Source organism: Borostomias antarcticus (genome assembly GCF_949987555.1).
Source record: "Borostomias antarcticus genome assembly, chromosome: 21".
In the NCBI taxonomy this organism is placed as follows: domain Eukaryota; kingdom Metazoa; phylum Chordata; class Actinopteri; order Stomiiformes; family Stomiidae; genus Borostomias; species Borostomias antarcticus.
The window spans coordinates 17,951,914-18,095,074 of NC_140254.1; the positions used below are offsets into that span (position 1 = coordinate 17,951,914).

The window sequence follows — 143,161 nt, forward strand, 5'->3', positions numbered from 1 at the left end:
GAACAATTTCAGAATATTTGCTGTTCATACCCACCTCTTCAGCCACCATACACCACTAATGATAACTGATAAAAAGGTTTTGATGTAAATTATAACATTAGGCTACTATTATTCATCTGTGGCATATATCAAATCGTAGGCCTAATGCTGATTGAATTTCCTGTTGAAGTGTGTGCATGAAAAAAACACTTTTTGCACTTTTGCTGTACCTCAAAACTCACTTCCTTTGGATCTAGCTCAAATACAGATGTAGATTTTCTGTGGTCATGCCGAGATGAGGGCCTTCAGGGACGACTGGATGTCTTGCTTCAAGATTCATACAGGTTTTCACCACTCATGTCCTGGTTGCACAAGATAAACATGACAAACACAGTTTGAACATTCAGACATATGAATATAAGATAGCCTGACATTAAGCGATATTTGTTAATTGAAGCTGTAATTACCATTATTGTAACATTAGGCTATGGTGGATACAACATTGCTACACTGTACATTCATTACAGCCTTATGCCCTGAGGAAGTCCACGACTAGCTCTCAACTCTCTATATAATAAAATACAATCTCTAATCCTAACCCTAGTGTGACCAATTCTAGTCTGACTGAAAGCCAACTTTCTTTGGCTCATGGAAATCAATAGTAGATATTATGGTCGGAATCTCTATAAACCATTCACTGTTACGTTCAGACAACGTCCCTCAAGCGGGAGGGGACGACCGCCACTCTGACCAATAGGAGCCTGGCTATGTAAATGAGCTGAGGCTGTCATGTAGTAAGCACATTCTCCTACTGCAGCAGTGGTGGATTCAGGTTCCGACCGAAACCAAGCTGGATTTAGAAGTTCTTTTTTCACTCACCAAGTACCAATGGCTGGTTGAGTGCATACAAACGGTTCGTAGCCAAACTCAGATGTATTCTCTTTGATGCGATAAGCGGATATTTCACACTTTCCCGGAGTCAAATTAGACGAAGAGGTCAAGGCGCTCAAAATGAAGTACAAAGTAAGAAGCCTGTTCGTTTTCACTGCATCCAGACAGCAACCGTTACATGCGTGCGTAAAACCTGAAACACACACAAATCTGTTATTTTCCATAGGCTAGTAGCCTATTGTATCCGTATTTAATGTTTTAAAATTCGACTTGCTGAATTAATTCGCTTGACAAGAACATTTTGACACAATGTTGACACAAAATTGTCCTTGGATGGCAGCTAGGCAGCAGTGCAGCAGCTCTACTAAAATCCGAATTTAAGAAGAATATTATAGACCGTTCTCAACTATAGCCTACTAAATAACGGTGAGATTTATAGGCTTCATCACTCTTATCTCAGTGCTGCTTTTACTGTCTGCTCTACTAATGATTTATTACAGGCAATGATCTGAAAAGGCTTTAAGTTACATTGACAGTGAACACTATTGTACCTTCATCACGGGTAGTAGTATTGCCCCCTGAGGTTATTTGGTAAAGGACACATTGGCACATTCATTCTTGCTGCTCTCTCTCACCGTATCCCCTTACTGCTCATTTGACCTAGGCTCTAGTTTTGTTTATAGGCAATATATTTTGTTTACGGCTGAAGTCTGACGAACAAATTAGACATTCAGCGGAGTAGCCTGTAGGCTATATAAAGTCATTAAATCATGAGGTTTACTGACACCATTGGCTTTTCTTCTTGTTTCTGTGGAAACTTTAAGCCCTATCCATAAATTGTCTCTAGATATCCTTCAGGGTGGAAGAAAAGCTGACGTTATTTCCTTATTTCACTGTTTGATAGCCGTGTGATCTTATCAAGGGCATGGGTTCACACTATGGAGCAGAGATAAAAGGCACTGTCCATGATGACATCATCACCAGGGGCCTATTAGGAAGCCTTGGCCTCCGTGGGTCGCTCTTTAATTCACATCCCACCTCCTCTGAAAGGCTCTGTAGCTTCCAAGCCGGTGGGAAGGTTCACTTCCTACTATGGTAGAGGACGTTCGGCTCTTCTTCCTGAATGGAATGCTTTTGTCTACTTACCGCTATCTTGGGAATGCGGGGCGGTTGGCAGGAGAGAGCGTTCGGTCGGAACCACGCCGCTGAGATTCCTCCGCGTCTGGCCTCGCTCGGCGCCCCATGTGCGTTTCTCTCCCAGACTTCTACTCCCCCCATTCCTCTCTTTATCAGATACATGTGTTGCTTGTGGGACCGAGGGCTGCGTGCGTGCGTGTGTGTGTCATCACGCCATATTAGGAGAGCGGGACTGTGTGTGTGAAGTGTTCTGGTGAGTCAGGAGGGTCCAAGGCCCCGATGTCAGTGTATCGTTGCCACATGCCGTAATGCTTGGCCTATAGCCGTCTGCTCTCGCTGAGAGAAGCCCCTCTAATCCACACCGGCTGGGTTTAAAGGCTAAGATCGCTAATTTGGCTACTTTCCCCATGATCCCACTTCACTGAGCAGCCCCAATCCCTCCTGATTTGCAGGCCTTTGCTGTGTGTGTGTGTGTGTGTGTGTGTGTGTGTGCGTGTGTGTGTGCATGTGTAGTAGTAGTAGTGTAATAGTATGTGTGTGTTTGCTTCACAGATATTGTTCTAACCTGGCTCCTTGCTCTGTTTAGAGGAAACCCAAATTGTGGTTGAGAAAGCAGATGTGGTGGTGGAGATGTTGGGGGCAGTGGTGGTGGAGGTGATAACGATGAAGGTGGTGGAGGTGATAACGATGGAGGTGGTGGGGGTGATAACGATGGTGGTGATAACGATGGTGGTGGTGGAGGTGATAACGATGGAGGTGGTGGGGGTGATAACGATGGTGGTGGTGGAGGTGATAACGATGAAGGTGGTGGAGGTGATAACGATGGAGGTGGTGGGGGTGATAACGATGGAGGTGGTGGGGGTGATAACGATGGTGGTGGTGGGGGTGATAACGATGAAGGTGGTGGAGGTGATAACGATGGAGGTGGTGGGGGTGATAACGATGGTGGTGGTGGGGGTGATAACGATGGTGGTGGTGGGGGTGATAACGATGGAGGTGGTGGAGGTGATAACAATGGAGGTGGTGGGGGTGATAACGATGAAGGTGGTGGAGGTGAAAACGATGGAGGTGGTGGAGGTGATAACGATGGAGGTGGTGGAGGTGATAACGATGGAGGTGGTGGAGGTGATAATGATGGAGGTGGTGGAGGTGATAATGATGGAGGTGGTGGAGGTGATAATGATGGAGGTGGTGGAGGTGATAATGATGGAGGTGGTGGAGGTGATAACGATGGAGGTGGTGGAGGTGATAATGATGGTGGTGGTGGAGGTGGTAGTCATGGAAGTGGAGGTGGTTAGGAGGAAAAGCCACGGAGGGAGGTCAGGGTTAACAGGCGGTGTGTTCTCTGGTCTGGGATCAGTATGCTGCCATTCTCACTGATGCTCTGTAGCCTGCTGCTGCTCCGCTACCCACTCTTTACCCACTCCCAGAGAGAGAGAGAGAGATATCTATAATTATGTAACTACTAGCAATACAACTTTCACAGTTGTGGCGGCGATAGCCTCTCGCCGTTGCGCAACAGAGGAAGGGAGGTGCCAGGGAGCCTGGGACTGGGAGGGGGGGAGGTCGGGCGGGCACAGCGGATCTGACCTCTGACCTCTGATGACACTTCAGCCAGTTGGCTCCTCTCCCCCACTCACCGGTGCCGCCGGAGTCAGACGCCCGCATTAACAGTCTTCTGTCTCGGATTTAATTCTGTTAAATATTTACCGTGGTTTTTATGTCCCCCATCGGATTCCACACACTTTCCCTCTCAGCGGGGGTGAATTATTCATAGCGTAGCGTTAAGTATTACATTCCTCCGGGAGTGGTTATGTTTCCACATACGCTGGAGAGGCTGGCTGGCAAGTCACATGCTCCGAGCTTGAACGATGCCACCAATCACAAAGCAGAGGTCAGCCCCCCCGTCCTCCCCCCTGTGGTCGGTGACATCAGAGATGCTTTCCAGCAGGTGTGCTTATTTGTTTGACCCCCGCAGTTAAGGTAGCTAGCCAACGTTAGCTAAGTTAGCACTAGCTAATGTGAGAGGTCACCCGCAACCGAGGTCACAGTTGAAATTATTTGAACTTTGAGCGCTGCAATTTTTGTGCGCAGCGCCCAAGAGGGGTAGCGATTCCACACAGTTGGGTAGCAAGCAACCTTCTCCCCATAGGAAAGCAATGACACAGCCAGCAGCCAGCGCAGAGCGATTTTACCACGTATCATGTGTAGAGGGAGAGACAGAGAGAGAGAGAGAGAGAAAGGGGTTTTGAAGGAGAAAGAGAGAGAGAGTGAGAGAGAGGGATCAAGTGTGATGTGGCCTGTGGCACTTGAGAGTGTTACAACACAATTTTTCTGTAGCAGCGACGCTGGTACTCCGTACTGTACACTCAGGGCCTCACACCCGCGGACCCGACTCCCACCTCCCCCTGGCCTGCACTCGCTCTTTCAGGGCCTTACGTAACCGCGGCAGAAATAGCTTCACAACCGCAGCGAGGAGTGATTAGGTGAACCAAAGTTCTGGGGCGTGTTTCTGTGTTTTTTTTCCTGGGCTCAGGTTCCGGGCGGCGGTCCAGTGAAAGCGAGGTGGAGGCGAGCCGAGAGCCAGACATTGTTCTCTCTCGGAGCGAGAGACCGAGGAGGGGGGAGGCCCCGATTCTGAAAGGGAAAGAAAATGAAAGAAAAAGGAAGTTGGGCCGGGAAGGGGAGGGGGTTGGGTTGGGGGGTTGGGTAGAGGGTTAAGGGAGAGCGAACAGCGCCAGGGTGTATGAGCAGGGGGATGGGGCTGTGTTATAGGGGGCTGAGGTCGAGGAGCTCCCCATGAGAAAAACATTCCTTGGGAGGATGCATGGAGAGGTTACCCAGAAGATGCTCTTGATGGTTTCAAGGCGCCCCATTCTTCATTGTGGACAAGGGTTTCTGTGGTTAAGGGGGCACACCGGGATTCCAAGCCTTTTCTCTGTGTGTGTGTGTGTGTGTGTGTGTGTGTGTGTGTGTGTGTGTGTGTGTGCGTGCGTGCGAGTAAGAGAGAGAGAAAGAGGGAGGCAGGGTTGGCGTCATGTAGAAGAGCAGATTTGTATTCTGCAGGAGGAGAACGAGGTTCATTCACGGAGCGCATTTCTGCCACCGTCGTCCCACCCCGCCGTCACTGCCAGACCTTTTATTCCACAGACAAACCGCCTTCCCTCTGCGGGGGACTGAAGCGAGCACATTACAGACACATCACGCAGACTATCTCGGTTTCAAGACCGTAAAGTCTTGTCCGACTTTCAGACGTATCGCAGACCGCCAATCTCTAGAAGATTTGACGCTTGTTCCCACACATGCAAATTTGTGTGTAGCTCAAACCACCCCCCCCCCACCCCCCCACACACACACACACATGTTTTTCCAACTGTGACTGTGAAGAGTTCTTTCCCCGATCATGAATGGGGAGCCCCCCCCTCCCCCTCCCGCTGTGTCTGGCGCCGCGGGTCGGCCATTACCATGTGAAAACGGTCCGCCCTGAGAGGCAGACAGACGCATGTCCAGGGCCCGGCAAGAACACCGTTCCCATGTCGGACCATCCCTGAACTATTTGGCCGAGGATACATACGTCTCCTGTCAGCCCCGGGTCGCCCCCCTAGGGGAGGGAGGGGGGGGTCAGTCTTCATGTCAGACAGCAGGAACCTTGACAGCTGGGAACACGCAGCCCGTGTTACACCAGGTCGCAATGCTGACGCCCGGCACCAGGCTGATGCCTTACTAGCCTTCAGTCGACGTGGATGAACAGCCTCTTGTGTGCTGTTTAGAGTGCGTCTTTGTCCGTCGCCGTCAATAGCGGCGTCTGTGTTTCGGTTGCGCTGTCGGCCGGGTGCCCGGCTAAGCGAGGCAGATATCTGTTGTTGATGAAGGCGAGCTTTTGCTGAGTAAACGCGCCCGGTCTCCGAAGACGTCTGGCCGGAGACGGCGCGGTGGAAGCTTCCACGCCGCTGTGGGATCTCTATGTTGAGTGTGAAATCGTGAGGACAGTGTGAAGTGAATGTGAAGACCGTTGGCTTGTTTCTATGCAAAGCCATGAAATCTGTTCCTGCAGAGATACCATACATGTACTTGGCCCCTAAGCCTTGGAGAGATTACCCTCCCCCCCACCACACACACACACACACACACAACACACACACCTCCCCCCCTCCTCCCTCACCAGAAATATCTCTTGGCTTTGACCCCAGGAAATACTGTAGCATCGGTATCACTGGCACAGCCTGCAATCGTGTCAAAGTCTGAATTACGCAATCTTCCGTTGGACTAAAAGCCCTTTCATAAAAGGGCGTCTGAGACGCATATCTTGTGCGCTGCGCAACTCTCTTTATGTTGCTCTATGTGTGGAGGGTGTAGCCGGCCTGTAGTCGCCATGCCGACAGGCAGGGTGGCAGATGACTGATGGGACGTACACACGTCCTGACCCCGGTGGGAGGGAACGAGCAGGAAGTGCTGCAGGCTGAGGAGGGGTGGGGTGGACGTCAGGTTACCCTTTAACGAGGCGGTAAAAAAAAAAAAAAAGAGCAGGGGGAGGAGCCTGATGAGCAGGGGGAGGAGCCTGGTGGAGGTTTTTTAACAGCTACTCAAGCTGTACTCTTCAGTTGCTAGTCAGTGATTTTGTCTGTGATTTAGTGAGTGGTTTGTCTTTTTGATGTTTCTCTACCTGACATTCTGCCCTCCTCCTCCTCCCGAGACCTTTCATCTTGACTTTTACTGCCGTCATTGTCGAAAGTTTCTGTTGAGGTTGGTGATGTAGGCCTGGTACAGGGCGGCGGCACAAAACAGGAAGCTCTAGCCTACAGCTGTCGAGATTACAATTTCAATATAGGTAGCAAATCTGATGTAAGACTGAAATAGAATACATTTGCCCTGGAAACTGAACACTGCGAAGCGCACAGAGTAAAGGTTGGAGAGCGTCCCGAACGTCAAGGGGGACGTCGGCTTGGCGCTGTAACACGTCCACACAAATGTCAAGGTTTTTTTTATCTAGGCTATGTCGTTTGTCCCAGCATGCACTGTGGTTAGGGCACAACATGGCACACCACATATCCCGTTGACCTTATACTGTTGCCATGCAGTGGTTTTCTGAGGTGGTCTGGCTAACTGTGCCTGTAATTTAACCCCAGTGACACATCACGGGCCTGTGACGTCTGGTGAGTGGATTATGCAAATGACATACTGCAGAAGTTAGTGATAGTCATTAAACAAGTAGCAAGCATCGACACGGTCCACGTGTGTGTGTGTGTGTGTATAAATATAGACAGCCATTTTCCACAAGCTGGGGCAATTACTGAGGTAATCGGCTTCCCTGTTGTTGTTTTTTTTACCTTGTGACTTCACAGAGGACCATGTTGTTACAGGAAGCCGCTACCTGTCAATAGCTGTGTCGAGCGATCTTGGACAGCTAGCGGTAGCGTCGTTGCGTAATTCATTGATAACGTTTCGAGGTTGCCGCCAGAGCTGCGTGCAGCCCGGCATTGATCCGCCCGCTGTTTACAAGCGACGTGACATCATCATCACGCGGTGGCGGGCGGCGGGTCCCGCTGACGGATGAGGTCGTCGTGTTGGAGATGGAAAACAGAGAGGATCGGTGAGGCGGCGAGGCCGTGCTGCGGAGAGTAGCTCACTGCAGAGGGGAGGGGGGGGGCGGGGCTGGCGAGGCTGCTGTGTGATTATGTTGTTACGAGCCCCCGCTGGCAGGGTTTCAGGGGGTCAGCGTGTGCTAGGATCCGCGTCTAATGATGAAATTGCCGTGTGCTCCGAGGCTCTGAAACCCCTTCCCACGAGGCCATGCGCTACCCAGAACCCCCCCCCCCTCTCTCTCTCTCTCTCTCTCACGGCCCATTTCCCTGAACCGGCTCTCGCCCGTGACACCCCGGGACTCGGAGGAACGCGGGCAGGAAAAAGTCATCAGGTCCTCATTATCGTCACTGCTATAATTATTTTCTATTTTTACTTACTTTGTGAAACGAGGCCAGATGAGCGTGCTGGTTCACCCGTCTTGGTGGTGTGTGCCACCCCCGGGGAGCATGTGTTATTACAGTGTTATTACAGTGTTATTACGGCGGGCCTAGTTTTCAAACCAGCCTCCACACTGCTGGGGGAACCGTTTGACGTGGGGGGGGGGGGTAACATGATGTCGTCCCGGTTGGAGCCTACCACTTTTTGTAGAGGGTTTGGGGACGCTTGTTTGGGGGCTGATTAAATCCTCATCTCTTTAAACGCATACTGCTACCGTCCCGCTGTTGCCCCCGGAGACCCGGATTTGTGCCGCTGAGGTCATGGTGGTGCTGGTTGAGATGGTGGTGGTGCTGGTTGAGGTGGAGGTGGTGCTGGTTGAGGTGGAGGTGGTGCTGGTTGAGGTGGAGGTGGTGCTGGCTGAGGTGGTGCTGGTTGAGGTGGTGCTGGTTGAGGTGGAGGTGGTGCTGGTTGAGGTGGAGGTGGTGCTGGCTGAGGTGGTGCTGGTTGAGGTGGTGCTGGCTGAGGTGGAGGCGGTGCTGGTTGAGGTGGAGGTGGTGCTGGTTGAGGTGGAGGTGGTGCTGGTTGAGGTGGAGGTGGTGCTGGTTGAGGTGGAGGTGGTGCTGGTTGAGGTGGAGGCGGTGCTGGTTGAGGTGGAGGTGGTGCTGGTTGAGGTGGAGGTGGTGCTGGTTGAGGTGGAGGTGGTGCTGGTTGAGGTGGAGGTGGTGCTGGTTGAGGTGGAGGTGGTGCTGGTTGAGGTGGAGGTGGTGCTGGTTGAGGTGGAGGTGGTGCTGGTTGAGGTGGAGGTGGTGCTGGTTGAGGTGGAGGTGGTGCTGGTTGAGGTGGTGCTGGTTGAGGTGGAGGTGGTGCTGGTTGAGGTGGAGGTGGTGCTGGTTGAGGTGGAGGTGGTGCTGGTTGAGGTGGAGGTGGTGCTGGTTGAGGTGGAGGTGGTGCTGGTTGAGGTGGAGGTGGTGCTGGTTGAGGTGGAGGTGCTGCTGGTTGAGGTGGTGCTGGCTGAGGTGGAGGTGCTGCTGGCTGAGGTGGAGGTGGTGCTGGTTGAGGTGGAGGTGGTGCAGAGGGGGAAATCAGACTGTTTGAGTTTGTGAGCTCATTCACCCCAAAGCCTCGTTCATTAGGGTGATGTATGTGAGACGGGGAGACAAAACCACCCAGAGAGAGAGGAGGGGGAGAGAGAGAGACAGGAGAGGGGGAGAGGGAGAGAGAGAGAGAGAGGAGAGAGAGAGAGGGCCCTGGCTGGGAGGAGTGAAGGTGGGGTTCTCTTTCAGGAGTATAGTGTTGCGTAAGGCTTTTTTTTTTATTTATTTGGGGTTTGGTCAGCAGTCAAGAGAGCCGGCCGTGTTTCCCCTCGCAAATGAGCGAGCTGTTATTTGTGCAGAGCCAGACGGCGGAGAAAAACGCTCTGTTGATACAGAAAGTCTGTGAGTCATAACGACTCCGGGCTGGAGCGGGGGGGTGGAGGGGGGGCGTGAAGGAGAGAGGAATTGGGGGCAAGACAGCTGGATCTGTGTGTGTGTGTGTGTGTGTGTGTGTGTGTGTGTGTGTGTGTGTGTGCTGATCCAGGTGTGGGATAGCTCAGCACTGCACATATCCACACTAATGATAAAACCATACGGGACCCTGAGAGTTCCGTCCAGACAGTTTAACACCGGCCAGATGGAGGCAAGTACGACACAAGCTGTTTACACCTTGTTTGTGTGTGTGTGTGTGTTTGTGTGTGTGTGTTTGACTTTCTTTCCTATGAGAGGTCAGTTATCAGTTTGTGATGATTATGCCACCTGCCGGGTGATGGTCAGTCACACATGGCGGCCATGTTTGTTTGTTTGTTTGTTGTGGATACCTGGGGGGGATTCTGGAGTCACCCACCCCTGCCCTGGGCTGGGCTGGGCTAGGCCACCCTGTGAGTTAACGGGGGTCGGTGGCGCGGCCGGGATGTCGAGGCGGGACCCGAAATCCCGTGGGTCTGTTAGAGGCGGTGGAATGCCCCTCGTCATGCTGCTTAACAGCTCGTTAAAAAAGATCACTTCCAGGATTCTCGTGTGTGTGAGCGAGCGAGACGAAAGCACGGGCCTCCCAGCCCCGCTAGGCGACCCCCGCCGGCCCCGCCCCCGCCAGCCAGCCCGCCGACAAATGGCGAACACATGTGTTTACGGGAGGATCAACATCGGTGCCTGACTCACCTCATGACTAAACCCACGTTTACAGCAGACCTACGTAACCTCGCCATAACGGGGACGACGCGCACGGTCACACCTGCTCCAATCATAGACCCTCGGAGAAGCTGGGAGGCAAGACGAAGCGCGCGGCAGCTGTTACGTTTCTTTGCATGTCTGTCTTCAAAGGGATCTGCGTTTTGCGTCGGCGTTACTGTGAGACTGTGTGTGGCGGAGTGTCGTAGGGTGGCCCTGATTTCTGGAGGTCCCCCCTGCTCTAAACAGTTGGTCTAAAAGCATCTTACTGGACGTCAGATTCAGCTAAACACCCCCGTTAGTATAATAGTGCACTGGCACGTTTTTACTGATGTACACATTTGTAGCGGTGCCATTCAGTAAGCTATGAGTCTGAGGCCTCGCACACCCAAGCCTTGCAGGAAGGAAGCAGGAAGTCTCATACTGTAGAGGCACGAAGAGTCTTCTATAGCGAGGGTTGACCACACGCGTGAAAGACTTTATCACAGCTGCATTCCTCCACACAGTCCCTCCCCGTCACCAGCTCTCGACAGAAGTCCATCTACCTCACTCGAGCCGTTTACTCACCGCAAACCCCTTATCCATCACACGTTCTGGTCACGGGTTGCTTTCACAGAGGTCGTGGCGCGACGGCGCCGTGCTCGTCGGTATTCTCGGAACGAGGCCGACGACAGGGCGGCCGCCCTCCCAGATGAAGCCGTAGCCGAGAAGATCGGGGTATTTTTCAGCTTCGGGACGCGTCCAGCGTGTGTTCCGCCTGAGCCGTCGCTGACCGCCGGGGACGCTGGGAAGGATGAGCAGAGAAGCAGTGTGTGTCTCACTGATCTTATCTTGGCCGCCATGTTCACTGAGTTTCACAGGTTCTGTGTTTGCACGTGTTCAAGTTGGAAGCTCATGGAAATAATCAAGTAGATTATTATTATCAAACAAACCAGTGTGCATAATTCGGTGGACAAAAGCTGTCGCTTTCTCTTCTTTTTGTTGGAGGGACCTTGAACTTGAACGCTTGTCTGCCCCAGAAACCCAGATCCGCACACTAAGGTCAGATGTAGGCTAGATCCCTCCCAACACAGCGAACCATTGTCCCGCCCAGCCCCCGATATTACTGCCCTGCAGCTCTGGAGACATCCTAGACTGTTGAAGGTTTCGGATATACGAGCTGACCCGGCCCCCGTGCACAGCGGTCCAGATGGACGTGGGCCTATATTCGTTCAGCGGGATCCGTGCTAAAAATAATACCAGTTCTTCCTGGAGAGTCGTTTTTTTTCCCCTAGTTTATGATCAGATTATTCAATGAAAACTCAGCAGCTCCTCTCCTATTGGCTAGGGGGGTCAGGATGATGCGGGTCGCACAGCTGCAGGCGAGCGACAGTGTGTGTGTGTGTGTGCATGTGTGTGTGTGTAAGTGTAACTGCTTGTTGGGTGTAGTTGGCTAATGGCTGTGACAGCTCTCGGAGACAATGTCCAGGTGGCCAGGGAGAGATAACCCTGTTAGTGACACAGCCACGTTCACGTGGGAACCGGATGAATCAGGCCTGGAACAGGAGAGACAGGGCTTCAGAGAACATCCAGTCTACTAGAACTCAGAGAACATCCAGTCTACTAGCACTCAGAGAACATCCAGTCTACTAGCACTCAGAGAACATCTAGTCTACTAGTACTCAGAGAACATCCAGTCTACTAGCACTCAGAGAACATCTAGTCTACTAGAACTCAGAGAACATCCAGTCTACTAGCACTCAGAGAACATCCAGTCTAGTAGCACTCAGAGAACATCCAGTCTACTAGCACTCAGAGAACATCCAGTCTACTAGTACTCAGAGAACATCCAGTCTACTAGCACTCAGAGAACATCCAGTCTACTAGCACTCAGAGAACATCCAGTCTACTAGCACTCAGAGAACATCTAGTCTACTAGCACTCAGAGAACATCTAGTCTACTAGCACTCAGAGAACATCCAGTCTACTAGCACTCAGAGAACATCTAGTCTACTAGCACTCAGAGAACATCCAGTCTACTAGCACTCAGAGAACATCCAGTCTACTAGCACTCAGAGAACATCCAGTCTACTAGCACTCAGAGAACATCCAGTCCAGTAGCACTCAGAGAACATCTAGTCTACTAGCACTCAGAGAACATCTAGTCTACTAGCACTCAGAGAACATCCAGTCCAGTAGCACTCAGAGAACATCCAGTCCAGTAGCACTCAGAGAACATCCAGTCCAGTAGCACTCCGAGAACATCCAGTCCAGTAGCACACCCAAACAGACTTTCTGTCTCCCTCACACACCAGTGACAGCAGGGCGAGACCTCAATAACAAGTGTCTTTTAGAGAGAGTGGAAGAAAAAGGATAAAGGAGGAACAAAACCGTCATTTGAAAATCAAAATCCCTTTTTCGTTCTCTTACTCTGACTGACACAAACGCCACAGTTTGAGTCAAATCATCTGCCAACCCTGTTCCTCTGTGGGGCTGTTCAGTCACTGCTCTGTGAGGGGAGGGGCCAGATGTCCAGGCTGGGGCCGTCCAATCAGAGAGCATCGACTGAAAGGCTCAGTGTTCAGTTCGACCACAGCCCCTCTGTAGCACGAGCTGAGAGTTCATGGAAAAAAAAACAAAGCCCAACTAGAAAGAACCTCAGTGCTTTACGAGTCTAAATAAAGGTTTGAAATGAAGAAAGAACCATGTGTGCGATGGATGGACTCATGCTATATCCATGTTCACCTCACTCCTGACTCTCCCTCTACGTTCACACCATCTCTCCTTTTCTCTCAGTTAAGACACACCTCTTCCTGCTCTTCAGTGCAGAGGGTGTTGACCGGGTGATATTTTTTCCGTCCTATCTCTGTCCGTCAGATGGCTCTTCTTCTTCTCCTTCTTCTTCTTCTTCTTCTTCTTTTCTCCTTCTTCTTCTTCTTCTTCTTCTTCTTCTTCTTCTTCTTCTTCTTCTTCTTCTTCTTCTTCTTCTTCTTCTTCTTCTTCTTCTTCTTGAAGAAGAAGATGGCCGTGTCCCTCCAGGTCGTTACGGCGAAGTGCACCTATCTCAGACACAAAGGAGGCTTCCCCTGGGGGTGTCTGCCAGGCTGGGTTTTGGAGCCATTATCCCCTCAACCGCACAGATCATCCTGGACTGGCGGGGCAGGCCTACCAGGGTGGAGCAGGCTGGGAAATCCTATCAAGTTCAAATCAGCTGAAAGACATCTGGCAGGGGACTGGGGGTGGAGGCGGGGGTGGGGGCGGAGGGGGGTAATGCAATTTGGCACGCTGCAGTAGCTGCCAATGGAGAGAGGACTTCAGCGTATGATTCACAGTAGACAAGAGACTGAAGGAAGGACAACATACTGTGGTGTTGGGTAACCGCACACAAACACACAAACACACACGCGTGTGCGTCTGTGTTCCGGCTCTTATGAAAAAGACTATATTACCGATAGTGCGGTTGCACAACCTAGCAAGGGGGAACGCCGAAGACCGTGTTGTGAAATACGGTGTTTGCTAATTGCTAACCGCGCGTGTGTGTTCTCTGCTCTCTCCGTGTGTAGAACCTGATGGCCAAGGCGCTGTACGACAACATGCCGGAGTCCCCCGAGGAGCTGGCGTTCCGCCGGGGGGACATCCTGACGGTCATCGAGCAGAACACCGGCGGCCTGGAGGGGTGGTGGCTCTGCTCTCTGCACGGCCGCCAGGGCATCGCCCCGGGCAACCGCCTCAAGCTGCTCATCGGCCCCATGTTCGACGGGCCGTCGCCAGCCGCCGCCGCCCAGTCTCCGCCCCCGAGCGCTGCCGCCGCCTTCCAGCAGGGGCTGTACCAGGTGCCTCCCTCCTCCTCCTCCTCCTCCTCCCTCCAGAGCCCCGGCCAGCAGGAGGTCTACCAGGTGCCCCAGAGGAACGCCCTGGCAGTTGACAACACGCCCAGCAAGGTGAACATGAATGTAATCATGCAGAGATAATCAGTCTATCTCCATCCATCCATCCATCCATCTATCCATCTATCTATCTATCTATCTATCTATATATCTATCTATCTATCTATCTATCTATCTATCTATCTATCTATCTTGAGAGTGGAAGAAAGAGAGAGAGCAACAGAGAGAGAGGGAGAGGAAGAGAGGGAGGGAGAGATAGAGAGAGACTGACTGCTCATCTCTCATGATAGATAGATAGATAGATATATAGATAGATATCTATAGTGAGAGAGAGTGAGAGTGGAAGAAAGAGAGAGAGCAACAGAGAGAGAGGGAGAGGAAGAGAGGGAGGGAGAGATAGAGAGAGAGAGAGACTGACTGCTCATCTCTAGCCTATGCTCTGGCCTCAAGACCCAGAGTGCAGGAGGATGGATCCAAGGGGGAACTGGATGAGTCCTGAACTCTGGGGGGGGGGGGGCTGCCGGGGGGGGGGGCGCTGCTGAACCCCAGCCGTGAGCCGTAGGCGTCCCGCGCGGCCGTCTGCTTCCTCCCTCGCCGGATGGCCGCTGATTGGCCGGCCGAGGCGAGGTCGGTCGGCGGTGAGAACCCGCGGACGTGTGTGTGTGTGCCCCCCTAGCAACGCCGCCGCCCCAACTCGGGTCAAAGACCGGCCCCCTTTTGCTAAAACGTCTCCGCCAGCCAGCGGCCCGTGTATTTGCAGTGTCCGTACAGGCGGTATTTCGGGTCCTGTGTCATTTGCGGCTGTTATGATGCCCGGATGGTCGGATAAAAACATGGTGCGCTGGTCGTGTCGTACCGTCTCAGAGAGTGATGTATCTCTCTGTGGTCTGGGCGAGCCAGACAGCCCGGCCATTTTCCCCACGGCTTCCCATGGCTTCTCATACTGTAAACGGGTAGAGAAATAATTAGCTGGTACATATGGAAATCTTTTGCAAAGGGTGTGTTCACATGTGGGCACACGAAATCCTCTTTTGTGTATTCAACTGCTTAACTGGATCTGGCACTCCAGACTCTCTCCCCTCGGGGAGACGGAAAATAATTATAACCCGGACCCGGTTCTCTCATCCTGGGGTGTTTTGAACAGGAAAGCTCAGTTGGCCTCGGAGGTGACCCCAGGTGTGTGGTAAACAGCGTGGGCGCAGGCCCCGGGGGCTTAGGGGCTCGTGTGTGATTCGCTGCCCAGGAACGAGGGGCGATAAGCCGGGCAGGACCCAGGAGGCACCAGGGGGGCGGAGAGAGACTGGCTTCAAACAGCAGACCTGTCAGTCACCACCACCACCTGCGCACACACACACACACACACACACACACAAGTGCTGCCAACACACACGTAGGGCACGCCCCCACAAGCACACATCAGACAGATAGGGATCTTACTACGGAAGCCTTAAACACTTTGTAGTTTTTTTTTCTCTAAGACCCCGTTTATACTTGGTTTTAGATGCGTTTGGACAAGAACAGATTCAAAGTGGACGGCGCTAAATACAAGTGTAAATGGCCACCAAAATGTTTTGTGAAACATTTCCTCAAACCACTTGCCAAGGTGGTCTGGGACGCATTTGACCACAATCTCACAAACCGACTGATTATTGATTTGTTTACATGGAACAGCTGTGCGACACGCAAACAGGCAGGAGTGAGTTACTATGGTTACTATATACAAACACAAGTGGTCAGCTGGACACATTTGGAGACACATGATATAGTAAGATGATGTGTCTCGCTGTCCACTTGTGATCTGATCGTCCAAAACAGATTTTATAACCAAGTCTAAACAGGGTCAATGTGTCTCTTGTGTGTCTACAGTTTATGGAATCATGTCGCGGTCTAACCTTCCAATCTGTGCTAGTGGTGTGGATTTCTAGAGTTTGCGGCCATTAAGAGAGCGATGCTGGCTCTATGTGTAGTACGGGAGTCCAGACAACTGATTGGCCATCTGGTTGGATGGCTTGTAGTAGGGCTGGTTGGATGGCTGGTTGGATGGCTGGTTGGTTGGATGGTTGGTTGGATGGCTGGTTGGATGGCTGGTTGGATGGCTGGTTGGATGGCTGGTTGGTTGGATGGTTGGTTGGATGGCTGGTTGGATGGCTGGTTGGTTGGCTGGTTTGATGGCTGGTTGGTTGGATGGCTGGTTGGTTGGCTGGTTTGATGGCTGGTTGGATGGCTAGTTGGATGGCTGGTTGGTTGGATGGCTGGTTGATTGGATGGCTGGTTGGTTGGATGGCTGGTTGGTTGGCTGGTTGGATGGCTGGTTGGTTGGTTGGATGGCTGATTGGATGGCTGGCTGGTTGGATGGCTGGATGGCTGGTTGGTTGGTTGGATGGCTGGTTGGATGGTTGGTTGGATGGCTGGTTGGATGGTTGGTTGGATGGTTGGTTGGATGGCTGGTTGGATGGCTGGTTGGTTGGTTGGTTGGTTGGATGGCTGGTTGGTTGGATGGCTGGTTGGTTGGATGGTTGGTTGGATGGCTGGTTGGATGGTTGGTTGGTTGGCTGGTTGGATGGCTGGTTGGATGGTTGGTTGGTTGGATGGCTGGTTGGTTGGATGGCTGGCTGGTTGGATGGCTGGTTGGTTGGTTGGATGGCTGGTTGGTTGGCTGGATGGCTGGCTGGTTGGTTGGCTGGTTGGATGGCTGGTTGGTTGGATGGCTGGTTGGATGGCTGGTTGGTTGGTTGGATGGCTGGTTGGTTGGCTGGTTTGATGGTTGGTTGGATGGCTGGTTGGATGGCTGGTTTGATGGTTGGTTGGATGGCTGGTTGGTTGGCTGGTTTGATGGTTGGTTGGATGGCTGGTTGGATGGCTGGTTGGTTGGCTGGTTTGATGGTTGGTTGGATGGCACTGCACACTGTTCAGGTGACTGATGCAGCTAAAAGGAAAGGGATTTTCCGGCTGCTGAGTACACACACACACACACACACATACATACACACACATACACATACACAGTGGGCCGGGGGTGACATGTTGACACACGGTGGTGGAATATGAGACGGGATTATCAGTGTTGGAGGCCGGCCTCAGCACCATAATCATTTAATTCCTTGGAAGTGTGGCTGCCTGTGTGTGTGTGTGTGTACACGGCAACCGGGACTACACACACAGAGCGCTGGCTTTACAGTATGTGTGTACTCGCGTTGGTGTGCCAGCCCCGACTGTGCAAATCCAGACTGGCAACCAGTGAAGGTCTCTTCATGTGGGCGCAGCGTTCGGGTATATAAAGGCCCACTGAGGTCTGGCCTTCCTCCTCCGCCTCTCTGCCATCTCAGGCTGTCGGGTTTGATGCTGCGGTCTTGTCCTCGTGTGACCCTCTCTGGGAAGGGTGAGTTAAAGAGCCCCACAGCTGCCCCCCCCCCCTTCACAACCCCCTCACAACTCCCCATTCACAGCCCCCAGAGCCGGTCCGGAGCGAGCTAGCCGTGCTCGGGGCTCCGCGCCACACAAAGGGCCCCTCACACGGAGGCCGGGAGGAGGCTCCCAGCCTCCCTCTCTCTTGTCAGGCTGGTGGAAGACGGACGTTCTTCAGTTCAGTTCTTCAACCAGTCAGCTCACCCTTGGGTCTGGGTCCCCCCCCCCCCCCCCCCCCCTGTCGTGCTCTGAAAGGTGTGCCTGTCCCCCCACCCCCCCACCCCCCCCCCAACCACCCCTCCTCTTTTCTCCTCCTCTTCCTGGTTTCCGGGTAATTCCTCCGTTTGTGAGTCACGCCGCCGAGGTCACGGAGCTCAAAGGCAGAGGCCGGGTCGAAGTTCAAAGGCCCCTCCTCTTATCTCCTCCCACCCGGCGGGCTCCTCTCTCTCTCTCTGTCTCTCTCCCTCCCTCTCTCTCTCTCCCTCTCTCACTTCCTGCCTCGCAGGAAACGGCACACTCCTTTTATGGTCACGTCCGTCTCCGAGGCGTCGTCGTATACCCACCACGGAGACCCCCTCAGACAGGCCGGTGCTGGACGGCCGTACCATAATCGCGTCACAGTGAGTGCTAACAAACTAACCCCGCAACTGCAGGAAATTACCCTGGGAATGGCGCGGTCCGTCGGGGGCGCGTCCCGCCATGATAACAGTCTACTTTTTGGAGTAACGAGGTTAGTCGGGCTATTAACGTCTTGTTTGTGTGGCCTGCAAGACATGTTTTCTCCATCTAATCTCGGGGCAGTAGGGCCCGGGCGGGTAGTTAAGTGAATTATTCCTTCCTGGAACGACCTTCAGACACTTGTTGGCTCTCCATTGTCGCGGCGGCAATGAATCACTGCCCAGCGAGGTTTTGACCCATGGGAGAGGGAGGCCATGAATACCATTGTATCAGCAGCGTTCTGCCGGGCTGTCCCAGAGCTGCCTGTCAGGAGGAAGAAAAAGGGAGGGAGAAGGAGGAAGGCAGTAGGGAGAACAGGAAATGCTCGGCTGAGGGGTAAATTACATTTTTCCCAGTTGATTCCGCGTTGGCAGGACATCATTTCACCTCACCGTCACACTCAACGCTCTCTCTCTCACCAGTCAGAGGACTGCTGTGCTGACTGTTATACTCCTGGGAACTCAACCCCAAAATGGCCGCGGCATCGTTCGGTGTACCTCTGTTAGGATAATCACATTGGCTAAAACGTTAAATCTGTGTCTCTGGATTTTGGCTCTTTGATCAGAGGGAATGAGAAGTGATTCCCATTAGATCCGGAGACACTGTGTTCTCCTCAAATACCCTCATTAGGTCTCTCTCTCCTCTCTCCTTCCCTCTCTCTCTTTCTCCCTCTCTCTCTCTCCTTCCCTCCCTCTCTCCTTTCCCTCTCTCTCCCTCTCTCTCTGTTTGGGTTTGGCCACGCGGTCCGGTCGCGTCACGGAGACGCCGGCGGCCTCGCAGGATTTCGTAATTACCCGCAGTATAATTAGCTGGGCTCGTTAATAGGCCAGCGCCGCTCCAAGCTGTGCGAGGGAACATTGGTGAGCAGCCCGGGAAGGGGGGGGGGGTCCAAAATATCTCATAATAACACCGTCAGCTCTCCTACTGTGATTCAGCGCGCCAGGTGGCCCTGAAACGCAGAGAGGACAGGTTATTATAGAACGCTGCCCCCTGCCAGAGCAACGCCACTCTCACCGGCCGGCTTCGGTCTTTAGTCGGCTCATTAAGAATGCGTTTTGGATGGCGGTGGTGGCGGCGGCGGCGGGGGGGGGGGGGGGTGGTGTCGGGTTTCACGGTGACTGTATCCTTGAGTGTCTCCTTGTGGGTTCCAACCACCCCTGTGAGACTGAGGGCTGAAACAACAGGATTGTGTTGACAGAGGCTATTACAGGGAGACGCGGGGGGGGGGGGGGGGGTGTTGGAGGTAACCAGAGAAGGGTGGCTCTACTGTGTCAGCAGCCCCCCCCTCCACACACACGCACACACACACACACACACACACACAGGAGTGTCAGCTTTGCTGGTGGTGAATGGATGGAGGGATGGCGGGACAGATAAGAGTTGAATCTGGCGTGAAGGAGGAGGGCCGGGACCATCGTGTCATCGGGTCGCTAGCGAGAGAGAGAGCAGAACAGCGGTCCCGTTGTGTGAGCTATGAAAAGGTGTGGATGGATAACATCCTATAGAAGTCTTTTTCACGCCCCCGCACGCAAACACGCACCAGCTTGCTCACACACGCGCACTCCGGCACCAAAGCAAACACACTTAAATAGGCTGGAACACTACCATGACGCGTAGACCTCAATTCAGTCATGACGTTCTGTTGAGATCTTAAATCTACTTCAAATACAATTTAGGCCCTAGACTATGTATTTAACCATGAGGCCACTGTTGACATTGGAACAATGACACATCTATTACCTCGGAAATAGTATGCCTGAAAACCCCTACTGGCCCCAACTGGAATCTGTCAAGACTCTATGAGTCATTCATAATGATCTTACAGAAGCATTACTCTTAACAACAATACTCAACCGCCAGGAGAGATCCAGGCCAGCATTTTGAACCTGATCCCCTCTCCATGACGGCTTCCTGAGAAGCTGTCACCTGAGTGGGAGGAGCCTGTCTCCACCCGGCCCCCCTGGCCTTCTATGATGTCATCCCCGGCGCCCCCCACTCCTCCGGTGTCACCCCAGACCGGGTCAATATTTACCCAGCAGCCACCGGGAGCGCCAAGTGCGCCCGCCGCAGAGGCTTCTGGGTAAACTGAGGGTGCAGATGGGAAATAGATGAGCAGTGTCTGTGCCCTGGCAGTGCCTGAGAGGATCCCAGTGATGGGAAGAGCCGTGCAGGGAGGAATCACACACTCCTGCCGAGTGGCACGGAGCCCCTGACGGATACGGCAGCCATCTTGGACCGTACCAAGGCCAGAGCCCTAACAGACGTCTCTCCACAGTAGCTGGATTCTCTCCCTCAACACAGGCGGGGGCAGCAAGGAGCTTTTTACCCAGCCTGCAAGTGTCCTTTGTTGTCCTGCGAAAGGTAGCTAGCTAGCTGGTGGGTCTGGTTACATTCCCGGGGAGTTTTAGCCCAACCAAAGGTGTGTGTGTGTGTGTGTGTGTGTGTGTGTGTGTGTGTGTGTGTGTGTGTGTGTGTGTGTGTGTGTGTGTGTGTGTGTGTGTGTGTGTGTGTGTGTGTGTGTGTGTGTGTGTGTGTGTGTGTGTGTGTGTGTGTGTGTGTGTGTGTGTGTGTGTGTGTGTGTGTGTGTGTGTGTGTGTGTGTGTGCGCGCAAGAAGACTAGAATGGAGCTCAGTTCAGGCTGAGGTGGGTAAGCCCGTGGTGAAGGCCTGGTACCCTACAGGTTCTGTGGTGAAGGCCTGGTACCCTACAGGTTCTGTGGTGAAGGCCTGGTACCCTACAGGTTCTGTGGTGAAGGCCTGGTACCCTACAGGTTCTGTGGTGAAGGCCTGGTACCCTACAGGTTCTGTGGTGAAGGCCTGGTACCCTACAGGTTCTGTGGTGAAAGCTTGGTACCCTACAGGTTCTGTGGTGAAAGCTTGGTACCCTACAGGTTCTGTGGGCTGACATATGTACAGAGAGGAACACCAGCAGAAACACCTTCACTCACGCAGGAAATTGACAGATCAGACCAATGAGAACCATAACTCCACCCACACACACAACTCCTATGAATGGCATTACAGTCCAGGTCCATGCTAACTTCCTCACATCCCACTCCCTCTACCCATCTCTGTATCAACTCAATCCAATTCAAAAGCTTTATTGTCATGAATGTTTCAATAACAATCTTGCCAAAGCATCACAGCACGAATTGACCAAGTAATATACAATACACAATAACTGCAATAAGTAATCAATGGATTAAATTGATCCATTAATGATATGAAACGATATATACAAGGTTATATAAGATAAGATAACAGTGTACAGCAGCATAACATCATAATGATCATATTCAGTGATGTTGTTTTAGTAATTATGTGACATGTGGTCACGCGTTGTGCAGCTCTGCAGGTCCCTCTGTTTATCTCCCAGTATAATCCATGGCTTTCCCATGTCACCCAGCTCCGCGAAGCCTGGCACCAACCAATCAAACGGCTCTCAGTATTCCACTCTGGTGCCATGATATCTTATCTTATATTATATAATCTTATATTATATTACAGGATATTATATTAGATTGTCTTATATTATTGAATCTTATATTATCTTATATTATATTACAGTATATTACATTATCTTTCTGCTGTTCCTCTCTCTCCTCTACTCTTACCCTCCATTCCCCTTTTCCTCCATATTCTTCTACCTCTCTACCTCCTCCTTTGAGCGTCTCTCTCTATCTCTCCTTCTCTTTCTCTCTTCCCTCTCTCCCACAGGAAGCCATAGGCTACATATGGTTCTGGTTTCAAATCTGTCAGCGAACCCTGTGTGTTCCAGTGTGGTGATGGCGGTGTGTGTGTGGTGTCTGCGCGTGTGTGTGTGGGGGGGTGGGGGGGGGTTGGTAGGAGAGGGTCACGTTCTCAGGAAAAAAGCATTCCGTACATTCCTCTGTCTGCCTGACGCAGCAAGGAGGTCTGTAGCTTGTCATGAAGGGGGGGGGGGGGAGGAAGAGAGAGACTGATAAATGCGAATGAAAAAGACCACCATCCCCTTGTTCTCGCCCCCCCCCCCTCCCCCCCGGAACCCAGCACCCAGAGTCCCCGGCGCGGTCGCTAACGCTAACCCGGCCCGACGGGCTGCTGTTGATCACGCGGTTTGGAGGCAGCGCCGCAAATAATGGGAGACATGCTCGGGGAGGACGCAGGGCCGACATGTTGTCAGGGCTGATTTGGCTGAGCCGTAATTACGACCTCCGGGGTCACATGAGGACGAGGAGAGAGAGAGAGAGAGAGAGAGAGAGAGAGAGACAAGAACAACACCAGGATACGAGCCGAGATGGAGGTGGCCGCTTACATCAGCGGCTTTTCGACAGACGTTGTTGGGACATTTGTTGTACCTGAAGTTCTGAGTGTTTGTCTTCTTTCTCTCTCTCTCTCTCTCTCTCTGGTGGGTCATCAGGTGGTCACTCCTACACGAGTGGGACAGTCCTACACCTATGGCCCCGGACAGCACAACCAGCAGGACCTCTACGACGTCCCGCCCATCAGGGCACAGGGGGTAGGTGTCCCGTGAATCACTCTTCACACATCCCCTTCAGTAAGTAGCCTTGAGAACCAATGGGTCTGGAGCCTTGTGGCCCTTAGGGCAGGATCCTAACTCCTGATTGCTTAGCGTGAGGCAGCTTAATGTACAAGTCCACCCCCTGGACATGACGCTAGTATGTCGCAGGGGACTTACCCCCATTCCAACCCTTGATGTCGACTGACAAGCAGGGAGACATTGGGTAGCATTTTTTATAGTCTTTGTTGTGACTCGACCGGGGATCGAACCCCCAACCTCCCAATCCCAATCCCACAAGGCCACTGAGCTGGTTCACCTCATTCAGGGATTCCTATAATCGATAACACTGAACACTACCCAGGAAGTTGTTTTAAGCGATGTTGTCCTGTTGTCCCCCAGGTGTACGACGTTCCTCCTGGGAAGCTGATGGGCTCGCCCTACTCGGGGCAGCACGGCTCCGGCGCTCACCCCCAGGGGGTCTACGACATCCCCCCCTCCGGACAGATGGACCCACGGTCGCAGGGGGTCTACGACATACCCCCCTCTTCACAAGGGGTACGAGAACACAACCACACCGAGAGCCACAGCCTCATTCACTCCTTTAATCTTAGTTAAATAACCTCAGCTTTAGTTACTAAAGTAGTAGCCTTTTGTCCGGAAAATGTTCCTTTTGAGTTTATTGATACAGTCCTGGTATTCCTGTTAATTGCCCCCTATAAATGAGCGACTTGTCAGATGATCGTATTCATTACATTTTCGTGCCTTCCCCAAATTGAGGCCTTGCCTGCCAATATTGTTCGAGCAAAACTGGCTGGAGTGCGGTTCCGTGAACCCTCCTGTGGGGAACGTCAAGAACCGGGCCGATTTCTCACTCTATCATTTCCCCCCGGCGAGTCGCGGACTCGGCCAGACCCGGGGTTCTGGACCACCGGTTAGTTTGTAATAAGGTGAAACAGACGGGAGTTATTTTGCGTTGGTTCTGAAATCCCAGCCCTGGCCAGGCCGCACTCTCTCACAGTGAGGAGGGGATTTCGAGGCTGAGAGAAATCACTTACGGACCGCCATTTTGTCTGTCCCCCTCTGCTCGCATGCTTCCTCGCACCCTGTACGTCAGAATACATATTCCACTCTGTCAGGTCCTAGCTAGCAGTTTTAAAAGGGTAGATGCTTACTTAGAAATACTCTCACCGATACTGTGTACAGGAAGGACTGTAATATACAGTATGAATGGAAACTCAGGGGTTTGCAGATATATATATATTTTGGCAGCGACAGTTCTTTCACTTCCTCTTCCTGTCGGTGTGAGCGCACGGCCCAGAGTTAATCTGGTGCAGGGAGCGGGTCGTGAACCGACGCCCTGACTATATAATAATAATAATAATAATAACGGTACCGTGCGCCCCGCTTGTGCCCGCAGGTCTACTCCGTACCTCCCTGCAGAAGCAACGCGGCAGCCTTCCAGGAGGGCAACTACGACTTCCCCCAGCCCCTCCGACACAAGCAGGAGGGCATCTACGACGTGCCCCCGCCTGCCCTGACCAAGCCGGGCCAGGCCCAGAGCCCCCCGTCCAGCTACGACTTCCCCCCCGCCGCCCCCGCCGACGAGGGCATCTACGACGTGCCCCCCCCCGCCCAGCACTCCGGGGGGGCGGGGCCTCAGAGGGACCTGTACGACATCCCCAGGGGGATGCAGACCCCGCAGCAGCTCCGGTCCGCCCCCGCCCCTGCCGACCGAGACAGGGGTGGGAAGGGGGTGTACGACGTCCTCCCTCCCCCCCAGGTGGATGCCAGGGCGCTGGGGGACGTGACGGACGGGGTTAACCGCCTGTCGTTCTCCAGCACGGGCAGCACGCGCTCCAGCATGTCCACGTCCTCCTCCTCCACGGGCGGCGGCGGCGCCTCGGAGGGCCGCCTGGCGCTGGACCTGGACGGCGCCGTGCAGACGCTGTGCCGCCTGCAGCAGGCCGTGGAGGCCTCGGCGGGCGCCCTGCAGACGCTGGCCGCCTCCCCCCACTGGCGGACGCCTCCCTTCATGGAGCGCCACGCCAAGGAGGTGCGCGGCGCGCTGGAGCGCGTGCGGGTGGCCCTCGGGGACCTGGTGGCGTTCGGGCGCGGGGCGGCCGCCAACGCCACGGCCCTGTCGGACCCCGGGCTGCACGGCAAGCTGCGCAGGCAGCTGGGGCGGCTGGAGGACTCCCAGGGGATCCTGCTCCAGACCTACCAGGCGCTGGAGAGCGCCGGCTGGGCCCCCCGTGCCCTGGCCACGCCCCCGCCCGGCGGCGTCCCGCGCCACCACCACCACGTCAAGAGCGACGACCTGGACCGCTTCGTCATGGTCTCGCGGACGGTGCCCGACGACACCAAGCAGCTGGCCTCCACCATCGGGGGCAGCGCTGAGCTCTTGTTCAGACGGACGCCGGCGGTCGGCGCGGCAGTGGACGGGTCCTGCTCCAGGGGCGAGGACAGCATCTCCCCGTCTTCGGACAGCGATTGCTATGGCGGCAGCCAGACCAAGCCCTTCCCCGTGTCCCTCGGACAGGACAAAGCCAACATGAACAACAGCGAGAAGTGTGTGAAGAGCTGGATGGAGGATTACGACTACGTCCATCTGCAGGTACAGCAGGACAGTCTGACTATGTGCCTTGACCAACCTGAAATCATCAGCTCATCTCTGGCCTGTTCGAGAGAGCTTGAATGTGAATCCCTACATTCTTACACAGCTGCTTAGGCTGTGTTGACACACAATATTAATCCTAACCCCAAGAGGACAAAGCTAATCTTAGGATGTTAGCTGTTGAAGCTAGCTGTAATGAGAGTGAGGTAGAAGGAGGCTCTTAAAGGCTTTCATCCTAATCTGTGGAGCAGAGGTTGAGTTAAGGGTGTGTGTGTGTGTGTGTGTGTGTGTGTGTTTTCCACTGTCGTTGTCAGGTCTTCCTCACACACTGTTCTCTCCGCAGGGTAAAGAGGACTTTGAGCGTCAGCAGAAGGAGCTGCTGGAGAAAGAGAACATCATCAAGCAGAGCAAGGTCCAGCTCGGACAGGAGCAGGTAAACACCACACTCTCCCTCACTGCTGCTTTAAGCATCATTTAGCATGAGCAAATTTAGCATTAGCCAATTTTGCATTATTTGTCCATATAATGTTCTTATTGTGCGCCGCATAGACATAGGTTTATTAAACATCCCATCACGCGATGAAACACAAGCTTGTCCGTGACCTTTCAGAGCGTGAGTCCAGAGGCCTTCGTTGGAGGGGGGGGGGGGGGGGTGGGGGGGGGTACGCCTGGACCGGTCTGTCAACCCCAGCCAGAGAATAAAGGAACTAGGAGATGAACCTTTACCCCCATAATCCCCCCGCTAATTATGCGTTTCTCTCCCTGGGTGGAAATTAAGATTCTACTTTACATAATTCCCCTACTTAAATAATTCTTCTACTTTACATAATTACTCTAAATAATGCAGAATGGAAAATGTCAGATGGCATTTTATTTTATCGTTTGTATGGGAGGTGTTATGCACTCTCAGACAGCCTAACCAGTTCTGTAGCAACAGTATCTGTAAATTGAAGATATAGACGCCACTGATCATCTCTGTAACCTCCCCCAGATCAACCAGTTCAAGCAGTTGGAGCAGGAGGTGATCAAGCCAGTTGAGAACGACATGACGCAGTGGATGTCCCACCATCACTCCGCCGCCACCTCCTCCACGCCCTCAGACTCCTCTTCCTCGCCGCCCCCCTCGCTAGGGGGCGGGGCCGGGCTGTGCGGGCGGGACCGGCAGCTGCTGGGCTTCTACTCGGAGCAGTGCCAGCAGCACTTCGTCACGCTGCTCAACGCCGTTGACGCCTTCTTCGCCTGCGTGGGCGCGGGGCAGCCGCCGCGCATCTTCGTGGCGCACGGCAAGTTCGTCATCCTCAGCGCCCACAAGCTGGTGTTCATCGGGGACACGCTGTCGCGGCAGGCGGCCTCGCCGGAGGTAGCCAACCGGGTGATGAACGCCAGCAACGTGCTGTGCGACCTGCTGAAGACGGTGGTGGGCGCCACCAAGACGGCCGCGCTGCACTACCCCAACACGGCCGCTGTCCAGGAGATGGTGGACAGGGTCACCGACCTCTCCCACCACGCGCAGCAGTTCAACGAGCAACTGCTGCAAATGGCCGCCTTGTGATGCCGCATCCTAGCTCCTGCCTGTTTCACCATAGACACGTGTATATATATCTGAATCTATCTATATTGCTACTTGTTAATCATAAAAGAGTTCTTTTTTGGCTGTTGTAAATAGTATTGTTCTCTCTGTTCTGTAAATATTTGCTCTATTTTTGTGTAGATTTGTTTTATATACTGTATGATATGAATATAAAGATAACAGTATCAGTGGCTTTTTAGGATAACATGGACATATTTTTCGTAACATTCCTGTTTCATATTAAGCACCTTATGAGCTGTCCTTTTTTTCATTTTCACCTGTAGATTGTTGATGCCTACAGCCTAGGCCTCTGCCAGACGTGGCAGTAGTCCGTTATGTAAAGTCATTTGATGTCGCACTCTTGCTCAGGGGGTGGGACTCATTAGACACAGTAAAGGACTGTTCTTACCCAGACAACTGTCTCTGTCCGTCAAGTTTGTTCTAAGTAGCCTACTACTAGAGCGCTGTGGCGGCTCTGTTTGCACTGCACACGATCAAAACACGATAAAATGTCCGCACACACATTAACAGCTGCAGGTGGCGCACTGATAAAACAAACCAGTCATATTAACATGGAGTCACACTTAGCGGAGGCCAAATGGCCTGGCATAACGAACTGGCACGCACACTGAGACAGACTGCCAGAGCCCGGTGCTCAGCACTCACATTCACAACAGGTTGTGACTGGAATTAATGTCATAACGGATGGATGCTACACTGTTCGTGTTTCCACGTGCTAGCTCACAGAAGTGCAAAGTCATGATTGGCCATGAATGAGAGAGCAACATCTGATGGATATCAAATGTGTAGTAAATCTGGACTCACAAGGGGCTATAGTAGCCTACTAGTCAAAGTTGATCATCCTCCATGAACATGCAGATAAGTCTTCACTCAGATAATCACAGGAAACTTTCCATTCCATGTCAGATATAATGAGGACTTTGCGTACCCTATAATCCCGTCGAGAGGTGCAAGGGATAAAGGGCTAAAGGGATTCCATGGTAAATGGGGCAGGGGTAGTGGAAAGGTGCCCATGCCGAAATGACCAGTTGCCCGTGGAGTGTCCCCTCTAATGACACGCTGAGCATGAGTAATGCTTGTTCTCTCCGTCCTTATCTGGGAACGATCTTTTTCAGCATCTGTCCTTTCGGCGAGATCCTAGGGGTTGTCGCAACATTTCTTCATAGTAAAGAATGTAACAATGAACCACAATAGGCTACATCAGGGCACACAGGGGGCCCGAACAAAACAAGACATCCATTGTTGCTTCTCCTTTCTGCCTTTCCTCTCCTCTCTCTCTCCTCTCTCTTTCATTATAATTTGGCGTCTCCCAGTGGATAGGTCGGTCTATAGATAGCAGAGAGAGAGGACGTACTTGCCCATGAGCCAACCCCCCCACACCGGCAGCTCCCAATCGGGGGTGGGGGGGGTGAAGAAAGGAATGGCTTTCAGAGGGTTCTCATTTAACCCAGGCCTTGAGATTGAGCCGGTATGTCAGGAAATGTCACCTCCCCAAGTCCCCAGTCAAAGCTGACAAGAATCACACACTGATTTATCCAGAACTAATAATGGCTTCCAGGAACGTCTTGTGGTTCCAACCGAGAGCCAGAGCAGCGGGCCTGGGCCCAGGGTCACCGCTGGGGGACCTGGACACAGCTCAATGGATCAATGAGCTATTCCAGAGACCGATAGGAGTAGGACATAACTCTCCAGTGAGAGGGAGGTGCAGCAGCTCCAGTCTGGGTTTGGGTCTGCGCGTGTGTGAGTGTGCGTGCATGCGTGTCCGCACATGTGTTGGATGGTGGCGATGCTGAGGGAGCAGCCTGGCAAACCAGCTCACAAATGCCTGCCTGCTTCTGATTCACCACAAACCCACCCAACAACATGGTCACGGTCTGACACAGATCTGTGTCAGCAGGCGGAGTTGAGCTGCGCATCCCTTGGTACAGTTGTCTGATGCCCCTCAATGCTGCCAGGGAAACGAACAGGCGTGTAACTGAGGCTTCACAGTTGCTGGCTGGTCAGCAGCCATCGGAGTTGGCTGTTCACCTGTCAAGACTACACGGATACAACACTAAAAGCCAAAGGTTGTTAACCAGACTTAAAGGATAAGGACACTGAATTTCATGTTTAGCCCTATTCCTGGCTTCCCTGGCATGTATCTGACTAGTACAGGTTAAAATATATATGTTTTGTGCAGCACAGAGTTCTGTGTCAATAACGTCGGCGCGCGCACCCTGCGTTGCTTGCTATGGACACACTCGAAAAACTCTAAAAAGTATGATATACTTGGATTTCAAGTTCAGGAATTACATGGTTTATGCTTACCAAGCTCTGAAGTCGTCCTGTAAACACCATAGGTCCTTTCGCCTCTGCATTTGAAACAACAGCGACTTGTAAACAGTACTAATTTCAACGAATATACAACTACAACAGCCATACAGTCACGCTGTAAACCTCCGCGAAATTCAATTACGCGGAGGTTTACAGCGTGAAGAGATGGTTGTTGTATATTCGGTGAAAGTAGTACTGTTTACAAGTTAGCTGTTGTTTCGAAATGCAGAGGCTAGAGGACCTATGGTGTTTACAGGACGACTTCAGAGCTTGGTAAGCATAAACCATTCATCAACTTTAAATCCACGTATATCATACTTTTTAGAGTTTTTCGAGTGTACCCATAGCAAGCAACGAGCCAGGGTGCGCGCGCCGACGTTATTGACAGAACTCTGCACTGCATAAAACAGAAATATTTTAACCTGTACTAGTCAGATACATGCCAGGGAAACCAGGAATAGGGCTAAACATGAAATTCAGTGTACATATCCTTTAAGGCTACTCTAAGACTAAAACACACCTTCCATAAAGTAATTTCTAGTGCATACTATTCGTTTTAATATGTGTCTGGAACAGCAGCTATGAACGCCGATTGAGAATCAGGCCTATACATAGAGCACTGAAGAGAGATGCAGAGTCGATGTCATTTCCTTGGCTTACCACAATCATTTCCTGTAAAAGTATTTGCAGGCTCTGAAATTACAGCTTCTTTGCTCAGCATGGCCTCTTCTGCGTAAAACGGCCCAGCTGCAGACAGGAGCCCTGCCAGATCACAGGGGGAGAGGGCATTAGCATGTCTGAAACGATGACTCCCCGTCAAAGTCAGTTCACTTCACAGCAGTTACCTTATTATCCGCATTCTATATCTCTGCATACCATCTGGATGCTAAAGAATTGAATATTTCACTGCAGCAGAGTTTTTGCCCAGGGGGTAAATGATTGTTCACGATGCATACAGACTATTGGTGTAAAATTGCCTGAGTAAATGCTGGTAAATGTGTGTTTGGGGTGGGGGGGGGGGCTCATAGTCTACTGAAACGTGTGAAGATTTAGAATGAAGACAACATTTATAATCGCCTAAGCTTCTTCCTACAGTATCTAGGACAATACTGCCATCTTGTGTTCAGAGTAAAACGCAAGGGAGTCAGGAGAAGCTACAGTATGATGAAGAAATTCTCACGTGGTGGTTTCAGGGAGGGATTGGATACGTGTGCGCGCGTGCGTGTGTGTGCGCGCGTAGGAACATCCCCGGTTTGATCCCATCTACTGGCAGTGTGTCGAAGTGTCCTTGAGCAAAACACTGAACCCCAAAAATTGCTTGTGGTCGGCAGGGTGGCTCGGTGCGTTACACCGTCATTTCACAGCAAGAAGATCCTGGGTTCGATTCCCGCATGGGCTTCCTATCTCTCGGGCCTTTCTGTGTGGAGTTTGCATGTTCTCCCCGTGCTCACTCAGGTTCCCTCCACAGAGAATCCCAATATGAACCAGGACTGAGCACTTGGACTTGGTCCCCGGGCGCCACTGACGAGGCTGCCCGCTGCTCCTGGAGGAAGCACAGCACGGTAGGGTCTAAGGCAGAGGACAAATTTAATCGGCGACCGCTTCAGTGTGTGTGTTCGGTGTCGCCGCCAATTGTACGTGTGTTGTGTGTCATAAGCTGTATGACGAAAACTAAATACGACTTTAAAAGTCTCTTTTAGTCTCTTCTAGTTTTCATAATATGTCCACAGATGCCCAGTTTTTTTTTTAAGAAATAGATTTATTATAGGTTAATTACAGCAATTGCCAAAACAAACTTTCATTTGAACCAGCACATGTAAAACCATTACGTTGACTTGTTTCACAATGTTGGCCCTAAAACAAGTTTCAGAGGCCTCAAATGAACTCTACGGAGATGCCGTCTGAACAGGCACCGGTGCAGAGGCACAGCGGAGGGCTCAGACACACAGTGCTGGGACAAACAGCCCAGTTAGCAACTCAGAGAAGCTGGCTAACAAAGAGTTTTGGCCTGTTCAAAATGCGTCGCCTTCCCCAGAGGGCTCCATGTGGCGTGAACAGTGTTATCCTCCCCGTCTTCACAATGGTCGACTGTTCTGTTACATTATGTACCAAGGAAAGGAAAATGACATACAAAAAAAAAACTTCCATTGCACTTTCGTCATCACAAATCAAAAGTCAAGAGTTCAGAAATGTAAGTTGTCAGTTTGTTGCTACATCAGTTTCTTCATTCCGTTTTTATTTTTTCCTCTAAATTTGTTCATTAACCTCCTTATAAATCAGGATTAAGAATTCTACATGAGCCTATCTCTACACAACAGTTGTTTGTCTATATCTGTCAGAGTAGGCTTCACTACAAAACAAACACACATTCATATAGGCCCATAAATGCACACACACACACACATAAACAGTCATAAGTCAGTTCTCAGCGTTCTTGTTGGTGTCAGCTAGGCTAACGCTCCATGCCAAGTGGCAGCAGCACAACAGCTAATGAGAGCTAATATTGCTGCAGTGTCACCGAGGGCCAGGCAGAGAGCCAGTGAGAATTACCATTACTGCAGCGTCACCGAGGGCCAATCACAGACGGTCCCGTCGTGCTGCTCGGGGTACACACAGCTAGAACGCACGCTTGCACTTGAACGAGTGACATACACAATGCCCCACGATAACACAGCTTGTCCCTTTAACATCAGCAGCTATGCCTAGTCTAGTCAGTTTAAAAGTGTCACTGAGTGGAGGGCGGAGTCTAGAAGGTCCTTAGGTAGTGCAGTATGGCGGGGTGGACCGTTGGCGTAGTTTGCAGCAACCCCGCGTTATAACATTGAAAGTGGGTCAGATGCCCTGGTGTTTCCTGGTGTGCCGGCCAGCCGTGAGGTGACCAGCAGGGAGTGGTGTTGGGGGACGGAGGGCGCCCGCTGGGTGCTCTATGCGGTGCTGTCGTGTGGAGGAACAGTCCTCTGGCGAGCGGTCTTGGCCCGCTGGCGCGGGGCGGAGGGAGCGGCACGCTCGCTTTTTGGTTCGGACGGCTGGGTCTCGGCCTGTGGGGAGCTGGCGTCCCCGACCAACTCGCGCAGGAACTTGAACTTGGACAGGAAAAGCTGCCAGACAACATACCAACCTGAGGGGTGGGTAGAGAGGTAGAGAGAGAGGGAAAGAGTCAAAATACTGTAAGAAAATCTGGTGTGGCAAATGTTATCTGGAAGCTAGAAGGTTAACCAGCGTAGGTTACAAGGGTCAGATAGATGTGCTGAATCAGCAGGATGGGAACTGTGTCAGTACTATCATGTAGCAACCTACTGACTACCCCAGACCCCTCCCTTTGCACAGGACAAAAATAGAGACAGAATGAAACATAACCTAGCAAAGTGAACTTACTACAGTATGTTGTTCCTAACAAAATAGAATACATGAATTACGTCTCCATCTACTTCTATATCTGCCTCTAATGTGACTGCCTGCTAAGTCAGGTCACGTTACGTAGAGACGTTTCGTAACCAGAGCCACAGCTTTACGTGGACATACAAAGAGCTGACTACTGCTAGCAAACATCCATCTGTACATGGTTAACGTTTAGCTATTATTAACATTATTATTACAGCCTCACTAACGCCATACAAGCTGGCGTAGCTGTCAATATTATTCTTTAAAACTTACCAAACAACATGAACAGCATTGCGCACACAAGAGTGGCCACAATGACCAGCACTGTGAGACCAACACTTTGCCACATGTTTGTGTCGCTGACCAGTCGACTGGTTCAAGTAAACCGAACAAGCTAGCCAACTAGCCTAGCTAGCTACTAGCCTAGCTGGATGATGAAGTCCAATTTTCTTGCTTGCGAAGACCTCAGCAGTGGTTTTTGCAGCGTCCAAATCATGGACGGATTACAATAAGCGTTACAAGATAGTAAAGTGTCACACATATCTACATCATTGGAATATAAACGGTTGGGTTCAGCTTGCCCGCTTCACATATAACATTTGCACAGCTAGCCTAGCTAACGATACAGTACAGGGACAACAAAATCGGCATCAGATGCCTTGGTATCGAACTGAGGTTGCGCAGAAAGTAATAGCTCAGCATTGGTTCTTGGGTAGTGTAGTCCATCTGAGGGGGAAAAACAACAACAATTGGTTTATGAGCAACCAGAAGAGGGCAGCATATTTCACTAGATGGGGTTGCAGGCCAGTGGGCTACTGTACCTCTGCACTACAAAGACATTACCTTGTACAATAAATAAGAGTTAACTTAAGACGTATATTTACTATGTCAAGACAACAACCTGACCCCTCAAGACAACAATCCGACCCTGAACACTAGCAAGACAAAGGATGATGCGGACTTCAGGAGGAACCCCCCCCCCCCCACACACACACACATCATCATCAACGCGGAGGAAGTGGAGAGGGTGAGCCACTTCAAATTCCTAAGGATGCAAATCTCTGATGACCTGACCAGGACACACAACACAGAGGCCATCCTTAAGAAGGCACAACAACGCCTCTACTTTCTGAGGTGCCTGTGGAGATGGGGCATGAGCACACAAACACATGTGAACTTCTACCACAGCATCATCGAGAGTGTCCTGACCATGGATGTATTGGTCCTGACTGGAGGCATCACAGCCTGGTACGGCAACACCACCGCCCACGACGGACATGCCATCCAGAGGGTTGTGAAGATAGCGCAGAAGATCATCGGTGTGGAGCTCCCAGCCAAGGAGCTCTACAGCCAACGCCGCCACAGGAAGGTCATCTGATCTCCATCACAAAAGACACCCCAGCTACCACCCGTTCACACCATCTCGCCAGAGAGACGGATCAACAGCCAACAGCTGCAGTCACTCCCTGGTAAGACCCCCCCCCCACCCCCCCCCCCCCCCACACACACACACAACCCATTATTACCCTCCCACCCCACCCCTCTGCCTAGACAGTTAACCCCCCCCCATCTTCCCCCCATGACTGGTCTTTTCTGATGGACCATTCTCTCAATACCATTGCTGCCCCCCCCAAGCCGGTTTGGGAACGATTACAATAATTCCAATGTACCTGTACTTGTTACACATGGCAAATAAACTTCCTATTCTATTCTATTTAAGGCACATATAGGAGCCGGTAGCCTATGTCAACCCTGGACCCATAGGATATCTGATCTAATAGTTTGACGCTTGGTCTAAGGCTTTGCAGGAGACTAGGGTTAGAGACCCACACCAGACTCAAGAGGCTAGAGACTCACACCAGACTCAAGAGGCTAGAGACCCACACCAGACTCAAGAGGCTAGAGACCCACACCAGACTCAAGAGGTTAGAGACTCACACCAGACTCAAGAGGCTAGAGACCCACACCAGACTCAAGAGGCTAGAGACCCACACCAGACCCAAGAGGTTAGAGACCCACACCAGACTCAAGAGGCTAGAGACCCACACCAGACTCAAGAGGCTAGAGACTCACACCAGACTCAAGAGGCTAGAGACCCACACCAGACTCAAGAGGCTAGAGACCCACACCAGACTGAAGAGGCTAGAGACCCACACCAGACTCAAGAGGCTAGAGACCCACACCAGACTCAAGAGGCTAGAGACCCACACCAGACTCAAGAGGCTAGAGACCCACATCAGACTCAAGAGGCTAGAGACCCACACCAGACTCAAGAGGCTAGAGACCCACACCAGACTCAAGAGGTGCACAGCTGTTCCGGTCTCTCTGAGGAGTACAGTGTAGGTCAGAGGACTAGGAATGCATGAGGTGTTTTGGAACAATACCCTAATTTACCAGTGAACAGTTTCTTCCAGACTTCAACTGGCCTCATCAACACGAGACCCCCACTGACACTATATTTTGTACATTTATGTTGATTGTATTGTATCTTATAGTAGGCCTATTGTATTTGACACTTATTATATTTTGCATCGTCATAAACAAACAGACCAAGGTAAATTCCTTGTAGCTGTCGGCCTATTTGGTGAAATAAATACAATTCTGATTAGTTGTTTTTTTAGTGTAGCTAATGATAGCTTACGTGGAGCCTGGTGAAGAATATAGGTTTCAATCCCCCCTGGATGGTTAGAAACAGTGTGTGTCAGATGAAATGTTGACAAACGTGCATGTCAAGACTAAAATTCAGAAATACACTCCAAGGCATGAAATGATCCTTGGCCATACATTAAGGAGCAGTCAAATGCATAAGGCTCTTCACCCTGTTCCTGCATGCATGGGAATATCCTTACATGACCCCACAACCATCTGTCACATTTTGGATCAATCTTGCTTATTTTTCCATTTAGTTTCAGGTGCCCTAGTGGTCCATTCTTTTTGTATTAAATTATTCATATTTTTATACTATCATTTTTCAGAATGTAAAAATAAACATTATTGTGAATAGATTTTGCTCTCAGAACAGCCTTGATTACTGGGGGGTTGTTTTTTTGTTAGAAAAAAAAAGTTTTTTGCGAAACGCTTTCGCTAATCTGATTCCAAGAAGCAGAGATAATTATCTAGAACAACACTGTTGATTTGACTGGCTGAGCCTCAAGCTGCAAATTCTCCACCGCTGCAATTTATATCAGATTATAACAGTGTGGTTAAGTTTCAACACATTTTCTCAGTAGACTGCTAATTAATGATCCCCCAAAAGCAAAGTTGATAAAGAAAGAAAGACATTTTAACCATATCACATACATTTCCACTGTATGACTCAGCTGATTCTTGTCAATGGAGGATTGTTAGTTAAAAGCTTTTGCACAGAATGAAACTTTTGATTAGGCGACTGCAACTTAAACATGAAAGTAATACACTTATTTGTCATGATTTGGCATCTAGAATAATGGCATGTGTCATGTTGGCACCACAGATTGTGATGTCATAAAGTGATGGTTTTACAGCCCATTGGGAACAGAGAACAGAAGCAGCTACCTGTCAGACGGCTGGGGGAGTTTTAGACAGAGGGAAAGCCCATGACCCATGACTGTTCTGTTCCTCTTCCTGAAAGAAAGCAACTGTGTGTGTGTGTGTGTGTGTGTGCGTGTGCGTGCGTGCGGGTGTGTGTGTGTGTGTGAAAGTGAACTTTGATAAGTGACTGCTCGATTCTGGTTTAGCGAGGAAGAACAGAAACGACACCAATGGGTTCAGGTCCTGTTAAAAAAAATAATACTTAGAGCTAAATGAAAAGGAGCATTTCATTCTGTACATTCCCTTCAGAAAGCCGACATGTGCACGACTTTCCACCATGTCAGACTATGGATAACCTGACACCAGATATGAAGACATTTATCTATCTGGGACATCTACGGAAAACTGCCGATTCTCATATTCACAACTGCTGAGGTCTATGTGTGAAAGTGTGAACATAAGGCTGCAGCTTTTCTGGGCTTTATGCATATATTACCAATAGGACTTGATGCTTGATCTGCTGCAGTGACATTAAACTCAAAAGTGTGATTATTAAAATCAACACTCTTGGGGTGAGGGGCTAGGGGTTTACACTGTAGATGTCTGACACAGGGACTGCCTGAGAAATGACCCTGAGTAGCTCCCTGCTTCTCAGCAAGAGGCATATCCTATCCTGTTCCGTCAACACGTACAGATGCCGCATAGTTGACGTTGACAACATAACATGCAAATTTCCAACATTTCAGAACATGCTTTGGATGGCCTAGAAGTCATGCCTGCTTTAGGTGTTCTAGCCTTAAATACATACAGGGCTTAGTTACGCAAGGGAGGCAAGCTCATCCTTTCCTACCATCACAGAGGAGGGAACACATTTTGACAGGAGGTGTGGGAGAATGAATTGTAGTAGTAGTAGTAGTAGCATTCCTGGGAATGTTTTCATTGGCCACTGTGACCATGCACTGTTTTCCAAACAATATCAAATTAAGCTTCTGGCATGCAAACGAGCTGTCATCAAAACTCAACTCAAACTCATGAAAACATTACTTAAAGGGGTCGTTCACTATTTTGGGCCTTAGACCCTATTTGTGGTGTGTACCATGAACCGGAAACATAGAGACCATAAGTTCAATGATCGCTCCAGTATTGAGCTAGCTGCAGTTTTTCTGCTTTTCCGAGACGGGAAGCACAGGGTGTAATTCACTAAGTCAAGTTGTTAAATGGTCTTGTAGGCTGATTGGTGAGTCACAGCTTGACCTGGCATCTCTGTACACCAGGCAGTTACAGAGAATAACTGGCTCCATTTTAAATGACGAATCTCACCGTCTGCCCAGCCAACTCCAGCGTCTTCCTTCTGGGCGAAGATTTATAGTCCCAAACTGCAGAACAACACATCATAAAACTGGCTTTGTCCCAGCAGCCATCACTCAGTTGAACAAGCAGTAAACCCCTGGAACTTGTGTGACACTCAAGGTGTTCGTGGGGTCAAATTGACCTCTAGGGTAATAGGACAAACACATTATTTGTGAAGTTTAAATTCCTTGTCCACAATCAATGGTAGAACAGGAATCGGGGCACACAGGAAGAAAAAAAAGTATGTCAATATGTCATCACACTGATCCCCAGTGGTAAATCTGTGGGCGCATAGCTATGAGGAGAATGTCAGGTCTGTGCTGGCCGGTTGGGACTTCTGATACACTAGCTTTGAAAATCAGTGATTTATCACCACACCTGTGCAGAGACACGGCCCTGTTCTCTTAAGGAACAAGACATCATAACAGCGCTGTGTACCGCACATGACACGTCATGTCCCCGGCTATCACCAGACGATGGTGCTGTCGATTAAGGAACAGGAACTTAAAAGTGTTTTTGTACCTTTTATTGGATGGCACTGACAACATTGAATGTCAATAATTTTTCAACTGTACTAAAGCTATCCATTCAGCAATGACTGCCCATAGCATACACAGTTAAAAATAATTGCATAGTAGTCAAGGTGCACAATGAAGGTGAATCAGTATTTTCATACGCAGGTCTACATCTACAGTAGTAAATCTAATTCATATGTCGTTTTTATTAATATAAGTGTAGATTACATCTACTCTGTGTGATCTGCATTAAACACAGTGATTCAGACCCATAGGGTGTTTACTAAGTAGGCCATTACCAAGCTATATATAAACTGGCACACAGTGCCATAAAAACACATATACTGTAGAATATCCCGCTTAGGGGTACATACTTTTGATCCTAAAATATAAAATCGTCATAACATTGATGGTGAGTTAAAGCTACCCAACACCACCACATCTGGTGGGGCATCGTTACCTTGCGACAATTCCTCACAGCTCAAAGCACAGCAGAAACCAGCAGCCTCTGGGGTAAAACACTTTACACAAAAGACACAATATGCATCAACAATCCACCTCCTAAGATTCTACATCTTCAAAAAGATAAAAAAAATCAAAATTCAAAAATTCAAAAATTCAAAAATTCAAAAATTCAAAATTCAAAATTCAAAATTCAAAATTCAAAAATTTAAAAATTCTGAACATAGTTCCAGTAACCAAAAGCATTTTTGTAAAAGAACACATCCTGGCAAAGCACATACAGTAGGGTGGGGCATGGTTACAGACCCTGAGACTGCAGCGTGACGATCTCAGCGGCCAGTCTCTGGGCGTCCATCACCTGAGGGAACATGTCCATGACCCCGTCCACCAGGCGGGGGTTAAAGATGGCCAGCAGCTTCTTCCTGACGGCCCCCCTCTCCTCCTCCCTCGGGGGGGTCATCGTCCGGCCTCCACCCTGGGGAGGAGGAGGAGGGGGGGGGGACCAGGGCGCCCGCTCCCCCCCGGCGGTTCCGCTGCAGAGCGCCTGGGGGTAGGCCCCGAACGGGTCGGACAGATAGGCCTGTTGCGAGGGCCGGACCACGCCGGGCTGGAAGTCGTTTGGGTGGCCGTACGCGTGCACGCTGGCCGGATACATCGAGGCCCCGTAGTGGGCGTAGCGGGGGGGGCAGAAGGCGCCGGCGGGGCCCCTGCTCTGGTGCTGCTGGGGGCCGCGGTGCTGGAAGCCCACGCTGGTCCCCAGGGAGCAGCAGCCGCACGGCGGGTTGTTAGGGGGGCAGTAATGTTGCCTGGAGCCCCCGGGGGAGGACATGCCACTCCTGCAGCCGTTCCCGAAGCGCTCGCTGGGGTCCCAGGAGGCCTGGCTCTCGATGGAGCCCAGCCCCGAGTCCAGCCTCTCATAAGAGCCGGCGCGGGGGGAGGAGGGGTCCGGCTGCCCGGCCTTGTCCCTCTTAGACGGAGGCCTCCTGGCGGGCCGGTGGCCTCCCTTCACCGCCACCGCGTTCTTCAGAGTGCCGCTCCACGGTTCCAGGGTGAGTTTTTGGGCCATCTCCTCCTCCAGAGAGAGGCCTGGACCAGGACCAGGACTGGCTGGCGCTTGCCTAGGGGTCGGTGAGGACAGCCTAGCCCTCTCTCGGAGCTCATCGGCCAGAGAGCGACTGGACTGGCTGGCACGCTCCGGGTGGTAAAATTTACACTTTATACCATAAGTGCATTTTTTTCCTGGAGCCATGAAAATACATAAAGTCAGATTTTAAATGGTTTACATCCACGCCTGCTACATCTACTACAGGAAAGCAGGCCAAAGAGTGCTTGAGGAGATCCTGTATTCAAATACATCAGGCAAGCGTGAACAAGGCCGAATGTTGCTACATTGCTACGTTTTGCATGATGCAAAGCCTTGTTTCACATGACCCATCGCTGGCACACCAGGATGCTTAAACTGTTTGTATTGGACGGTTTACAGATTATAAATATACCCAGGGTCATATGAGCATGACTTCAGTCAGTTTCCACGGAGGACATGTGACCTCACCGTAAGGACATTGCTGTTTCCTTGGCAACACCGGAACCTTCCTGAGGAAGTTGTCCAGGGTCGGACCATGGCGTCCCAGGGGGTCATCGGGGGGCATGAACCTGACGGGGGAAGTGCATGATGGGTATTTAGATTCTATAGGCCAGCTCTGGGTAATATGCTCCATATACTAAATACATAGCACTTAATATAAATATTATAACACAATGCGAGAATATCAACAGAACTGGGCCTTGGTGGCACTTACTTGTCGTTGACGAACGAGTACATGAGCAGCCGGTCCTCGATAAAGCGCTTCCACTCCGCCCTCTCGCCCTGCAGGTCGCGGTACGTGTCGTTGGACACGATGACGCCGTCCGACTCGTGGGCCAGCTTGACGATGAAGCGGTCGTCGTAGCAGACCACACGCTTGCCCGCCACCCGCCGCGAAGGCGTGAACACCAGGATCTTCCTCTTCTCCAGCTCCCGCAGAATGTGCTGATCTACACGGCAGACACACAACGTTAGATATCTCTCTATCTAGATATCTCTCTATCTACACGGCAGACACACAACGTTAGATATCTCTCTATCTAGATATCTCTCTATCTACACGGCAGAAACACACAACGTTAGATATCTCTCTATCTACACGCCAGACACACAACGTTAGATATCTCTCTATCTAGATATCTCTCTATCTACACGCCAGGCACACAACGTTAGATATCTCTCTATCTAGATATCTCTCTATCTACACGGCAGACACACGAGGTATGTTAGATATCTCTATCTACACACCGGACACACGAGGTATGTTAGATATCTCTCTATCTACACGGCAGACAGACAACGTTAGATATCTATCTACACGCCAGACACACGAGGTATGTTAGATATCTCTCTATCTACATGCCAGACACACGAGGTATGTTAGATATCTCTCTATCTACATGCCAGACACACAAGGTATGTTAGATATCTCTCTATCTACATGCCAGACACACAACGTTAGATATCTCTCTATCTACACGCCAGAAACATGAGGTACGTTAGATCTCTCCATCTACACGCCAGACACACAAGGTACGTTAGATATCAAACATCAAACGTCTTTTATTTGTCACACACACACACACACACACACACGAGTGGCTGGAGCATCCATATCTCTATCAGACACATGAGGTACATTAAATATCTCTATCTACACACCAAACACAAGGGGTACGATAGATATCTCTATTTGACACACAAGGTACATTAGATATCTCTCTGACAGAGGTATGTTAGATATCTACATCCCCTAAGGCCCCGACCACACTAGTCAGTCAGAAAACATGAGTAGTGCGTTCACTCTCCTTTTGAAATGGAATAGGATCTGTAGAATGCGGGTGTTAGATTTCTGAAAGGTAACTAACTCTGTTGCTGTCCCCTCTCTCTCTCGCTCTCTCTCTGACTAAAATTATGATTACGTCTACGTCCATCCAGAAAAAAGTTCTACTCCTCTAAACTTTTGAATCCGCCAAATCAGATAGAAACAGAATCCGTAGACACGTAATCCACAGTACGCTGTCCGTCAACAGATGGTTTCCATAGAGATTTAACTGAAATTGACGGATACGGACCAAACACAACAGACTAGTGTGGCCGGGGCTAAAGGGCTAGACTTGTGATCAGCTCTGATAGTCAATAGGTTCATTCAGGTACATTTCCATTATTCATTTATATAACATTTATTCATACTTCCAAAACAGACACTCTTGCTCATCATCACTGGTAACAAATGTAACCATAAACACAACAGCCAACTGCCAATGCACCTACTGTAGAGCAAACATGCTCATTAAGGGTTTGGCAGAGGTGCAAGTCAACGTCAAGAAAGTATTTCAAACTCATCGAAATTACAACTAGAAACAGCTCATGGTGAAAGGACACTTTTTTTTTCTTTTTTTTAATAAATCACAGGAAGTTATAAAGACCATTAAAAAAATCCTGAATCTTATCAGTAGACTGAATGGCGTTTAAGAGATAAAAATGGCTCAGACGTTTGGAAATAGAAAGAAGGGGTTTCCCTTTCTGGCTCTGCTAAGTTTCCAGAGAAGGGGCTGTTTTCACCACAGCCTTCCACAGGCGGCTCTTTTCATGCTGAAGCTTTCATTTGACAAGCCTCTCTCTGCATCCCCAGATTTGAGCTACGTGCCAAAACCATTACTTGTGCCACAAGGCAGCCCTCAAAATCAAAACAGACAAATGAGGCAAACCCTCTCCTCAGAAATGAGGTGTCATATTACATTTAAAAGCACATGCATGCTTTTAACGTCAATGTGGCACAGTATATTTATTATGTACCAATTATAGAGCAACAAATATGTCTACATGTTGCCCGGCAGTCAGATTGTGGCGGGAGCGGGAATCCTGGTAGGATAAGGGCTACAATTACTTTTGAGAAGCAGCATAACACTCATGTGTTCAGACAGGTCTTGCCTCCTGTGGCTGTAACTCTGTTTTTATGTCCTTGTTTGTACCTGTTATTGTTCTTATGATTTTTGAACTGTCGTACCTGTGAGGCACTTTGTGACCCTGCTATATAAATGAGCGCTAGTGAGCGAGTGACGGTGAGCGCTGAGTGTGAGCGAGTGACGGTGAGCGCTGAGTGTGAGCGAGCAGCACGGCGGTGCATTCCAGACCACTCACCTGTGATGGGAACATCAGGCCGCGGCTGCTCTTTCCTCCATGAGGGCACGAACACCGTGATATTAGGGTGACCTCTCTCCAGGAAGAAGTTCACCGCCAGCTGGATTCCCAGACAAGAGAACACTTCCTTGTTCCCATGGCTGAGAGTAACACGCACGCACACACATGCATGCGCGCACACACACATGCACACACACATGCGCACGCACACACACACACGCACGCACACACACGCACGCACACACAGGGAACAGAGAAAACAAAAGGCATAGTCAGACAGTTACTCATCATGAAGTTGAGCAAAGCAATAACAATGACTTCAGCGTATCTGTGGTGCGGGCGAAGGGGAGGGACGTTCCTCTGTGACCCACAGCTGCTGCTTATTTCACCTTCATTTAAACAGGGGTCCTATTGAGATAGATCTCCTTTGCAAAGAAGCCCTGCATACAAAAACATTAACTTTAAAGTCGTACTGAAACGGACGTTTGAGATCATCGAACTTCCGTAGTTTGACGTATTTCCGACATATGTTTAGAGGAATTTGATTGGAACATTGACAAGTGGACGGGTTTTAAGAACTTTAGACACATTCCATAGAAGGATAGCGTTGATTGACGGGTGGATGTCGTATAATCTTATATACTTTGATATAAGATTACAACAAAAGTAGAATTTTGTAATTTTTTGGGCATACATCGTTGAATAGGTGAACACTATGACCAATTATGTGAACTAAAATGGGACAGAATGCTTTTTTCATTTCAGTGCGACTTTAAACTCCGGTTTTAACTCCATAAATTATTTATGTAAGTCAGTGAATGCATATTGCAGCTTAGAAAGAACCTGGTGAAGCGCAGTATACTGAGACCAGGTTATCAGCATGTACACACACAGGTACAGGTGTAGGTGCAGAATGCAGCAGCAAGATATCAGGGCTCCAATCTTGCACTCAAGACATCGAGTGCAATATTTTTTGGCCAGGTAGCTCTTGGAAAGGAGGTTTTTAATCTCAACGAGTTTTTTTTTACCTGGTTAAATAAAGGATATTGATTGATATTGATTGAATGATCAAAAAAAATGTAAACACCAAGCTTCTTACGTTGAGGTGTAACAGCCCAAGCCCATTCCATAACTTGAAATTCCCTATAGTGGTCTGAAGTCTAGACAGTGACACACTGTGTTAACAGTGACACACTGTGTTAATAAACTCTCCACAATACCTGAACACAGGAAACAAAAGCTACTTAAGCTACACGGATCTGAACATATGCAGTGCAAATTCCTTAACGGTGACAAATAATCAGACAGTCAAATGCCATACTTGATCATCGCTCTGGCCTCTGGGAATAGTGTCTCCCTGCTGTATCTTAGCAGCCCAATCAGTACAATTAGGTTCTACATCAACCAGAAGCTACAACAGACGTGTGTTAGCGAGCTACTCATAACCAATGATGGAGAAACCAAGATAGCAACTCAAGGGCTACAGCCTGAACCATAACACCATAACAGATAAACACATGAGATAAGAACACAACTTCCCAATAGAGCCAGCCCCGGGTTTTTACCCAGAGGTGATAAGACATTCTTTAGGATCAAAGGAAAATACATTGGCATTTGGTTTGCTTCCTGCAAAACTCCAACCTCGTGAGACTATCCTGTATGTCCATAAGCTCACATTCTTTCACTCCAAACCAAGTGTCGCGTGTCGGGTTAGTAAACACCGTAAAGCATATATTTAAAATATGCGGCATATAGCTCAGGAGGTGGAGCGGCTGGCTCTGACTGCACCCTAACAAGTCTATGATTCAGTGTAACATTTACAGGAACACAGCTTTTAATGCTAATTTCAGAGTCTTCACCAATCAATCAATCAATCAATCAATCAATCAATCAAGTTGGATTTAGATAGCGCCCTTCATGATACCCAGAGCGCTTTACAGAGTCCAGTATTCATTCAGACACAGTCATACCGGTGGTGGTCAGCTAAATCTGCAGCCACAGCTGCCCTGGGGAAGACTGACAGAAGCGTGGCTGCCAATAAGCCCCTCCGACCACCACCAACATTCATTCACATTCACACGTTGCATGTCTTTATGATGGTGGGGGAAGCCGGAGTACCCGGAGGGAACCCACGCAGGCACGGGGAGAACATGCAAACTCCACACAGAAAGGACCTGGAACGACCGGGATTCGAACCCAGGACATTCTTGCTGTGAGGCGACAGTGCTAACCACTGAGCCACCGTGCTGCTTCATGAGTTCATCTTCCTCTGCAACAACAGTCGCTGCCCTCCCCCCTTCCTGGCTATGCCTGGATAGTGTGAATCTGGAGAGCTGTAAATCCTCCAGGGATCAAAAGGCCCTTTGTCTTAGCACAGTCCCTGAAGTGTAAAGATGTGAAGGAACTTCGCCAGGGCCTCTACTCTAGCTTACCCATATTAGCTGGAGATGATATCGGGTAAGATTGTGAGTCATATGTTACACAACCTGTGTGTTAAACATACATTGAGTGGAACCAAGTGAAACAACAATACATCCTCTTTCAAGCAGACCGTCACATGTCAGAGCCTCTGCTAGTAATGCTGTGCCAGTAATGCTGGAGAAAGGTCTGGCTGGACTCTATACCATTCGGGATAGGGGTGGAAAAAACAAATTCCTTTAAACCGATCACACTCGTCTTGGGCAGAGCGGTTGCAAGGTTGTTATTGTTAGAAAGAAAATCTTCCGTTGCCACTGACTGCCCAGTAATAAACTAATGACAGGGTTTATCCCCAAAACCTACATCCGGTGAGACAGACTAATAATAAGTTAAGGTAATTGTGCGTGAGGCTGTCCTCCTCCTCATCAACGTGCTTCAGCTCTGAGGCAGGTTTGCTGGAAGGAGAGGTGCAGCCATGAAGGCCAGACGGATTATAAAATGCAGTCAGGCCTGTTCCAGTTGAACCCGAGCCATTTCTCTATAAACAGCACAGGCCCCTGAGGAGAGAAAGGGGGAAACGCTGATTTGCATGAGGTTGAGATTTGCATACCTGAGCAGAGGAGAGGCCAAGACATGCCTGCTCAGGTGTGTCTGGTTGTGCGGATCACATGGGAAGAAGGCAAACTGTGAAGGTGCGCGTGTGTGTGCGTGTGTGTGTGTGTGTGTGTGGAGGTGGGGGATTAAAGTTCAGACTACCCTCAGGCAGAGTCCCCTGACTGGTGTTGCTGACAGTGATAGCTGAGTGATTGATTTTTTTTTCCAGGGCTGAGCAAATGCAAGAGTTACTTTTCAAGTTTTTAGCTCATGTATGAGGGGAAATCTGAACGGTTATTATGGAGATTTTGGGGCCTCTTCTTCACTTCACCCTAAGAAGTCGCCAGACTCACCTCTTTTAATACTTTAATTTTTTTGGGATTAAACTCATGGAGAAAATGCATTTCTGCTTCTTCCGGTTTGCTTTCAATGTGTAATTTAGTGTGCTGTGTGCATTAAACATACATAATACATAAATACCTGTAAAAGAACACCACTGTAAACTACAGAGAACACCACTGTGAGCTACATGTACATCAGCAGAGAACATTACTGTAAATCTACACATACATCAGCAGAGAACCCCCTTGTACACTACATCGACAGCAGAACCAATGTCCAGGTAGGCCACGCCCTGGCTACATCAACAGCCAACAAAAATACTTTTTCAGTTGTTTTAATTTTGCATGTCTCTGGAATTTACTGTGTCATCCGTCATTCAAGAGTGACCTAGAGATCGCTCTTCCTCAAAAAACAAGATGATATCCTCCTCAATTCACTTAATCCAGATCAAAGCCCTTGGCATGAATCCCCTCCCTCCCCCAAAACACTCCCATATCACGAGCTAGAAATTAAAAGCGAAAGATTTCATTTGTTCAGCTATTCAACACTAAAAGTAATTGCACTCTACTGCAGTTTTTCCTGACTGGAGAGCTCAGCTGTATCTCTACCCACCTCATGGCTACGTTGCTCCCGTCGATCACGATGGGTCTCAGGGCGTCTCCGTCGTCGCCGGGCTCCTCCCTGCCCGGAGCGGCGCTGACCGGCAGGCTGACGGAGGTCCTGGCCGGGTTGTCCCTCCGAGGCACCAGGACCATCACGCCCAGGGGTCCCCCTCCCTCCCCCGGGCTGGCGCCGCTCCTCACCAGCTCGCCCAGAACCCTGTTGGTGTCCGGGTTCAGGCCCAGATTCTGGAGCGCGGAGCGGACCTGCGCTGGGGAGTAGCCCAGCTTGCGGAAGAAGTCCAGTTGAGCCTCTACCGAGTCTGCGGGGGCCTCCGTCTCTTCTGGGGGGGCTGAGGGACGATTCTGGCGGGGGTTCATTCTCTCCATGATGGGCTGGGTATCCTGGACTGCTGGGAAAGTGGACAACCATACAGGTGTGTTGGGCTCCGTGGAGCTCAAACAGCCTGCGTGGGGAAGTTCATTCCATGTAAAGACTTGAAACGCTTGTGTGTGCAGCTTTGGAATAAGGCCGACGTCAACATTCATCTCTCCCTCTCTTTTGGGCTGTACTCCAATGTGATGTAACATACCTGTTTAGAAAACACATTATACAATAAGAGCCAGGTAGCTTACATGACTGAAACAATGAAAGATTAGATCAATGCAATCAACTTCATAAAAAACTACAAGACAGCATTCCAATTTGATTATCCAGTTCAATGACAGCACGTGAATAAACCTCATCTCCGTAATTTAATTTGGTATTAAATCCCACAATAAAAAATACTTTAGAATAGTCAGAAATAAAGACAGGTGATGTTGTGTCAAATTAAGTCAAAATCAGAAATCATGAAATTTAAATTAGGCTATGTAGACCTAGTATCCCCTCCCAAGGAGATACAATTGCAGTTCAGGTTTAGCTTATTCGTCGTCAAATTTCCCGGAAAAGGATGCATATTTCCAATAACGTTTATCTGAACATATTAAACTATCCTAGGCCTATAGCCTACACTTCACTCGATCTGAATTGAAGCAGTAGTCTAGCATACTCGTGCTAGATCGCCTATGAAACACCTGGTCTGCTTTCTACGCGCTCGACGTTGAATGAATAAAAGTTTCAGTTTTACTTACAGTGGACCTTTACGCGAAACGTCGTTTGATCAAAAACCCAGTAGCCTAAACTGTTGTCTTCTCCTCCGAGTTTTTAAAGATAAGTGAGTGTCCTTCTTGTGTCTAGTCTCGTGTCTTGCCGGTCTGCCGACGGAATAATATACGAGCTCGACGAACAGCTTCTCTTCAGGTGACATCACTGATGGAGAAGCACGAGTTGGTGCGTCGCTACGAGGAAGTCCGGGATTTTCCCCCTTTCTGCAATGTTTGGAAGTTTTTTTGTTGTTCTTTTTTTACCAATTCAATGTTCAGAAATAGAAATAGAGAAACAACTTACATCCCCACACATTATACGTAAGGATAGCCTACATTACAGTAATTTAGTTGACGCTTTTATCCACTTACAGTAGCCTAATTGCATTTAGGAAAAGTCAGTGTAGGCTATTACTTGCTAAAACTCACAAGTGCATCTCCTTTCTAAAACAAGTGGAGCATAATCTAGTACTTAAGGCAAAGTGAATAATAAAAATACAAAATCGGTGCTTATGGAGGATCCTGGTGGTAATACTTGACGAGGTGAGTTTTGAGCCGCGGCAGCGAAAGATGGGCAGCGATTCTGCTTTCCTGACGTCAGAGGGCAGCTCATTCACCGCTGTGGAATAGGCTTTCCCCTCCTCGTGCTCTTTCCGTGACTTTGTTGGGGCCATTCTTCTGTAGCCTGTTGGATAGCCCATATACATGTGAGAACATTGTTGTTAGCTAAGCCTATCATGCGAAATGCTTGAATGCATTTATGAGATATGAGTCACTCTTTCCGTGAATTTAGTCCTATGGCCGGCTGTGAGGGAGGTGTGTCAGGAGAAACACTGCAACTACAATATTATGACAGTGGTGTTCTGTAAACTACATGTACAGTAAATCAATTATTTTGTTTTCATGAGTGTTTATTTGTTTGCATCAATATGATTGTATTGGTTGTTTATTGCACTGCTCACTGACTGTTGTAACCAGGGCACCATTGTGAATGAGACCCAGGTCTCAATGGGTTCCCCCTGGCTAAATAAAGGTTTGAAGTGAATTGAATTGAACATAGAACACCACTGTAAACTATATACGTATGTACCCTACAGTAAATCAGTAGAAACAATGACACCAACACATGCCTTGCCCTACTGTGGCTACAACAGCCAACAAAAAACTTAATTTAAAATAAAACCTTTCTGTTTTTGAATCGTGCATGTCCTCTAGGGGACTTGCCATGCAATCCTTCAATCAAGAGGAACCTCTAAGTATTGTTTGCCTATAGCTCTATCAGTGAGCGATCGTCTCCAGAGCTGTTTCCATGTAATTATGGGATTGTCAATTACATTTTGGAGATAGCAGATTATACCGTAATGTCCCATTACAGGTCACTATTAACTGCCATTGTTTATATCTCTGGTTGATATTGACAGTGATCATGCACTCCCTTGTAGTGTCAACCAGAAGAGGTCTATATTTTGTTTAGGCTATATTGAGTGTTGACATATTTAAATCAAATGTGGCTGTATTGGAATGGTGTACAAATACACTCACACATTACGCTGCACACACACACACACACTCACTCACACATTACGCTGCACACACACATACACACACTCACTCACACATTACGCTGCACACACACATACACACATTCACTCACACATTACACTCTGCATACTCACTGTATATATACTGACTGCACTACTTTGTGTACATTGTTCTTTTTCTTTAGCTTGTCCTAGCATTTTGTACTTGCCCTTTGCACTGTCCTGTCTTTGTACTGTCCTGTCTCGTCGCTGCACCCTGTCCAATGTTGTCTATATGTTATGCACCTCGTCCGAAAGAAAATTCCTAATACGTTGTAAAACTGCATGGCAATGAACTTTATTTTTGTTAAACTAAAGACAAGTTTAATTCCCTGCCTGTTTAATTTGTATAGAGCTGAATTCTGTCTATTGATTCAGGGTTTTTTTGAGTGACAATTCTTCTTTGGTTTTGACGAGGGTGCTTATGCTGCTGGAAGATCAGGTTCTGCTTGGCTCTAAGGTTCGGATTCAACTAGGGGCTCAGGCTCAGGTTCTGCTGGGGGTTCAGGGTCGAGTTCTGCTGGGGGTTCAGGTTCCGATTCTGCTGGAGGCTCAGGTTCTGAGTCAGCTGGGGGTTCAGGCTAAGGTCCTGCCCGGGATTCTGGGTCAGGTTCTACTGTGGACTCAGGTTCTGCTAGGGGTTCTGGTTCAGGTTCTTCTGGGGGCTCAGGCTCTGCTGGGGGTTCAGGTTCGTGTTCTGTTGGGGGCTCAGGTTCTGCTGAGTTTTCATAATTAAGTTTGGTAAGGTGTCCATGTCCAACTCCATGGTCACCATGGCAAAGGCATGGCTTGGTCTCAATGATGCTCTTAATGAGGTCAGGACTGGGGAAGTCCATACTGATCACTCCTAAGCAGTCTGGTTTTCCAGAGCCTTTCTTCTGCTCCTTTATGAGATTATTCAGCTTGTCGTTAACCTTTCTAGCCACAGCCTTGGGGCCTTTGAGTCTGATAAGAGCTGTGGCAGTGGAGTCTGTCAGTACTAAAGCATTTGAACAGGTATCTGCTGCTTCCTCCAAGTGTTTTCTAATTTTCTTCATCTTGTTCTCTAAGCTTTTGAACTTATCATCCTCTGGAGAAAACGTATCGTGGTTTAGGATTCCAACATTGAAATTGTTGCTCTGCACTAATACAATCTCCCCCCTTGCCTCGTGCATGTGGGGGACTAATGTCTTTGTCCACAATTTATCCTTGTTGTCCTTAATCAATTTCTTAACCAATTTTGCAGCTTTTTTCTGGAACAATCCTTCAAGTGTGACTCTAAGAAGCACAGTCTCGCTGCCATGATCTCGTAAGAAGACCTTTATGGTGTTCAGGACATTGTGGAACTTGCCACGTATTATATTACCATCCATGACATCAACAGTTTTTTGAAAACGAGTCCAAAGCCCCACGCGAGCATCAAAGGATCGCAGGCCTGCTTTCAGCTGGTCCTCCAATGTCCAAGCCTGACACTGTACAAGTGGTCCACCATACAGAGTTAGACTATCATGAGTTCCTGGGATGGAAACTGCTGAGAGGGATGTGTCATCAGGAACAGACATCATCCAGCTCAGCTGGTAGGTGTTTTCATCAAGGGTTGACTTGTCACTAAACCCTGACACTGGGGGCTTAGGTTCTGCTGGGGGTTGAGGTTTGGGTTCTGCTGGGGGCTCAGGTTCCAAGTTGACTGGGGGTTCTGGTTCAGCTGGGGGCTGAGGTTCTGGTTCTGCTTGGGGCTCAGGTTCTGCTGGGAGCTCTGGTTCAGGTTCTGCTGGGGGCTCAGGCACAGGTTCTGCTTGGGGCTCAGGTTCTGCTGGGAGTTCTGGTTCAGGTTCTACTGGGGGCTCAGGCACAGGTTCTGCTTCAGGTTCTGCTTCAGGTTCTGCTTCAGGTTCTGCTGAGGGTTCAGGTTCTGCTGTGGGTTCTGGTTCAGTCTCTGCTGGAGGCTCAGGTTCTGCTGGGGGCTCAGGCTCAGGTTGTGATGGGGTCTCTAGTTCTGGTTCTGCTAGGGGCTCAGGTTCTGCTTGGGGTTCAGGTTCGGGTTCTGTCGGGAGCTCTAATTCTGGTTCTACTGGGAGTTCTGTGTCAGCTGGAGGCTCAGGTTCTGCCAGGGGTTCTGATTCAGGTTCTGCTTGGGGCACAGGTTCTGCTTGGGGCTCAGGTTCTGCTGGGAGTTCTGGTTCAGGTTCTACTGGGGGCTCAGGCACAGGTTCTGCTTTAGGTTCTGCTGAGGGTTCAGGTTCTGCTGTGGGTTCTGGTTCAGTCTCTGCTGGAGGCTCAGGTTCTGCTGGGGGCTCAGGCTCAGGTTGTGATGGGGTCTCTAGTTCTGGTTCTGCTAGGGGCTCAGGTTCTGCTTGGGGTTCAGGTTCGGGTTCTGTCGGGAGCTCTAATTCTGGTTCTACTGGGAGTTCTGTGTCAGCTGGAGGCTCAGGTTCTGCCAGGGGTTCTGATTCAGGTTCTGCTTGGGGCTCAGGTTCTGCTGGGGGTTCTGGTGCAGGTATTGATGGGGATTCTGGCTCAGATTCTGCTGGGGGCATAGGCTCTGCTGAGTGTTCAGATTTGGATTCTGCTTGGGAATCAGGTTTTGCTGTGGGTTCCTGTTCAGGTTCTGCTGGGGGCTCAGGCTCTGCTGGGGGTTCTGGTTTATGTTCTGCTAGGGGCTCAGGTTCTGCTGGGGGTTCAGGTTCTGCTGTTGGCTCTAGTTCTGGTAGGGGTTCAGGCTCAGGTTCTGCTGAGGGTTCTGGTTTATGTTCTGCTGGGGGTTCAGGTTCTGCTGGAGGTTCTGATTCTGCTGAAGGTTCAGATTCCGATTCTGCTGGGGGCTCAGGTTGAGAGTCGGCTGTGGGTTCCTGTTGAACTGGAGGCTCAGGTTCTGCATGGGGTTCAAGTTCCGCCAGGGGTTCAGGCTCAGGCTCTCCTAGGGGTTCTGGTTCTGCTGGAGACTCAGGTTCTGGATGTGCTGGAGGTTCAGGTTCTGCTTCTGGCTCAGGTTCAGGTTTTGCTGGGTTTTCAGAATTAGGTTCGATAAGGTGTCCATGTCCAACTCCATGGTCACCATGGCAAAGGCATGGCTTGGTCTCAATGATGCTCTTAATGAGGTCAGGACTGGGGAAGTCCATACTGATCACTCCTAAGCAGTCTTGTTTTCCAGAGCCTTTCTTCTGTTCCGTTATGAGATTATTCAGCTGATCATTAACCAATCTGGCCACAGCCTTGGGGCCTTTGAGTCTGATAAGAGCTGTGGCAGTGGAGTCTGTCAGTACTAAAGCATTTGAACAGGTATCTGCTGCTTCTTCCAAGTGTTTTCTAATCTTCTCCATCTTGTTCTCTAAGTTTTTGAACGTATCATCCAGTGGAAGAAACGTATCATGGTTTAAGGTTCCAACATTGAAATTGGTGCTCTGCACCAATACAATCTTCCCCCTTGCCTCGTGCATGTGGGGGACTAATGTCTCTGTCCACAATTTATCCTTGGAGTCTTCAATCAATTTCTTAACCAAGATTGCAGCTTTCTTCTGGAACAATCCTTCAAGTGTGACTCTAAGAAGAACAGTCTCACTGCCATGATTTTGTAAGAAGACCTTTATGGTGTTCAGGACATTGTGGAACTTGCCACGTATTATATTACCATCCATGACATCAACAGTTTCTTGTAAATGAGTCCAAAGCCCCACGTGAACATCAAAGTATCGCAGGCCTGCTTTCAGCTGGTCCTCCAATGTCCAAGCCTGACACTGTACAAGTGGTCCACCATACAGAGTTAGACTATCATGAGTTCCTGGGATGGAAACTGCTGAGAGGGATGTGTCATCAGGAACAGACATCATCCAGCTCAGCTGGTAGGTGTTTTCATCAAGGGTTGACTTGTCATTTAACCCCGACTCTGAGCCTGAACATGATGCTGATAAAACCCTGTGAGGAAAAGATGGCAAACAATTCTACTCACCAATCAATACATTCAATAATATCCTTTCAAGCAAAGCTATGGAGAAACCACTGCTATTTGGCAAAATAATTAAATTGAAGTCATTATGTTTTACTTACAGAGAGAGAAAACATGAGTACAGAGGGACCTTCATGTTGGTTTATTCCCAATGAAGTGTCCACTTTTCCTTTTAATAGACAAAACAAAGAAACAAAAATGTGCATTATATGTAAGTTATGGTTACAGGTATCAAAAGCAAAGATATACAGTTAACTGCTCATTAAATAATATATCAGAATAATTGTTTTTAATTTAGTTTAGGTTATTATATTTTTTCCTCACCTGTAAATGCACTCAATTGTCATTTGGTTAGAGAAACTGAACTGTAATGCTCATGGTGTAGCAGCAACCTTTGGAGAGAGCCCTCAATGGATTCTCAGTTCTCAAATGTACATAAAAGATAGAAGGCCCTCGTTTGAATAATTGTACCTGCCCCCAGAATGGGTTGAGACAGTTATTGAGTGGATATCATACAAGTTAACTTTTATTGTTATGTAAATAGTACATTTTCATATTACAACAGACTTCCATGGCTTGAAAGGACAATGTCATTCATTTTGATGTGTAATGTTCAAGTTATGAAAAGTTCAGTCAACGGGAGTTCTGGATAATATTCTGACCCAGTTAACATAAAATATCCACTATATGCTTTCATTAACTGTAAAACTGCATCTGAACAGAATCATTTGTAGTGTACTAGCCTACTACACTAGCCTATTTAATAATAAATACACTATAATGATATTTATGAAAAGTTTCAATCTGGTTTCAGAGGTGGACATAGCACCAATACAGCACTCACTAAAGTCATACACAATCTTAGAATGAGCGCAGATGAAAATAAAGTTTATACCCTCGTTCTTCATAATCTGAGTGCTGCGTTGGACACTATCGATCATGGGAACCGACTGGAAACCTGGATTGGTCTCTCAGGGACTACACTGAGCTGGTTCCATGCTTACCTCATAGACAGAAATTACTGTGTCTTGTTGACTATGTTTTGAAGAAGCGATGCTTCCTCTATGGCGTTCCTCAGGGCTCGATCCTTGGTCCACTGTTGTTCTTCCTATATATGCTCCCATTTGGAGAAATCCGTGTGCATGGGATTCATTTTCACTGTTACAGTATGCTGATGATACCCATTTGTATCTTACTGTAGCACCAACCAACAAAGATGCCTTACATCCTCTGCTTAACTGCCTTTCCAGTACTGTGCAGTGGATGAATGGCAATGTTCTTAAATTAAACCAAGAAAAAACTGAAGTCCTTATTGTTTGCACAGACGCCAAAAGGAATGAAGTAATAAGTAAACTCGGAAATCTGTCTCTAAGGGTAAAACCAAAAGTGAAAAAAACGTGAGTGTTATCCTTGACCCTGACCTTAATTTTGAAAATAATATCTACAATACTAAGATAACCTTTTATCATCTGAGAAACATTACAAGAGTCAGACCTTACCTCTCTGTTGAGGATACCAGGAAACTTACTCAAGCCTTTGTACGCTCACGATTTGATTATTGTAATGCACTTCATACTGGTCTGCGGAAAAAACAACAACTATTGCTTGGCTGCAGCTTATTCAAAATTCTGCAGAAAGAATTCTAACTAAAACCAAGAAAAGAGATCATTACTCCTATACTAGCATCTTTGCACTGGCACCCCGTGACGTTTTGGATAGATTTAAAAATGATTTTACTTGTGTTTAAAGCTTTGAATGGTCTAGCACCTTCCTACCTGTCAGACTGCCTGTCGGAGTATGTTCCAATTCACTCTGCTGGTTTGCTGAGGGTGCCTCTGTCAAACAGCAAGAGGCACGGTGATGCTCCTTCAGTAGATATGCACCGAGGGTCTGGAACATGCTCCCTCCTCACATTAGACAAGAAACCTTGGTTGACAGTTTTAAGAGGCAGCTCAAAACTTACTTTTATGACCTTGCTTTTAATTGATTTCTTTTTTCTCTCACTTTTTTCTAATTTTATTGTTTCGTATTTATTTTATTATACCATTCTATTTTATCTTACTGTACTTTTTTCATGGTCTTCTATTTTATTATGTCTAAGTTGAAATTTATGTTTTGCTTTTAATTTCTCTTTTATAAGGCAATTTACTTTTACTATCTCAGTTATTATTATTATTATTATTATTATACAATAATACATTTGAATAACAATACAATAATAATGAAATAGTGTAATAATAAACCTAATTCTGTTAAGTGTTGTTTACAGTCGTTTTGATATTGTTACGTTTGGGCTTTCAGGTCTGCCTACACATAGCCTGTCTAAGAATGCTACTTACAATTTACTTCTAAGGGCTTATACTAAACTGTACTTATCATATGTTCATATGGATATATCAAGATCATATATATATATACATACATACATACATACATACATACATACATACATACATACATACATACATACATACAACAGTGCTACCTGCTGACTCAATCAAGTAGATGTCCAGATGTCTTGGTTTACTTCACCATATAAAGGGAAGTGCAAAGGGCAGGTAATAATAACATGAAGATGTTGAAAACAAGATGAAGCTGGATATGAAGCACATACAAATATAGAGGGTATTTATTTCAAATACAAGTTTCATTCCCTGCCTATTTAATTTGTACAGAGCTGAATTCTGTCTATCATCTATTCATTCTGGCTTTTTTTTCTTTATTTTGTGACAATTCTTCTTCTTTGGTTTTGTGGTGGGTTTTGGTTCCGGTTCTGCTGTTGGCTCAGGATTTGCTGTGGATTTTGGTTCCGGTTCTGCTGTTGGCTCAGGATTTGCTGTGGGTTTTGGTTCCGGTTCTGCTGTTGGCTCAGGTTTTGCTGTGGGTTTTTGTTCCGGTTCTGCTGTTGGCTCAGGTTTTGCTGTGGGTTTTGGTTCCGGTTCTGCTGTTGGCTCAGGTTTTGCCGTGGGTTTTGGTTCCGGTTCTGCTGTTGGCTCAGGTTTTGCCGTGGGTTTTGGTTCCGGTTCTGCTCTTGGCTCAGGTTTTGCTGTGGGTTTTGGTTCCGGTTCTGCTGTTGGCTCAGGTTTTGCCGTGGGTTTTGGTTCAGGCTCTGCTGTTGGTTCAGGTTTTGCTGTGGGTTTTGGTTCAGGCTCTGCTGTTGGCTCAAGTTTTTCTGTGGGTTTTGGTTCCGGTTCTGCTGTTGGCTCAGGTCTTGCTGTGGGTTTTGGTTCCGGTTCTGCTGTTGGCTCAGGTTTTGCTGTGGGTTTTGGTTCCGGTTCTGCTGTTGGCTCAGGTTTTGCTGTGGGTTTTGTTTCCGGTTCTGCTGTTGGCTCAGGTTTTGCTGTGGGTTCTGGTTCAGTTTCTGCTCCATGGTCACAAAGGCATGGCTTGGTCTCAATGATGCTCTTAATGAGGTCAGGACTGGGGAAGTCCATACTGATCACTCCTAAGCAGTCTGGTTTTCCAGAGCCTTTCTTCTGCTCCTTTATGAAATTATTCAGCTTGTCATTAACCTTTCTGGCCACAGCCTTGGGGCCTTTGAGTCTGATAAGAGCTGTGGCAGTGGAGTCTGTCAGTACTAAAGCATTTGAACAGGTATCTGCTGCTTCCTCCAAGTGTTTTCTAATTTTCTTCATCTTGTTCTCTAAGCTTTTGAACTTATCATCCTCTGGAGAAAACGTATTGTGGTTTAGGATTCCAACATTGAAATTGATGCTCTGCACTAATACAATCTTCCCCCTTGCCTCGTGCATGTGGGGGACTAATGTCTTTGTCCACAATTTATCTTTGGAGCCTTCAATCATCTTTTTAACCAATTTTGCAGTTTTCTTGTGGTCCATTCCTTCAAGTGTGACTCTAAGAAGAACAGTTTCACTGCCATGATCTCGTAAGAAGACCTTTATGGTGTTCAGGACATCGCGGAACTTGCCACGTTGGTGTATTATATTACCATCCATGACATCAACAGTTTTTTGGGAAAAAATCCAACGCCCCACGCGAGCATCAAAGTATCGCAGGCCTGCTTTCAGCTGGTCCTCCAATGTCCAAGCCTGACACTGTATAAGATGTCCACCATACAGAGTTAGACTATCATGAGTTCCTGGGATGGAAACTGCTGAGAGGGATGTGTCATCAGGAACAGACATCATCCAGCTCAGCTGGTAGGTGTTTTCATCAAGGGTTGACTTGTCATTAAACCCCGACTCTGAGCCTGAACATGATGCTGATAAAACCCTGTGAGGAAAAGATGGCAAACAATTGTACTCACCAATCAATACATTCAATAATATCCTTTCAAGCAAAGCTATGGTGAAACCACTGCTATTTGGCAAAATAATTAAATTGAAGTCATAATGTTTTACTTACAGAGAGAGAAAACAGGAGTACAGACGGACCTTCATGTTGGTTTCTTCCTACAGTGTGTCCACTTTTCCTTTAAATAGATATATTAATATAAAAAGCAAAATCTCTCATTACAATATGAGCTTTACAAAACAAAGAAACAAAAAGTAGTGTATTGTATATGTAGTTGGTAAGCAAAGACATACAGTTAACTTTTCATGAAAAAATATGTCAGAATATTAGTTTTTATAAAATTTTCCTCACCTGTAAATGCACTCAATTGTCATTTGGTTAGAGAAACTGAACTATCATGCTGATGGTGTAGGAGCAGTCTTTGGAATAACTTTTGGAAAGAGCCCTCAATGGATTCTCAGTTCACAAAATTTGTACATAAAAGATAGAAGGCCCTCGTTTGCATAATTGTACCTGAGTGGATATCATACAAGTGGACTTTTACTGTTATGGAAATAGTACATTTTCATATTACAACAGACTTACATGGCTTAAAAGGACGATGTCATTCATTTTGATGTGTAATGTTCAAGCTATGAAACATTTCTGGATAATATTCATACCTGGTTAATATAAAATATCCACTATATGCTTTCATTAACTGTAAAACTGCATCTGGGCAGAATCATTTGTATTATAGGACTACTACACTAGGCAATTTAATAATAAATCAACTATAAAATAATAAAATAATAAAACAGTGTAGTAATAAACTATACTTTTAATTGAGTCTAATCATTTTTAAATTAATTTAGTGAGTAGAGAGATGAAGAGATATCAGAGAGAACAGAAAGCACGGCAGCTGATTGCATTATGCTGTACCATGTGACTTCCAGACAATTCGGGTTGTTGCAGACACAAGACCACCTGTTTCCCTGAAAGATGAAGAGCTAGTTGACTAGTATCCCCTTTAACAATTTGAAAGCTGTTAACTGATGTTTATCTAACTAACGTTACTTGGACAGAAGACATTTAAAGCAGCAGCAATTTGATTTTATTATTAGCCTGCTAACCTTGTAGTTAAGCCAATTAGCAGTTGCCATCCTCTCCCCATAGTCCTAGGTTAGCAAAGCTAGCTAGACTAGCTAACCCGTTAGCTCTGGAAGATGTCAATGAGGACACTTCCCCTGCTTTTTATAAATCTCGGTGGAGAAATGCTCTATATTCTGGACCAGCGCCTCCGAGCTCAAAATACATCCGAGGATAATTCCCAGAAGAATGGTAGGCTACTCTAGTTCGCTGTTCATAGCAGACAGCTAGCATTTCTAGCTATTGCTCTAGCACTATCGTAGCTCTGCTGTCTGATGGCAATTGGTTATTAGAAGTTACCACGTGAGAACCAAAATAGACCTCTCATCGTGATCTTTTTTCTCTCTTTAACAAACCACGTGGTTGCAGGTGTATGGTCAGAGGCTGACAGAAGAAGAGGTATGAATACAGCCAATCAGATCCCTGTCCCTTATGATTGAGTGTTTTAATGCTACTGACTGACCTCAACACATTCCTCTAGAAAGTCACCCCCGCCCCCGTCCTCCCCTCCAAGTAGAGGTTACCTTTTATCATGCAGTCTAAAAATATCCGTTAAAATAGCTTTTAATTACAGTACAGTAATAATTGTTTTACCTGTGCCGTATATTTCACTAATATGTGTGGAAAAGGAGTGGATGCTCATGCATTTGATGTCCCTGTTCAAGCCAAGCTGACTGTTTTCACGCCCCTGTCCGAGCCCTGTAAAAAAATATTCCTCTTTTCTTCCCCTCTAACCCCTTACACCCATAGTTATGAATGACATCATTGCCACCATGTTTAACAAAGAGTTTATGGCGGAGCTCCTTAAGCCGCAAGAGCTCTACTCCCACAAGGCTCTAAGAGCAGTGCTCACTCGCCTGGCGCACGCCTCCGTCATGAGGCTGAACCCGGCCAGCATGGATAGGGTATGCGACATGTAGCCCCAAAACCCTCCACCCCTATAGATTAGTCCCGTAGATTCCGCCGTGAGGCTCAACCCTACCTTAATAGGGTACGCAACACAGCCCCGAAACCCCTATAGATTAGTCGTGTGGTTCCAGATAAATGCCTAGATGTTTCTATTAGTGAAGACAAGTCACTTGTATCCGTGTCGTCCAGCCTGTCTCGTAGTCTTATATTAACTGCCGCGTCGTGCGTCTTCTCTGTGCTGTTTTTCCGCGCAGCTTTACGAGTTGATGGTCATGGGGTTCAAATACCAGCTCCAGCTCTGCCCGCGGCCCAAAGACCTGCTGCTGGTCACGCACAACCACATGGACGCCGTCCGAGAGCTCGCAAGAGACACCCCCAGCATCGCCAACCAAGTGGACGAGACACGTCGAAAGGTCATCGAGGTATAGCTTAAGTACTGCAGAGGCACGCCACGGTCATTATGGCAGATCGTACGTCCGTGTGATGGTCTAATTGGGCATTCAGTCTGATGGCAGATGTGTGTGTTACAGGTGTACACCCCCTGTGTGTAACATGTGTGTGTTACAGGTGTACACCCCCTTGTCTCAGGGGGAATTACAACTCCTCAGGCAAACGCTGCTCATCTTCCTTCAGGACATGCATGTCCGTGTAAGTGCCTGGATGGGTCTTTGTTGAAAACGGAACTATAACATTTTGTGTCTGTTTGAAACTGAATTATTATGAAATGAAAATAATTCTTCGCTCCATCAGGTGTCACTGTTCCTCGGTGATAAATTTCAGAAGCCCGACGGACGCTTCGTCCTCCCGACCGCAGGCCCAGTGCCTCCTGGGACAGAAGTGCCAGGTTTAATCAGGTAGTCAGTCTGTCCCTTGGCAGTGACACAAGAGCTTGGACACCATTTTGTATTTTGCACTGTATTTTGCACTTGTCCTGTCTAGTCCTGGCACCAACTGTCCAGAACAAATTCCAAGTATGTGTGAAAACTACCTGGCAATACAACTGATTCTGAATCTGGTTAGCTACTTCCTTTAAGGAAATCTAATGTGATGTTGGCATAGTGACCATAACATGAAAGAGAGAGCTGGTCGGTGATCTTGGATTCCCCCTCAGGATCTTTAACAGCAAAGGGAAGGAGTTGAGGCGCAGGGAGTTCCCCGCCGGCGGCAGTTACACCAACGCCATCCGAGAGGGCTCTTTTGAGCTGTCTGGAGACAGAGTCACTTGGCTGGGAACTAATATGTAAGGACCCCAGCTACTGTACCAACACCACCAGGTCCACAAGGATGATTGATCAATAATTGTATTGGAAGGGAGGGCCTTGATTTGACTTTGTTTCCAAACCCTCAAATCAGAACTGGTGTGGAGATACCGTATGAACACTTCAATCAATCAATCAATCAATCAAAGCTTTATTTGTATAGCGCACTTCCCCTTGTCTATCCGTGTTGTCTGTATTATAACAGGTACAGTGGGACAATAGAGGCTTCTCACACATCCAAGAGCTCTTCTCAAAAGGTACAACTCTAAGAAATGAATACATGTATCCTTCATTTAATCCTTAGTAGCATTTCTGTCTCAGTCATGATTCCAGTCAGCTGTCGTCCTGTGTAATGATAATGTAATGAACATTTGGTACATACTCAGTGAGTTGCTGTAGAGCAGTAAGCTTCAGTAGCTCAGCATAGCGTCGCTGTTGGACGCCAATCTTCTCTCCAAAATGGCAGGTTTTCAGAATGCTTAAAAGAACATTCCAATTTCTATGCTTTTTAACATAAAATCACATACGATGAGCCGTTTAGAATACATTTAATTGGTCCCAGGGCTGGAGTCCCAGCTGTCAATTGGTGTCAACATTTTATTTATTTTTTTTATCACCAAAATGGAGATACGAGGTTTCTGCCCAACAGCGACGATATGTACATCCTCACTGTGCCACAGGACAGCTCGATGGCGCTGACGCCGAATCCCCTGGCCCAGGAGGAGCTGAACCTGCTGGCCCGCCTGATGGGGATGCAGGTCCAGAACCGGGCCGACGCCGGACCTGAGACGGGCTTCCGGGTCAACCTGTTCACCTCCGATCAGGAGGAGGAGGCGTGAGTCTCTCTCTCTCTCTCTCTCTCTCTCTCTCTCTCTCTCTCTCTGCCACCTGCTGTTCTGTACTCTTCGCATGTCTTTGTTTTATACTTGTTTAAGGGGCACAGTCACACTCATATAAGTTAATATTATTTGGATTCAATTATTAAATTCTGAATGTCAGCCTTATTAAAGTCACATTATTTCCCTTTCCCTACATGGATGACGGAATCGAGGAAATCGCAAACTTAAAAGAGCAAACCAGTCCAGTGACGTCACTAATAAATATATATTAACTTTAATATTAACTTCAACAAGCATATAAACTTTAATATTAACTTAAACAAGTGTGACTGCGCCCCTTAATGAGAGAACACACTCTGGCCTGCAGGATCATAGATGATGATCTCTCCGTGTGTTCATATGCATGTGGCTGTAAATGATCAAGGCTTGATGAGGAGGTTTATTTCCTCTTGACAGCGGAGCTTTGGGAGCGTCCGGGGAGTTATCTGAAGTGATTAATATACAAGCAACACAGGTAAGATGGCGCTGAGTTAAGTAATAATTATAACCAATAAACTGAAACGGGGCCCACGTCATGAACACAGAAGGTCTAGAAAACAGATTGACAGATTATCTAACATTTGACTGACAAAAAAAAGACCACCATGTGTTTTTGTGTGCGTCTTCCTGCTCTCTGACGGCTCGGCTCACTGCGTCCGTCAGCGTCGACCAGCAGACGCTGAGGAAATGGATCCATTGTGATTAATGACAGCGGCTCCACTGCAGCTGTTGCGTTGCGTCCGACGCCTGCGTCCGACGTTAAGAGAATCACAGAGGTTCATTTCTTGATTTTTGACGGACGGTGGCGGTTGACGCTGACGGGACACAGTGGAGCCAAGGGGTTACAATGTTCACTAAGCTCCTTTGAACTCGCATCAGGCCTGGCATCAGACAGCAGCGGCAGACGGACAGTCTGTCTCATGGATCAAACGGCATGTGCTTGGCTTTGTCTCAGGACCTGCAGGCCAACACAGAGCTGGCTCAGATCGCAGGACAGTTCGCCGAGGACAGCAGCCGGCCAGAGGGACTCAGCAGCAAGGGGGAGGACCTGCTCGCCATGATGGATGAACTCTGACCCCTCCGCCCATGATGTAATTGTGGAGGAGAGATGAAGGAATATGTTTTTACTTGGCGTGATCGTTGGCGTTCACATCTCTGCGTCAGTACTCATCAAACGGATACTGGTGCCAGGACGACTCAGAGTTAATGATATTGTGGTGATCAAATTGCTTTTCACCACACAGTGCCATCTCTGGTATCTGATACCGTGTAGCAAAAGAGAAGTTGTTTTAATACAAGTTATATATATCTATATATATATTGAATGACATCAACAATGCATATAATTTTCATTCAAGTATGTTTCTACCAAAAATTGTATACTAGTAGTTGAACTTGTCGTCACAAATACATTTGTCACACTGAAAGATTACAACAGTGTTTGTGGCATATAATTAGAGGATTGTGTTCAATAAACTACATACTGGCATTTAAACATTTAGTAGCCTAGTGCTCTTCATGTTCACCAAGATTGGTACAGATGTCACGTCTCAGAGGACAGACCGTCTGACAGCCACTAGGGGGCAGTAGTGCTGCACACGCTGCTTTGAAACGTCATCAGAGGGCACCGGTTCCCATCCTGAAAGTTTGTTGACGTTTTGGAGTCCGCATGTTTCTCCCTCAAACAAGGGATTACACTTGAACCTGTGAGTTCTGGGTCTGGGTGGTGGTTTAATGGAGGCTCTATGAGAAAGGAACCGTGCATGGTAGTTTGTGATTTACTCTAGCTAGTTGTAAAAGAACCGGGCTGTGAAGTAAGTTTAGTTGTAAAACTAGCGTGCTACAGTGGCTAGCTAGCTAGCTAACGTTAACATGGTTAAATCATCTTGCTACAGTAGCATTCTAGCCAGACATATTCGACTGAACATAGATGTGATTGAGCTGCTCCTCTGACACGTACTGCTCCAGTATCTAAGGTTACTCCATACTGCCAACAAGACCACTTCCTTCCTTGGGTAGCCATGGGTTTGGGACAGGGTGTCTTTTATGGTAGCAGAGAGAGTCAGAGCACATGCATTTCATTATGTTCTTAATACACGTGACAATAAAGTTGAACTTGGTAGGTAGGTAGTACTTTATTGAACCCCAATGGGAATTTATGATGCTTGCTTAATAGTTTTAGGAGTAAGGAATATAGAGGGGGCTACTTAAAGAATTAACTATTTCATAGGATTACACATTACAAATCGATTATTTGAGAAATTGGTCATGGACGGACCTAATCCCACACTTATTCTAATCCACAGCCCTCATCTCAGTCGCTCGCATCCTCAACCTCAGGGCCCCAGATGGAGATCCAGTCCATCCGCGAGCGCACCATCGCCGAGAACAGCCTGGTGCTGCTCCTGCAGGGCCTCCAGGGCCAGGTGACCACGGTGGACCTGCGGGACGAGAGCACAGCGCGGGGGCGCGTGGTCAACGTGGACGCCTTCATGAACATCCGTCTGGAGGAGGTGCTCTACCGGGACCGCCGCGGGCGGCTCAGTCAGCTGGCCGACCTCTTCATCACGGGCAGGAACGTCCGCTACGTCCACATCCCCGACCAGGTCGACATCATGGGGACCATCGAGACCCAGCTGGCCAGGATACGGCGCGTACGCAACTTTGCTGCACGGGGAGGGGGCAGGAGGGAGTATGCCAAGAACAACAAGTGATTATTTAATGTGCCTATGTGTGAGATGTTTTTTGTGATTTATTTTGTTGACAAAGACTTTGGTACAGAGCTGGGAAGACTTTTGAGTTGAACTGTCTAGAGATGTCTTGGAGATGAGTACGGGTGCTACTAGATGTTGTAAAACAGGTACCACAGCCTGAGTGGGACAGGTTCTCCCTCTTGATTTTGCTGAATGATAGAGAACAGTCAGGACTTTATTGACAATGTAAATGAACAAAACTTTTTTTTTCTTTTTTTAAACATTTGGGTCTACTTCAATTCAGGGATGTTTCTATGTCATGTGACCAAATGGGTGCTCCTATGGACTGGACAGATATTACTAGAACAAGTGGCAGATTCTGCTCTTGCGCCAGCCAAGCCCTGAAGTAATAAAGGATAAGTGTTCCAACCATTCCCAAGTCATAAAGTGAGGGGTGAGGGAGTCAAGTTTTCGTCCATGGGCATCAACAGGGAACTGGCTGACAGCCTTGGCATTGAGACCACAATCCCCATGTGTGTGTGGAACCAACCCAAAGTCCACAGGACTGGGCTGGTCACTGCCCACAGACCAGGGAAAACATTACTCATTCAACCTTTAAGATTTCTCAGAAAATCATTTGAGGGTGACCCTCATTTACAGTGATGCTGAGATATGTGTAAATAAATACAATTAAAAATCAACAAAGATCAACAAACAAAATCAGTTAAAATAGCTACCATTGCAGGCTGAGACCGAATGAACGGCTATTAAGCACGTTACCAAAGTGTCCAAGAGGTATTCAGATTTAAGTCACATTGCAAGAGATTCCATGAATTGGCTGCACTGATACTCAGAATGCAGTTTTCCAAGATCTGTTCTACAAGGTGCCTGAAGAACCAGTCTGTAATTTTCTGGTCAGGCTTTTATAGATGGACATACACCAGTGATTATTGTGTCTCTCGGTCAGAGAAGACCAGTCGTCCTTGTCCTAGCCTCTGGGACACAGTCATGAGGACGGTAGCCTAGCTATCACCAGTAATGAATGAGTGCAGAATGATAAACAGCATCCAAACACTTGAGTCATAGCAAAGGCATGCCTGGATATCGCATCACCGTAATCCAAAACAGACGGAAAAACACCTTCCATAATCCTTTTCTTACAAAACATGGGGAAGTTCTATCTTTAGTCGTAATTTATTGACAAGATTGTCTATATGAAATTTGAACACAAGCTTGTCATCTATCCAAATGCCAAGGTTTTTATTGTCTGCAACTTGCTCAGTATTGGATCCTTGTAGAGTGGAAATATGAAAGTTCTTAAAGGCTATATTGAGAACAGCGTGGATCTTGTCTTATGTGCATTCAATACCAGTTTAAGACCATTAAGAGCAACTTTGGAGAATGTTATAAGAATGTTACAGGCTGTCCACTCAGGATGAGCCCCAGGGTGGTGGAGGGGAATCGCAGGGGGTTTCCGGCCTGCCTCTCACAAACACACCCCTTTCATGCAACCCTCGGCCGTTGCTCTCCTATCTGATTGGTGGACCGGCATTCAGGAAACAGGATGGAGCTACTAATGACCAATGGCATAGATTTAAAAAATAAAACTTTTGGAAATTTGCATTCTAATGTTCCGAAGCAACATGTGGGCATGTCAGAATTCTACCACCCTCCAAAGGGAATGTTCTTTAGTGTTTACAGGAAGAGGACAGACCTCCATGGCCTGTCACAGTATATGAGAGGAAACACAGCTGATTTTAGTGTGCCAGGAAGATTGTGGTGTTTGGTTCTGGATCTCAGGAATGTCCGTCTGCAGGTCCGTAGCCTATGGGCCGGACCAGGGGAGGGGGGCCGGACCAGGGGAGGGGGGCCGGACCAGGGGAGGGGGGCAGGACCAGGGGAGGGGGGCCGGACCAGGGGAGGGGGGCCGGACCAGGGGAGGGGGGCAGGACTGCGGTGTGACTCTGGGCTTCCGAGATGTTTTTAAAGCGGTGTTTTCCCCGAGACCAACCTTGTGAATGACAACAACAACCACATAATTGCTGCTTTCGAAAACACTTGCCACATAAACACTTGTAGGCTCAGAATAGCGCGTTACAGAGGCATGTCCAAATTCCTTCTTGGAATAATAAGAAGCCAGGGCAGCTCACACATGCGCAGTACGTACCATAAAACAATCGTTTATGATTTACACAACTGAATTGTGTCTTGTCCGTTCTCAGACTGAACAGCACCTGCTACACTGGCATGGTGTTCAGTCGTTTATTTGAACCCTGCTAAGGACTCTTCCAAAAACCTGAGATTAAAAACACAAAGAGCCAGTTGAATCCCCCTCCCCAGTCCCGCACCTAGGCGCTGTGCCCACGGCAACCAGCGAGCTATTTCCTGTTCCACCCTCCCCGGGTTAACACTGAACAGACTGCACTGTGGCAGGTCTGAGGCCAGCGGGGCATAGATCACTCTCACTGGTCTCTCTCTCTCTCTCTCTCTCTCTCTCTCTCTCACACACACACACACACACACACAAACACACACGTCAGGTTAGCACACAAAACATGCAGTGTTAGTACACCGCCACAGTGAAGTTTGAGGATTTTCAGGGAGGTATGTTCGGGGTTTCAGCCGGGCCTTGGCAGATAATGAAAGCGTACTAGTATGTATGCCAGTGGGAAACGCTAATGCACTCCTCTCTCTTCCTCACCAGCTCTCTCTCTCTCTCTCTCTCTCTCTCTCCCTCCCTCCCTGACGGCCTGGCTCTCCCAGAGGGGAGGGATGGAGAAGGGGGGGGGGGGCACAGCTGCCCTGGCGGTACAGACGAGAGGGAGGGAGCACAGCTTCCCCGAAGAACATGAGAGGAGGGCTGGACTCTCGACTCTCGTCTCCAGCTCCACAGAGAGGTCCAGCAGTGAGGCTCTTCCGACTGGACTGACTGCCCCTGCCCATCAACACTCGCTCGGCCCGCTGCAGTATCTCATGGACGTGGAGCTTGACCGCTGGACACTCGGAACCATCACTGAGTCTATGGATTAACTCATTTTGTTCTCAGACAGCTGTACTGTACCACACGCAAGACCAAGGTGGGTGTTAGACTAACTTCATTCCCATAAGCAAATGTAATTATTAATATCAGTACATGTACAGTACATGTGATGAGACTGTTGATTTTGAATTATCTTCCCTATATGCAAGAAAGTGATATCAGAATTAACTAAGCTACATTTCACCAAATAAGGTGATGCTGTTTTCTGGAAGCCAACAAGATGAAAAAGTAGTTACTAGTCACTGTGGGGACTCTATATATTTTATGATGCCACAGAGTTTATGGTCACAGTAGCTGAATCAAAGAGCCCCGCAGCTACATAAACTTCACAGTTCCCTGATCAGAGGGTTCTGCCTCTCTCTGTCACTGTGTTAGTAATGACCACATGTGCTCCTGTGTTGACTACTGTAGGCTGTGTTTACTTGTTTTTTGTGTGTAATTATTTATTTTATTTTTTTACAACCATAACCTTTTCCTTCCAAGTGAATGTGTTCCAAGACACACGCTTGTAGAACTGACCAGAATAACACTCATGGATTCAGAAATTATTCATCATTTTGAACCTAATTGGATTATCTATGATGGAAACGTGGAAGGTTGAAGGGGAAGCATTTTATGATCCACATAAAGAGCTCCAGCTGCAGGGCCCGCGCATGTCCGCACGGTTCCTTCCAGGAAACGGGAGGTGTTAAAGCTGTCTGCCCCAGGAGCTGTTGACCGTAACTGTGTGTAAAAAGCCATATGTCTACCCTGCCTCGCCACTGGCACGTTGCTGCCGACTTTGCTTTGGCACTTCATCACACATCTCCTCTCTCTTTGGCTGTGACTGTGTGTTATATACTGTAGCTGTTTTGTAATAAAAATCTTTCCGGTGGGTGCCATAGGGTTCCAAAATAGGAGTGGAACAAATGTGCCCAAAAGAGGTTTAGCAACCCACATACACACACTGAAGTGTTTTTGATAAGAGGGCGGAAGTCAGTGCATCTACTAATGACGCATGCTTGAAGCAGCAAGACTCCAAACACTGCTGTGTGTAATTTGTAGGGATTTCAATTAAGGCAGACAGGCCTAATAAAAAAACAACTAAAAAAACATGTTTGCCTTTACAGGAACTACACAAAAAAAACACCACTTTACGTAATTAAAGTTTGAAAAAAGTAATGCCGACGTTGTTTCCTATCCCAAGAGTCAAATCAGTTATCCAGCTAACAGCACTAAGCACAGCCCCCTGGGTGAAAGCCTCTGTTTCCCACGTGCCCCTGGGCCAACAAGCTGCCATGCCACTCTAATTGGTCAAATGTTCCTCTTGAGACAGGACAGGGTCTGCCAAGAGCCGGGGGATAAAGATCAGGGCAGAAAAACAAGCGAGGGTCCTGATAGAGCAGATTAGCCCGGAGCTGGGAACCCTCTGGGACTCTCTCTGGGGGGAGAGCAGCAGAAAGGACAACATATTTAGGCTCCCACTGCTGGTGATGTCAGCAAGTTGTGTGGAATATATCAGTCATTGAGTTTACAACTGAAACCATTTTTCTATCCTCCCAAAGTCCCTTCCCAGTTTCACCTTCAACCTCTCTTTGCTTGTGTAACGTTAACTTCACTCCATATATCTCTGCCTCTTTACGACCCCCCCCCCCCCCCCTCTTAAGTTCTGTGCGTCTGACATGAGTCTGAGGCCGAGTCTGAGGCTGAGTCTGAGGCTTAGTCTGAGGCTTAGTCTGAGTCTGAGGTTGAGTGTGAGTCTGAGTCTGAGGCTGAGTGAGTCTGAGTCTGAGTCTGAGGTTGAGGTTGAGGTTGAGTCTGAGTGAGTCTGAGGTTGAGTGTGAGGCTGAGTCTGAGTCTGAGGTTGAGTGTGAGTCTGAGTCTGAGGCTGAGTGAGTCTGAGGTTGAGTCTGAGTCTGAGTCTGAGGTTGAGGTTGAGTCTGAGGTTGAGTCTGAGGTTGAGTCTGAGGTTGAGTCTGAGGTTGAGGTTGAGGCTGAGTGAGTCTGAGGTTGAGTCTGAATCTGAGTCTGAGGTTGAGTCTGACATGAGTCTGAGGCCGAGTCTGAGGCTGAGTCTGAGGCTTAGTCTGAGGCTTAGTCTGAGTCTGAGGTTGAGTGTGAGTCTGAGTCTGAGTCTGAGGCTGAGTCTGAGGTTGAGGTTGAGTCTGAGTGAGTCTGAGGTTGAGTGTGAGGCTGAGTCTGAGTCTGAGGTTGAGTGTGAGTCTGAGTCTGAGGCTGAGTGAGTCTGAGGTTGAGTCTGAGTCTGAGTCTGAGTCTGAGGTTGAGGTTGAGTCTGAGGTTGAGTCTGAGGTTGAGTCTGAGGTTGAGTCTGAGGTTGAGGTTGAGGCTGAGTGAGTCTGAGGTTGAGTCTGAATCTGAGTCTGAGGTTGAGTCTGAGGTTGAGTCTGAGTCTGAGTCTGAGGCTGAGTGAGTCTGAATCTGAGTCTGAGTCTGAGGTTGAGGTTGAGTCTGAGGTTGAGTCTGAGTCTGAGGTTGAGTCTGAGGTTGAGTCTGAGGTTGAGGTTGAGGCTGAATGAGGCTGAGTCTGTCCCGTGTCCCAGTGGCCGACCATCCCACACATGTGAAACTCTGCGTGTCGTGTTTCTGTGGGAAAAGTCAAACCCTGCTCTCGACACAGGAAATGGACCCGGCCCGGTCACTGGGACTGAAATACCACGTATGCAAACACAGCAGCCAGGCGGGGGAGCGGGCTGACCGGTAGACCGGGGTGTGCTGGGGGGTCCTGGGGGAGGGGCAGGGGGCGGGGGGGCAGAGGGGCCCGGGTGAAGGAAGAGGCAAGAACACGACCTCCCTGTCCAGTCAGCTCCACAGCCTGTTTTAATGAAACTAAAGAAGACCACAGTCCACAGGGAATCAGAGGAGGTGTTCCGGCGTGTTCTCTGAACTCTCTGGGGAACCTTCCGGCACCCAGACTGAGCTCGGGGGCAGAGATGGCCGTCAGATATGACACAAAAATCTCCCCGTGGAAATGACAAATGTGTTCAAGTTAAAGAAGGGAAATGTATTATTATTTGTGGCACCCCCCTCGTGACTCTGACCTTTTAAATGTCTTTGTGTCTAACTGGGTTGTGTTCCGATCAATTCAAGCAGGACGTGACAGCTACAGGAGAGACCAGCTGAAGGAAACACCAGCTGAGGAAAAGACCAACTGAGGGAACTGGAGATGCCAAAATGGAGCCTATTAGGAAAGACATGGAGCTCCTGAGCAACAGCATGGCAACCTTCGCTCACATCAATGGTAACACCTCACTGTGTGTGTGTGTGTGTGTGTGTGTGTGGCTTATAGTTTCTGATTGGATAAACCTTTTGTTAAATCTGATGTTTTTAGAATTCCTTTGAAGGAGGCGTAACCTCTGTGCTGAACCTCAGTCCTTTCCAGGGATTTAGGTGTTCTGTTTGCTTTGGGTTGACACCCCTGTACCGTGATGTGTCTGCAGGCTCACCCTCTTAAATATCATGTGAAGGTCCTCATTTCCTGCACTCGGAGTTAGCTAAAGAGTGGTTTAGAAGGGCATGGTTATGGTTATCATGTTTATTTTGAGACGCTACACATGGCATTTCGCATAGTGTCAGTCTGTTTTAATGAAACCAAAGAACACTGTTGACCTCGTGTCCTCGAGGGGAACAGTTCCAGCTCACTGACTAATTAAGCGACTGTCTTTCTGCCGCCCCGCCCAGCCAACCCAGAGAGCTTTGCTCTGTTCTTCATGATGGGCGTGTGCGTCGGCCTGATCCTAGCCCTGTGCCTCCTGGTGACGGGCATCGCCTGCAAGACGCGGCGCCGCCCACGGACGCCGCCCTCGTCGCCCGAGAAGAAACAACTGAAGGAGTCCAGCGAGGAAGAGGAGGAAGAAGACGGCGAGAACCAGCGGGAGGAAGACGGGGGGGAGGGGGATTCGGAGATCCCTACGGTTACCGTGGTGACGGGCGAGCGCGGTCAGTCGAACGGGACTCTGACGAGGAGCGTGGACGTGTTTGCGTCGGCGGAGGAGCTGGAGAGGGCGCGGCGACTGGAGGAGCGCGAGCGCATCGTCAGGGAGATATGGCGGAACGGACAGCCGGACATCCTGGCCACGGGCACGGGGACCATCGGAAGGGTCCACTACCACTAACCGGACACTTCTCTGACCCCGACCGAGCACTTCAGAGACTGCACAGGACGTCAGACAGGCTTACTTGTATCACGTCAAGCTTCCCATTCAACGAATTTGTACGGTCCAATTTCATGTGTTGTACTTGTAACAGCCATTTATTTTACATACCACACAATGTATACATACTGTATACTTGAATGTGTTTTCCAGTCTCTCCTGGTAATAAATTATGACTTTGTAATCACTGCTCTCCCAATAGATAGGCCTAGAGGCATCACTTTTGGACAGACTTATCCAACAGTGCTGCATCATTGTACATTATGTCCACATCGACTCCCCTCTGGTTCTCAAGCCCCGCCCACAGACTAATATTAGAACGCGAGGCTTCCCACAGGAACGCTACAGCCTCCGTCTGACCCCTGGTTAGCCGTCATCTCTGACCCCGTCACTTCCTGCCTTTTACCCTCTCTCGTTACCTTGACAACGCTGCTTGTCTCACACCTCTGGAAGAGTTTCGCCGAGGACGGATGAATGGCCACTTGTCCCCCCGGACCAGACACTAGCCATGCTCGGCTCTGCTGTAGATCTCCCTCCAGCGCAGCGTTTCCGGTTCATCCGGACGGTGACCCCTGGTATCCCCCTATACTCCCGTTTTCCTGGCTCCAGTTTTTCACTCTCAGCCTTTTAGTAGCGAATGAAAAGGCTGCTTGTTGCGTGGCTGGAGTATGTGTCCAACGCATGTGGTCCAATGCCAATAAGTGTTCTGTTGAAAATGTCAGTGCCTCAATTGAGGATTGTTGTGGAGCCAGAGAAAACGGTCCTGAATGTTAAGACTGAGTATTGGATTACACAGCAAGCTACACAACATTAGTCTGCTAAAGCTGCATATCAGGTATTTGCTCATTACCGGACAAATTCCTCATCTTTAATTGGCTGAATTCGCCCAAGGTTTCAAAGCATATCAGATTCTCCCAAATCACCAATATAGTTACAGTTAACATATTTCATTGTAACACCAAATAGCATTTTGCTGTGGCTCAGGAGGGGGTCGTCCAGCGATCGTAGGGTTGGCGGTTCGAATCCCAGCTCCTCCAGTCCAAAGTTTGAAGTGTCCTTGGGCAAGACACTGAACCCCAAATTGCTCCCAATGAGCAGGCTAGCGCCTTGCATGGGATGTGTCGCTATTGGCATGTGAATGTCAATCAATCAATCGTGTGTGAATGGGCGAATGAGAGGCCATTGTAGAGCACTTTAGATAAAAGCGCACAAGTGCAAGTTATAAGTGCATTTACCATTACCAGATGGGTGACCAGTGCCAGGGATGTGAACCAGGACTCGGCAGGGAGGGGATGAGATCAAGACAGAGAGAAATAAATAATGACAACTGGATTCCTTCAAGTAAATCAGAAGATTTATTTCAAACTAAAGAGAAATAATTCAAAGCTCTGGGGGAACAGTAGAAAAGACGCCAGCTTCAGTTGAGTGTAACGTCCAAAATAAAACAAAAGCCAGTCCTACAGAGCTGTCGATGTGGACAAAGTGCGTCTTCGGTAGGACAGCAGCAGTGTGAGCAAGACTCTCCTCCACTGCAGCTACTGTTTAGAATATTACTGGTAACTAAACGCTCAATCCTTCAAAATGTCAAGGACAACCAAACATCAACAACAGTTTTCTGTTTAAACCTTTTAACTCCCAAAGATACAAAGGCCGTAATAATTTAGTTTTTACAATTTCCTATGCAACTACAGTATATTCATTTTTTAAAATCTAAATATTGACGTCTTTAAAATGATATTACACACTTTTTTTTTCTACTTTTTTTTTTTTTTAAGTTCTACAACAAACAATATGTTTGCGTCTGTTGATTTTAGTCGAGAATGAAGAGAGGAGGTGAAAAACACACTGTAAAACAACCTTATCAATCCCCTACGTAAGAAACAGAAGTATTGGTGGTGATGAGAATGTTTGGATATGGCTCAAGGACACGTTAAGGTACGTTAGAGGACCGTGATGGCAGGTCTGTGCCCCCAGAAGAAGTGGCAGTCTAGCCTGTCATGCAATGCCACCAAAGACTTCTAACTGCCAAAACACCACGGCTGCTTAAAACTTGCAAAAGTACAGCGAACAAGCAGTACAAAAGAAAATGAAGCAGTTAAAAGATTGTTTCTAAGGCACAAATGCATTGGAGATTTGTCTGATGGAAAAATTAAGCGGTGCTTGGATTTTTAGATTTTTAGATCAACTCTCGCCCTTTACAGGAAGAAAACAAATCAGGAAATGACATTGAAAAACAAAAAACTAAGACTAAATACGACTAACAAAATTAATTTTTACTAAAAAAAACAAAAAGAACACCCAGAAGCTAACTCATCATACAATGTCATAAAAAAAAGTGTCTTGCTCTTCATTCAAGTCAATTTAACAGTTCTTCCATAACCCATACTGTGAAAGTGGCTCAAAGATGATATGACATTTATTTCAACCCTTTGCTGAGGACGGCTCAACAAAACAAACAAAAAAAACGCCGGTACATTCTGCCGCGGGGACCGCGCGCGTCCAGCCCGACCGGCCCATCCCGCGGCCCCCAGATGGACAGAGGGACGGAGGGCGGCGCGGACGGATGGGCGGGCTAGGGGGGGGCGGTCCTACTGTTTGCCGTCGGCGGCGTCTCCAGGCTTGCTGCCGTCGTCTTTGTGGTCCATGTCGGCGCCTTCCTCGCCGCCCAGCTCCGCCTCCTCGGCCGTCTGGAACATGTCGTGGGTCCACTTGGGGCTGCTGCTGCCGCTGCCCTTCCTGTAGACGAAGTGACCCCGGCCGCGGGGGAAAACGCCCCGGCCACGCCCCCGGCCCTCCGCCCACGACTTCTCCCCCTCACGGTCATCATGCTGCCGGGTGGGGGAAAGAGAGAGAGGGAGGGAGAGAGAGAAAGAAAGTAAAAAGAGAGAGAGAGAGAGGGAGAGACAGAGATGGAGGCAGAGACAGACAGAGAGAGAGCCAGAGAGAGACACACAGACAGAGAGAGATCAGAGAGGGCAATTTGGGGGGAAAGTCCTGTTCAATAACCCCATCACAAAAATGACCCACTTCTGTGTTACAGTTTCATATTCATCAAGTTCTGTTCTACCTCATCTAAGCTCAAGAGGAAGAGTGTTGTTATCAAAATATTTGTCGGAGCGGCGGCTGAAACTCACAAAGTAGTACTTCCTGCTCTTGGGCGTGTACTCCGGGTCCCACTCCTCCTCCGGGGGGCGGACGGGGGCGTTCATATTGGGGGGGTTGCCGTTGCTGTTGTTTCCTGGGTAATTGCCCCTGTTCCAGCCCCTCCCCCTCACTCTGGGGAACTGAAGACATAAGAGGCGGGGTCACACAAGCCCCCGGAAAACTCGCCCCCGAAATCCCAAAAAGCGTTATTTTGAAAGGCTGTAATTGGCGTGGTAACGTGTGGAAAGCTGGTCGGAGGTCGTGTGAGAACGCTGGACTGTCATTATGGGCTGGAAGGAAGGAGATCTTAACGTGGTTTGGGCGTCGGCTGAGTTTTAGGATTTCACTGGTACCTTCATAAATCAGGTAGTGAAAGGTTTAAGTACAATATAGTATCACCATCATCATCATCATCATCGCGTCCCTTCTCACCATTATGAGCAAGGAACAGAGCAGAGAGGAGCTCTCTACAGTAAACTTACGACTTACGATGGGGAAAAGACGACTTCAACATAAATACAAGCTGGGCCACTTACAAACCCACGTCCTCTGCCCCTGTCCATGTGGCCCTCGTAGTCCCTGGGGCCCCGGTCCCCGGGCCCGGGGGGGTAGTCCCTGGGGCCGAAGCGCGGCTTGCCGTAGCCCTCCTCCGCGTGATCCAGGCCCTCGGGCGGGTACTCCTTCCCCCGGAACGTAGGAGAGGGGGAGGAGGAGGAGGAGGAGGAGGACTGGGAGCGCTCGCGTCTTTTCTTACTCTTCCTGTGAAACGACAGAGACGGGGACGTTACAGAACGGTCACTTAGCTGACGCTTTTATCCAAAGTGACTTAATAATTGCATTTAACGTGGGTAGTCACTGTACCACTACTCACCAGAACTCACAAGTGCATCTCCTTTCTAAAACAAGTGACTAAGCATAATCTAGTGCTGAAGGCAAAGTGCATGAGTAGCAAAATACAAATACAGGTGCTTTAAAGAGGTAGGATCCTGGTTTGACTTACACACTGGGTACATCACGCAGACCTGTGTATAAACCGCCTATCGACCGCTGCTGTATGAACCTACTTTGATTTCTTGTGGTGCTTGGCAGACTTGTCGGAGGTCCGTCCTGGGCTGGGCCCTGGGGACCCCCCGGACCCTTTGCCCCCTTCGCGCTTATGCTCCTTGGCGGCGAAGCGTTTCCTCCGCTCAATGTCCAGACGCAGGTCCATTACATCGCCCTTAGGTTTGCTAGACTGATCCTGTAGAGACAGAGCCGCCGCCCCGGGGTTAGAGAGGGCCTCTGCAGGGCTGTCACACACCGTCACAAGGCTTCATGCACGGGTCACGTTAGATCAAAGCTTCGGGGGTGTAGAGCGATGAGTAACCCCTACAACTCAAAAAGATGAGAGCACCTCCAAAATTGGTTAGACATTTTCGGTGATAGCATTTCTTGCTTCTGATTTTTGCGATGTTTACATAAAGTGTGTGTGTGTGTGTGTGGGGGGGGGGGGGGTACTCGTTGCTCTGCACCAACACCAGTGTAGGACATGACATGAATACAACACATGAATGTGAAGGAAAAAAGCATGCATTGGAAAGGCAACTATCTAGTGAAATATCTATGGCAATCTACTCCACCTGCTGGTGGCGATCTAAACGTTTCTGCACACGGCCTCGACCAACACCAACCAACACCAAACACCCAACATTCTAAAGTTGGCAGTTGTTGGAATGTTGGAAGTTTAAATTTCAGCTGCAAAATCCACCCAACCGACGCCAACTGTCACCAACAAACATGGCGCACCGATCCAACGTTGGTGTTGGTCGCCGTTGGTTGGGATAGTGTGCAGACATCTTAATAAAAGGCACGGCTCCTGACATCTGAGATTCACTTAAAGGGACAGTTCGTCCGAAGCCCTGGACTTGTGAACTATCCTTCTAAGATGAACCACGTTAAACTTGATTTGAACGAGTAGGCTCAACACAAACGGAAATGTCCACATCAGATGTCTTATTACGTACCAAATAATGGCATCATGGTGTCATCACATATCAGTTGTGTACAAAAGTTCAAATGAAACTGAGGTACTTCTCACCACAGCTGCATGCACACAGTCATCTTACACTAAATTATCATTCTACAGTATTTGAAAAACATTTTGCTAGATTTTGGAGGAGAAATACTTACAATGGCATTGATTAGCGTCCTTTGAGAGGCTTGGATACAGGATGTTAAGTCACCTCCTCTCAGCCTTTGCTCGGGTACGTACATACCCACTCAATTACCATATCTCATAGGCTTGGGGCTTGCTTGGTATTACAATACACAATTGGGCTCTTTTGATTTAGACTTATTCATCTCCTTTAAAAGAAAAGCACAAAGCTGAACACTGCTGCTTTTGGGAAGGTCTCAATTTTTGCTTCGTCTCGTTCCAAATACTTCAAATGTGAAAAAGGTCACCTTGTAGCTGGTCTCCTCCATCTCCTCAAACAGGTGAGAATGCCTCTTAAAGGCACTGGGGGATACATCGATTCTCCTGGGAAAGGACAGAGACACACGTCAAAGCTGGTCGGAGACGGCTCCACCGAGGTATGGACTCACAGGCAGGTGGCGTTGGCAGAGAGAGAGGATCATGGGAAGGGGTCGCTCTGTACCTGTGGATTTCTGGACTCTTCCTCGGTTTCATCATCTCCATCTCGGCTGCTTTCCTTTGGTACGAGGCAAAGCGCTCGCTCAGAGTCATGTCAGACGAGCGGAAGTGTTGGGCTGCAAAAACCACAACGCCACACGAGTCATCATCTCACACGCCGTGTCTGGACCTGGTCATTCAATGGAGAGATCCCCCCCCCCCCCGTGGACGACACGGGACCGTTTCAATCTGCCGCCGTTGTCCCGCCATCCCCGCGTCTCCCGGTACGCACGACCGGGGCGAGCCCGACGACACCTTACCTTTGATGTAGTGCACGATGGTGACTATGTGCTGAGCGAACAGCTCGGAGGGGCTGCGCCGGAGGTGGGCCTGCTGGAGGTGCTGGAAGATGGAGCGGAACTCCTTCTCCTTCTTAGCAGGAGGCACCAGATCCCGGGACATACGACGCTCCTGCACAGCTCCAGAGGAGCTGAGAGAGAGAGGGAGGGAGGGAGGGAGGGAGGGAGAGAGAGGGAGAGAGAGAGAGGGAGAGAGAGGAGGTGATTCTAGAGAGCACAACACACCAGACCTACGGTAGATTATTACTTTTATTGCTCCCTCCATTGATTCCTTTAAGTCTAGCCTCAAAACGTACTTCTATTCTCTAGCGTTGGACCGCCCTGATATGGTTTCATATGATGTGTTGATGCTTATGTTGGTTTTTGTTTTTAGCCTTTTTATTGCGATTCTTCTTGTATTCTTATATTTGTTCAGCACTTTGGTCAACGTAAGCCGTTTTTAAATTTGCTTTAGAAATAAATCAGGTTTGATTTACTCTGCTAATAACGGGTTGATGCGGGCTGTACTAGGACACACACCTGGGCATTTCGTCGAAGGAGTTGATTTTGAGTTCAAGCTCCTCCCTCTTCCCAGAGGGCCGTTTGGGGGGGGACGGCTCCCTGGTGCAGGGGAAGAGGGGCCGGTCCTTCTCCCTGCTGTCCGAGCCCCTGGGGGGGGCGGCGGCGGTGGGGGAGGCGCTCCTGGGCTTCTCCTTCTCCTTCTTCTCCTTCTTCTTGGCCTTCTCCTCCTTCTTGGCCGACTGCTTGCGGCTGCGGTAGAGCTCCTCCTCCATGTGCTCCAGGTCGTCGTCCGCCTCGTCCGCCGCGTCCCTCCGGCTCTTCTCCTTGCCGTAGTAGTGGCCGTCGTCCTCCCACTTGCCGAAGATGTCGCGCGCCGTCAGGGCGGCTTTGGGCTTGTCGTCCTTCTCGCCGGCCTCGCGGTCCTGCGACGTGAAGAAGTCCTCCTCCCCGCCGTGGAAGAAGGGCGTGCTCTTCCCCTCCTTGGCGTCGGTGAAGGAGGCGATGCTGCTGCTGATGCTGTACAGGCCCGCCTTCTCCTCCCCTCGCTCGCCCGCCGCCGCCGCCTCCCCCTCGCGGCCGTTCTCCCGCTCCGCCTGCTTCTTGCTCTTGCTCTCCGCCAGGAACCTGAACAAGCACACAGGAAAGAGGACCGACCTTTAAAAAAACATACCACCGCTATTATCAGCGTTTCTAATAATTAGCGTGTGATTTACTGTGTGATTTATTCATTGTTGTAACAGAGCAGTACAATAAAACTATTAGACATAGTTGCGGGCTGAAACACAAAGCAAAAGCAATCAGAAGACATTAAGTCAATCGTGAATTAAATTCAACACAGATATGACTGACCAGCACTCATATTGTGATAATTATACTTACTTAACCACCACCTCTTAAATTAGGGGGATTTCATACAACTTCCCTTTAATGCATAGTACAGGACAACAGCCAGTTTGCTATTTGCATTTGACATGAGAGAAGGGACACTATGGCATCCATTTTTAATTGTATTCTTCCAAGGATCTTTGTAGCTGGGCACAGACTGAACAAATTTGAAAGAATAATTACGATCACACAGTGAGAAGATGCAATTTCAAAGGAAACACGAAGGAAAACGGATATGGTGGAGTAAACAGGAAAGGGAGGAGAGGAATGGAACCTACTTTTTGAAAGCAGAAGAAATGGCCGTCTTGTCTCCGGCAGCAGGCTTGGGATCTTCCTTTGAGAAGAAGCCAAACCCGCTGAAGGAGGCTGCGGACTCGGGGGGGCTCTTAGCGGAGGGGGCGCCGCCCACGGTTCTCCACATGGCCCCGCCCCCGCTGCCGCCGGAACCCTTGCCGTCAGAGCCGGCGGGCGGTCCCTGGCCGGCTCCGCCCCCGGCCGCCGGGCGTCCCTGCTGGCCGCCGTGTTTGGGACTGGTGTCGTAGTCGATCAGGCCCTTCCACTTCCCGGTGGAGGCCTTCTCCAGGGCGCCGCCCTCCCCTCCCCCCGCCCCTCCTCCCCCCCTCTCCGCCCCAGGGGCCTCCCCCCCGCCGGGCTTGTCCTTCCCGTCCTTCCCGCCCGGCTTCCCGGATCCGCCGCGGCGCTGCCGAGGGGAGGAGGAGCGGGACGAGTCGCTGGTGCGGCCGCGGGACCGCCGGGACCGCCCGGAGGAGGAGCGTGACGAGTCGCGCGAGCGGCTGCGCGAGCGTTTCTTGGGCGTGCGCGAGCGAGAGCGCCCCCTCCTGGGGCTGTGGGAGCTGTGGTGCTCCTGGTCGTGATGCTGCCAGCCGCCGCCCCCGCCGCCGCCACCATTGCCGCCCTGCCAGTTGTTGGGTCTGAAGTTGTAGCTGCCCCCGCCCCTCTGGTAGCGGCCCCGCGGGTAGAAGCCCCGGTTGCGGCCCCGGAAGTAGTAGGGCCGGCGGAAGCCGCGGTTGTAGCCCCGGAAGCCGCGGTTGTTGTGGTAGTCCCTGGTGGGGTAGTTACGGCCGTGTGACGGGGAGTGGGACCTGGAGCGGGAACGCGACCTGGAGCTGCCAGAGGAACGGGAGAGAGTGAAAATATGATGTGTAAAATACTAATTCATCAACGGTGTATGAGTGGGTGAGTTTCTCTCTCTCTCCACATGGGGGCGCTACAGCACTGTGTGTAGGCTATTGAACCTCAGTGCAGGGTCTTCCTGCAGTGTCATCTGAATTGATACTCAACACACGCACATGATTTCAAGGTGACTTGTAGCCGCTGAAGGAGAGACGTGATGTTCCTGAGTTCCTGAGATTCCTACGTAGCGATGTAAAACATCTCCTGCAGTGTTGCCAATTCCCCTGTGGACATTTCTTTTAGTCTTCCAAGTGAAGCTAAGGCACTTCATTAAAATCTAGCTACTGCATTTTGGTGGCAAAATCTTTCTGTCAAGAGCCTAAATGTCTCAACTCCTCCTAATAGCAGAAGCCTGGACAATGACGATAAACTCCCTCCAAACACAAAGCATTCAACAAAAAACACGAGCCAACAAGATTGCTAAAATCTATATCCCTGAAACGACCTAACCTGCCCTGCATCAGCAAATAAAACGAAACAGACCTCCGGCAAAATGTCAACAGAAGGCAAATGAGAGAAGAGCCAGTGTAAACATGATCGCCACACAACCAAAGCAGAACCGACAGAGTCAACAAGGCACAGCAAGGACCTGCCGCCAGGCGAGCCCCCAGGAAAACAATCCCCCCCATCCACCCTCCGGCGGGCCAACCGCCGCCAAACCTGTTCCAAGTGGTCCGTTCGCTCACCGCCTGCGCTTCGTCATGGGAGCAGAGCAGCACGCTGGCTCGGCAGAGAGCAGATCCCTACGGTTCTACCGCTGAGAGGGTGGACGACCCGTCTGGACCGGTAAGGCGGCGCAGCAGGGCCCAAACCGGACCAGATCTCATCTACCGTCATCCTTAGAAGGAGGGAGAGGGGGGGGGGGGGGGTCTGGCCGGACGCCACCAGACGACGTTCCTCCTTGTCTTCTGACTCATTCATATGAATTGGGTTCTACATCTACATCAATGGAGGCCTACCACATCCATGACCAGGTCTTCCACAACCGTGACCCAACTATGGAAAATAACACTATAGCTTATTCCCTCTTTGAGCTCTGTTCAAACTTGAAAAACATTTATTTCAAAAGCCCAAATGTAAAGGAACCCTGGGGCCTGTAATTCTTTATGCAAGTCAAGACATGCCAGGCTGGCTACGGTCAAAAACAAGTGACCCAAATAATGAATCAAATTAAAATAGTGTAACTATTCTGGAAGAAAGGAATGAGTATAAATAATAAAAAACAAGTCTGTATGTTATGCAAGTGCACTAGCAACTTCAGTCTTTGTACAAAATGTCCAGTCCCATCCCAGGATTGGAGAGAGGTAGTAAAATAACTTGTGTATTGTCACTGGCAGAGCTGGGAAGGCTGTGGTAACACATACCATGCTACACTGACCTGGGATTCGAGCCCATGTTCGACACGCTGACAGTTGCGCCATTAGGGACGTCCCTCTTGGAGGGACTGTCAGTGCTCCTTTGAGAGAGTGAGTTTCAGCCAGCTACTCCACGTTTCACTCGGTTACGGTGAGGCGATACCAAAAGGCGACGTGAAAACGCTACAGACTGCCGACTGCTCAGAGAGAAGCGTCACTAGAATCACGCTTCGTCTTGCGTCGTCTTTGAGCACGTCTTGTGGTCTCGGCTCTAAACTCTCCCATTTTCTTTTTTCAGCCATCTTTTGTCTCACTGCCTTTCAGCTTCCTCTGAAACAAAATGTCTCCTCGCTGTGACGAACAGCTACATACCGAGAATCAAGAACTCCACCCCTTCGATATCATCCGCTCTTCCTGGTGTGCCGCACTGAAGATGACGTCACGGCGGCTATGACGACACACTACATTGAGGGTGTTCTGTCTGCAGTGGAAAAACGGTACCTGGTACCAGAAGTGTGTGGAGCAGTTCTGGGCCGGTACCGTGCGGTGAAAAAGCACCCGGATTGAATCAGAATACCTTTATTGCCGTTGTACTTTGTACAATTTTTTTTTTCCGACACTGTGGTGCTTACAACAAAACAACAACGGACAGGTGCAAGGACAGGACAGGACAGGACAGTGCATGATAGGGGTTGTAAGAGACAACACTTCGCCTCAAAGACTATTACAGCTGAAACGGCAAGAGTTACTCAACACGATGACTAGACTAACACACGTTTCGTTGCTCTGACTGGAAATGGGCCTATCCAACTGCTTCCATAGGCATTTTGATCTACATGGACATTGTTAACGGCCGTTGGAAATCAAAAATAAACTCAGCATATCCAGACCATTCGCATTTTGGCAAACTGGGTCTGGCTAAGCCAGGCTACAGTATTCCCCTACTGTGCCAAAAACCCGAGTGTATGCAGTCAGTGTGGTTGTGATGCACAGCTGTAGGTAGCTGGGGAGGAAGTAGGCTCACCTGTAGCGGTGTTTCCTGGATCTGGACCTGGAGCGAGAGCGTGAGTAGGACCTGGACCGGGAGCGGGACCGGGAGCGGGGAGGCGAGTCCGGCGCTTTGGACATCTCTGCAGTCAGTCAAGGTCGTCTGGGGAACCGAACTGTCCAATGCCAAAAGGGACGGCCGTAGTTAACGTCTGTTTACACAACGTGTCATGTTTACACCGACCTATTGGCCAACTATGAACTGACCGGTATGTTTGTTAGACTTGAGGCTATTGGCTTAGCAAAGTTACACATAACAAAAACAAGATTTTTTTTAAATATATATATTTTTTAAATAGTCATAACTGGTCTCCTTGTCAATCCTTACCACAAAAATATCCAATGACCACACAGTCCAAGAAAATCACCTCTATGTATTCACTGTCATGGCAATTGACAGTGACCCCGCTAGTCCAGCCCGCCTGACCCCGCTAGTCCAGCCCACCTGACCCCGCTAGTCTAGCCCGCCTGACCCCGCTAGTCCAGCCCGCCTGACCCCGCTAGTCCAGCCCACCTGACCCCGCTAGTCCAGCCCACCTGACCCCGCTAGTCCAGCCCACCTGACCCCGCTAGTCTAGCCCGCCTGACCCCGCTAGTCTAGCCCACCTGACCCCGCTAGTCCAGCCCACCTGACCCCGCTAGTCCAGCCCACCTGACCCCGCTAGTCTAGCCCACCTGACCCCGCTAGTCCAGCCCACCTGACCCCGCTAGTCCAGCCCACCTGACCCCGCTAGTCCAGCCCGCCTGACCCCGCTAGTCCAGCCCACCTGACCCCGCTAGTCCAGCCCGCCTGACCCCGCTAGTCCAGCCCGCCTGACCCCGCTAGTCCAGCCCACCTGACCCCGCTAGTCCAGCCCACCTGACCCCGCTAGTCCAGCCCACCTGACCCCGCTAGTCCAGCCCACCTGACCCCGCTAGTCTAGCCCACCTGACCCCGCTAGTCTAGCCCACCTGACCCCGCTAGTCCAGCCCACCTGACCCCGCTAGTCTAGCCTGCCTGACCCCGCTAGTCCAGCCCACCTGAGCCCGCTAGTCCAGCCCACCTGACCCCTGTCTGCCGCCCGTCTGTCGCCCCCCAAATCCCACATGACCTTCACGCTGGTGGAAAACGCCTAAAATTAGAAGCAGCGCCGCGGCAGACTAATCTGTGACGAGCTGGGTCAATTCTCTGGTAGGCTACTGCTTAAAAGTGGAACAAGTAACAATGGGGGAATACACCCCTACCCGTACCCTGTGGTAAGTTACCTATTCACCTAGGAGACAGTAAAGGCCAATGGTAAATGGACTGCACTTATATAGCGCTTTTCCACCTTAGCGGCACTCAAAGCGCTTTACAATGGCCTCTCATTCACCCATTCACACACCAATGGCGGTAGCTGCCATGCAAGGTGCTAACCTGCTCATTAGGAGCAATTTGGGGTTAGGTGTCTTGCTCAAGGACACTTCGACATGTGGACAGTTGGAGCTGGGATTCGAACCACTGACCCTTCGATCACTGAACGAGCCGCTCTACCAACTGAGCTACAGCCGCCCCTAGACTCGCTCTCTGAGTACGATGTTGTGGTCTTCTCTCCCAGGGCACAGGGCGGATGAGGAGGCACAGACTCAGAGACCAACTGCAGGTTCAGCAGGTCACACCTGGATAGTTAATTTACTGTAATAGGCAGCCAGTGTGTTTTTAAACCAACATAGCCTAAACTCTAGACCTCTTGCTTGCACTAACAAAGGTGTGCAAACACAATGATCTCTATATCCATATGATGCAACCAACAGCTTCTATTGTGCAATGAAAAAGTAGGCCTTGTCTCTAGAGGAGCAATACCTGGTAGCCAGAAACCTGACCGTAGCAAAACATTGACAGTAGAGAGAAGAGATTTTGAACTAACAGTCAAATGAGGTCGGGTGAGTGTCAGGAGTCAAGAGGCCAAACCCCCTAAGTTTTATATTTCCCCACTATGAAAACAACATCCTGTCAATTAGTCAGCAGGGTCAACTCTGCAGTATGCAAACAAAACGTGTCAGCAATGAAAATAGTGGCTCATAGAACAGACAGCTTCCCAGGATGCACTGGGCTCCTGGTCGCATTTGCGACCATTTCACTGTCCAGTGTGACAGATTTTTCATTGGTCACAGCAGTGTGAGAGTAGAGTAGAGTCTAGCTGGTCAGATTCAAATTGTTGTTATTATTATTTTTATCCTCTTAATTTAAAGGCCGAGACTTGGTCCAACAGCAATATTGTGTGGATTATTTAGTTATCCCGCTATAACTATCACTTATTTATTGTGTGCATCGTGTTGTTATTCTGCTATAATAACTATCACTTATTTATTGTGTGAATTATGTTGTTATCCCGCTTATAATAACTATCATTTATTTATTGTGACCGTGCATTTTGCCCTGACGCTATCCCTGTGTTTTATAACATTGTAATATAAGTAGGCCTGTGTGTAAAATATGTAATGCTAAACAGACCTGTTTTATGATACTAGGATTTTATAACAAATTTAGCTGATATGATACAGGCCAGGCAAATGTTCAGGCCAGTAAGTTTGAAAAGCCAGTGGCCCTGTTGCAAGCAGCAAACCAACCTGTATGTTAAGGAATGTGCTCAGAGTGGTCTAGCTAGGCCTCATTCAAGCAATTTATAGGATAATTCTGATTAATTGTCATCTGCTTATGAGCAGTTGGTGTATTTTGTTTTCAAAACATACACAAATCTCTGATAGATTCGATATGAAAAAAGCTCCATTGCGTGCCCCCAGTAGCCCCCAGTAGCCCCCAGTAGCCCCCAGTAGCCCCCAGTAGCCTATTGTGTGGCAGCAGGGGTGTTGTGGTAATATTTTGGCGCTACTAGTTGAAGCCTGCTGGTGCCACTAGCTAAAAGAGTTTAGCGACACCAGTGGAAAATGTCAATCTGGACATGGGGCCCTGGCAGAATGCCACTACATGCATCGAAGAATCTAAGAAGCACCTTGTGAAATGTAATACCACATGGCAGTCGGTATCTAAGACGCACCCTGTGAACTTACAAGGCCTACCGACAGTCAGAATCTGACACACCCCATGAACAGCCTCACACAGCCTATATCCACAATCTATAAACACCATGAACAGCCTCTCACAGCCTACCTACCTATATCCACAATCTATAAAGCAGTGTGATATTTCCTGCCTGAGCTGTCTTTCAATCCCCTATTAAACATTCTAGACACGTTCTTCGCAATAATCACCTTGCTACAAATTCTCAAGGTCTAATCATTATGATCAACAGCATAATTTAAAACTCCTTAGGTAAAAACCCATGATGGCAAGTGGCTTTAAGTAACTCTGACCAAACCAGTTACTGTAGGTTACAATTCTACCAAACCAGTTATGCAGTTAGAATTTATGCAGCCTAATGAGCAGTAGCCTACTATATGCAAGCAAAGACTATGGGAGATAGTCCAAACAAGTGTGCTAACAAATTAATAGTAAGCAGCCAGTGTGTGTATCATCACTGATGTGCCTGCCCTTTATTCCCAAGGCAAAGCATGGTAATTACTGTGCAATGACTCGGTTAATGTACATCCTGTGCACATCAACCATGTTTACCCCAAACCTGATGACTCAGATTTTTTATTTGTTCTTTCAAATCAAGTTAAGTGAAAAAAGCATGATCAATTTCACTGTATTCTATGAAACAAAACTGAAACGACTTCCTGATAAAATAAGAAAACCACATAGATAGGCCTCAGCAGAAACCAGCAACGACCATACCACAGGCATAGGAGGATTAGTAGTAGTAGTAGCAGCTATGCAAGACCTTAAAGTCTGTCCAATGTCCAATTTCTCTGTGGAAACAGCAATGAAGGTCCATCTATGCAAAAGTCAAACAGGCGGTGGCCCGTGTCCAACTAGGTTTCACAATCTGTAACAGGATGTGTTCTTTCAGTGCATGCAGACAGATAAAACGAGATTGTTTGTACTGCAGCTTTGCTACTGTGAAACTGATCTTACAGGCTTTAGATTACTGTATAACCGGTCTTGGTACCTTAGTTCATAGACCAAGATCATAGAATCAGAATCCAATAGCCGTGTTTAGATTAATGTCACTGATCATTAACTAGGCACCCTCTCATTAAGCCAACTGTTTACTCTGAAATCATGCCAGACATGCCATTTGAATAGAAACACATTGTGGCTAACTAAGCCTTACCAGAATAGTTGGAAATATCAATTACTTCTGTGCTGTGATAGCCAGCTGATTGCTGGAAGTAAAATACCTGTGCATTCATTTTCTCATTCACATGACACATGATCGAGCTCTGTAAGTCACATGATAAAGATCAATACCAGTCACAAGCGACATGCTGCAGACCAATGGCAATAAGATAGTCATTTTACAGTTGGTCAAGAGCTCTTAGCTAATTTCACCCATCTTGCTAGTAAGATTGTAATTATATTTCCATTATCATCATTTTACATTTGGTGAAGAGCTAGGTGGTCTACTGGTCTTGGCTCATTTCATACACCTAACGTAACTACAGGTATCTACATAGGCCAACTATGGCCACCATGAGCTTTGGATCTACATAGCTAATCAATGCAACTGATCAGGTCAAACCACAACAGATCTCTTAGACTCTCTGGTCACGTAGGTCCTCAGCACTGCCAGGATTGTGATGTGGTCACAAATGTTGGGACAATACAACAACGTTAACACTAACAAAATAATAATAATAATAATAATAGCACTAGCAAATTAAATAGCTACCTACCTACCGCTAGTGAACTGTTAGCTAGCCTAGCACTAGCTAACACACGGCATCTAGCTAGCACTAGCTAACGTTAGCATTAAAGCTATCAAACAAGCAGGAACTGGTCTGCTAGCCTCACGCTTGTCTAGTTGGTGATAGATAGCAACACACTTCCTGGCTCGCCTCGGCAGACAATTCACTATTACATTTTCACTTACCTTAGCGATGTTCTACTGGTTTCACTCGACTCTACGGCTCACGTCAGCTATAGCTCACGTTACTCGTGTTAACTGGCTAGCTGGCGGAGAGGCTAGCGGAGAGGCTAGCTGGGGAGGCTAGCGGAGAGGCTAGCGGAGAGGCTAGCGGGGAGGCTAGCTGAGAGGGGAGCCCTCCTCACTGGCTATGCAAGATGGTCGCTATCGCTATGGCGAGCAGTCCTCCCCCTCGACGAAGCAACAAACTGCACGCAGCAGTGTCTGTCCTTAACAGCAAAAGGACGGTCGATGCTTTCTGATGTTGCCCTTTATTAGGATGCATGTATAGCTACCTATTCTTGTGATATTGAAAAGGATATTTGTGCTAGACTAGCTAACGTTACGCCTCGGGTTCGTCGCAGTAGCGAGTGTCTTGTAGGCTACGCAGCAACGCACAGGTCAGATCTCCTTCCTGGATCCTGGATCTCTCTCCCTGTCGGCTGCCTTTCGTACACATTAAACTTCATCCAATCATGCTGCGACTAGCCTACAGCCTCTGACACACAGTCAAGTTGTCCAGAATCAGAAATAATAATGTAATTTGTAGCCTATTCAACCGGAGCGGCCACATTCAGAGTCTCATAGCTTAAGTGCTCCATTCATTGTGTTTTATTAAGCGGTTGAAGACAGCTGAAATGATGTGCAACAAGCCATTTCAATGTGGGTCACAGCACTCTGTCATGAACACCTGCTATTTATTTATTTAAATGCCATTAGGCTCCTCAAAAACCTCTTGAACTAGCATATTTTGATTTTTTTAAGTATCTGTGTTCTACTTATTAACAGTCAACAAATGTTTTTCAAGCGATGCTAGTCACAATATTGGTTGTAACTAAGTAATGGGGGCAATTGTAACATGCACAGTACCTTCATATAAATACTAAGGCCACAATAAACTCCTAAGAATATAAACTGTAGATAAGTTAAAACAATATCTCAAAAAAAGTATTGGCAGAAAAAACCTGACAAGGGGATGACCAGGGACAGTTGTCACACTTTTTTTGATTTGATCAATCAATCAATCAATCAATCAATCACTCTATCTATCCATCTATCTATCTATCTATCTATCTATCTATCTATCTATCTATCTATCTATCTATCTATCTGTCTATCTGGCTGTCTGTCTGTCTGTCTGTCTGTCTGTCTGTCTGTCTGTCTGTCTGTCTATCATCTAATGTTCTGATCAGCCAAAACGTACATTTTCTCAGCTTCATGTGACACAAGCACGTCCTTGGGTCCTGAGCAACACACCTGTCACATATCAACATCATACAGTGGCCCAGTTGCTTCCATCTCCCTCTCAAGTGACAGCATGCCTATTTATTTTATGTTTTACTGTTCCTTAAACAGTTTGATGCACAGGAGTTGTGTAGAGACCATATGGTCCAAGACGACTGCGATTGGTTTAAATAAATACAGCGTTTTCCCCTTATCTCTGAATAGAGTCCAGCCAGACCTTTCTCCAGCGCTGGTACAGTGTAAACGAATCGTGGAGATACTGTGGGTCTGGCTATGTGAGACCAGGGTTAAAATAGCCCTGCCCAGTCAAGTCTCTGCTGGCACCCTGCTGTACCACCTGTCCACCTTCTGCCAGTCACTGTTACTGTATGAGCTGTTTATATATATTCATATCACTGTGGTCTGGTTTCCATTTCTAAGTAGCAAAGGATAACAAGCAAAGCAAGACAGTGAAAACTCTGCAGCCTTACTGTTACGCATTAGACATCAATACGGTGTCTTTCATAATAGGTTATATTTCTCCCCTGGGGTAACGACACTCTTTATCTATCTCTCCAGTCAATACTTGTTATCCTCATATACAAGACCAAATCTAGAACATATGACCCCATTAGGCCCAAGGCACAATGAAGTCAACCGAAGCAGAAAAAAAACAAAACTGATACAGCTGCCTCGCCTGGAAGCCAGACCAACAGCTGCCTATAACAACTGTGCAAATAACAGCAAAAAAAAACGTCCCACCACACTATATTTCATCTTTTAAGTGAAAGAAACAGTGTGTTTTTGTGAGTTGCTCTATGGGATTTTCAGCTTTTGAGTTCCTATCGGAGGAGGTCATTTTTCACACATTCATGTGTTGCAGTACTGGCTGGCCAGTCAACCTAACCTCAAATATTTAACTCTGAAGAGGAGCACATCTTTCAGTGTCCCCCTGTTACAGTGTCCCCATTGACAGACGGCTTCTGCTTTTCCTCCTCACCAGAGAACTGCAGTGTTCACTACAGTCAACAAGTCATCCTCTTGGGCACAATTAAAACCCACTTTGGATAGATACAGTAGCTATGCTGTAGATATTTAGATGAATAACCCAATTATAAAAGACTGAATTGTGATGTATTGTTATTTTGTAAACAACATTCCATGTTTTACAAGACTCACAAGGACAAAGTGTATTACATATTCCTAGTGAATCTCTTGATAACACACTTTTAAAAGACTTCAAAACATTTACATCGTGAAAGTCGGGTAAGCCTTCGATTCAGGAGAAGTGAAAGTAAGAGTTTAAGCCTTCGATTCAGGAGAAGTGAAAGTAAGAGTTTAAACAGAAAGCCCTATGAATTGTGGGTAGGAATGCTTCTTGCACTTGATCAGTGGTTGGTAGGAGGGGGAAAAACAGAATAATATATAAATAATATATATACAGTATATATATATATATATGAATTATATAGACATGTATCTTCCTTCCTTATGCTATGTAAATGTTAAAAAGTTCATGTTTTTTCATGTGTGAATGAAAACAAGCATCCCTTTGTCCTTGAGAGGAAGGCTGTTGACTGTCTGTCAGCGGTGTGCTTCGGAGAATGTGTCCTGTAGTTTTTGGTTGAGGTCCAGTGTCAAGTGTGGCAACAGTTGGGCAGAGGCCAAGTGTCCAGCCTCCTCTCCTGGTTAAAATGCAACACCAGTATTTAACATACCAGCCAGGCCGGCACAGAACCAGATAAGCAGAACAAATGGTAAATGGACCACACTTTATCCAGTGTTTACAGTGGCCTCTCATTTACCTCACACACACATTCACACCAGTGGTGGCAGCTGCCATGCAAGGCGCTAGCCTGCTCATTGGGAGCAATTTAGGGTCAGTGTCTTGCCCAAGGACACTTCGACATATGGACAGGGGGAGCCAGGATTCGAACCCTACGATCATTGGACGACCCGCTCTACCTCCTGAGCCACAGCCACAAACAAAAGGAGGCATGCAAGTGGTTATGGTTTGTAGAGGTAGGACCCAAAATGCAGGACTGAGGCAGGCAGTTCAGGAGTTGTATTCTCAACTTGGTAGAAAACACAAGGAGCACAGTAGGAAAAACACTCACTATAGACCGACAACGACGGAGCTGAGATTGGGACTAGGGCTGGGACTAGGACAGGATCTGAGATTGGGACTAGGGCTGGGACTAGGACAGGAGCTGAGATTGGGACTAGGGCTGGGACTAGGACAGGAGCTGAGATTGGGACTAGGGCTGGGACTAGGACAGGAGCTGAGATTGGGACTAGGGCTGGGACTAGGACAGGAGCTGAGATTGGGACTAGGGCTGGGACTAGGACAGGATCTGAGATTGGGACTAGGGCCAGGACTAGGACAGGAGCTGAGATGGGGACTAGGGCTGGGACTAGGACAGGAGCTAAGATTGGGACTAGGGCTGGGACTAGGACAGGAGCTGAGATTGGGACTAGGGCTGGGACTAGGACAGGAGCTGAGATTGGGACTAGGGCTGGGACTAGGACAGGATCTGAGATTGGGACTAGGGCTGGGACTAGGACAGGAGCTAAGATTGGGACTAGGGCTGCGACTAGGACAGGAGTTGGGGAACTGGAGCTGGGACTGAGACTAGAGCTGGAGCAGAGAACAGTGCTGGAACTGGGAACCGGGGCTGGGATTGGGAACTGGGCCTAGGGCTGGGGTTGGGAACCGGTAATGAGACTGTGGACTGGGCTAGAACTAGGGGCTGGGGCAGGGAACAGAGCTAGGACTGGGCTAGAACTTGGGTCTGGGACTGTGGACCAGGTCTGGGAACTGTGACTGAGCTAGAACTAGGGGCTGGGGACTAGAGAGGGATGACAGGAGGAACTCAGCGGGACCAGGTACTAGAGGAGGTACTGGAGGACTATTTCTACACCAGTACCCCTGATGAAGCAACACCTGGCCCCTGGAGGAGGGAGGGGCTAGAGGGGGGGGCACAAGGAGGAACCTGGGGGAGAGCAAGAGGGAACTAGAAGGACACTAGGAGGGGTTTTAACAACATTACTCACAGGCATGCAGCTTAATAGATAACTTTGTTCCTCCGCTGTTCTATTTGGGTAGCCCTCGTTTCACATGCAAAACTGTGTGCATGGAAGTCTTTATATCCAAGGACAGACAGTGATGCCAAGAGCCGTAGTCAAATTTGACCTTCCAGGAGCAAAGAGGAATAGACTGGGGCTAATGGCTCTATACCCGGCTGTAGCGCGTGTGAGTTTGCTAGCCGGGCCACAGAGGCCTATTCTATTAGCAAATAAGACGTAACAAAAAGTCGGCGAGCAGACCACGATTCTAAAATGTCTGCCAAAAATGTTATCACTGCCAAACCTGACCTACAATGCATTATTTTATATTCATGAAGATGGCTTGGTCTGTACAGTACAATAGCCTGTGCACAGAGAGAGAGAGAGAGAGAGAGAGAAGGGGGGGGGGGTGTAGAGAATGCCCTGTGGTAGTAGGCAGTCCTTAGGAGGTGCGAACTACAAGCTGTATAACAATAAAGGACAGGTCAGTCTACAGGCAGGAGGTTAAACTAATTCTGGGTGAGGACAGGCTCTGTCCTCTCTGTGGGTTTCTGTGAGGAATTACATCTCAGTGCCAGAGAAGTGAAGCCGCAGCTCCAACGGGTCAAGTTTATTTGGTTAGATATTCAATACGGGCCGGAGAGACGCACCCTGACCTTAGCAGAGGGGAATCAGAGGATTCTGTTACATGTTGACGCGCTGCTTATACGGATGATGATAACCGCAAGACAAATAACGTTTCCCAACAATTCAGCATGGATGGTGGTGACAACTGGCAAGTGGGTACTCACATCACACACCCACTTTGTAGGCCTTGCTCTCACTATACAGTAGTCTGTGATGGTTGTATCCCTGCAACCCTGAGCAACAGCCAAACAAATACAGGCCCCAGTCGCGGACAGCAGGTGTGGGTGTTTTACTAAAGCCTGGGGGGTTCATCGCTTATCTAGCATAACGTGTCAAACGCACCAGCTGAAGGCACAATTCTGATTCCGTTCACTGCCTTTAAGATATACAACTATGAGTTATAAATCACGTCCCTCTCTCATTTTAATTTGACATTTGACGGACAGTTAGCACCAGAGGTGGGGGCTGTTCCCGCCCATGCTTGTTCAACTCGGCCTCATCCCTCTAATACCCCTGGAATCAAGAATCTCCTGGCACAGCTCACGGGCTCTGGCTGTTGACACTCGACTATAAATACAGAGATAGGTCGCCACTCTTCCAATCAATCACAGCCACACGTTTGATCAGCTGGAGGAGACTGGTGAAGGTTTGAGGAACCTGAGTATTGGGTGATGACTTGTCTGTTGACACTACAGACGGGGGTATGATCTGTGATACCATATCAATGGCCTTGCTTAGACTTGGGATATCTCACTGGTAACATTGATGTACGTGCCTTTAATGAAAAGAAATGACCTGGGTGTTCTCTGATTGGCTGACTCTGAGTGTGAGGGTAGGTGTGTGACTCAGGAGTGGAACAGATGGGAACTCTCCGAGGTCCGAGTACTATGTTAGAGCAAGTGCTGCCCCCTTCTGGAACTAAGCCATCATTGACCCTGGTACTGAAAACAGATCTAGTTCAGGGTTTGCGTTTGCTACTGCTCCCCCCCTCTCTTATTCTGTCTCTCTCTCTCTCATTCTCTCTCTTATTCTCTCTCTCTCTCTCTCATAATATTTCTCTTCCCTCAGTAGTCCCGATGAATAGTTCTGTCTGCAGTTTCATCCTCCACTGCTAATGAATAAGGTTAGAGACAGACCATGACTCATCCAAAACACACACACACACACACACACACACACACGACAGAGACTGAGGTCCCTTTCATAAAGCTTTATTCCACGTGTCCCCATGGCCGGAGGCCCAGGCAGTTCATACATTTACATCCACTGTCTGTGGCCTGTCCTCACGATGCTTCCCACATTAAATTACTCAATTACTCAAGACAAAAAGATCCAACACACACTTTGTTCAACTTAAGATAACAATAGTAATATAACAACAACAACAATAATCATAATAACAACCATAGTCAAATATTGTGTATTTTTCAGGTCTTGTATTCTCTAAAATTCAATACATTGTCAGTCATTTAAGGTGCACCATAAAATCTGCATGTGACGTTTCAATAAAACTCGACAAATGTTGCATCATAACGCGCAGTGAAGAAGACAGAAAATATGTGGGGTTTTTGCACTTTTTTTTGTTCCTTTTACAATATGAGTTTCCTCACAGGGCGTCTTCCTCCTCGTCGTAGTCGTCTGTCTGCGGCAGGCGTGGCCATGGATGGTGAATTCAAAGCAGTCCATAGTTTGTTTGGCACACGTCCTTGTAAGCTGTTGCGGTGTGGCACAGAACACACAGAGCTTGACCAGAGAGACATCAGGCGAGTCTCAGTGAAAGCCTGGCGTCTCAAAGGACTTCTGAAGGGACACGTGGATGGATAAAAATGAGAGAGAGAGAGAGGGAAAGAGTCAGTATTGCTTTAATTGCACATTACTATGTGAGACTTTACAATGAAAATCTGGAATCCTAGATATTCTACAACTAAACAACCATTTCAGTCAACTCACCTCTTCAAGCATCCTTCCCCTTAAAGCACCTATTGTATTTATATTTTGCTACTCTTGCACTTTGGCTTTAGCACTAGATTATGCACTTGTTTAGAAAGGAGATTTACTTGTGAGTTCTGGTGAGTAGCAGTACACTGACTACCTACAGTCAAGCTTCTCCACGTTTTATTACGTTACAGACTTATTCTACGATAGATTGAGTTCCTTTTTTGTCTGAAAATTCTACACAAATAATGACATAATGACAAAGTGAAATTTGATATGACACCCAAAAGTGAGCTGAGGTGAATTTTGTTTCCACTGATACTGCTTGAGATATTACTACAACTTAATTGGAGTCCACCTGTGGTAACTTAAATTGTTTGACCTGGCCACCCGGCCAAAACGAGCAATCGAGGAAGATGGGCCTTGGTCAGGGAGGTGAGCAGGAACCGAGGGTCACTCTGACAGAGCTCCAGCGTATCCTTGTGGAGATGGGAGAACCTTTCAGAAGATCAACCATCCAGGCAGCACTCCACCAATCAGGTCTTTATGGTAGAGTGGCCAGACGGAAGCCAATCCTTAGTAAAAGGCACATGACAGCCCGCATGGAGTTTGCCAAAAGGCACCCAGAGGACTCTCAAACCATGAGAATCAAGATTCCCTTGTCTGATGAAACAAAAATGGAACTGCTGCGGTGGCAGCATCATGATGTGGGGATGTTTTTCAGCAGGGGGAACGGGGCGACTAGTCCTGATAGAGGGAAGGATGAATGCAGCTTAGTACACTGACATCCTTGAAGAAAACCTGCTCCAGAGCGCTCTGGACCTCAGACTGGGGGCGAACGTTCACCTTCCAACATGACGACCCAAAGCACACAGCCAAGAGAACAAAGGAGTGGCTTCAGAGAAAGTCTGTGAATGTCCTTGAGTGGCCCAGCCAGAGCCCAGACCTGAATCCAATTGAACATCTGTGGAAAGTGGCCGAAATGAGTTTTCTCCGGAGGGTGGCTGGGGTCTCCCTGAGAGATCGGGTGAGAAGTTCAGTCATCCGGGAGAGACTCGGAGTAGAGCCGCTGCTTCTTTGCGTCGAAAGGAGCCAGTTGAGGTGGTTCGGGCATCTACTGAGGATGCCTCCTGGGCGCCTCCCTAGGGAGGTGTTCCAGGCGTGTCCGGCTGGGAGGAGGCCGCGGGGTAGACCCAGGACGAGGTGGCAGGACTACATCTCCACACTGGCCTGGGAGCGGCTAAAGATTCCCCAGGCAGAGCTGGTTGATGCTGCTAGGGAAAGGGATGTCTGGGGCCCCCTGCTGGAGCTGCTGCCTCCGCGACCCGACCCCGGATAAGCGGATGAAGATGGATGGATGGATGGATGGAAAGTGGCTGTGTACCGATACTCCCCATCCAGCCTGATTGAGCTTGCAAGGATATGCCAAGAAATCTCAAGAGTCTGCCAAGCTCATAGCTTCTTTCCCAAGATGCCTTGACACTGTAATCGCTGCCGAATGTGCATCAATCAAATATTAGGCTATGTACAGATATGTAACCCCTAAATAACCTATTTTCGTCAGTAAAATAAAATTGCATATTTTCTAAAAACCTGTTTTCATTGGCTGTATGTGTAGATGTTTGAGGCAAAAAATGATCTCAATCTATTGTAGAATAAGTCTGTAACATAATAATAAAACGTGGAGAAGGTGAAAGAGGTGTGCAGACTTTCCAGCTTGACTGTAAGTTAAATGCAATTATTGTATGTCGCTTTGAATAAAAGCATCTGCTAAATTGTAAAGTAATGTAATATCTGACTCCTACAGCTTACTTGCTTATCAAATAACTACCGAGTTGGAACTTCCGTTCCATTCAAAACCCAACTATATCTCAGCATTGACACCCATCTTAATGCCCTTTTGCACGTAAACTAATATAATACCTTGCCACATACAGTACCGTTTTATACAAATCTGTCTGTTTTCCTGTAACACATCCTTGTTTAAAATGACCATTTGGGCTAGCATTTTTCTGCCCTCATCCCCAGCGTTCTACAGCCACATGGGGCACACAGGGCCTCTGTTGACACCAGAGCCCTCTGTTGATTCCAGCCCAGGAGGCAGACTGACCCAGACCAGAATCCCTTTCACTAGTCTCTCCCTTGGGGTGGGGGGTGGTGGTGGTGTGTGTGTGTGTGTGTGTGTGTGTGGGGGGGGGGGGGGTTAGGTTAGGACAGCGTGCCCGGGGGAGGTGGAGGAGGAGATGTTTGGAGCCCCCACTCAGCATGTCTACCATGCATCTAGACTAGCGGTTATGAGCTCTACTCAGGAACAGAAAGACACAGTTACCTGCCACATGCTGAGGTTTCATGGGGCTGGTTTTCATCAGGAAGGGCTCCCCTCCCTCGAAGGTCAGGATGGGTTCGCTCTGCTGGATGATCTTGTCGAAGTCGGCCGCCTCCCCGGTCTTGGCCGACAGGCCGTTCTGATGTTTGGCCGGCTGGACTCTGTTCAGCACCGGGCCAGAGCCTCCCTGTGATTGGTTCACATCTGCTGCGCTGCTATTCAGTGATTCCAGAGGGTTCTGCTGGATCGCCGGTGCTGCAGGAGAACACACGAGAGAGAACAATGATTCACCGATATCACCTGGTAATTCAACCTGACACGCCAGATGGTTTGCTTCACATAAACATCTGGGAACTCTCCGTTGGGAACTGTTTGGAAAAAGGCAGGCACTTTGAAAAATACTTGGCAGGTGATTGGATGAACCCGGTATCGTGAATCGTATCGAATCGTGAGTTGAGAGAATCGCTCTGTCCCCAGGAATCACCTTTGCGGCTCTCCGTGTCTGGACCAGTGTCCTTGCCGACCTGTGCTGGGGACCTGACATCCTTCTGAAAGGCAGAGGACAAACACACTCTTGTTATTCTAGGGGCACAGAAGTGAGACGGTCATCCAGGGGCCTTCAGGAGGGGCGGTACTTGCCTTTTCTCCTGCGTCACTCTTGCGGGTCCTCTTCATGATCTCCTCCAGACGCTGTGGAAGGTCAGAGGTCATTTAAGACTCAGAAGTGCTTGGCGTTTCGTCTAATGTACTTTTATCACAAACACGAGAGAATTCAAAGTTGGATCAAGTAAAATGTGGACAATATTCCTCGCTCGTTTCCTCCCTCTCCCCTCCTTTTCATCACATCAAGGTCCACAATGGAAATAAGTCTGAGACTTTATTGTGTTATTCTTGGCAATGTCTTTTTCAGCTATGATGTAATCACTTGTGGTTTGAATTTTTCTATTGTTGAATAAACTAAACTCCTCCTCCTCCATTCTGCCTTCTTCCTCTCCTCCTCCTCCTCCACCCTGCCTTCTTCCTCTCCTCCTCCTCCTCCTCCACCCTACCTTCTTCCTCTCCTCCTCCTCCTCCTCCTCCCTACCTTCTTCCTCTCCTCCTCCTCCTCCTCCTCCACCCTACCTTCTTCCTCTCCTCCTCCTCCTCCACCACCCTGCCTTCTTCCTCTCCTCCTCCTCCTCCACCCTACCTTCTTCCTCTCCTCCTCCTCCTCCTCCACCACCCTGCCTTCTTCCTCTCCTCCTCCTCCTCCACCACCCTGCCTTCTTCCTCTCCTCCTCCTCCTCCTCCTCCTCCACCCTACCTTCTTCCTCTCCTCCTCCTCCTCCACCCTGCCTTCTTCCTCTCCTCCTCCTCCTCCTCCTCCTCCACCCTACCTTCTTCCTCTCCTGCTCCTCCTCCTCCACCCTACCTTCTTCCTCTCCTCCTCCACCCTACCTTCTTCCTCTCCTCCTCCTCCTCCACCACCCTACCTTCTTCCTCTCCTCCTCCTCCTCCTCCCTGCCTTCTTCCTCTCCTCCTTCTCCTCCACCCTACCTTCTTCCTCTCCTCCTCCTCCTCCTCCACCCTGCCTTCTTCCTCTCCTCCTCCTCCTCCTCCACCCTGCCTTCTTCCTCTCCTCCTCCTCCTCCACCCTACCTTCTTCCTCTCCAGTCGCTCCTGCTCCTCCTTCTGGAAGTGCTTCTCTCTCTCCTTGCGCTGTCGCTCCGCCTCCTCGCGGGCCCTGGACTCCGCCTCCTCCCTCTGAGAAAAGATAAAAAACCTCATAACGCCACATGACTGTGTAGGGATACTAGTGACAGGACAGAGAGAGATGCATTCTGGGAATGCACACACATCCCCGTTATTCCAACAGGTGCAGGATGAGTCGTTTAATAGAGAAAAAGAATAAGAAGCACAGTTTTTTATGGTCACCGTGGTGATTTAAGCAGTTACAACGTTTCTGACGAAGACCTTTTAGGTCGAAACGTTGTATCTGATTAAATCACCGTGGGAGCATTAAAAAAGAAGTTAAAAACGGACATTAATTTTCTCTATAGATAGGACAGAGAGAGAACCAGTAGTTTACGTAGGTGCCTGTGTGCAGGACAGTCAGTTCACAAAACGAACACTAGGTGGCAGCAAACACCCAGCTGTTCTGTGGGATCTAGGCAGGGTTTGACATAATCCCGGATAATTCTATTACATGGTTCACTGGGGCCGTTTGGGTCTTCAGTAATTTAACAAATGTGACGTGATGGTCGTAGGGGTGACAACAACTTTTATGATACATCTAAATCACATCTGCCATCGCAGCAACAAGCACAGCCTTTTAACACAGGCAGCTTGAGCGTAGACCATATCGCACAGATTACACAAAAATTCCAAATGAAAACGTTCAAGTCATGGACTGGAGTGAATGATCTGATAAAGATGGCTTTTATTCAGTAACACTATTCCCATCATACTACACACGTTGGAGGAGGATAGACTGGATCTAGAGGCGGCATGGCTGGGTAGCTAGCTGGCTCCACAGTGCAGGGCAGACACACACAGGCCAGACAGAGGCTGGATTCCGACCCCCCCAATCCCAGCTGCTCTCACAGCCCCTGTAAATGCAGGGCTTATGCTATGGAGGTCACCAGCTGCCATCTGCCTGAGAAAAGGGGGTCACAGATGATCTGCTGATGTCAGGGCTCAACAGTCCCTCGCAGGAGGTTTCAGACTGTGTCGTTTACGAAACCTATACCGTAACAGTGTAGGAATCATTTCTCCCGGTCGTGGAATCACCGACTAAGACATAGAGCACATCACCGCTGTCTAGGCGGGCGTGTGATTTTCTTGGCTTGAGCCAGGGGAACTCCGTTTCCCAGGTTGCCGTTCACCTCCCGCTCACCTGTCTCTGCTGCCTGTGGCTCTCCTCCTGCTCCTCCCGCTCCTCCTGCGCGCGCTGGGCATCGTCCCGCTGACGCTGCTCCTCGGCCATGACGCGCGCCTCCTCCTCCCTCAGCCTGCGCTCCTCTGCCTCGCGCAGCCTGCCCTCCTCACGCTGGATCCTGCGCACAGACCGCACTTCCTGTTAGTCCCGCACATGCTCAGACACTTCCTGTTAGTCCCGCACATGCTCAGACACTTCCTGTTAGTCCCACACATGCCCAGACACTTCCTGTTAGTCCCGCACATGCTCAGACATTTCCTGTTAGTCCCACACATGCCCAGACACTTCCTGTTAGTCCCACACATGCTCAGATAAAAAGACGTCTACAACTAATAGAGGACATGAGGATATTACAGCTGATATAATAGCAGCAGTGACGTCAGCATCGCTGCAACAGGCTAACAGGCTCAAAACTCCCCTTTTCTGGAAGTACTACCCAGACCCTTCCTCTAAGCACCTGCAGGATTGTATTTATATTTTTCTACTCTTGCACTTTGGCTTTAGCTCTTAGTCACTTGTTTAGAAAGGAAATGCACTTGTGAGTTCTGGCGAGTAGTGGTACACTGACTACCAATGTTAAATGCAAGTATTTGGATAAACGTGTAAATGACTGCACTGTAATGTAATGTGATGTACTATACTGTACTGTGATGTACTGTGATGTAATGCACTATACTGTACTGTAATGTGATGTACTGTGATGTGCTGTGATGTACTGTGATGTACTGTGATGTGCTATGATGTGCTGTGATGTGCTGTGATGTGATGTGATGTGATGTGATGTGATGTACTGTGATGTACTGCGATGTGCTATGATGTGCTGTGATGTACTGTGATGTACTGTGATGTACTGTGATGTACTGTGATGTGCTGTGATGTGCTGTGATGTGCTGTGATGTACTGTGATGTACTGTGATGTACTGTGATGTGCTGTGATGTGCTGTGATGTGCTGTGATGTACTGTGATGTGATGTGATGTGATGTGCTGTGATGTACTGTGATGTGCTGTGATGTGCTGTGATGTGATGTGCTGTGATGTGCTGTGATGTGCTGTGATGTGATGTGATGTGATGTGCTGTGATGTGCTGTGATGTGCTGTGATGTGCTGTGATGTACTGTGATGTGATGTACTGTGATGTGATGTACTGTGATGTGCTGACCTGTTCCTGTGCTCCTGCTCCAGGCGCTGCTGCTCCTCTCTCTCCCGCTGCTCGCGGGCCTGGCGCCGCTTCTCAGCCAGCAGGCGGGCCGCCTCCTCCGGGTCGCTGGTGCCGGCCGACGGCTTGACCCCCGGGGCAGCTGGGGTAGCAGGGGTCACAGGGGTAGCAGGGACGGCCGGGGTCACAGGTGTAGCAGGGACAGCCGGGGTCACTGGGGTAGCAGGGACAGCCGGGGTCACTGGGGCGGCCGGGGTAGCAGGGGTAGTAGGGGTCACAGGGGTAGCAGGGGTAGTAGGGGTCACAGGGGTAGTAGGGGTCATAGGGGTCACAGGGGTAGTAGGGGTCATAGGGGTAGCAGGGGCGGTCGGGGCGGCCGGTGTCGGGGTGGAGGAGGGGCTCTCAGTGGTCGGCGCGCTCAGGGACGGGGGCGTCTCCGGGGCGGAGGAAACCAAGATGGCCGGAACGGCGCCGGAGCCTGGGAGAGGAGGCACAGGAGAAGGGCGGGGTTTCACACGAGGTCACGAGGTTCACCTCCGCTGGGGAGACAGCCTACAGCCCTCCACTACCAGGCTCATGATAAATGGACTGTTACATAGTGCTTTTATCCAAAGCGCTTTACAATGGCCTCTCATTCACCCATTCACACACACACACACACACCAATGGCCGCAGCTGTCATGCAAGGTGCTAGTCTGCTCACTGGGAGCAATTTGGGGTTCAGTGTCTTGCCCAAGGACACTTCGACATGTGGGACAGGAGGAGCCGGGAATCGAACCGCCGACCCTACGATCTTTGGACGACCCGCTCAGGTAACGGAACTCCCTGGTCTTGACTGAAATGTGGATGAACCCCAGAGTCACATAGAGAGTGATTGTGGGTACTGCGCTAGGATACAGTAACCACGGCGAACACACTTACTCCTCGCCTCCTTGGGACTGGCGGGGCGAGGGGGGTCGCTGTTCGTCTCCACGGCGACGGCAGCGACCGCCGGAGGCTGCACCCTGACGGGGGTCTGTGCTCGTTTGGGCCGGGTCCTGGTGCCGGACAGGGTCTTCTTCCCCGCGGAGGAGGGGGTCCGGGGGGCCGCTGGGGGGCAGGGGGACAAGGGCCTGCTTCTGGGGGTCGCGGGCGATGGGGGTCTGTTTTTGGGTTTGGGAGTACTGGTGGAGAGGAGAAGAGAAGAGAAGAGAAGAGAGAGAAGAGAAGAGAAGAGAAGAGAAGAGAAGAGAAGAGAAGAGAAGAGAAGAGAAGAGAAGAGAAGAGAAGAGAAGAGAGGAATGTGAGTGGGAGAGATGGTGAGAAGGAGAGGAGGAAGGAAGAGGGTGAACATGTTGTTTATCAGCAGGGACCCTTGTTGACAGAACTGTGGGTCTAGCAGTGCGCTTGGCAGGTCTGTAACTAGGTCTATAACTAGGTCTATAACTAGGTCTATAACTAGGTCTATAACTAGGTCTATAACTAGGTCTAGCAGTGCACCTGGCAGGTCTATAACTAGGTCTAGCAGTGCGCCTGGCAGGTCTATAACTAGGTCTAGCAGTGCGCCTGGCAGGTCTGTAACTAGGTCTAGCAGTGCGCCTGGCAGGTCTATAACTAGGTCTAGCAGTGCGCCTGGCAGGTCTGTAACTAGGTTTTAGCAGCAGACTGAGGCAGCAGCGTCCCTCTGGCTCTGAGTCTGGACACTCTGGACCAGATGCCAGCAGGACGGGACCTTTAACCTGCCCCGGTGGATTAAACAGCTCTCTCTCTCTCTTCCTCCCTCTCTTCCTCCCTCCCTCCCTCTCTCTCTCTCCTTCTCTCTCTCCCTTCCTCTCTCTCTCTTCCTCCCTCTCTTCCTCCCTCCCTCCCTCTCTCTCTCTCCCTTCCTCCCTCTCTCTCCTTCTCTCTCTCCCTTCCTCCCTCTCTCTCCCTCTCTCTCTCTCCCTCTCCCTCCCTCCCTCTCTCTCTCTTTCTTCCTCCCTCTCTTTCCTTCTCTCTCTCCCTTCCTCCCTCTCTCTTTCTTCCTCCCTCTCTCTCCTTCTCTCTCTCCCTTCCTCCCTCTCTCTCCCTCTCTCTCTCCCCCTCTCTCTCCCTCTCTCTCTCCCTCCCTCCTTCTCTCACTCCCTCCCTCCCCCCCCCTCAGCTCCTTGTACATTAGTAACTCTAGGTTGAGACAAGAACATCTTCCTTCAGCTCGTTGTGCATGAATGTATTTATCTCAAAATCAATCAAAAAGCGCACGGAGACAGCAGCTGTGTGAGAGGAACGCCGCGGCTGTATGGTTCCACCGCGGTTGTACCGGGCCTCCGTTCCGTCTGAGGACGGTACCTGGCCTCGGGCCTGTACCTGGGGGCGCAGGGCTGCGTCTGCCTCCTCTTCAGAACCCTCTCTTTGGTCAGCGCGCTCTTCTCCTTCTCGTTCTCTCTCTCCTTGTCTTTCTTCTCTTTGTTTTTCTTCTCCATCTTGGTTATGAAGCACAAAACACAGAAGAGAGGTCAGGACCAGGGAGAACAACAGGCGTCCAGAGGAAGCAGAATCTGTGTGTGTGTGTGTGTGTGTGTGTGTGTGTGTGTGTACAGGATGTGTGTGTGTGTGTGTGTGTACAGTATGTGTGTGTGTGTGTATGTGTGTGTGCATGTTTGTATGTATATGTGTGTGTGTGTATGTGTGCGTGTTTGTATGTGTGTGTGTGTGTACAGTATGTGTGTGTGTATGTGTGCGTGTTTGTATGTGTGTGTGTGTGTGCGCGCGTGCGTGTGTTTAAGAGTGCGTGCGTCTGTGTGTGTGTTTAAGAGTGCATGTGTGCGTGTGTGCATGTGTGTGTGTGTTTAAGAGTGCATGTGTGCATGTGTGTGTGTGTTGCGTGCGTCTGTGTGTGTGTGTGTGTGTGTGTGTCTGTGAGCCCGTTAACCCACCGGTGCGGAGGTGCGGCTGCGCTGGCGCTGGGTGATGTCGGGCGTGCTGGCGGACACCCTCCAGCGCTCCGAGGACCTCTGGTGAGGGGGCAGCTGGGGGCGGCCGGCCAGCGGGCTGATGGAGGCTGGGAGGGACGCAGTGGGGAGGTCAGCGGCTGAGTGGACACCAGGTCTAAGGACTCTATAAGGATGCTAACTGCAGTCTGTTTGCTGTGACTTGACGGTTGTAACCAAGTATCTTGCTGATTAACAGACACGGCTAAACAAAACAACACAGGCCTGTTATGAGTAAGAGAGAGAGAGAGGACTGAAAGAGAGGGAGGGAGGGAGAGAGAGGGGGGGGGGCAGACAGAGAGAGAGGAAGGGAGAGAGAGGGAGATAGAGAGATGGAGAGAGAGAGGGAGGGAGAGAGAGGGAGATAGAGAGAGAGAGATGGAGAGAGAGAGAGAGGGGGGCAGACAGAGAGAGAGGGAGGGAGAGATAGATAGAGAGAGAGAGAGAGTGAGAGAGACAGAGAGGGAGAGAAAGGGAGAGAGAAAGAGAGATGGAGAGAGAGAGAGAGAGTGAGAGAGACAGAGAGAGATAGAGAGGGAGAGAGAGGCAGAGACAGAGATGGAGAGAGAGAGAGTGAGAGACAGAGAGGGAGGGAGAGAGAGAGACAGAGATGGAGAAAGAGTGAGAGAGACAGAGAGGGAGAGAGACAGAGAGGGAGGGAGAGAGTGAGAGACAGAGATGGAGAGAGAGAGTGAGAGAGACAGAGAGGGAGAGAGAGAGAGTGAGAGAGACAGAGAGGGAGAGAGAGAGTGAGAGAGACAGAGAGGGAGAGAGAGAGAGACAGAGATGGAGAGAGAGAGTGAGAGACAGAGAGGGAGAGAGAGAGAGACAGAGATGGAGAGAGTGAGAGAGACAGAGATGGAGAGAGAGAGAGAGAGACAGAGAGGGAGAGAGAGAGAGAGAGAGAGACAGAGAGGGAGAGAGAGAGAGAGAGAGACAGAGTGAGAGACAGAGAGAGAGCTGGAGGAGGGGTGGTCAGTCTCTCACGTGAGTCCTTGCTGTTGTTGAGGGTGGCGGCGCTGCGGCTGCGGGCCAGGAAGGACAGCGTTGGGGTCATCAGACGCTCCACCACCCGGCTCTCCCACGCGCTCAGACGCAGGCTGCGGCCTGACACAGGAGCACAGGTCAGTACCTCACACACACACACACACACACACACAGAGGCACACGCACACACACACACACACATACACACATACACACACACACACACACAGGCCCTGAACACCCCCCCACACACACACACACAGACACACGCACGCACACACACACACACACACACACACACACACACACACACACACGTACACACACACACACACACAGGCTCTGAACACACTCTCCACACACACGCGTACACACACACACGGATACACACACACACACACACACACACACACACACACACAGGCTCTGGGCACACATACTCTCTACACACACACACACACACACACACACACACTGTGCATGCAGTTCCAGGCACACCAATAGAGACTAATCTTGTGGCGTCCCAAAGTACGTGCAGCCATGTTGGAAGACCACCGCTGCACGACAAGCAAGTTCCGCGTCAGAAACGCCACTGGGAGGGGCCACCATGACCTCCCCCATGACCTCCACCATGACCTCCACCATGACCACCGTCACTCTGGCAGCGCCGTCTTCCCATGAGCGCTCAGCGGTCGGCAAAACGACAGGTCGGGGAAGTGTGGAACTTGGGATGGATCATTACGCTTCACGTGTTTTATGCTGAGTGCGCGTGGCAGTCTGAAAATCAGACGGGGTAATTAGACTAATCTACTGAGTTTCTACTGAGTTTATTTAGTACATGAGAGAATAATCCCGCCAACCTGAGCGCACAGACTATCAGACTGTCTAGTGAGATCTGTGTGAGAGAAGCACCAACCTGGGACAGTCTGCAGACAAACGGATGTCATTTAATTTCACCTTAGAAGCCGGTTGCAGACGGGCTGTTTGTAGACGGTGATAAAAATAAAGGACATAGGCGTATGCATGCTCCGTATAGGGCTGCCCTACAAATCGAAACAAACATTTTTCCTGACACCGGCAAAACGCGCTAAAAAAATGTGTTCATCATAGCCTCAAGGAGTGACTCAGCCTAATCTAGTCTCTTGTATTTCGTATTCCTGCTCAATTTCACTTTTTATTGAACCTTCTCTTCATCTACTGCATAGTCTCACTTTTCCGTGCGATCATCAAGGTTTTGGTTACATTCGATATGACTTTGGCTACACATTAAACTTGTGCATAAGCACTAATATTGCTACTTTATAGTGTCTATTATATTCCATGGGAAAATCACACAGAAATTGTCTTTATAACCTGTAGAGTTTGCTTTTACATTTTGTTGTTGGTCTTTCAACATGGTGCTGGGTGTGGTTGCTAGGTAGACTCTTTAGCAGCAGATTCTGTAGACACTCCCCCCCCCCCCCCCGCCCACACACACACACACACACACACACACTCTGTCTACCGTGGCCGCCATCACAGAAACACACACACACACACACACACACACACACACACACACACACACACACACACACACACACACACACACGTCACTCAAAGTTGTACAATGCGTGATAGACAGGTGGGTTTCAGCTTATCCTATATCTTACATACTACAAACATTAAACAACGTCAACACCACACATGTCAACCAACCCCCTCATCTGTAGTGAAATATTATTTTGCCTTGACTTGATCCCCCCCCCCCCCCCCACACACACCCCAGCTGTTTAGTCTCTCCCCACACCCCCACATGCACAGGCAGATCAAAGCTCTGTGCTCAGCTCAGCATTAGTGTGTCTACTGGCCTGGGTGGTTATACAGTAGGTACGGCCTATGAAACTGACGCACTATGAGGTTGATGTTTTTGTTGTTGTTGTTGTTGTGTGTTACTGTATATGTGTGTGATGTTGACTAATCTGTCTGTTAGGTGATGATGACTGTTCCATCTGTGTTAGGTGATGTTGACTGTTCCATCTGTTAGGTCATGTTGACTGTTCAGTCTGTGTTAGGTCATGTTGACTGTTCTGTGTTAGGTCATGTTTACTGTTCTGTGTTAGGTGATGTTGACTGTTCTGTCTGTGTTAGGTGATGTTGACTGTTCTGTCTGTGTTAGGTCATGTTTACTGTTCTGTGTTAGGTGATGTTGACTGTTCTGTCTGTGTTAGGTGATGTTGACTGTTCTGTCTGTGTTAGGTGATGTTGACTGTTCTGTCTGTGTTAGGTGATGTTGACTGTTCTGTCTGTGTTAGGTCATGTTGACTGTTCTGTCTGTGTTAGGTGATGTTGACTGTTCTGTCTGTGTTAGGTCATGTTGACTGTTCTGTTAGGTGATGTTGACTGTTCTGTCTGTGTTAGGTGATGTTGACTGTTCTGTCTGTGTTAGGTCATGTTGACTGTTCTGTCTGTGTTAGGTGATGTTGACTGTTCTGTTAGGTGATGTTGACTGTTCTGTCTGTGTTAGGTCATGTTTACTGTTCTGTGTTTGGTGATGTTAACTGTTCTGTCTGTGTTAGGTCATGTTTACTGTTCTGTGTTAAGCCCCCTGCAGACCGCCTCCGCCACGACACGACGTTCCAAATAAATAGCTCCCATTGTTTCCTATGGAAGCCTGCACACTGGCGGCGTGCCGACAGCTGGCGACAGCTGCCGACAATGTCGCCCCGGATTGATTTCGACTCGGCTCTATTTTCAAGAATGCGGCTGCCGACACGTGGCAATCCAACTTGGATTAATGCATGTGATTTCCTGCACTGAAATGCCTGTCTATTAAATATATGTAAAAGTAAGCTAATAACTAAAAGTTAAACATTTTAGTTTTATTCCCATCTCTTCCATGAAGGCGAATCCTGGCCGCAGCGCCGCCGACTTCCGCGATTCACGCCGCCTGTGCCGCCCGCTGCCCAGTTTGCGCGAATTGTATTGAGGCGGTCTGCGGGGGGCTTTAGGTGATGTTGACTGTTCTGTCTGTGTTAGGTCATGATGACTGTTCTGTCTGTGTTAGGTCATGATGACTGTTCTGTCTGTGTTAGGTCATGATGACTGTTCTGTTAGGTGATGTTGACTGTTCTGTCTGTGTTAGGTCATGTTGACTGTTCTGTCTGTGTTAGGTCATGTTGACTGTTCTGTCTGTGTTAGGTCATGATGACTGTTCTGTTAGGTGATGTTGACTGTTCTGTCTGTGTTAGGTCATGTTTACTGTTCTGTTAGGTGATGTTGACTGTTCTGTCTGTGTTAGGTCATGATGACTGTTCTGTGTTAGGTGATGTTGACTGTTCTGTCTGTGTTAGGTGATGTTGACTGTTCTGTGTTAGCTGATGCAGTTTCAGCTGAGACAACAGTGAGAGGTTCTATGGTAAACTCATCATAATGAAGTCCCACATCGACGCCCAGACCAGACCAGAGTTGAAACTGAAATCATTCTAAAATAAGAACAAAGAATTCCACTGTTCATTCCAGCGGCCCTGTCGAGAGGGGAAGGCCCTTTCAGATCCAAGATGACTTCTGAGAAAAGGAGCTCCAGTTTTGAGGTCTCGGTGTGGAAATGGCTCAAACTCTTTAAAAGATGGATTTGAGGCGAGGACACGCAAACGCCTGCTCTCTAACTGGGCTAAGAGGCTCTTCTCTCTAGTTCTGGTGTCCCTGGAGCTTCTGGGTCTAGTCTGGGCTTCATCATCATGAGGTCTCTGAATCCCCCATCTGGACAGACGTGGACGTGGTTCAACTCACAAAGACTTTGATTGACAGTGGAAAACAGCCAGATGGACCCATGAGCACACAGTGAGAACACCGATATGAACACACTGCAACATGAGCAGCACTCCGCCGGGTCTGCTACGTACAATACACACATACTGTATGAACGCACACGCACACACACACACACACACACAGTCATACGGTAGCACATGGACATACATAAGGTGCAGTCAGAACAGAAGCCGATGAGAAGCGTGATCTGTAGATGTACGCCCATTTTGAGTGAGCATCTACGCCACTGAGGGATGCACACACAGAGTCTGCACACAGAGCCTGAGTGGGTCACGCGCCAGGCTACCTCAGCTAGAGAGCACCAGAGGTCACCTTGACCGCGTCTGGACAGAGCATTTCATCTAAAGACGAACAGACGTCACCTTGGCTGTGGACCCACGAGTCTCTAAACGGTGCGCTCAACTAGAGACTGAAGACATTCGGACAGACTTCGTCGCTAAAAGTGGGTGGAAACAATTTGAGAGATTGAAAAAAGAAACGCATTGCAGAACCAATCCAACGTCTTTAGGGCGGTCCTTCCTAATGGGGCGGTGAATGTTTTGTTTGGATTCTCAACTCCAGTTTGTTTGGAAGACATTTCCGTTAAGGCGGGTCCTTCACCCTATTGGAGACGTAGACAGTGGTTCTGATTGGTAGCGTCAGTTTTCGGCGCTGTTCTAGCAACGATTTTAAATGGAGACCTTCGGAGGCGGAGAGGAAGTCCGGCATCGCGAGACTACCGTGTCTGCATCTGGTCAGATCACTTCATCTAGAGAGGACCAGAGGTCACCTTGTCTGCATCTGGTCAGATCACTTCATCTAGAGAGGACCAGAGGTCACCTTGGCTGCATCTGGTCAGATCACTTCATCTAGAGAGGACCAGAGGTCACCTTGGCTGCATCTGGTCAGATCACTTCATCTAGAGAGGACCAGAGGTCACCTTGGCTGCATCTGGTCAGATCACTTCATCTAGAGAGGACCAGAGGTCACCTTGGCTGCATCTGGTCAGATCACTTCATCTAGAGAGGACCAGAGGTCACCTTGGCCGCATTCTGGAATCGTTTCCACAAAGTGTTTTTAAATAGCTGATGATAACCCAACCGCCCCCTGTTGCTAAGCAACAGTGAGGATATTTTTTCCCTTCCTCTCCTTGGATGCAGCAAAACCCTGTCTGCAGTCTGATCAGCTGCTCACCTCCATCTAGAAAGTCTAGCCGTCCCAGGTACTGACTGGCAAATATCCTGGATTTCAAATAATACATTGTTGAACAGCCATTTTGAGCACTTCCTGTATCAGTTGATCTTTATTCAGACAACTAAGGCCTGGATTACACTAATGTGTATTCGTCGACAACAGCAGATTTTCCTCGAAAACCACCCTTGAATCCGCAGGTCTTGGAATACGCCCCGAGCTGTGTATTCGGGGTAGAATGCGCGTTAGTGTAATCCAGACCTAAGTACTACATCTGAATAACTGCTCCTGTACATTGGCAGGGTTTAAAAAAAAATAAAAAAAATAAACAGAATGCTGATTGCACTGCTGGTGGGGATGTAGTTAGCTATGAGAGAAACATAACAGCACAACAAACAATGAATGATAGAATCACACTACAGCTAATATACAGTAAACATGACAAACAGCATGATAAAATGGCCCCTCTTCCCGGCTATCCAATCCAAACATCCTCATTTCATGGTTCACATTAGGTTTAGATATGAGTTCAAGCATGGCGACGCGACCATGCACCCAAGCTAGTCTCTGTTAGTCTTATTGGAGAGTCTAGTCATTATCAGCCACAGTCTCGTTAAAACACCCAACACCACTCACACCACCACCCCACCACTGACAACACCACCACCGACACAGCACGCCACCAACAGCAGAGCGGAGGGGACAACCAATGACCATGGAGGGCGTGTGGCGGTGACAGGAAGTGACATAACTTAATAGAAACCTAAATATACACACCATGTATACACACCATGTAAAACCATCAAAATAAAAAGATGGGACTGAGATGTCAGGGCTGATCAGAAATGCAGACAGGAAGTAAATCAAGGCCTCAGAACGCCAACCAAAATCAAAATCCACGATGCACACGACAGCGAGTGAGAGGGGGAGGGTGTAGATGACCGGTCACCAAGCACAGGCAGGCAGGCAGGCCACCAGAAACAACAAAGAAAACCAAAAACCAGATTGGGGGGGGTGGGGGGAGGTGTAGGGAGGATTTGAGAGGAGGAGGAGGAGGAGGAGGAGGTGGGGGGGGGAGGCCTGGTGGAGGACATAGACGCCGGCTCGTCCTTACTTCTGTTGGGGGAGTTCCAGAGCGTGGCAGAGGACTTGGACAGCCTGTTGTTAATGACAGGGTCCGCCTGTCTCGGCAAGTTGACCGTGGAGGCCGAGCACCTGCCTGCACCGGAGAGAACGCAACAGACAACAACGGTTCACAAGGCGGGGCGGGGCTTAGCCGGCGGGGCGGGGCTAGTGGGCGGGGCGGCAGGGGGGGGGAGGGGCGGTAGGGAGGGGAGGGGAGGGGCGGGTAACCAGGCCCGTAGGGGAGAGAAACGGGGCGGAGGAAGGCCCGCTCCCATCGCCAGAAGAGCGCCCTCTGGAGGCCGTCTGAAATCATGCAGCTGACAGAGTCACTGTGGAGCTCCCAGAGGAGAGCTGGACGTTTCCCAACTCGCTAAACTCACTCCACTCAATTCACCTCAGTAGTTAACTGTGATGAGCCAGAGTCAAACTCACTCGACTCAATTCACCTCAGTAGTTAACTGTGATGAGCCAGAGTCAAGTGAATGTTAAGTAACGTTATTAAATCACGGAGGAAAGAAGGAGAGAGTTGTGGGGAAGCTGTAGGGAAACTAACATGACTGAATCAACCGCAGTAACTTCTTTATGAGCGGCACCCGGTCTTCATCTAAACCAATGAAGTAGTAGATCCTTCTAGATTAAAATCTAAGGAGGTAGAAGTGGATTCACCTTTGTGACTGAAACCGACACACATCCCCACTCACATCTCAAGTCTCATTCACACGTTGGAGAGGAGAGAGAGCTCTTGACCACAAGGTCGGCATCAGAGAGGCGGTCTGTCCCGGCCTAGTAGCTCGCGACTCTCCGGTAAACTCAACACCTCACGGTCCGACACCGCGGCTCTAATGAAACACACACACGACAGCTGCCATCTTGCTCCCTGGCCCTCCGTGTGTTAGAATCTAGACTAGCGGGATGCCAGGGCAAAGTCAGACGTTGTTTTACCTGATAAGTGCTCATTACCTAGCGAGGTAAACACGGGTCAGAGAATGACTCATCTGCTCTCCTGGTGCCGAGCCCAGAACCTCACCACAGTCCAGACAGCGCCTCAGCCAGTCCATGTGACGCCGGGCCGGGCCGCTGGCTCAGCGGTCAACAGGCTGTCATCTTCTGGACTAGCGAGTCACACTCAAATTACTGCTCAGCAGGTAGCTCAATAAGGAAAAGTCTGTGGTTCTAAAGTGCGTGGTCCGGCGTTGTTCCACATGGTTCTACCAGGCTCTAGGCGGGTTCTATGTTGTTCTGGTTCCGGGCCTTTACTCACTTTCCCTACGGGAGGTCTGGTTCAGGCCCCCGGCCCAGGACCACCTCTGCTGGCGGATCTCTGCCCAGGTCTTCTTTGTGGACCTCTTGATGGCCTGTTCATAACGCTCCTGCCGGTGGAACACACACAAGCTGAGTTGGTTATTTTAGGATTTTTTACAAACTGCTTCTAATTGGAGATAACTGCTTTAAAGCAATACATTGCAATATTTGGACCTTTACAAACATGTCTGGTGCTAATTCTCCAATTAGATTTACTAAAAGTAAGCTGAATCGTCCAAACAGTCTACTCAGAAAGATAATACAATGACATTTAATACCTTTTAAAACTCACGCCCCCGGGACACAGCATTCAGTCGAAGTGCGCATGCGCAACGTTGTGCTTGAACAACACAGTAGTAGCTAATTATTCCGGCGTCTATGGATATCATGCGATTTTTAGCTTAATGATATCATGGCGGAGGTGAGAAAACCGAAGCGAAACATCACGGAGGAAGCCAGAAAAAGAAAAAAGACAATCTGATAACTTTACGACAGTGCACTTACTCACAGAGCCTGTGGGGGCGCAGTTCCGAGAAAACCAGAGAAAATGCTATGTATTGCTTTAAAGGATCAGTGTGTAGAATTTAGTGGCAGAATTGTGTGTAGTCTTGGCAGAAATGGAATATAATAGTATGTTTTAATTTGATGTATAATCCCATGAAAATAAGATTTATATTTTTTTTCGTTACCTTAGTAGGAGCCCTTTTTATCTACATAGGGAGTGGGTCCTTCCACGGAGGCCGCCATTTTGCACTGTGCAATTGTATTCAGCTGGCTGCAATTTGCAGCCTCACCACTAGATGCCGCCAAAAATCACACACTGCACCTTTAACAACACCCAACGTCAACGTTGGGCGTCGGGCCCTCCTTCTCCCTCCTCCTCACCTTGTTCTTCTCCAGCTTCTGACGCTGCTTCTCCTCCAGGAGGGATCGGCGTTTCTCCGCCTTCAGGCGCTGGTCCTCCAGCTTCCTCCGGCGGTCCTCCAGCTGGCTCTCCCTCAAACGCCGCGCCTTCTCCTCCTTCTCCAGCCACTGGGCCTTCTTAACCGCTACGCAGGGAGAGAGGGAGGAGGAGGAGGAGGAGAGAGGGAGAGGAACCAAGGACACAAAGGAGACTGTTATTAGGGATATCTCACACAGAGGAACATATCTTCATCTCTTTCTTTCTCTCCCTCTCTCTACTACTGCACCTCTCTTTCCCACACTCTAGAAAGTTCTCCCCAGCCTCGTCTAAACTCATGTCCTCGTTTTCATCTATTAAGGTGTCTGCACACTGCCCCAAACAACAATTTGCCAACCAACATGACAACCAACGTTGGATGGATTTTGTAGATGCATTTTAAAACGTCCAACATTCTAACAACTGCCGATTTTAGAATGTTGGATGTTGGGAGTTGGTTTTGAGGCCGTGTGCAGAAACCTAATTGCCACAGCATCTGAAGCTTTCCAGCAGCACGCTGGAGTCTCTGGGACCACACTGGGCCAGACTGAAGGCAGAAAGGAAGCTGCTCATTAGTCAGTCCCAGTAATTGTAGGCCAAGTCCAACTCTGAGTTCTCTAATAACAGCAAACAAGTTAGGAGAGCCCCACTGGGTTTTACTGTGGCCTCCGGCAGACATGGGAGTTTCACTCCAAACAATCTGCTGCTCGTTTTCTAGCAGCGATTACATGGCAATCAACTCCGCCTTTTAGTCCCAGCATGCTGTGCGCCAGCTGTGTGGGCTCTCGGCTCATTGGTCTCTCTCTACCCCCCAAGATAGTGTGCCACTTCTAATAGTGCCACTTCCTGTTTTCCAGCATGTGGACCCGACTTCCTCAACACACATGCGAATGGATTCTAAACCATGAACAGATTAGTACAGATGGGAGGAGCTATAGCTCAAGCTAATGTTTTTGTGTTAAATCAACAAGGAGGGAATGAATATGATTGATACAGCATTCGGCAGCTATTCTGATACCTTATCTTTACTGAAAGGATTTCCGATAGCTACTTTTTGGAGAACTTGTATGAGAGGACTGATATCATTGGCCAAGCAAGGTCCTCATGTCTACTCTTGTTCTGTGCTCCACATTTCTCCATCAGGAGAAACAATCGAATTACCTCCATTTTTCAGTCCTGCAGAGAAACATTAGCTAGCTAGCTAACGTTGTAATCATGTTAGCCTCGTACTGCACCACTTCCATAGCAGCCAGACCCCCTGATACATATCATGTATGTTCGACCCCGTATGTTAAGGGGATAAAGACTAAGAGTACGTTCCACCATAGACCAGACTGTTCCTGTAAATGCAGAGTAGGTTCGACTGGACACCAGACTGTTGCCAGGGTCTGGAGATGGACAGAGGTTTGCTGTTATCAGTGAAGCGCAGCGTCAGCCGGCGGCTGAAACAACAGCGCGGCCCGCCCACTTTAATGGCTTTAATGAAAGAAGTAATTAAGTGTAATCTGTCTCGGAGGCGCGTTTCGCTTCACCCCGATGACTAGCCATTCTTCACGCCAAGCTCCAGGAGAATTATGGGATGTCTCGGGGGGGGGGGGGAAACGCACCCAGACTCTCCTATGATTGACTGCTGAAGATTTGGCCTTAGAAGGGAGAATAGCGTTTGGGGAACATGTTAGTCTGCTCTAGACTAGTCCATGTCTCTGACCACGTAGTGTAAAGGCTGCGTTATCATACCACGTTATATAAAACTATCATCTAAACAGTGACCAATCCTGTATAATCCTTTTAAGGATGGCATTTTTTAAACATGCAGGAATGATAGGCAGACAGGAGCGATGATGGAAGAAAGCATATCGGAAGATTTGAAATGAAGCACAAATCATAAATAGCACGTTGCTCTTTATACTGTATTTACTGTACCTTCTAATGCTCTAGACATGTTGAACAAAACAATCAAATCTGATGAGCGTTTTCAGAGAAATGCGGGGGATCATGTCATTTCTACTGATGAATATGGGACAGCAAGCCAACAACCAAAGTGATGGGGGTTGGAAGGCGGGGCATCTGTCCAGAGAGCAGACCAGGTAGGAATGAAAAAAAACACACAAAAAACAATGGTTTCACCGTCACAAGCTGGAGGTGTGGGATGGCTGAGGGTTCTAACTGTTCTAACGGTTCTAACGGTTCTAACCTTACCTTGCAGCTGAGTTTGCTGTTCTGGAGCAGCGGAGAGGAGAGCAACGACAAGTGTCAACAACAACAACAACAACAACAATAACAACCAGCGATCACACCAGAGAAGGACAGAGTATTGAGACACGGCCAGCGGAGGAGAGGAGAGGTGGAGGACTCAGCAGGCTAGGAGGTCAGTTCAGAGGTCAATTATTGAACACCGCAGGCTTTATTGTCTATAACTGGTTCGATGCTTATCTTGTTCAACTCTAGTCTAGTCCAGCCTTGTCCGGTCACACATTAGGGGTAGGGTCACTATATTCCCCCTCACCCCTTTCCTTCTGTGAAGCACAATGTGTTTCCTTTGTGTATGAAACGCGCTTTATACATACAATTTGATTTGATTAGTCAGGGCATAGGTCAGAAACCCAATATGAGAGTAAACCTGATTATCACGGTGTTCCTGTCATCACACCCAGCGTCATACAGTATCTCAGGAGGCGACAGCAGCGCGGCGTGGAGTTGCTGCGTCGCCCCGGGGGTCTTACCGATGTACTTGGCCCGTTCCTCCCGCCTCTCCTTGGCCAGCTTCTGCCTCTGCTCCGAGGTCATCCCATCTGGCAACAACAACCAAACAAAAACGCTTTTCAGCTCACACGCGCTCAGAAACCTTTCATGTCCTCAGGGAGGCCATTTTGTAAAAACACAGACACGAAATACATGAAATCATAAACAACATTAATCCTGTATAGCAGCCATTAAAATATCAGTTCAGTTCATCCAAAGTGCATGTCAGCATAAATTACAATATCATGTGCATGTCAATATTATCCTGTAGATAACGTCCCCTAATCCACGTATTCCTCGGCCCCTAGTCTACAGTGTGTCTCCCAGATTCCAACAGCTTCCACATCTTGTTTGAGATATTGACGTTTTTTGCTCCTTCATTCCCATGGCTATAACTCAATATCATTTGTTCGGCCTTGAGAACAATGCAGAGTGCACAAAACGATTCATATTAGTATATTATGAAACATTTTCATGAATTATTTTAACATATTGAACTCAACATCAAGTTCAGATGCGTTTCAGATCTGTTTCAGCTGTGGTGATGTTATTCCACGGGAGGCTGGGGCAAAAGCCTTGACTTTGATTGGTCTGTGTGCGTGATTGAGACGCGTGATTGGTCCGCGTGACACGCGCTACATGCATGCCGGGGTTTTTTCCCAGCCAATCCGGGAGGACAGAGGCCGTGGGAGGAGCCCCGTCGCCGTGGCAACCTTATTTTCTCTCTGTTCTAAATGATAAAAGACATTCCCTGGTCTGGAGACAGGCAGGAGTGTTCAGGAAACCCCCTTCAGACGAAAGGTCCCCCCCCCCCCCCCCCCCCCCCCCCCCCCCCCACAGTCTTCCATACCGCAGGCTAGGCTACGCCCGCTCACTTGGCCCTCTGCCACTCCCATCTGTCTGATACTGGAGCGAATTCTTTGAGAAACACACCACACACCATTTTGCCATAGAAATCCATGTACAGACATTTTGTCTGCACCTCCGACCCACTGGCATATAACGGGCGAGTAGCGCGCGACGTGCAGCATGTGTGTCTCAAAGAATGACAGAAGATTCCCACAGACTGCCGTGTGCGTAATGAACGCTCAGTCACACACCAGTTCTTCTCTGCTCTAGGTGTCTGAATACTCAGCTGCACCGCCTGACCTCCTGTCATGTACGACGTACAGTTCTGTCCTTGGCGCCTCTGCGGTTTTCGTGTCGTTCTGCTGTTGCGTCTGCTCTCTCTCTCTCTCTCTCTCTCTTTCTCTCTTTCTCTCTCTTTCTCTCTCTCTCTCTCTCTCTCTCTCTCTCTCTCTCTCCGTTTCCCCAGAGCTATTCTAGCCGCCCGATGAGACGTGGCCTGGTTGGCTACCTTTCTTGGGTTGCGGGCCGGCGCCGGTGCCAGGCGTGCCCGGGGTGCCTGGCCGGGCCTCTGGCCTGGCGGAGGGCTCTGTCTTGGGGCAGGAGTCTGTGCTGGGGGAGAGCAGCTCTGTGCTGGGGGAGAGCAGCTCTGTGCTGGGGGAGAGCAGCTCTGTGCTGGGGGAGAGCAGGTCTGTGATGGCCGAGTCGTCTGGGCTCAGCAGGCCCTTCACCTGCTTCACCTGCTGCCTGGGATCGTTCTGGATGGACAGAGGCTCCGGTGAGGAGGGTAGGTCTGAGGGGAGAGGGAGAGAGACAGAGAGAGAGAGAGAGAGAGAGAGGGAGGGAGGGAGAGAGAGAGGGAGGGAGGGAGGGAGAGAGGGAGAGAGAGAGAGAGAGAGAGAGGGAGGGAGGGAGGGAGGGAGAGAGGGAGAGAGGGAGAGAGAGGGAGAGAGAGAAAGAGAGCGAGGGAGTGAGGGAGGGAGAGAGACAGAGATGGAGGGAGAGAGAGTGAGAGATACAGAGAGAGAGAGGGAGAGAGAGAGAGTGAGTGAAAGAGATACAGAGAGAGAGATAGAGAGAGGGGGGCAGAGAGAGAGAGAGAGAGACGCTGGTCAGTAACAGGAAATAAAAGACTTGATGTAGAACAGGCAGCATTAGCAGGAGGCCACAGAATAGATACTTTATTGTATATACTTTATATATGCTGAAATATTGTCGTACAGCTGAATGTCTTTAGACATTTTAGTCTTTAGAATAATCAGTGATTCAGGAATCTTACATGTGGTCAGTCTTATTGATTGATTGATATTATCTTTTCTTATGAATCCAGATTTCAACAGTTGGACCGACCCCTGAATCGTTCACCCCCTCCCCTAACGCCTTCATTAGCTCAACACTCTGTCCCCATTAACATCTCATTAACATCTCGTTCACACCTCCCTCACACCCGTCTGTCAGAGCTGCCGGCGTCAGAGGCAGACGGGCGATGCCCTCCTCCCCTCCCCTCCCCTGGGGCCTCATTTATAAAGCTTGTGTACGCACAAAAGAATGCGTACACCACTCCTGTGTCATCGGCTGTCCTGTTTTCATGATATCCAGCATTGTCGGAAACAAATGCCCTCACCTCTACATGTCATTCCCCTGATCCATCGTCTCCTATAGCCTACCCAGTAATCAAATCAATCAATCAATCACGTGCGTGGTTCATATATTATCAATGACAATCGCACCTGTTCCATATAATCATGTCCGTGGGTGGGTATAAAAAGGCATACAATTCCAATGCGTAATGACGCACAATGGCTGCTTTATATGTAGACTACTGCTGTTTGATGATGTGGATGAAGGAATTCGGAGAGAGCGAGTCTTCAGGGACCGGCAAGACCTACTGGCCAATGAGAGACCTACTGGTCAATTAGAGACCTACTGGCCAATGACGACGAGTGGCTCATGAGCCGCTTCCGCGTTTTTGCTGCCACGTTTGCCGTCATGTTAGATTTGGGCTGTATCGATTTCTGTGAATGGGAGGCGTTTCACTGGCCATTTATAGGCATTTATGGGCGTTAAGAGGGTGGGACAACACGCACGCTCACGTGCGCCAAGTTTAGAGCTGATAGAGATTTATAATGGGGAACCGGCGTGGGACGTGCGTGCGCACTTCGTTATAAATCAGAAAATCGTTGTGCGTACCTTTTGGAACTTGCGGATGTCCACACCTTTAGTACGCAAATCCTGAGCAAGGTTTTATAAACGAGGCCCCTGGGCTTTCAGCTCTGCAGAGCCAGCCCTCCAATCAGACGCACCGGAGCCCCGGACGGACAGACCAATGGCAGGTCTGGACTGGAGGAAGCCCCCGGGGCAGCTGTGTACATTACGACTGATTCATCATCAAAGGTAGAGGAGGGTCAGAGCAGCCCAAGCTGAGACAACGCTGGAGGATGAAGAGCCCGTTGATCTCCCCCACAGAGAGGAAGGAAAGAGAAGACTCGCTCGTTTTAATGGGTCCCTTTCAAATGGCCTCTTTTGAAATAGAAAGTGCTGACTCCACGGTTAGTATGTGGATAGTGAACGCTGCATTTGCCAACCCCTGCATAATACGTAGGAACTAAAAATATTCAACATAGGGTTACTGAGACTCCACTCTGGAGGTGAAACATTATCATGTGTGTGTGTGTGTGTATGTGTGTGTGTGTGTGTGTACACGGTGTGTGTGTGTGAGTGTGTGTGTGTGTGTATGTGTGTGTAGTGTGTGTGTGTACACGGTGTGTGTGAGTGCGTGTGTGTGTGTGTGTGTGTGTGTCACGGCGCTGTAGTACTGTATGTGTGCGTTGAGAGATGCCATGGCATCATATAACCAGTAATGTTCAGTATCATCTCACAGTCAGAACGGTGTTTACGGGAAAGATGGCCTCATAAAGTCCAGATAAAGGGCCCAGTCTGGGGCTGAGTCACGGGCCGGCCCCTTCTGAGCGCTGGGTGACAGAGAGGTCAGCGTGAGCCCAAACACGCACTTTGTTTTCCCTGTTGGCCGTCCTGCTGACTGTGTCTCTGGTCCTGTCTGTTCAGCTACTGTCCGATTGGCTGTTCAGCTACTGTCCGATTGGCTGTTCAGCTGATTCCTGTTTGGCTGTTAAGCTACTGTCCGATTGGCTGCTCAACTACTGTCCGATTGGTTGTTCAGCTGCTGTCCGATTGGCTGTTCAGCTGATGCCTGTTTGGCTGTTAAGCTACTGTCCGATTGGCTGTTCAGCTGCTGTCCGATTGGCTGTTCAGCTGCTGTCCGATTGGCTGTTCAGCTGCTGTCCGATTGGATGTTCAGCTGCTGTCCGATTGGCTGTTCAGCTGCTGTCCGATTGGCTGTTCAGCTGTCACACACACACCCACACACACACATGCACACGGTGACTAACTGCACCACACCAGGGTGACGCATGGGAGAGGCATCCAGAGAGAGAGAGGGGGGGGGGGGGGGGGCTCACCTCCACAATGACCTGTGGAGAGCAGAGTATTATGGGGGATGGGAGATGGAGGTCGCTCAATACCTCTATAATGATAGCGAGAGACGGATCAGACCGCTGCTGTAGATAACAAGAGAGATGAAAGGGGAGACAAGAAGAGAGATGGGTAGCTGAAGGGGTGAGGAGGGTCTCTCACCGACCCCCCTTCAGCTAACAGAGGGACTACTGGCTCAGACCCGTCCGAACGCAGCTCTCGGTGTGTGCCCAAGTGTCCTTGCTCAGGGCGAGACGCTGAACCCCCAAAACCGCTCCCGTGCGGCACGGTGGCGCAGTGCTGTACCTACGGTAGCACTGTCCCAGGAAGGTCTCTCCTTCCGTATGCTCTCCCCGTGTTCGCCAGGGTTTCCTCCCAAAACAAACCCAATATGAAAAACACGCAGAGGAACAGATCGCTAACGCTGTCCGTCCCTGGCGAAGACGGACAGGAGCGTTTGGATTGGCCGGGCGCGTCCCCGGCACGCCGCCTCCTGTCTGCCCCCGGCTGCCCTTGGGGGAAGGACGACGGGATGGGATGAGAGCAGAGAACATTGGTGGCAGCCTACTGCATGTGTGTGTGTGTGTGTGTGTGTGTGTGTGTGTCATGTCACCCATTTCAGCCCACTGAATGTGTGTGTTGTGTAGGGCTGCACGATTATGACAAAAGATAATATAATTGCAATTATTTGCTTCAAAATGGTAATTGCGATTAATAATTGCGATTAATATTTAAAATATAATATTAATATATAATAACCAAAATGCTCCCAAATCACGGACGTTGATCCCTTTCTTGCTACTAACTCACTGACCTCATTTTCGCTCATTTTTTCACTACTCACGGCTGCAGGTACTCTTGTGACACTTGTCTTGACCTACTGCTATCTGTCTTCTCAGTGAAATTGCTACACACAGCGCACTCAGCGGGAACGCATGTGATTGGTCAGACAGCATAAGCGCTTGTGATTCGTCCGTGTAGTCCTAGCACACTCAATTCAAAGCAAAATTATTAATCACATTAATTGCTGCCTTTTGCGATTAGTTAATTGCGGAGGTTATAATCACGATTTTGATTAATTCACGATTAATTGTGCAGCCCTAGTGTTGTGTGACAAATAAAGCTTTCTTTTTCTAAATCTCCCATGAGCCCTGGGCCTGTCTCCAGCTGCCTGTATGGAGGTCCTCCCAGCCCGGGACACGGCAGGTCAGACAACCACCACAGTATGATAACCTGCCGCCAATCATCATCTGTCGAGGTCAGAGGTCAACCACGTGATTATTAGAGGTCCAGTCCCGGTGAAAAACGCTTCTGCCTCGGAAAACCAGGAGACGGGTAGAGAGAACCACACTCTGGCCACAGAGAACCAGGAGACTGGGAGAGAGAACCACACTCTGGCTTCGGAGAACCAGGAGCCTGGGAGAGAGAACCACACTCTGGCCTCGCAGAACCAGGAGACTGGGAGAGAGAACCACACTCTGGCCTCAGAGAACCAGGAGATAGTGAGAGAGAGAGACACAGACAAGGGTTCCACCCGTCCTTAAACAAAGTGTGTTCTTCCTGCTTAGAAACAGGAACCGGGGCAAAACCACAGAGGCAGGGAGGGGATGACAGACAGACAGAGACAGAGACAGACAGACAGACAGACAGACAGACAGACAGACAGACAGACAGACAGACAGACAGACAGACAGACAGACAGACAGACTGAGCTCACTCTCGCTGAGGAGAAACGCTGTCTCGGGGTTTTTGTATTAATAAGAACTCGTGGGTGTGGTGGCGTATTTCCATGGCTGGTGGGGGGGGACGCCCCGTACCGCACGGCATCATGGGACACGGTCTTAGTGTCAGCTAACGGACACGCGATCGCATGTTGTCGTACAGCATGTGTTATGGTGAAGCTGTAGCCCCTACAGGCAAGCTGTAATTTACGGTGCGTCTCCTGACTATGATCCTCAACGGATTCTGTCTGGGTCCGTTCAGCGTGCGCAGCCCGGGCCGATCGGATATTCATGTGATGAGCTCCAATTAACAAACAGACACAGATCGGCCATGCCCCCCCCCATGCCTTAACCCCCCCCCCCCCCCACGCAGTCTCGGGTTTCTGTGCCACTCGGGCAGAGTTATAAATAGGGACCTGTACCCTGCGGAGAATGGCAGCCATAAAAGGGGGTGACCGACTTCTGCCGAGGGAACCTTCAGAACGCGCAGAGAACCTTGAATAGGTGAATAGAACTGAGTCATCTGCATGCGGACGGTGGAACCTGAACTACTGCTAGTATACTAGTGTAAACAGCAGCCATGTGGTGCGAAGCAGGTCAGCGCCTGCAATGGGGGGCTGTGTGTGTGTGTGTGTGTGTGTGTGTGTGCGTGTGTGCGGGTGTGCGTGTGTGTGCACGCTTTTAGGGTATGTCATCTGCGGGAACAGCACACTAGATCTGGGTCAGGCCAAACACAGGCATCCCTGGTATGTGCAGTGCACTTCCCGTGTGTGTGTGTGTGTGTGTGTGTGTGTGTGTGTGTGTGTGTGTGTGTGTGTGTGTGTGTGTGTGTGTGTGTGTGTGTGTGCGTGTAATTACTGCAACCGCCTACACTCTGGAAACACACATGCCTGTACTTCCCAGTGAGGGCCTCTGGAGAGCTGCACTAAGAGAATGTGTGTGTGAGAGCGGATATCTGTGTGACTGACTGTGTGTGTGTGTGTGTGTGTGTGTGTGTGTGTGTGCATGCGAAGTGGTTGGGGGAAGGGAAGGTTGCACACTAAACAATGCATTCCATACACATCAGCAGCTTCTCATCAAGCGTTTTCCCAACCACGTCCTTTCATATCCGTTCCCCAGAACGCCAGCAGAGAGCTTAGTGAAGATGCGGGACACCAGCGGGTCACTGGGTCCGGCCCGTCACACACGGACCTCTGCCATGAAACCAGCAACAAGCCTCCCCTCATAACCGTCCCGGCCTAAGAGATCACTAACACCTCGAGCTTTTAGAACGTCTGAATCTTGGAAATCCTCCTCAGCCCACAAAAAACGTCAGCTGTGATTGTAATGATTCATAGCGACTAGACGGCTACTAATCCCTGTCACACAAGGAATAACAGCTCTCTGGGGAAATGAAATTGGAGTCTTTGGATGAGCATTACAGGGCCAGCACTCTGCCCAGCTATGTGTGCTATGTGAACCAGTCCACAGCTTGGACTCGATTCTGTCCAGAGCCGAGGGCGACTTCGATTACATTCGGACGTTGAAAAAGTAATAAAGTGACGTTTAGTCTCCCGCTGTTACTTCCTGCCAGCCTTGTGAGACCGTCCGAGCTCACGCTGCTACTCGCAAATCAGTCTGGACACTCTCCATAGAGAAAACGTTGAGCCCGATCGGAAACCGATCTCGCCAATCAGCGATGGTTCTGAGGAATTTGGAATACAAACAGCTACGCTGGGCGGGTTTATGACAGAGAGGAGCGGTTCAAGTTAACGCGTGATATGACGTTTTCAGATTTTTTTTCAGATTGTTCATCCAATCACCTGCCAGGTTGTTTGGAAAGTGCCTGCCCTTTTCCAAACAGTTTCCAATGGAGAGTTCCCAGATGGTTATGAGGAAGCAAACCATCTGGCGCATCAGGTTAAATTCCTGCTGGAGAGCAGTATCTCTGGGGCTTTCACTGGTGTTCCCATAACCCCCCTCTTCACAGGCTTCCTCTCCCTCCGCTCTGAGACCAGGTGGCCTGTCAGAGACAGATACTGCATCCTGCTGTGACCAACACTTCACACCCACACTAACGCTCCGTCTTGACTAAGCCACGCAGAACGGCCAGCCAGCCGGCCATGGATCTCTACTGAGGACAGGAGACAGAAGACAGGAGAGAGAATTAGAGACAGAGAGAGAGAGAGAGAGAACGAGAGAACGAGAGAGAATGAGAGAGAGAGAGAGAGAGAGAGAGAGAGAGAGAGAGAGAGAGAGAGAGAACGAGAGAGAGAATGAGAGAGAGAGAGAGAGAGAGAGAGAGAGAGAAGGGGAGGAAGGGATTCTCAGAGTATGAACAGGAAGTCCCCGGGGTTGCCCAGTCACAGACGGCGTGGAGCATGAATCATGGAAATAATATATCATAAATGATTCAGCGTCCTCCGCCTCTTCTGCAAAAACGAGGAGGAGGAGGAAAAAGTCTGACATTAAGGGAGTGTTGGCCAACAATAAAACAGAGAGATAAACATGGTGGGGATAGCTGAGGCGTTTCAACAGGAGGACGCAGGAGAAGGCGTTCTACAGTACATCTCTAAGTCCGTCTGTCTGCCGTGTCGTCAGGGAGAAAATAGCCAGGGTGTGGCTGGTTGGTGGGGTTCGTGACCGGGGATTGGAGTTCGAAGATCCTGGAGCATGACCTCACCATTATGTCATCTCCCATGGATGTAGTGGTGTCATTAGAGCGGTGCATGATGGGAATGGATGCCCTGTTCCCGGGCGACTTCCTGCATAGCGCTGCTGTTGGGTCAAAACATCTCGCATCTCCAAAGTGTAAAAAGTTTTCAGAGTTCCAAAAACAAAACAAAAATTCAGTTGTTGAACATGATATCACACATGATATCTGTTCAGAATACATATAACTGGTCCCAGAGCTGGGAGGCGGTGAGATATTGTAAAGAGTAGTCCCAGCTTTCTGAGGAGAAAAAACAGAGATAGGAGGTTTTGGCCCATTAGCTGCAGTGACTGCATCCTCATGGGAAGACAGTGGCACACTGTAGTAGTCCGGCCCGTACGTACAGACCCACCCAGCCCCTCTCACCATGGCCAGGGCCTGCTGACACGCTGCCTCTCCGGGTCACAGGACACATTCTCCAGCCACCGAGTTGACCCGCGCTGCTTTGTTTACATTCAGTATAAACAACAACATCAGCTTTAAAGCTACAGACTAGAGCGTGCGGGAGGAAGGGAGGATGGGAGGAAGGGAGGATGGGAAGAAGGGAGGAAGGGAGGATGGGAAGAAGGGAGGATGGGAAGAAGGGAGGAAGGGAGGATGGGAGGAAGGGAGGATGGGAAGAAGGCTCGGCAGGCTCTTACTGTATACGAGATCCACACACACACACACGCATGTACAGACACACACAAATACGCAAGAACATACACACATTTTTAAAGTGTTCTATATAAATAAAATCCATTATTATTATCATTATTATTGTTATTATTATCATTATTGTTATCATTATTAGGGGCCAGGCAGCGTAGCTGCCGGAACCCTATTGTATTTGCCTATATTATTATTATTATTCTCCTTCCACTGAAGTCTAACTTCCCATGGACAAAAAATCACCAAAATTTGCACATAGCTCCAGTACTATATCCAAAGTCCTCAACCTGCATTGTAGGTCAATAAACCTGAAGGTGGCGCTACAGCAACAGTCTAAGGTTTAAAACTTAAAAAAATCATAACAAATCAGCCATAGGTGCTATCACTGTAAAACCACCAGGTGAATGTAGTCCCAAGTGAGACAAAACCTTCATACACTTTGACCTTGCAGGAATTTTGAAGTCCATCACTCTGATTTCTTCATAAACTGTAAAACCTATCAAACATATCTCCTCCCACATTTTTTGTTCAATTGACACCAAAATTAATATACTGTATCTACAGACTGTCCTTACCAAAGGATCCTCACAGATTTTTGAAATATGAAAAATTGAGCCCACAGCACATCAAAAGGTTTCACTGTTAACAGTTTTGTATACAGTTCCTATTAATTCTCGCCAAATCAATGTCTGATCATCCTCATAAAAAGTGACAACATTGGCCACATATCCAAGATGTAGTATGATTTTCTTCAGAATTTTATCTCAAAAATTGAATTTTTAAAAATATGTTTAATTCTGTCCTCTGAAACCAACACTTCATACAGAGAAAACTACGTTACCCACAATCCAACGCAAGCTCAACGAATCGGAGACATCGCTGTTGGCAACACTACCCAACCCCCGCCGAGGATTACAATGACTAAATCGATTGATTGGCAACTGACTGAGTACACAGGGGCTGAAGTTAATGTTCAATTATGAAAAAAAAGCTAACAAAACCTGTAACCCACATTTTTCAATCAATTAACACTAAAGTTGCTACACTGGATCTTCAAACTGTCATTCACAAACTCATTGACCAGATTATTGAATTATCAAAATTGAGCTTACAATGCATGAAAATGTTTTACTTATTATTATTATTCTCCATCTTCCACTGAAGTCTGACTTCCCGTGGACAAAAAATCACAAAAATTTGCACAAAGCTCCAGTACTAAACCCAAAGTCCTCAACCTGCATTGTAGGTCAATAAACCTGAAGGTGGCGCTACAGCAACAGTCTAAAGTTTAAAACTTTAAAAAAAATCATAACAAATCAGCCATAGGTGCTATCACTGTAAATCCACCACGTGAATGTAGTCCCAAGGGAGACAAAACTTTCATACGCTTTGACCTTGCAGGAATTTTGAAGTCCATCACTCTGATTTCTTCATAAACTGTAAAACCTATCAAACCTATCTCCTCCCACATTTTTTGTTCAATTGACACCAAAATTGATCTACTGTATCTTCAGACTGTCCTTACCAAACGATCCTCACAGATTTTTGAAATATGAAAAATAGAGCCCACAGCACTTCAAAAAGTTTTACTGTTAACAGTTCTGTATACAGTTCCTATTAATTCTCGCCAAATCAATGTCTGATCATCCTCATAAAAAGTGACAACATTGGCCACATATCCAAGATGTAGTATGATTTTTTCAGAATTTTATCTCAAAAATTGAATTTTTAAAAATATGTTTAATTCTGTCCTCTGAAACCAACACTACATACAGAGAAAACTACATTACCCACAATCCAACGCAAGCTCCGAAGACATCGCTGTTGGCAACCCTACCCAGCCCCCGCCGAGGATTACAATGACTAAATCGATTGATTGGCAACTGACTGAGTACACAGCTGCTGAAGTTAATGTTCAATTATAAAGAAAAACAGACAAAACCTGTAAAAATTAATAAACATATCTCATCCCACATTTTTCAATCAGTTAACACCACACAACTTGCTCCACTGGATGTTCAGACTGTAATTCACAAACTCATTGACCAGATTGTTGAATTATCAAAATCGAGCTTACAATGCATCAAAATGTTTTACAAATGTTTTTACGATACGATATGAATGTACAAAATTAACATTGGAATGTCAACTTTCTTGTTGTCCTCCTATTCTCTCGCTTATTGCTCCTAAACTTGTCGGAAATTGCCTGGCCCCGCCTCATCGCTGCGAAGCAGCTTTAATTATTGTTGTTATTATTGTTATTATTATTATTATTATTATTATTACACACACGCATAAAGGCAGTGTGGGAGAGAGAACACTAAGACCAACAGGACAGAGAGCATCTGCCTGTGTCCTGCAGCATCAGCATGACACAGGCAGTCTCCCGACTTACTCACACAACCACTGCCCAGGAGCCCACCACTCCAGTGTGTGTGTGTGTGTGTGTGTGTGTGTGTGTGTGTGTGCATAAACAGTTTGTCTTTTATATCTTTCGTATGTGTGCTAACAGCATATGGTCCATACTGCTACAGTACATATAATATCAAGTATGTGACGGCAGAATGTCGTGACACGTATGTGTGTGTGTGTGTACGATACTGTACATGGGTCAATGACTTATAAGGTGTCTCATGTCATTCAGTACAACGCTGAGTGCCCCCTTGAAAAAGTTAAATTTTTCATAATCACGACTTTATATATCCATGCGTAGTAGAGGTCGACCTATCAATCGGCTGGCCGATTAATCGGGCCGATATAATGCCCTTTTTAGGTCATCGGCATAGGCCGATCTCTGTGCTCCTGAGGCTGATATAAAACAATTGTCTGCAGAGTCAGTGTATACACTTCTCTACCCACAGCGGAATGATCTTAGCGCGTGCCACTTCCACGTGGAATGATCGTAATGCAGTGATAATAGTTGAACGTGGGAACGTGCTCTCGAAGGCTCTGTATGTACAGATTACACCTGAGAGAAAATGGTAAGCCTAAAAACTACCTTTTGAAGCTCAATACATTTATTATTATTTATTATTATTACAATTATTATTTGGACACTTTCATACAATGTTTACTTATGTAATTCGATTGATTCTTGTCTTTTTGTGTGGTTTTAGCTAACTCTAGAGAGTTAGCTAAAATATGCGACATTACCCAGCTAGCAGATCACGACAAACCCGGCGGTCCACCGGCGGGAGCCACCGCGGCCCCGCTAAGGCGTGATCAGTGGCTAGGCAGCGGGGCCGCCGCTGGCGCTGCTAGCGGACCTCCGTCGGAGAGTTGGTGGCTTGCCACTCACATACCACACCACCAACGAACCCACAGAGGACTGCTAGCCAGCGCCAGCGGCTGTATGTACGTCTTGCTAGTGACCGTTAGCAGTTGGTAGTTGAGGTTGTAACGTTACATTGGATGCAATGTTAGCTAGTCAGCTCATCATGCTAGCTAACTTTAGCTAGTGCACCTCACCACTTCCCAGAGAAATGGAACGCAGCATAACTACTAGCTAGTCTGACTCTTAGTAGGTAAGCAGGTCTAATGTTAGCTAGCCAGCTCGTCTAGTCTTGCTAGCTAACGTTAGCTTGCTATAGTAACTACTAGGCTAGCTAGCTAGCTAGTATCAGTGTAAATAGGTATTTTTCGTGCATAACGTATGCTGCAAGTTAACAACTAAACAAGATTAATATGATCAGACAAACCACCAGACAGGAGTGGAGCTAGAACCTTTTTTTCACCATGTCAATTGATGTCAATGGGTCTATGGGTTCTTGTAGGGATGGTTATCAGTGATGACCAGGTAGGGAGATTAGTGATGGGAGCCAGGTGTAAAACAGGAACCTGCCCTGCCCTGCTCGCTGCTGCTGTCTGAGTTGGGGACGCAATTCCCTGGCATGTCCCGGAAGCGTCAGAGCCCGGGGAGACTGAGTGTAGACTAGTACTGGGAAGAGCCCACTGTGGAGGGCAGACGCACCGAGCAGCGCACAGGGGCAGACAAGGGTGGAGGCGAGGGAGCAGGGAGTGCCGTAACGGCAAAACAAAAAACATTAATTGTATTTTATCAGATGGGGGGGGGAAGGGGTACGTGATATCGGCCTCATATATCAGCCATCGGCCACCCTGCATGCTCTCAAAATCACTATCGGCATGTAGGCCTAAAACCCATAATCGGTCGACCTCTAATGTGTAGACTGGCAGAAATATAACCACCAAGAAAAAAATATTTTATTTTGAATACCACATAAAAAAAAGCGTTACACTGAATGACATTAGTGATTGACCCACATACAAACATACATCACTGAATATCACGGCTTTATATAATATGACGGCGCGGAATATCACAGCTTTATCAGGCATTTCTCAGTCATGACAGACCCTGGCATCATGGCAGCAGCTAACGGGGACCCTAAACAAACGATAAACAACAATAAACTACAGAAAGCGGAGCCGGCGTGCATGAATAGGCTGCAGGAGCTGCCGCTGAGAGAAACAGAATATTCCTCTCGATCTTTCTGACCCCCGGCCGGCAGACGGAGAAGCACACGGAGGCCCCAGCTGCTCTGCCCGGAGTAGCGGCCCGCGCGCCCGCCTGCCCCTGACTCACTAAGTAGGACACACCAGAGCCGCCAGAGCTATGTCAGCTATGCCGAGCGGCGGGGAGTGGCGGGGCGTGTTGTAACATAAGGCTCCGTTTTGTGGCAGGCGGTCTCCTCATACTGCGCTCCGTCTCTCTAACTCAGTCCGTGAAATTAATATTGATAATGTAGTCGGACTCAACGGATGGACGGTTTTGGGGATATGAGCCTTGTCATTCGTTTATTGCTGCCCAATCAGTGGCGAAAGATCTGACTCCAGGCCCAATCAGATTAAATTCGGACTACGTGAAACAACAACAACCTAGCAACCGCTCCGCCCAAGACGACTGTGATTGGTTTAAAGAAATACAGCGTTTTTTCCCCCATATCCCCGAATGGTAATGAGTGCAGCCAGACCTTTCTCCAACGCTGGCACAGCGTTAAGTGTGGAGATAGGTCTGGCTATGCTAGGTCTGAAACTATTGACAATGTAACACAAAGATAACTTGACTAAGGAAATGACTATCGTTATATTCTGTGTAGTGTTGATTGTTGCACACTAACCAGTCTGTTGGGTGTGAAGCTCAGAACGTTCCTGAGGGGGAAGGTAGGACACGGGTCAACAGGATGTGTGTGATTTACGCGGAGCTGGGGCTCGGATCAAACGGACCTCTCCTCTAAGGGGAGCAGGGGCCACGTGAGTCTGTTTCCTGGAACACAGAGAGGAGGTGGCCTTGTGTTCCGGAGCCTGTCAGTCTCTTCCCCCCCCCCACCCCCCACGCAAGGCCGGCTGCCACAGGGAGGAGATGCCATCAACAGACCGGGGAGCCAATCGGTTCCACTGGGACCTCCGGAAAACCCGCGTTGCTTCAACGACGAAGCCTGCTACGCTGCTGCGGCTCCTCGGGAGGGGAAGTAAACACAGAGACTTCGGCGAAGGCAGTAGCGAAGTCTCCGTTAACGGAACGATGGGGGGGGGGGGTGGGAACTGTACATACCGTTTTATAGGCAGGTGACAGGTCAGGATAACTATGCCGTCAAACGCCATCCCAGCAGCCCCCCGGGCTGTGTAGGCAGCCTGTCAGGCAGTTAGGTTCTCACCCTTCAGCTGTGCTCTAATATTAGATCCTCCGTCCTGTGACCAAGGTGGTGTGTATGGGGAGTGGTGTGTGTGTGTGTGTGTGTGTGAGATAACAGTCAAAGGGTAGATAAATCTGGCACCCTGACACACAGACAAAGACACACACACACACACACTTCAAAGCTACAGAGTGACTGCAGCCGCTGATGACTCCACTGAGGCTACAGCAATACTAAACAAAAACAACCGCAATGCATCATGGATGGAGAGGAGCAGTAGGACAGGAAGCGCTTGGGGACAGCTGGTATGTCACATCCCCACGGCTCAGAGTGGAGCTAGCTACGGCGCTGGAATACCCTCAATCAACTGGCCTTCATTCTCTGATGAACTAGCCAGCTGTGAAAAGGTCCCAAAAATATTTCAAAACAGTCACTATATCAGGCAAACAGACTGTTAATCTGAAGCATGGTGGGGTGTTACAAGTAGCACTCTGACTATTTATGACAAAGCAATACAGATTGAATGAGAGAGCTGGGCAGATGTCTTCCCAACAGCAAGAAATCAAGTACTTAGATTAGATGGTGGGTCAGCGTCTTCCGTAAAACTATAAAAATGCTCAAAGGTTCAATGAAAGTTGAGAGGAAAGTCACGCACATCCCCAAAGAAATACCATCAGGTCAGGTGCTGGATTAAAACATAATTTACAACATAATCTGCACACTGTAGCTCCTGTTTAGTACTGTACGGGCACTAGTGAATACAAATTATTTTCTTTCTTCAAACGTTCAATGAACACAGTATTGACTGATGAAACACAATTCATTTTCCTAATGAAACACAATTAGTCAGGAATTTGCATTAATATGCACATAAAAAGAAGTTGACCATGAAAGGCGTGTTGTCTTGTTTCTCTTTGTGTGCCATCTTTATTATTCAAATAGTGACCCCATTTTCTCTGCTAATTACACACACTGTACAGCTAACCCAGTCTCTGTGATCCAGATTCAGACGTCAAACCGTCCTACATCTATCAAAATAAACCAAGTTAACCAAAACGCATGCCGTTTGGACCGCAGCTTAGGTACTGGTCATTCATAAAAGTGCGCAAGCCAAGCATGGGACTGATAACTATTTCTGTCACAAAATTCCATTGTCTCCCGCCACTTCCTGTAGGGTGTATCTCTGTACGACTTCTGACCACAATGCAACGGGAAACTGAGCAGAATAACCCTGGAGAAGACAGTAAGTCTAATTCCCAACTAGACTACTAGCCCCCCGAAGGAGGTGAAACTGGAATAGAAAGAGAGATATGAAAGGATGAGAAAAGGACAGTGAAGGTCTGAGAGAAACAGAAGCAGTCGGTGGATAGGCGATCAGCACACCACAACTTAGCCTCCTCCTCCCCCTCCCCCTCCTCTCTTCCACAGCCAACAGGATGGAGAATTTCCTCAGCTTCCTGTGTGAGAGGGCAGCGTCATGGGCCGTGATTCATACCATCTGGGCCTGGATCTCGGCTGCTCGCTGACGTGGAGCTCCGAGTCTGTCTGTCTGCCCTGAGAAACCTCTCTCTCTCCCTCCCTCCCCCCCTCCCTCTCTCTCTCCCTCTCTCCCTCCCTCCCTCTCTCCTTCTCTCCTCTACAGCCCACACCACAACACCAGCCCTGGCCTCCTACCCTCCTCCCTCCCTCCCTCCCTCCTTCTCTCCTCTACAGCCCACACCACAACACCAGCCCTGGCCTCCTACCCTCCTCCCTCCGCTCCTGTATCACTGCAGATGCAGGCCTCTGGAAAAGAGCACGTCACATTCTAACCAGCCCCTTCCACACCCTACCCAATCCTCCTTCTCTACCCCCCTCTCTCTCCCTCCCTCCCTCCCTCCCTCCCTCCCTCTCCTCCAGCCCGCATGTACGAACACACAGGCCCCATGGCCGCAGAGGCACCGCGAAGCTGTGACAACATGTCTGCCTGTAGAGAAATGGTGGTGGTACTGTAGCCTCCCTCACAGACCCAAACTCCACTCTAAACCCGCTCCTCTGCCAGGAGACAGAGAAGGAGCAGGTGATTATTATCACTCATGACAGCGCAGCCCAGTTCTGAGGCGCTACACCTCTGTTTCCCCTCTCTTCTAACGAGAGAGAAGAGAAAGGAGAGAGAGAATGAGAGGTTCGGACGACCTTTTTTGAGGCCAAAAACCCTTAAATTTCCAGGCCGACTGTGCAGTTGGGATGTGGACCAAGAACATTACCTCAGAGCAGTATGACTGGGAGCTGGGAGCAGCCGGAAAGTTCCACGTTCATCCACAACATCCCATGATGACTTCCACAGACGAACACTCGTAGCTCCGGCTTTTAAACACTACAATCACAGGCAAGTTTGCCACGAAGTTCAGCTACAGTATTTAACCTGTACGATCACCTTTCTGCAGGAAAACAAGTTTGGACCCGTTGAACATACAGTGGCTGCAGATGTTGACAGATTGTAGCAGTGGACCCATAAAACGCTCAAACAGTAGGCACAACAGGCACTGGGAATTTCAATGATAATATACCGCACACACACACACTAGTTCAAGTCAAACACAGTCTGTCTGCATCACACAAAAGGTAATTGTCTTGGCAGAGGAAGCGAACACGTCACCCATTGTGAGGAGTGAACACAGCCTCTTTTGAACGTGTCGTGTCTTGGCTCTCTCGCCCTCCTCCGAGGCCCTGGAGCTGTTGTACGAGACGACCGCGGCGCCTGTCTCTCTGTCCCTGGGCCACGGTTCCCTCAGGGCGGCAGTGCCAGGCAGAATAGCCTCCCTGCGGCTCGAGTGTATCTCTCAGATTAAAGAGGCCTCGTGTCGCTGGTTCGGTGGGTTTGAGGGGCTGGTTGGTCAGGTGTGAGAGTTGACAGGGGGTTGGAGGGGGGGGGGGGTGGACACGTGTTGAAGTCCCCCACCGGCGTTCTGCCGGCCTCACCCCTCTGCTGATGCTGGGATTACAGGGGCCCGTCTGACGGAGCAGGCGTGTGCGTCTGGAGAAGCAAAACAAGCCTTCCGCAAGAACCTGGTGTGTCTTCAGAGAGGAGTCAGAGAGAAAGAATGCTGTCTGTTTATTCAGCCTCTCTCTGCCTGTCTCTCTCTCCCTCTCTCCGCCTGTCTCTCTCTCCCTCTCTCCGCCTGTCTCTCTCTCCCTCTCTGCCTGTCTCTCTCTCCCTGTCTCCGCCTGTCTCTCTCCCTCTCTCCGCCTGTCTCTCTCTCCCTCTCTCCGCCTGTCTCTCTCTCCCTCTCTCTGCCTGTCTCTCTCTCCCTCTCTCCGCCTGTCTCTCTCTCCCTCTCTGCCTGTCTCTCTCTCCCTGTCTCCGCCTGTCTCTCTCCCTCTATCCGCCTGTCTCTCTCTCCCTCTCTCCGCCTGTCTCTCTCTCCCTCTCTCCGCCTGTCTCTCTCTCCCTCTCTCCGCCTGTCTCTCTCTCCCTCTCTGCCTGTCTCTCTCTCCCTGTCTCCGCCTGTCTCTCTCCCTCTCTCCGCCTGTCTCTCTCTCCCTCTCTCCGCCTGTCTCTCTCTCCCTCTCTCTGCCTGTCTCTCTCTCCCTCTCTCCGCCTGTCTCTCTCTCCCTCTCTGCCTGTCTCTCTCTCCCTGTCTCCGCCTGTCTCTCTCCCTCTCTCCGCCTGTCTCTCTCTCCCTCTCTCCGCCTGTCTCTCTCTCCCTCTCTCCGCCTGTCTCTCTCTCCCTCTCTCCGTGTCTAACATTCCTGACGGCATCACAGCACAGTCATCACAGCACAGTCATCACTGAGCTCACAAGATCACCAACACCCTGAACTCATAGCTTCTTGACTCTCAAATAACAACCTTCTCCGCCATTTAAGCAGATGTGGCAATTCCCTTGGACTCAGCTGACCGACACGCTGCGTGGTCCACCCACACACAGCTCTCCTACAGTGCTCCTGCTCGGTTTCACACAGGCATGAACTGAGGACATAGGCAGAGAAACCGCACGCACGCACACACACACACACACACACACACACACACACACACACACACACACACACACACACACACACTCAGGGCAGCGCTATGACAGCCAGCTGCCTGATTGCAGGATGGATGATGAAGAGCTGCAACTGTTCTCCCCCTCGCCCTCCACCGGGGTGTGTTTTGTGTGTTTGTGTGTGTTTTGTGTGTGTGTGTGTGTGTGTGTGTAGGGAGGGGGGGGGGGCTTCATATTCATGTCTTGTGTAGGTCTAGGCTACCGACCTAGATAACGGTCACCCACACAACGATTCATTAATTGTGTTCTCAAACCCTTGCGGTGGTATTGGTCTGCTTTGAGGCGAGGTCAATCCTTTTGGCATCGGTAAAATACAAAAACAAATGAACATCCTAGTGCACCAGGTTTCAATGTCAGGTTGAGTCGACTTCATGCTGTTGTTTGTGGAGTCGATGCGGGCCATTTAACCCTGCAGGCAGGTTTTCATATCAGCCCCGAACCTTTCTGGTACCTCAGTAGGAATAGCGGGTTGCCAGAAAGGATCGAAAACCCCCCACCGCAGATGAGCTTTGGTGTCACAGCCAGGAGCAACGGTTTGATCATTCCGTTGGGTAGGGGCATATGAACACCCATATTAGCCTACTCACCATGCGTATACTCACTATTTTGCGACTTTATGGTTGTTAAATGTGATATCTAATAATAAAACATTAAAGTAGTTCAACAACCATTTGTCATGCACAGAAAACAGTAGGCTATTTTGTTGTCAACACGTCCATGAATACCGACACATTCACAATCGCAAGTCTTCGATCCCCATAGATCCCTCATAAATCCAACCAGCTGTGTCAATGTTGAAATATTGACCGTGCAGATAACAGGCATATATCAATCTGAATCTCTCCATTCTATCTTTGGATATACTCACATTTTTCTGTTAGTGTCAGTTTCTTCTCAAAATTATTCTCTAGATCGTTGTATTCCATGATTTCCATTTAAGCGATTCGTAGTGTTTTTCCAATTGATGTCATCCCCCAAATGTATCGAAGTAGAGGAGCTGGGACTCCCGGTGTAGATCACACACACACGCCCTTAAATCCAAACGGGGACCAGAGGAAAAAGTGACGAATATGCGCATCAGCTGAGTTAGAAATCCAGAAAGAACGCAGGGCGGTGGGGTAGACTATCACAAATATAAGTCTATGAGAGTCGTTATCGATTCTCCTTTATAATTGTGAATCTGTCCGTTCCTATTGTATGGAACAAATCAAGCTCTACTCCGAGATGAAGCGACTCTGTGATCCGGGGCCCGGGGCTCGGAGACCACAGACATGCCCGTGCTGGAGAATGTCCAGGCACAAGAACCGCTGCTTCTCTGATAGACCATACCATCTGCTGCGGGAGGGGACACGAGCTTTAGTTGACTTTTGAGATGAGTATTTGTACTATTAATTAGTATTGGAGAACATGTCTATGGGTAAAACAACTTATGTATATAACTGTTTTCATTTCATTCAGTTTGAAGGCCGAACTTGGGAAATACGCTACCTTTATCACACATTACCCCCCATGTTGGTTAAATCCATCATATACCCCTAACCTACTGAGGCTATACATCGCAGGTAGTTCTGTGAAAGCGGATAGCCCACAGTGTATGGTCGTCATTACTGTTAACTATATATTAAAGAGATGCTGATATTGTCCACTTGTTTTGTCAACTGTCCATTTTGTCTGTTTTTTGGCTTGTAAGGCATATTTATCACATGTTGGGAAATCCACGTTTTAATTAAATGTTTAGGGTAGGCTACACTGAGTGAATAACAGAGTCCATTAAGAATTTATACCTGTACGACCTTCCTCTCACTGTGTGGGGTAGGTAGGCTACATAATAATCCATCATGCAGAGGATGGATTCGAGTCTATTCCTATTAAATAAACTCTAGACACTAGACATAGAAGAACCACTACTCTGACGCTTATAGGGTATTTTTCTTCTGTATGGTGGCTATAGTGTTCATTCTGTTTTGCTGGAAAACTGCTGAATCTAAATGGCCAATGTAGACAGCATCAGGTAATAACAATTGTATTACTGTTGAATTGTAATATTAAAGACAATTCAAAACATACTATTTCAGTTTTGCTATATAGCCTAATAGTTTGATGTAAGCATATTAGCCATTTCTAAGAGTTATCTATCTCCTGCTGTATAAAAGCTGTTTAATCTATGTTAGTGGATGGGTTCATTCATTATTAAAGAGTATCTCTAAAATACCTAAGATGATTCACACCACCGTCTTTTTGTGCATTATGGTTCCAGATTCATATTTCTCCTCAATGTCAAATGCTCTAGATCTTTCTCCATTCTAGCATTCAACATTGTCTCACAACAAATCATTGTATTTAACACAGTTGCAATAATTATATGTTTAGCACAAAAGGCTAACTGGAATCTTGTACCATTTGCAGACTCCATTGCAGACATTGAAAAATAGGACAGTTCATGCAATATAATGTTGAGAGAATTGCTTTGAATACAGAAATGGGAAAAGCATTTTGTGGGCATTGACGAATTGCATGACCCATTTAGCTTGGCAAAAGCAGAGAAGAAAATATTCTGGAGAGTTATAAACACTTGAATCACAGTTCCCAGATCGTCCTGTGTTGATTCCAGACACTATTTTGAAGGCTAAATCGCTGCCACAGACTGTTCTTTCTTGCGGAGTCAATCACTACAATCACATGGAGGAATATCACCCTCTGTCTGTGCTCATGTACAGTGATGATGGGGGGGAATCATCAATATTGATTATACAGATTTATATAGCGCCCTTCATGATACCCAGAGCGCTTTACAGAGTCCAGTATTCATTCAGACATAGTCATACCGGTGGTGGTCAGCTACATCTGAAGCCACAGCTGCCCTGGGGAAGACTGACAGAAGCGTGGCTGCCAATCAGCGCCTACAGCCCCTCCGACCACCACCAACATTTATTCACATTCATAGGTTGCATGTCTTTATGATGGTGGGGGAAGCCGGAGTACCCGGAGGGAACCCACGCAGGCACGGGGAGAACATGCAAACTCCACACAGAAGGGACCTGGAAAGACCGGGATTCGAACCCTTGCTGTGAGGCGACAGTGCTAACCACTGAGCCACCGTGCTGCCCATCATAGCCCACTATGAGTCAATCCTCACACAGACGCTCTCAGACGCTCCCCCAGAGCAGCCACCAGCCCCAGCAGGACTGATGCGGTGCACCACAGAGACACGAGGGCCCAGCCTGGAGGGCCACGGAGGCTCTGGGCAGCACCACAGAGACACGAGGGCCCAGCCTGGAGGGCCACGGAGGCTCTGGGCAGCACCACAGAGACACGAGGGCCCAGCCTGGAGGGCCACGGAGGCTCTGGGCAGCTATCTGCAGTGCTGTGGAGTCTGGAGGCTGTCCTGCTGAAAAATGATTCAGTCAGTTAATAATGAAGGATGGAGGAGAAAGGAGAGGGACTGTGTGTGTGTGTGTGTGTGTGTGTGTGTGTGTGCGTGTGTGTGTGTGTGTGTGTGTGTGTGTGTGTGTGGGGGGGGGGGGGGGGGGGTCGCCAAGGACAATCAAACTTCCCTGCCCATCCATAAAGGAGCTTCTCTCTCTTTCTCTCTCTCACACACACACACACACACACACACACACACACACACACACACACATGCACGCGCTAGGACACTCTGTACCACTGCCCTGTATTGACAAAATAGGAAAATAGTGACACTCAGGTTAATCAAGAAATGCTATACTATATTCTCAATGTGCACTCGATGAAAACACAATGTTCCCGGGTCCAGCTCATGTTCACATCGGTGCTGTTTACAGGATGTGGACAGAACTGGTAAGTCATGATGATTCCCAGAGACAAGTGTCCTCTACTGATGAGCTTTCTTCTTCTTTCTCTTCTTCCTGACTGGGTTCTCTCTCTCTCTTCTTCCTGACTGGGTTCTCTCTCTCTTCTTCCTGACTGGGTTCTCTCTCTCTCTTCTTCCTGACTGGGTTATCTCTCTCTCTCTTCTTCCTGACTGGGTTCTCTCTCTCTCTTCTTCCTGACTGGGTTCTCTCTCTTCTTCCTGACTGGGTTCTCTCTCTCTCTTCTTCCTGACTGGGTTCTCTCTCTCTCTTCTTCCTGACTGGGTTCTCTCTCTTCTTCCTGACTGGGTTCTCTCTCTCTCTTCTTCCTGACTGGGTTCTCTCTCTCTCTTCCTGACTGGGTTCCTCTGCGGTTCTGCAGAGAGGGGTCTGGGTCAGTGAAGGGGTTCTTTGTTTAGCTGATGATGATCAGAGATGAAGTTGACGGTGAAAGAAGGAACAAGTTGGGTTCTGTTTGTGCTAAGCCTGGAAGTTCACTACAGGCCTAGAGGCTACAAAACATGAGACCAAGCAAAAGGGTAGTCATCTGTTTGTGTGTCCGTCCATCCATCCGTCTGTCCACATATTATCATATTTCCCTCCACGACCGGGGCAAGGTTCTAAAAAGGTGTACATGCGTTTAACCATATGATTTTTTTTATTTTATGAACTTTAATACATCTTATGATTTTTTGCTGCCTTAAATATCTCTATTTGGCATGAATAAATGTCTTACACAATCTCTATGAAATAATTGCACTGCACAACAAATTCACTGATGTTTTGCCAATTGCTTTAAGACGATTAACCAAGCTGTACCGTTGGTGTAATTCCCGCCACCACCCCTGGGTGGACCAACTACCTCCAGTCCAGGGACCTGAGCTGTGTGCATGACTCTGCCCCCGCTCGCTGAAACATGAACCGTCTCAGATTGAGCGGAGGGACAGATTCCATATAGCCTCTCGGGTTTTGTTAATAGTTCACTCTTAGTCTGGAATGGCATGGTATACATGTGTTCTGTCATATGAGTGTCTCCCATTGTCTCGTTTTTAATTCCCTTTGATCATAGAACAATCGAAACTACGGAATTGGTTAAAAACATACAAAATATTACACGTGGTTTTCAAGTGTTTATTGACACAGTCACAAAGCCATGATAAAATAAACCCACCCATGATCTATTGTGAAGTCTGGACCCAACTGTTCTCTCTAATTTTAGGCCCATCTCTAAATTACCTTTTTCATCCAAAGTACTGGAAAAGATTGTTTCCATTCAGTTGCACTCTTTTTTAGCGAGGAATGATGTTGATGAATTTCGTTGTCTTTTCTTGTCCTTATTTAGCTCTGCGTTGTGTTTTGTTTCAATAAAAGACGACCCCCAATCTCACACAGTCCAGTGTTTCCTTTCTCAGGTGTTTCCAAATCAATCTCTCCAACACGGGATTTGAGTCTCAGGCAAAAGCGGTTTATTCCAGAAGGTTTAACATACAAAAGAACATGTAGTCTAATGCACAGATGACCTGTCTGGATGCTGACTGAAACCAAATCAAAGCACATGCAAACTGAACAGTGGTTTTAACCCTTGGAGAAGGGGGGGGGGGGGTGTGTCTTGATGAATCGCTAGTTGTGCTTACATAGAGCATAGGCCTGTTGTGGTTTTCACATGCCATGATCTTTAGAAACGTCTTTCGAAACGAAATAGCTTCCTCACTTGCTCCAGCACGCATTCGCACAGCGCGCAATCGTTGCTCCAGCACGCTGTGTGCATGCGTGCTGGAGCAAGTGAGGAAGATATTTCGTGTCTAAAGACGTTTCTAAAAGATCATATTACAGAGGCATGTGAAAAACAACACAACAGGCCTACACTCTATGTAAGCACAACTAGCGATTCATCAAGACAGATTGATGAAAACAACCGTTTCGCGGCAGAAAATAGATTTTTAGAAACTGCATTCTCAGTGCCCCCACCACCGCCATTACATGGATATACTGGCTCGCGCTGGATTTTAAATTTCTTCTACATGCCTCCGAACTACACCAAAGTGATCTCGGTGAGTCAAACGTCTTATAATATGTCGTAAATAAGGTCCAGGTTGTCAAAAACGAGCATTGTCCTTTAAGATTGACATTTCTTGATAACAGCCAGCTCCATACATTTTCATCAATGTGTATGAGAAGTTCAGTATGGCTTTAGAATTGCTCATAGCACTGAATTTTTAATGATATTATTCCTACTGTCGACTCTGGGTGTGCTGCTATCTTAGTTACACTAGATCTGACCGCGGCCTTTGACACTGTGGACCACAAGACCCTTCTTCAATCAATCAATCAAAGCTTTATTTGTATAGCGTATTTCATACCCAGAGGCAACACAATGCGCTTTACAGAGAACAAGGGAGGTGGGCATACGACCCACTCTCTACATATTCCAGAGGGAAGCAAAAAAACTGTAATCACCCGGGGGCCAGATAAGTGAGCTGTAAAAATTCTTCCCTGACCCCTCTCAACAAGGCGATCGAGCAAGCTCCAGGAGTATGTTTGTCTACCGGCTAAGAACATTTATAAAGCAATACATTGCATTAAATTACATTTCAGAGTGAGAGAGGCTAAAAGCATCATAGGAGAGAGAATATTCTACGGACATGCTACATCATCCACAGCAGACACAGGGGTATCTATCGGACTTCGGGAGGTCTGCTGGTGACAGTGGGGCATCCACTGGACCTGGTTAGAAGATAGGAGGGAGAGAGAGAGGCACTAGGGAGAGGGAAGGCAGAGCAGGGTTAGTAGCACATAGAGCCATACAGACCACACAGATATTGAAACAGGCAACCTGGGGCAAGCTCCTGGAATTTATTTGTCTAATGGCTAAGAACATTTAAAGAACAATAAATAACATTAAATTAAATTTTCGGAGCAAGAAAGGCTAAGAGCATCAGGTCCAGGCCTAAGCCGGATGTGGACTGATGTGTGTCTGTGTGTACGTGTGTGTGTGTGTACTAAATACTACGATATCCACAGCTCCGCAGCTGACACTGGACCTGGTTAGAGGATAGGAGGGAGAGAGAGAGACACTAGGGGAGACAGAAAACGGTTAGTAGCACACTGAGTCATTGAAGCAACACAACAGTCAGAACAAGCCTGTTTCAGGATAACCAGCTTCTGTACACTACTTGATATACATACATTGCATAGCAGGATAAATACCAATGTATACAGAGGATTCACAGGTAGGTTTGAGGCTGCCTTTCTGTGTCTCAAGGTCCTAGCTAGTGATTGTAGGCTAGGTTGAAAAGGTACGTCTTGAGGTCTCGCTTGAAGACCTCCGTTGTTTCGGCCCTTCCTAGGCACTCCGGTAGGGTGTTCCAGAGGTTGGGGGCATAGAAACTAAAAGCTGCCTCTCCATGTTTCTTGGTCCTGGCTTTTGGAACTGTTAAAAGTTCAGTGCCTGAGGATCTAAGTGGTCTGTTTGGCATGTTCTTACCCGCCTTGAACAGTGTGCTGGCATTAAAGGTGAGTTCTCCTCTAGTGTAGCTATTATTGTTGTAATTTTATTATTATATCATGGTTAATATGCTACAGCAGTTATAATAGGCTAGCCTACATTATTATTATTATTATTATTAGCCTATGTGAGACAGTGACACTGCACACTATGCAGTACATGTTTGCCTCTGATCCACTGCTGTAGTAGGGCTTAAACTAACCGGTGCTTCTTTTTCTTCGAATCTGCGCGCATTAACTTAAAAAAATAAAAAAAATAAACATAGCTCATATGCCCACTTATCTAAGAAGAAAATAATACATTTCACACAATATATTGAGTGTTTATTAATTGCTTTAGGCTACTAATGCACAATGGTTAAATTTCCAGCCCCAAAAAAACAACCTCCGGGAAGACGGGTTCCGATGCCATTTCCCAGCAGGACATGACAGGTGCCCTACACACACACACACACACACACACACACACACACACACAGACAGACACACACACACACACACACACACACACACACCCAGCAGGTGCCCTACCCCTGCTACGTAGATGACTTGTACGTCTGCTCCCTCACACATACACACACACACACACACACCCAGCAGATGCCCTACTCCTGCTACGTAGACGACTTGTACGTCTGCTCCCTCACACATACACACACACACACACACACACACACACACACACACACACACACACACACACACACACACACACACACACACACACATGTAACAGAGTTGTATTGATAATTGAAGTTCGCCAAAATTACGTTTTATTTTATCTTCACCTTAGAATTGTTCTGGTTGTCCATACAGGCATACCATACATGTGACCAT

The 143,161-nt window shown here is 48.7% G+C and overlaps 8 protein-coding genes across 8 annotated transcripts; 4 read left to right on the forward strand and 4 right to left on the reverse strand.

Moving 5' to 3' along the window:
• Window positions 1-888: 888 nt before the first annotated feature.
• nedd9 (neural precursor cell expressed, developmentally down-regulated 9) lies at window positions 889-26,826 on the forward strand (the record flags this gene model as incomplete). The annotated part of the gene is made up of 7 exons (XM_084455306.1): window positions 889-1,002; window positions 13,715-14,092; window positions 22,559-22,657; window positions 23,060-23,215; window positions 24,078-25,274; window positions 25,618-25,707; window positions 26,266-26,826. Exons 1-7 carry the CDS (start codon window positions 991-993, stop codon window positions 26,824-26,826), a joined length of 2,493 nt encoding a protein of 830 aa, XP_084311432.1. The 5' UTR covers window positions 889-990.
• A 4,187-nt stretch (window positions 26,827-31,013) lies between these two features.
• smim13 (small integral membrane protein 13) lies at window positions 31,014-33,148 on the reverse strand. Its single transcript, XM_084455327.1, has 2 exons — window positions 32,833-33,148; window positions 31,014-32,296 (listed from the first exon to the last, which is right to left on the reverse strand). The coding sequence occupies exons 1-2, from the start codon at window positions 32,906-32,908 to the stop codon at window positions 32,103-32,105; spliced, it is 270 nt and encodes an 89-aa protein (XP_084311453.1). The 5' UTR covers window positions 32,909-33,148; the 3' UTR covers window positions 31,014-32,102.
• Window positions 33,149-38,694: 5,546 nt separating this feature from the next.
• On the reverse strand, window positions 38,695-46,967 carry zc3h12ab (zinc finger CCCH-type containing 12Ab; the record flags this gene model as incomplete). The annotated part of the gene is made up of 5 exons (XM_084455026.1): window positions 38,695-39,635; window positions 39,949-40,049; window positions 40,196-40,430; window positions 42,625-42,764; window positions 46,591-46,967. The coding sequence occupies 5 exons, from the start codon at window positions 46,965-46,967 to the stop codon at window positions 38,695-38,697; spliced, it is 1,794 nt and encodes a 597-aa protein (XP_084311152.1).
• An 11,717-nt stretch (window positions 46,968-58,684) lies between these two features.
• On the forward strand, window positions 58,685-62,728 carry oscp1a (organic solute carrier partner 1a; the record flags this gene model as incomplete). Its single annotated transcript, XM_084455027.1, has 10 exons — window positions 58,685-58,799; window positions 58,977-59,006; window positions 59,358-59,512; window positions 59,771-59,938; window positions 60,084-60,164; window positions 60,267-60,370; window positions 60,628-60,756; window positions 60,981-61,032; window positions 61,456-61,610; window positions 62,533-62,728. 10 exons carry the CDS (start codon window positions 58,685-58,687, stop codon window positions 62,726-62,728), a joined length of 1,185 nt encoding a protein of 394 aa, XP_084311153.1.
• Window positions 62,729-63,280: 552 nt separating this feature from the next.
• Window positions 63,281-64,572, forward strand: lsm10 (LSM10, U7 small nuclear RNA associated). Its single transcript, XM_084455326.1, has 2 exons — window positions 63,281-63,359; window positions 63,960-64,572. The coding sequence occupies exon 2, from the start codon at window positions 64,002-64,004 to the stop codon at window positions 64,365-64,367; it is 366 nt and encodes a 121-aa protein (XP_084311452.1). The 5' UTR covers window positions 63,281-63,359; window positions 63,960-64,001; the 3' UTR covers window positions 64,368-64,572.
• A 2,592-nt stretch (window positions 64,573-67,164) lies between these two features.
• Window positions 67,165-71,708, forward strand: eva1bb (eva-1 homolog Bb (C. elegans)). Its single transcript, XM_084455324.1, has 3 exons — window positions 67,165-67,423; window positions 70,477-70,624; window positions 71,065-71,708. Exons 2-3 carry the CDS (start codon window positions 70,558-70,560, stop codon window positions 71,496-71,498), a joined length of 501 nt encoding a protein of 166 aa, XP_084311450.1. The 5' UTR covers window positions 67,165-67,423; window positions 70,477-70,557; the 3' UTR covers window positions 71,499-71,708.
• Window positions 71,709-72,873: 1,165 nt separating this feature from the next.
• Window positions 72,874-87,989, reverse strand: thrap3b (thyroid hormone receptor associated protein 3b). The gene is made up of 11 exons (XM_084455301.1): window positions 87,589-87,989; window positions 82,611-82,749; window positions 79,316-80,164; window positions 78,171-78,776; window positions 77,613-77,782; window positions 77,318-77,429; window positions 77,124-77,199; window positions 75,746-75,921; window positions 75,218-75,440; window positions 74,672-74,821; window positions 72,874-74,365 (listed from the first exon to the last, which is right to left on the reverse strand). The coding sequence occupies exons 2-11, from the start codon at window positions 82,712-82,714 to the stop codon at window positions 74,126-74,128; spliced, it is 2,706 nt and encodes a 901-aa protein (XP_084311427.1). The 5' UTR covers window positions 82,715-82,749; window positions 87,589-87,989; the 3' UTR covers window positions 72,874-74,125.
• Window positions 87,990-93,964: 5,975 nt separating this feature from the next.
• On the reverse strand, window positions 93,965-115,945 carry LOC311323142 (uncharacterized protein; the record flags this gene model as incomplete). Its single annotated transcript, XM_084455308.1, has 16 exons — window positions 93,965-94,338; window positions 96,803-97,054; window positions 97,284-97,347; window positions 97,439-97,489; window positions 98,438-98,542; window positions 99,675-99,834; window positions 100,877-101,351; window positions 101,795-102,036; window positions 103,181-103,314; window positions 103,768-103,892; window positions 104,809-104,928; window positions 110,906-111,010; window positions 112,178-112,286; window positions 113,104-113,267; window positions 115,358-115,378; window positions 115,882-115,945. The coding sequence occupies 16 exons, from the start codon at window positions 115,943-115,945 to the stop codon at window positions 94,328-94,330; spliced, it is 2,202 nt and encodes a 733-aa protein (XP_084311434.1). The 3' UTR covers window positions 93,965-94,327.
• Window positions 115,946-143,161: the final 27,216 nt, after the last annotated feature.

Coding starts and splice junctions, on each gene's coding strand:
- lsm10 (XM_084455326.1), top strand. CDS start 64,002: ATGGAGATCCAGTCCATCCGCGAGCGCACCATCGCCGAGAACAGCCTG.
- eva1bb (XM_084455324.1), top strand. CDS start 70,558: ATGGAGCCTATTAGGAAAGACATGGAGCTCCTGAGCAACAGCATGGCA. Junction 70,625..71,064: donor AACCTTCGCTCACATCAATG/GTAACACCTCAC, acceptor CGCCCCGCCCAG/CCAACCCAGAGAGCTTTGCT.
- smim13 (XM_084455327.1), bottom strand. CDS start 32,908: ATGTGGCAAAGTGTTGGTCTCACAGTGCTGGTCATTGTGGCCACTCTT. Junction 32,297..32,832: donor AATGCTGTTCATGTTGTTTG/GTAAGTTTTAAA, acceptor CCCACCCCTCAG/GTTGGTATGTTGTCTGGCAG.
- thrap3b (XM_084455301.1), bottom strand. CDS start 82,714: ATGTCCAAAGCGCCGGACTCGCCTCCCCGCTCCCGGTCCCGCTCCCGG. Junction 78,777..79,315: donor ATTTCTTCTGCTTTCAAAAA/GTAGGTTCCATT, acceptor GTGCTTGTTCAG/GTTCCTGGCGGAGAGCAAGA. Junction 77,783..78,170: donor TCCTTCGACGAAATGCCCAG/GTGTGTGTCCTA, acceptor TCTCTCTCTCAG/CTCCTCTGGAGCTGTGCAGG.